The following is a 121,896-nucleotide window of genomic DNA, read 5'->3' as shown; positions in this document are numbered from 1 at the left end:
ATGATTTAACTGATTGGATTCTAATGGATGAATTGATTGATTGGGTGCAGTCCCAGTTTTACATATCTACAACATTTTCAGCATGGTCTAAAATTATATAACCAATAGCCTATAATAAAATGGTATTATAGAGTGGAAATGTTTGGCATCGTGGATATGGATAGAAATGGCTCAATTTCATTGTCCATCTATTTGAAATACATGTTGCTGTCCAGATAAACAATTATGTCCCCTGTTGTGGTAGTATTGCTTTAAGAGGCTTGTATCTGTCCACGCGACGCAGTTTACACACAAGCAGCAAGGTCCCACATCCTGGTATTTTTCACCGTTGTCAAGGCAGCGATAGAGAGAAAGGCTGGCTCGCGGAAAGTATCTGCAGTGTCCTGACAGTATATCTGTCCAAACGTTAACAAACTGTCCCGGAAAGTTAGGTGTAACTACCAGGTAATGCATATGCATGTTTTTTTTTCACACGTTTCCAAACATCCTGCTCTTTCACCGTTGGCTTGGTTTTATGCTTTTCGATTAATTTCGACAAGGAACACACACGCAGACAGGCGCCAGTCCGTGTGGACAGGGGAGGAGGAAGATATTGTCCATTGTACGCTGGTAGAGACAGGGCTGGTAACGGCATGAATATCACCAAATTTGTCTTCCGGGCGCTTTTCTTTGGAATTTGTGGCGATACTCGGACAGTCGTCAGCACACTGCGTTTGGTATTCATATGAGAATAAATAAAGAATAAAAAACGACACACGACAGACATATTTTGTGATAGACGAGGGACATGACTTAAAGAGACAGTGCCATTTTTCTTTTCCTGGTTGTGGTGAATGCTGATAGGAACACAGCCTGCATTTTGGAAGCGTTTCAGATTTTATTTGCCAAAGATCATGTTGTCTTCAAAGAAAATGTGTTTTGCAACACTGTCTCCTTTAGGTTGCATGAAGGCTACTCTGAAAATATGTCCTATAGTAGAACAAATGAATGAGAATGTCCACAGATAGCTCAGAGCTGTTAGTATAGTAATGATGTTCTTCAAGTTGGTGGTTGATCATTGCTAGACAGCCATTTTCTAGTCTTGCCATAGATTTTTAAGCCCAAACTGTAAGTAGGTCACTCAGGAACATTCAATGTTGACTTGGTAAGCAACTCCAGTGTATATTTGGCCTTGTGATTTAGGTTATTGTCCTGTTGAAAGGTGAATTTGTCTCCCAGTGTCTGTTGGAAAGCCGACTGAACCATGTTTCCTTCTAGGATTTTGCCTGTGCTTTGCTCTATTCCGTTTCTTTTTATCATCAAAAATGATAAAGTTCTTGTCGATGATAAGCATACCCATAACATGATGCATCCACAACCATGCTTGAAAATATGAAAAGTGGTACTCAATGTTGGGTTTGCCTCAAACATAACGCTTTTCTATTCAGGACATAAAGTCAATTTCTTAGCCACATTTTTTGAAGTCTTACTTTAGTGCCTTATTGCAAACAAGATGCATGTTTTGGAATATTTTTTATGTACATGCTTCCTTATTTTCACTGTCGTTTAGAGTAGGATGAGTATTATAGAGTAACTACAATGTTGTTGATCCATCCTCAGTTTTCTCCTATCACAGCCATTAAACTCTGTAAAGGTTTTAAAGTCACCATTGGCCACCATTGGTGAAATCCCTGAGTCGTTTCCTTCCTCTCCAGCAACTGAAAATGGAAGGACCAGTGGTGGTAAAAGTGAAAGTCACCTAGTAAAAGTATGACAGTATTTGGGTTTTAAATATACTTAAGTATCAAAAGTAAATGTAATTGCTAAAATATACTTAAGTATCAAAAGTAAAAGTATAAATCATTTCACATTTCGTATATTAAGAAAACCAAACAGCACCATTTTCTTGTTTTTTTTCCATTTACGGATAGCCAGGGCCACGCTCCAACACTCAGACATCATTTACAAACAAAGCATTTGGGTTTATTGAGTCTGCCAGATCAGAGGCTGTAGGAATGACCAGGGATGTTCTCTTGAAAAGTGTGTCAATTGGACCATTTTCCTGTCCTGTTAAGCAATTACAATGTACTTTTGGGTATCAGGGAAAATGTATGGAGTAAAAAGTATATTATTTTCTTTAGGAATGTAGTGAAGTAAAAGTTGTCAAAAATATAAATAGTGAAGTACAGATACCCCAAAAAACTAAGCTATTTTACTCAAGTACTTTAAACCACTGGGAAGGACGTCTGTGGTTGAATCTGGGTTCACTGATCGACTGAGGGACCTTGCAGATAATTGTATGTGTGGGGTTCAGAGCTGATGTAGTCATTCAAAAATCATGTTAAACACTATTATTGCACACAGGGTGAGTCCATGCAACTTATTATGTGACTTGTTAAGCACATTTTTACTCCTGAACTTATTTAGGCTTGCAACAACAAAGGGGTTGAATACCTACTGATTCTAGACATTTCAGCTTTCCACTTTTAATTAATTTGTAAAAACATAATTCCACTTTGACATTATGGGGTATTGTGTGTAGGCCAGTGACACAAAATCTTAAATTAACCATTTTTAAATTCAAGCTGTAACACAACAAAATGTGAAAAAAGTCAATGGGTGTGAATACTTTCTGAAAGCTCTGTAAATGGGGTTTTGCGAACATTGATATGGCTTGAAGAAGTACCTTAGTTTGTTGGTAGTTGATAAAACAAATAATATTTCAAGAAGTGAGAAGTCAGCTGACAATCCAATTGCAAGCCCTGTTATGATAAATATCTGAATGTGAACTTCAGTTGTTTATTCACGTATTGTTTATTTTCATACTTTTAGGACTTTACCATCTGGCATCTGTTAATGTCAAGATGTGGCGGGTGAACACCAGAGATGGGAGACGGACATAATAAGACCTAAAGGATGCTACTCAATATCTAAAGGCTGACGATATCCATATCTGGAGGACATTGGAAGAAAAATAGTAGGATGAGTGAGGATTCCGCAGCCAGCACAATTTGGTGAAGATTAGGAACGGTGACCAAGCAGCAATACGACCATCATGCCAACCACCCAGGGAACTGGAGGGGCTGGCAGCCCACGGGTTCAGCGCTACCGTCCGGCCTCGGAGTTTGACAACGCCACCCTCGCCCAGAAGAGAGAGTACTGGAGGACCAAGAAACGAGAGCAGAGGGCTAAGCTTTCAGAGGTCAAGAGGGAGAGGTCAAAAGCAACAAACAGAGGAAGTAAATCCTTGGACAGTAATGCAGTCCATAAAACCATAACCTCAATGGGGTTGAATTCCGGTGCCTCTTGTTCAATAGTAGGGTCTGCCCCCCCTTTGTTGAATAGTGATGGTTCCTACCAAACTTATGTCGGCGGTGCACCTGTAGTCTTATTGAAGGGAAAGGGTTCTGCTGTCTCCCATAATCAGAACCATAGTGTTGGGGAAGGGGGCCAAAACTATTCCTCAGCAAACCAAAAGGAGAGTTGGTTCCAGAGGATAAAACTCAACAAAGTATTGCCTCAGTTCCCAACAACCAGTGCAGACCCAGGAAAAGGTGCAATGGTCTGCAAGATGGCAGTGAAAAGTTATCCAACAGGGGGTGCTGTGATTGGAACAGTTACCTCAGCCAAACCCAATGGAGTGCTTCTCAACAGTGGCTCCTTTGTGCCTCCGGTAAGAGTGGCGGTGAGAGCCTCAGGCTCTGCCCCTCGCCAACCACAGAGCGGAATGACTATTCTCAATGGCAGCTCTCCTGTAGTGTCATCTGAGCAGCATCTGACCACCCAGAGTGTATCAAGGCCTGATGCAAAGACAAAGACGCAAGTTACAGTGTCTGTTCAGCCTAGATCGCTAACCACTAACATTACCACAGGGATGACCATCGTGACCACTCAGTCTGCCCCTATGCTAGTTCACAAACCAGGGGTTAGGCCTAGAGGGATGAAAGTAACACCGCTAGGTGGGAAAAAGAGTGCAGTGGTCGCGGCCCAAGGAGTTCGAAGCATCAACGACACATCAGCTACACTGGAGACTGAGGAGGAGCGAGCCGCCAAGCGCAGAGAGAATTGGCGCATCAAGAAAAGAGAACAGCGAGCGAAGCAAGCGGCTAGGTTAAGCAAGGCCAGCAAAAGAATCACGAACATGGAGGTATCGTTGCAGAAAGTAGAACTGTTACCAAACGTGGACGTTGAACGTCCCCAGTCCGCTTTGAGTGGACAGGGCCAGAGGCAGTGTGCTAGTCGGGTCAGTGCCCCGTTCATCTCAGCCGGACGGCTGCTGAAGAACGCCAGAGCGGTGGCTAGCATTGCTGTCAAAAGGGAGTCTGACGATTCAATCCTGGCTAAGCTAACCACAGTCAACGCTAATGAACACACCGTTCAGCTAAGAGCAGAGAATCTGCAGGAGGCTAAAGCAACAATGCAGACTGGTATCACATCTAATATCATTGGTTATAAACCAGCAGGGGAACCAAGCAGAAGGCTCCCTGGTCCAGTGCAGTTTGCCAACGTTAACCGAGGTATGGTCCGTTGTAGGACTCCGAGACAGAGGTTCATTGAAACCCAAAGGAATTTCCTGGGTCAGAGAAAGATGAGGAAGTCCCCCTGTCATGCCAAAGCCATAACAACCCACAACGCACCACGAGATGACCCAAAGGAGACCCCCGAGCAGAGGGCGGCCCAGATGCGGGAATACTGGCGTGTCAAGAAGCGGGAGCAGCGAGCCAAGCTGTCTGGCGAAGTCCGAGCTAAGATGAAGGAGAGGGATGCTCTGATGCAAAGAGTCAAGCGTTACCAGAGCATCCTGGAGGATATGAGGAAGGCCAGAGCAGCAGGCTGCAACATGCTGCCACAACGAACAGAAAATAGGCCTACTCACACCAGCGCCTCAGAGATCATTGGAGGTTTCATCATGGAGGATGGTACAGTGACCAATAACATTCCTCAAATTGATCTCACTACAGAAGCAAAAGAGACTGGGGGTGAAATTGGTAGCAGTAGTGGGATGCCTGTTAATAATGTATTTACCAACACACACCGCCAACACCAACTGCTTCCCAAACCTACTGGTGATACCTTTAGTAATGTGGTGTTAAGTCATCAAACACAGGACAACCCACCACCTCCTCTAATCCGTTCTGCTCAGTTTAAAGTCTCTTGTCCTCCCGTCGGCCTGTCAATCATGAAGCCTCCCAGGTTGGTTTCAATCAGACCGAGGACTGAATTTCAAAGCACACCGAAAAACCAGAATTTACACACAGTCTTCCAGCCCCAGAGTCATATCACCCTCACACACCCTCAAAACATCCAAAACACCTTTCCTGGTGTGCCTACAGCGATGCCAAAGCCGGCTAGCTGTGTCATGCAGATGGCTGTCAAAGCTTCTACAGAGTCAGCAGTGCTTAACTTGGACCCAAAGCTAACAGAGGAGGAAAGTATGGCTAAGAAGAGGGAGTACTGGAGGGTAAAGAAACGAGAGCAGAGGGCTGCCCGCGCCATCCGCCTAAGGCAAGGAGTTCAAGCTAGGGGAAATGCTGCCTCACAGAAGAGGCGAAACCAAAGGTTAGCACGATTAGCCACAGCCAATCCCAATGTCAACACCTCTGTCAACCACACACTCGCTATCAAGCCTCTCTCAAACACCAGTCTGTCCATGCCTCCACAGGGAAACCAAATAAAACAAGAAAGAGAATCAATCTCAACACACGCTCCATGTCCTCCACTGGAACAACCCCTCTGTGTTGATATCAAACTGTCCCAGTCTCCACCACATCCAGAGCCACCAGACCTAGCCTTGAGTGCTGACAGCCAGGCCACCACTCTCTTGGCAGTGGCCTCTATGAAGAAGCTTCTGGAGGAATCTCTCAGCACTGTGGCTGACTGTAAAACGGAACAGCCTGACTGTATTACAGAACAGCTGCCTTGTAAAAGTGAACCCCAGGCTTGTTCCTCCGAGGAGAATGCCGTCCAGATTGAGGTCAAGCCAATTCTACCTCTGCTCACCCTGGGAGACGAGGAGAAAGCCTCCATATCTGGTGACCTATCGTTGGAGGTCAAAGGGTGGCAGGTGGATGCTGACGCCCCGCCACCATGTCAGGTGACCATTCGTCCTCTGAGTCCTCATCCTAAGGACTCTCCCCTATCCAGTCCTTGTACTAACACCCTCTCTTTCTCATCTTCCCCTCTCAATCGGTCCGAACCCCCCTCTCACTCACCCACACAATCCTGCTCCCACAAGGCAGCCTCTGGAGGACCACTCCTCCCTCTCCCTCGTAGAGCCCAGAGGTTGCGTGCCAAAAAAGCAGGCCACCACCACTGCTGCTCCCCAGAACCTCCGAAGCTACATCACCAGCCACCGCAACAACAACCACCTTGCCAACTTCAAAATCAACACCAGCGTCAACATCAGAAACACCCCCAACAACAGCAGCAGCATCAGCAACATCACCACGCCCCGGTGGTGACAGACCAGAATGTGACTCTGCAGAAGAAGAGGGAGTACTGGAGGATGATGAAGAGGCAGCAGAGAGCCAGGAAGGCTAGGCAGGGAGGAGGGGGGCTGAGGCAGGGGGACTACAGCAGACGACTGGCCCTCAAAGCAGCACAGGTGGGTGGATATAATTTGTAATCCATGCTATTAGATTTCATCATCGTGCAGATTTCATGACTCACAATGGTAGGCCAATACCTATCATTTTACTTTAATTTGAGGTAAAAGTACATTTGGTGGTTATGTTAATTGGAATGTGGAACTATGTATTTTTCAATGCAATACTGTACACAAGGCCACTGTCCAGTCTAACTGAAATGCCATGAATCTCTCTCTGGCATTTGATACAAGCAACAAAAATAGAGGGAGAGGGGGAGGAGGTATATGGATTCTGAGAACTGGACAATCATGAACAACCATAAACAAGTAAATGTTTGTAAAGATAAACCAATAGATAAAATAACCCTGGTTCTAAATGATATATTGTGACATAAAACGAATGTAAAGCTGTCCATTGATTGTGTTGTTGTCTTTTAGTCTCCGAATCTCCATATTGTCAAGACACCGACACAGAGGCCAGTGCAGAGAGGCGGGAGCTTCAGTCTACAAGGCGCACCATTGCTCAAACCACAGCCCTCCCCCCTTCTCCAGCCTATATCTCCCCCTGCCTCTGGACCTCAGGCAAGCCTCAACATGGTCACCAACATCCCTACACTTCTGGTTGTGAGCCCCACCACCTCCAACATGGGACAGCCGTCTGATACACTACAGCTCAGACCTCCGGTCAACTGTACCACTATTTCCAATTCATCCATTGGCCACACAGGGTCCTCCCAGACATCTCATAGCTTCAGTACCGCGTTTCTCCCTGTAGGAGGCGGTGTCACTGTTCCTCCATTGGGTGAGGGGAAGAAAGGCGGGCTGCTACTGGTGGAGAGCCAACAGGAAGCGGCCCCGGGGTCCAGCCCTGACTCGCCACGTGTTAGAAAATGGCGACTGCAAGAGCAGGAAATCTCAGACGCCGACGCCTCACCCATCGCTACTCTCTCACCTCCGCCCAACCCTCTGACGAGCATCAAGCTCTTACCAATTCATCCTCCCAGTCAAACGTCCACATTCACACCAACACAGACTCCTTTCAAATGTCAAGGTGCTCAGATTCCTCAAAGTGGGAATTTACAAAATGTAGGATTGCCTACAATGCAGGGGCTCACCAGAAGCCCCATCTACATAAGCTCCATGGGTCCGCCCAAGCCAGTGCCGGGGGAGTCGGAAGAGGAGACTCTGAGGAAGAAGAGGGAGTACTGGAGGGTGAAGAAGAAGGAACAGAGAGCCAGGAAGGCCATGAGGGACAGGGAGCTGACTGAGAAGAGGGCTTCGGTCAACTGGAGGCCCATCCTCCCCAGCAGTCAGCCTCAACACCTGCTGCAGGGGCTGGATACACAGGTAATTTTACAATGGTGAACGTTTCAAAGAAAACACCATATCATATTTTAAGTCCGAACTATATGGTAAATCAGGCATTGGTACCAAGGGGTGAGGATTCAGCCTTGGGTAACTTTGGTTCCTCTTGGTCAGTTCATGTCCATTAGGGCTGACCGTAATTTTTCTCAACCAAAGGAACATGATCCTGACCGGTGGGTCAATACCTCGGAGGACTCTGAACTACATCTAAGGTGAGAGAGTCGTTTTCAGGATCCCTCTGACGTTCCTCTTATCTCAATGTGTATGTTGGTAGTAACCAGTACCGTGGTGTCTTTTCCCGTAGTACTTCCACAGAGACAGACATGGGCTACTTTCCTGACCCAAGCCATACGGAACCCACAGAAGGTAATACATTTGAAACGTATAGATCCCTCAAACTCAAATCTAGTCCTCGAAGCCAGTTCCACTGCGTTGTTTTCATGGTTACCCTGGGACACCAGGTTGGTGCAATTAATTATCAGGTAGAACAGAAAACCAGCAGGCTCCGGACCTCGTAGGGTCAGAGTGAATACCCCTGTTTATAGATCTATTAGGCGTAAATCTAGCTACAGCTATAGGCATTTCTAGCCCAAATATTTGTATATATATTTTCAGCCCTTGGCTAGTAGAATGTTTTCATGGGCTGCTGTGACTGGCTAGTGCCCAAAAACTGTGGATGGGCAGTTTTATTATTTTGAACTCGGTTCAGCTTTCAACTTACTCATCAAACCTGTAATAGTAGAATGCACAAGGTGACATTTCGAAATTGGGTAGTGCATCGTCAGTTCCTCTTATTGTCATGTCAGTCATTGCATACCGTAGAGAGCTATGTTCCCCAATGCTTAGAAGGGGGGCCTGAGTGAAAAAGTTTGGGAACCCCTGTCTTACAATACGACTCTCTTTCCCCCAGAGGAATCAGAGCTCCTTTTCCCAGACGATGATCATCACGACAACTACAACGGCCCCATCTCAGATGCCGTATGGAGGAACTGCTACCTCATGGACTACGACCCCCTGAACCAGCTGCTGGTGTGCATGGTGTGTGGGGATCTCCAGTACTCCCACAGCCTGGAGGGGGTGAGGGCCCACATCGAGGAGGCCCACCCGGACACCCTGAGCCTGGTGCCCCCGGAGCGCCGGCACATCCTGGAGGCCTGGGACGAGCAGGTGTCCAGGAGAGAACTTTTCTTCACCAGCCAGCTGCAGCAGCACAGCGGTGGGATGGGAGGTAATAAGGACCTATTATATATTAGAGGGGCCAGAGTTCTTCCTGGTAAAGAAAGGCTCCGGTCCCTTGCGATGGGGACATTTGGGATTGAGGGTTTCTGACATATCCATGCACATTTTGTTTCAGAGGACAGTGCCAACCTCCCAGCAGAAGTAGAAGTAATGGTTGATACAGAGGACTCATCATACCTGAAGAACAGCAAGAGCTCCAAAACCACCAACAGACTCTGAGAGCTAAGGTGAGCATTTGTGCCTTCTTTAACAATACATTGAACTTGACACCATCCATGTCTAAATATCATCATGTTCACCACAGCTCTGTGTACCAAGGGGGGTATTCCTATCTGTCTGTAAGAACACATTTTCATGAAACATATTTCTGACATTGCACATATTTTTTTTTCACATATTCCTACTTATTTGTCTTGATTTGCAGAAGCACAAATCACTAAATGCCAGACAGCGTAAAGCAGCGTTGTTCAGAAGTGGAGGAGAAAAAGAAAACGTTACTGCTGGTTTCTTTTAATGTCTGTTTATTTTTACAGAGCAGTTCACCTCTACAAAAGATCATCTAAACTTGAACTGCATACATAGGTGACATTGAACCACAAGAGACAAGCTTTACCTCAATAACTTTGGGATACACACACACTCGCTGTTTTTGAAAGCGCAGTTTTGTAGCGATTGTCATTCTCTACTACTAAACTAAGTCTTCTATGCCCGAAGCAAACAGTTAATATTCATGATGTCACTGGGTTCAATAATGTCATTGTGCTTTATGAAACACACTAAAGCAGACAGGAGGGCTCTCCTAGTCAACTGTAATGGGTTAACATCCCTGTTTTATGCATCCATGATGAACAGGTCAGTTATGTTCTTCAATCTGAATGAATGATATGTCCTTGGTCTTACTCGATGTATCAGGATCAATATGATGCAAGTTAAGGGCAAGTCGCAGACCTGTAAATTTGACTTGTCATTTGAAATTGTCTACGGGTGATCAGTTGTTTGATATTCGTCTGTACATCCAGTACCAGTCAAAAGTTTGGACACACCTACTCATTCCAGGGTTTTTCATTATTTGTACTATTTTATACATTGTAGAATAATAGTGAAGACATCAAAACTATGAAATAACACATATGAAATCATGTAGTAAACAAAAAAAGGGTTAAACTAATCAAAATAGATTTTATATTTTATATTCTTCAAAGTAGCCACCCTTTGCCTTTGCTTTGTACACTGTTGGCATTCTCTCAACCAGCTTCATGAGCACTTGCTGAGCACTTGTTGCTTTTCCTTCACTCTGTGGTTCAACTCATCCCAAACCATCTCAGTTGGGTTGAGGTCGGGTGATGGTAGAGGCCAGGTCATCTGATGCAGCACTCTCCTTGGTCAAATAGCCCTTACATAGCCTGGAGGTGTGTTGGGTCATTGTCCTGTTGAAAAACAATTGATAGTCCCACTAAGCACAAACCAGATGGGATGGCGTATCGTTGCAGAATGCTGTGGTTGCCATGCTGGTTAAGTATGCCTTGAATTCTAAATAAATCACAGACAGTGTCACCAGCAAAGCACCCCCACCTCCATGCTTCACCGTGGGAACCACACACGCGGAGATCATCTGTTACCCTACTCTGCGTCTCACAAAAACACAGCGGTTGGAACCATCACAATTAGACTCATCAGACCAAACGACAGATTTCCACCGGTCTCATGTCCATTGCTCGTGTTTCTTGGCCCAAGCAAGTCTCTCTTTATTGGTGTTCTTTAGTAGTGGTTTCTTTGCAGCAATTCGACCACGAAGGCCTGATTCACACAGTCTCCTCTGAACAGTTGATGTTGATGTGTCTGTTACTTGAACCCTGTGAAGCATTTATTTGGGCTGCAATTTCTGAGGCTAGTAACTCTAATGAAATGACCCTCTGTAGCAGAGGTAACTCTTTCCTGTGGCGGTTCTCATGAGAGACAGTTTCATCATAGCGCTTGATGGTTTTTGCGACTGCACTTGAAGAAACTTTCAAAGTTCTTGAAATGTTCCGGATTGACTGACCTTCATGTCTTAAAGTAATGATGGCTGTTCTTGCCATAATTTGGACTTGGTCTTTTACCAAATAGGCCTATCTTCTGTATACCACCCCTACCTTGTCACAACACAACTGATTGGCTCAAACACATTAAAGAAAGAAATTCCACAAATTAACAAGGCACACCTGTTAATTGAAATGCATTCCATGTGACTACATTCCTCATGAAGCTGGTCGAGGGAATGCCAACAGTGGCTACTTTTAAGAATCTAAAATCTAAATATATTTTTATTTGTTTAACACCTTTTTGGTTACTACACGATTCCATATGTGTTTTTCATAGTTTTGGCATTCACTATTATTCTACAATGTAGAAAATAGTAAAAATAAAAACCCTGGGTAGGCGTATCCAAACTTTTGACTGTTACTGTACATTTTATATTTTTTCACAATTCCTATCAGTTTTGTTATTCAGATCCAAGGGATGTCCTTGCATGGGGGTATTTTAAATATGCCGTAAAAAGTAGTGATTTTTTTTTCGGTCCCACTTTAAAACGAAGAACTACTTATAAAGCGGGGTTCCCCAACTGGTGTCACGCCAGTTTGGTTTTATTTGCACCCCAAATTTTCTGAGCCAAAAAATAATACTTTTGTATTTTTATTGTTGGACTGTAAAAACACCAGCAAATCAGCTCTGAGATTTTAATTTTGGAAATCTTTTCCAAAGTATTCCCAAGCAGAAGAGAGATGCGGTCGTATACAAATGTAAACAAGGTTCAAGTCATCTGGAAGCGTATGTGATACTCTATAAATGGTGTACAAACAGTGCATGTCATCACATTTGGTCATTTACCCTACAGTGGGAATTTGTCACCCTTTGGAGAGTATGACATACGCGTATAGATGATTTGTGAAGCATTTATTTAGCGCTTATGAAGCCTTTGTGTATGCTATACAAGTTGCACTTCGTTCAAAGTGGGACCGATTTTTCTAGATATTAATGCACCATACTTTACAACACTGTATCTTCAAAATACTTGTGATTCTTCTCTTATTTTTACCGTTTTCGTAAAACATTTTTTTGGAATGTAAAAGAATTCTTCCTTTTTGAACATTTTTTGTAATGGTAATTTGACACATGTATGCCTGCACTGTAAATACAACATTTATGTTTAAAGGGGTGGTTAAATGTCAATACCCTTAATGTATTATTTGATTGCCTATGAAAATAAACCTAACCCTTTATGGTTAGTGGTACTCATACTGCTTCTGATTTTGTTAATATTTCCTTGTCTCTATACATACTGTGTACATTAACTCTTTCAATGTATTTATTTGGTCTGAACAATCAGTCAGTGACACATGACTTTCATTTGTATTTAATATCTTTGATCAACAAATCAGCATTTTTCCCCCCCAGTCAAAATGACTTCTAACAACAAAAGTATGATCCAATGGCCTGCTGCTTGGATGTGGAGTGTTGGACATATAGGAAGTATCAGAAATCATGTGGAAGAGATTTTCATTTGCAGTGTTTTTGGTTCACCAATATGCTGAAAATAATGTCCAATAGAGCACAGTCTGTCTTAACGGACTGAAAATGCATTGAAAACAGAATGTACTGTGAACTTTTTCTTCTACAGCTGTAATGAACTTTAAAATGTACAGGGGACACTGACCAAGCTGTACTATTTACCTGTTGAGAATGTACCACTTTCAATTGGTTCCTACCTTGTTTGTTTAAAAGGGAATGTTCAAATGCCTTTTTTAGGTACTAATAAACCCTTTTGGTAACTTTTAAAGTGGTTCTATGATTTAATGGAAGGGAGGTGGGCTGGGAGAGGCCTGTGGAACAAAACTTGTTCGATATGTTACCATCCATCTTACATACCATACAAAAGAAACGGCTATAGAAGTAAATAATTTATTGTTTTGTGTTGATTTGAGCATATCTTGACACAGTCAAAATTCATAGTTCCTTCAAGAGCCTTATCAAAGGCATTCTTACAGCAACATCAAATGAGTTGAGGGCATCAGGTTACAGCCATACATTATCTACAGTATTTTTCCAATAGCTCACTTAAGCTTGGTTTCCTGAAAGATCATACATGAGTTGACTATAGCTGGGTACATTATAATTAGGTATTAAATCCACTTTAACTTGAAGACATCCTATGATTACCAGATTTTATGATGAGAGCCAGAAGTGACCTGACAAGAAGAACTAGTTATGATAAATGCGCTGTGACAGAAAGCTAGCTCTCCGAGTAATCTCTGGTGGTGAAGTAAGCTGTATCATAGTCCTGGCGCTGGTTACTGCTTCACTCCCTGGCTACGCTGATGCTCCTCCTCCACAACAATATCTGTCTCTACCTCCTCTTCGCCCTCCTCCCTGTACCCGGGTCCTGGGTCTGCCACTCCCTGGAGCTCCCTGGGGCCGGCCTCCAGGCGGAATAGGGTAGGGACACGGCCCAGGATGGGGTTGGTCTCCTGCAGGCCTGAGATCCATTGGTTCAGGGTGGCCTGATCGCCCTGGCTCGTCATACACATGGCGAACACCGGCCCTTCATCCACTGCAGAAAACAAGACGTATATCCTTTATCACTTACGATACACCACTGCACCTCCAAAGTCCCGTACGAATTCTTACAGCTGTGCCCCGCATCACTTTAGTTTGTGAGATATCTAAAGTTTTGTTGAATTGAACTGATTAGGTCCTAGGTGTTTTATCTTACCGTCTTCCACGTCGAAGCTGTCATCGTCCCCCATGTCACGGTCCAAGTCCAGGTCCAGCTGAAGAGGGAAGTCGAAACACCTCTCAGGGTCGTAAGGCTCCTCCACCTGACAGGGTGAAAACAGGTACGGTAATAAATCAACCGTTACTGCTCAAGCAAAAATAAAAGCATACAGTAACGCTATTATAATAGTACGGGACAGATACCACTGAGGCAATATTCATCATCAAAATGATAACATTGTAAATGCTACTGTTAAAATATACACCATTATTTACAAATACACAATGTTATCATTCCTTTGGCTTTAACAGAGTTGCACAGGGTCTCCCACCTTCTCCTCAGGGGGCAGTGGGTCAGCCCTGAGTATGTAGTAGTAGACACAGATCTTCCTCAGCCACAGGGGGAAGGGGCCCTCCACAAACACAGGCCTGTTGGGGTTATGTTTAGCTAGCAGCTCCATCTGGTCTGGGCTCTGGATCCCTAACACAGGGGGAAAGAGCAGAGAGGTAGGAATTAACATTGAGATGACAGAAACAACGTTTGTCATATGTTTGCATCCCCCAATACAGGGGTGTCAAACTTATTCCATGGAGGGTCTAGTGTCTGCTGGTTTTTCCTTTCAATTAAGCTCTAGACAACCAGGTGAGGAGAGTTCCTGACTAATCAGTGACCTTAATTCATAACTGCTCCCCAAGCGCTGAAGACGTGGATGTCGATCAGAGGCAGCCCCCCCAACCCCCCCCCCCCCCCCCCCCCCCCAACCCCACACCTGTGACTCAGAGGGGTTGGGTTAAATGCGGAAGACACATTTCAGTTGAAGGCATTCAGTTGTACAACTGACCAGGTATCCCCCTTTGCCTCCGTGGATTGAGTTTGACACATGCTGTAATACTGTTGATCTATTCAATTGATCATTGCTAACCTAAATATTTTCTGACCACAAAATACGAGCTATATCAACTGAAAACCCTTCAACTATAGAGTGAGAAAACCTTGGATTCGGATCAGAGTTTGCATGTAAAAGGAGAGGGAACTTTGATTATCTACCTACGACGTGTGGGAAGGTGATCTCTCCTGACTCAGAGATGTCGGTACAGGGCATCTGGTAGACGGTGACCTTAGCGTCCAGGTCGTTGGCGATGCGGTTGAGACTGAGGCGGGCCAGATCGACAGGATCCTCGGGGAGCTGCACGGGGACGGGGAAGGGGTTGGCGTGCTTGAACTTGGGGAACCAGTACATGATGCGCTGGTACTTCCTCATCGGGTGGCTCTTGTCCCCGAAGATCTGGACGATCAGGACCTTACTGTCGACATTTGGCATGATACCTGATGACACAACAACATTAATGCATGGCAAAAAGGGGGTCTGTCAATAAAAGGACACTAGCTATTTATTTGAATGGTTTGAAAGACACTGTTCTGAAAAACTGTTGGCCCAATCTCTCACTCACACGCTCCCTCCCCACCCACCATAGTTCTCCATCTGTTCCAGCAGGTGCACCCCACACTCCTGCTGTCGGGGGTAGTGGTTGAACATGCGCTGGATAAAATTCCTGGGGACAAACACCTCCTTGGGAAAGACATCCAACAGCTTGTTGTAGACTGTAAGGTCCCGTTCCACACCAAACTCTGGCATCTTCTTCAAGGCAGCGTATATGAACTCTACGTGACCCCGACGCCGTATGTCCCTCTTACTGAAGACATCCACCACTCTGTTGAAGGTGGCCTTAGTCTTGGCCTCCCTGGCCACCCTCTCAAACAGGTCATCGTGAGTGATCAGAGACTTGTCCTTCTTTACTCTATCCTCATGCTCTTCACCTGGGTCTGTGGGTACAGGTTGGCTCTTATAACATCCAGGGCTGCCATGGAAACGCCTGAGTGCCTGTTGATAACGAAGAAACGCATTGATGAGGAGATACAAGCAGTCGACATAGTTCAACAAAACGCATAAAAAGGTTATTCGACATTGATTTTTTTTTTTAAAGGATGCACAGAAACCACAAAAAATGTGTGGTGTTTTTAGTGAAAGATTATTTGTTTGCAATATGTGATCTATAGTATAGACTATGAGAGCTTCATAAGCTGTTCATTAATTGTTTGGTTTGAATAGTGTGAGAAGACAACATATGTGGTGAGAATCATAACAGGATATAAAAATAAATTCTCTCTCTTAAAGGCGCAGTAGCCTACATTGGGTGTACAATTTTCAATTACAGCATTATTTCATCTGCAGTTATTCTTCTGCCATTTATTCTGTTACCAATAATATTGACATGTTAATATTATCTTCTGATTGCATTTAGTTCAAAGATTAGACATAATTGTAATCTATTAGCTTCCAAAAAGCAAGTAGGTATAGCTAGCTGCCCGATAACACGTTCTGATGGAATGGCTTGTCCTGCACTTTGTAAAAACCTTCCGAAACAGCAATGTGAATTCAAAAGAGGACTCGAACCACAAAATAGGTGAAGTGAACTGGCAAGAGTTGAGTCCTCATTTAAAGGCAAGGGCAGTGTGAATACAAAGAGACCTGAGATCTTTAGCTTCTTCTTCTTTTACCCCGGAGTTTACTTTAAAGAGGCCTATATTTGAAAACCCCCCTCGGGAGTGACTTACCTGACCACATGTGTTGCGTACTGTTATTTGGGACAGTGCTGTGGCTGGCTGAAGCAGGGCAGCATGCTGGACAGCTGCTCTGACAGAGGGGGCCAGGAACCCTACACTCTGGAGCCGTAGTAGACAGCGGGCACCGTTCATAGTACATGCATCATGTGGATCCTAAGAGAAAACAGTGACATGATGAATAAGTTAAGCAGATGGGACAAATAGTACATGTACACTATTATTATTCTGCATCAACATGATTATTGTTACAAATTGCAAACACATAAGCGCAGTCTGCTGATCAATCTCTGTGGTTTTGAGGGGTTCATGACACGATTATTGACAGTAAAAGAGACAACCGACATACTGTAACGCACTGTGGAAAGCTAGTTAACTAAGTACTTATCTTCACGCTAGCTATAAGTAGCCATGTTTAAGTTATCAACTTGTGTGTGAAAGAAGCGCAATACTTACACGGCGAGGTTAATCTCCTTTGTATCAAGTCTCCTTCAGACATGTCTCTCCATGGGCACCTCCATGTTGAAACCGCTGTGGTATAAGGACCAGAGATATTACAAAATGCGTGAGATAGGATTCCCACTTGGTAATGAATGGAGGAACGTATAACACCCCACCCAACAGACTGTCGACTAATCGCGTAATTTTTAACAATTATTTTTATAGGTAGGCTAGTTGAGAACATATTCTCATTTACAACTGCGACCTGTCCAAGATAAAGCAAAGCAGTGCGATACAAACAACAACACAGAGTTACACATGGAATAAACAAACATACAGTCAATAATACAATAGAAAAAAATCTATATACAGTGTGTGCAAATGAGGTAGGATAAGGGAGGTAAGGCAATAAATAGTCAATAGTGGCGAAATAATTACAATATAGCAATTAAACACTGGAGTTATGTGTGCAGAATAGTCAGGGTATGAGTCGAGAAACTTGCCTATTTTTCTCTAAAGTATATCATGTCACGATTCAAAAGCTATACGATAATACAGAGAACAAGTTAATTATCTCACATCTCGGAAAATATTTGTAATGTTGTACTTTTTGAGCAAACGCCCCAATTGACTCCCATTCACTTCTTGAAGGGGAGCTCTCATTGTCCCATAATGGGCCCAGAATGCAAGGCGGCACATTGACGACGCATGGGCAACGTACACAATACTCGTTAAACGAGTTTTCCATCTCCTCAAAAGTGTTTCTGTTAGAATGCCGGGTTCATTTCCTGTTTCAACCACGTTTTCATTCCCCCATAATAACAGAAACAAGGACGCCGACACCCATTCCGCCATCATGTGTACATGCAGTACACAAACACGCCACGAAGTGGCAGGAAATCTATGTGAAAATCAAATCAGCTGAACAGAACTTTTGGACGACAGGGGGGTGTAACCAGTGATTTGTGATTTACACTAGATGGCTCATTTTGGGGGCACTGTGTTGAAGCCACCTCACCTTCATACTGGCACTCCCTTACCGGTGTAATTTTTGGGGGTGAAACTATAGAAATGCACTTATTAATGTCTACATTCGTTTCTACCACGTTTATTCTATTACAGACACTTTAACACTATATTATGTGAGCAAAACACAAATAAAAAATGAAAGAGAAATATTTACAAACATTCCCTAAAGTATCATTTTTTTAGATGACTAATGTTACTGTCCCCACTACAACAACAAAATCCTTAAATACATGTCATTTTGTCTATGAAACATTTATTTGAAATAATGTAGAATTGCATTCATTCCTATGGAGGACTGCTCCTACTGGGGAGTGCCAATATGGCCGACCGGTGTCTTCAGAGCCTTTCAATGGCCAATACATAGCGTTAGCAATCCAGTGTTTATATACATCATTAGGTGTATGTAACCCAAAAAGTTGTGTTACAAGTTTCAGTAAGGAGCATATTATTGCATGCACGTGTAGTCATATAAAAACGAGGGGATAGTTAACCTATCCTTGTCTCCAGGATAATATTTTTTGGCTATTCTAGTGCGGTGTGCATGTGAATCTATTGGGCGATTGTGCATTTTCCCACCCGATACTCAGTTAATTTCCTGGATTTATGTACAGTAAGTATTTGAGTGCATTTTTTTAGGCCAATCCTCTCCGGCAACTGCGTACGTTCGTTGCCATGCGTGCCTCCTCTCTTTTCTCAAGAACGACTTCTGACACCCTCAGGTAAACCAGCGGCATACAGTATGGAAAATACACCAAAAAACAAACTTCACTACTAGAGAACAGTAAATAACTCCTGGACAATCAATCATGGATGGTTCTACGAATAGTCTAGGTAAGTCAAGCATCTAAAATCTTATTTTTTAGGTAACTTTATATTTATTTAATTTTGAGTAGACTACACTGTAAATTGGCCGGTGTAACCTAGTTTAGATTTTTCATTGTAACATTTCTAGTGTTGATGGTGTAAATTAAAAGAACCTCAGTGTAGTCCCAATGCAGCTGTTTTTATCTCAATATCAAATAATTTCTGGGTAACAATTTAAGTACCTTAATGTGATAGTTTTCAATAAAAATTGTCAAAAATAAACAAAAATAGATTCTTAGCAAAATGCTATTTCTCAAGCAACAATTTTGCTAGGACTTCCTGGACATGGTCTGAGAGAGTGGCCTAATTGGTGGAACTTAATGGGAGGGATGTGTAACCTGAACTAGCTATTATGATTGGCAGAGAGGAGGGCAAACTCTCTATGAATTTATACAGGCGGTCCAAAAAACCCACCCAGTAAAACAAGCTAAAATTTCAGGCAATCTTTTCTAACACATTCTACAGGAAAAGTGTATTATCATAATTTTCATAATTAAACAGTATTATTTCAACCTCATGTGGAAATGTATATAAAACACATGGACATTTCGTTTTTGACTGCTCTGCCCCTTTAATAACCAGAGTTGAACCAAAACCACGGCCATATTTTTATCATATTTCCCAGCATGCTCAATTGCAGGTTGATTTAAAAAAAAAATGTTTTTTGGTTTGTTTCAATGTTTTTGCATGCACATTGATTCATTAATCTTATGCTAATCAATTATAAATAACACATTTTTCTAAACTAATCATATCTGTTACTAGGCCTTATTGCACCCATTACTGAAATGGTTTAGATGATTTAGGTAGTCTAATACACCAGGTGAATACTTGATTGTCAAACTTCTCATTCCAAAATCTTGGGCATTAATATGCAGTTGGTTCCCCTTTTGCTGCTACAACTGCCTCCACTCTTCTGGGAAGGCTTTCCACTAGATGTTGGAACATTGCTGCGGGGACTTGCTTCCATTCAGCTACAAGAGCATTAGTGAGGTCGGGCACTGGCTCGCAGTCTGCATTCCAATTCATCCCAAAGGTGTTCAATGGGGTTGTGGTCAGGGCTCTATGCAGGCCAGTCAAGTTCTTCCACACCGATCTTGACCAAAAAATGTGTATGGACCTCTCATTTGGGCATTGTCATGCGGAAACAGGAAAGGACCTTCCTCAAACTGTGGCCACAAAGTTGTAAGCACAGAATCGTCTAAAATGTCATTGTATGGTGTAGCGTTAAGATTTCACTTCACTGGAACTAAGGGGCCTAGCCCGAACCATGAAAAACAGCCCCAGGCAATTATTCCTCCTCTACCTTATTTTACAGTTGGCATTATGCAGTGGGGTAGGTAGCGTTCTCCTGGCATCCGCCAAACCCAGATTCGTCAGTTGGACTGCCAGTTGGTGAAGCGTGATTCATCACTCCAGAGAACGGGTTTCCACTGCTCCAGAGTCCAATGGCGGCAAGCTTTACACCACTCCAGCCGACGCTTGGCATTGCGCATGTTGATCTTAGGCTTGTTTGCGGCTGCTCGACCATGATAAACAGCCCCAGACCATTATTCCTCCTCTACCATATTTTACAGTTGGCACTATGCAGTGGGGTAGGTAGCGTTCTCCTGGCATGAATCTCCTGACCAACAGTTATTGTGCTGACGTTGGTTCCAGAGGCAGTTTGGAACTCTGTAGTGAGTGTTGCAACCGAGGACAGATGATTTTTACTTGCTTTAGCACTCGGCGGTCCCGTTCTGTGAGCTTCTGTGGCCCACCACTATGTGGCTGAGCTCTTCAGTATGGGCCATTCTACTGCCAATGTTTGTCTATGGAGATTGCATGACTATGTGCTCACTTTTATACACCTGTCAGCAACGAGTGTGACTGAAATAGCCGAATCCACTAATTTGAAGGGGTGTCCTCATACTTTGGGCCGTGTAGTGTTTCTTGGTTTTCCTAACCCCGGGCAGTCTTTCTGAATGCAGGTTGCGGCTGAATAAAAAAACGTTGGATATCCCCACTCTGGCTGGATTCCAATAGGAATTAAGTCACTTTGCAAGCCAGCATAATGTGAGTTGCAGGCCTGATGTGGCCTGTAAACCATGAGTTTCAGGCCACCGAATTTCAGGCCTTTAAAATACAGCCTTATGAAATACAATTATTTAAGACAATAGAATATGTATTTTAATTATTACATATTCACTTAGGATTTCACTAGGTGAAGGCCACAGGTCTGAAAATGAATGAATGCAACAACCATGTCTCTGTCACTGACAAATACATTCATGGGTGGTAACTCTGCAATTCACTCGAAAGGCGAGGCACACTGAGAAATATGCAAATAAGGCTTTACACTAAGCAAAGTGTTAATTTAACACTGAAAAGTGTGGACCCATATAGACACTGTAACAGTGTGACATTTAACAGTCTGTGTTGATTTAACACTTGAGAATTTGCTGTGTGCTTTTCACCTGTCAAGCCCACTCAATAGAACGGTTACTTATGTGGGTTTATCAGTTTGCAAATTACAAAACAGCATGTAAACTTTATGTGCATAACATGCAATTGCAAAACAGAAAACAACATATGTTTGCAATTGTTATAAATGAGTAACATCCATTTGATGATGACCTAGGGCCAGTGATTTTTTTTATTGCAAAAATAGTATAGTACAACATGTTCTTGCTCACTGTTTTCAATCGTGAAATTGCACTTTGTTGTATCCTATAGACCTATAGACAGGTGTGAAACAAAGTAACTTCTATGGAATGGCAGGCGTGAGAACTGAATGTTATCTTGAGTGTTACTTTGTTTCTCTCCCAAATGGATAGGAGGCTACAAAGTATCAAGTTCCGTTTCGATGCCAACAAATTACCGGATGCCAGATTTGCTCCTTAGTTTGTATCTGTCTCTCTACAGTTGCTGTAGTTGTTGGACCACCAGCTGCACAGGAGACATTTCAGATGTTCCTAGGTTAAGCAAGAGAGGAACTCATTAAAAAGTCATTTGCATCATCAGCATATTGAAACAGGATGTTTATTAGTTTTAAGAGTATCCCCTACCACGATGCATGCACCAATTTGTGATAACCCCAACATCTGGGCCCCAAATGTCTTCACCATGGTTTTAAATGGGACAAAAACTCAGTCTGTGGCTCTTATTCTAATTGTTTATGCCTCCTTTTTGCAGTGGCATTGGTTATGCTCCTGCCTTGACAATGGAACTTTTACTGCTTCTATAATGACTGAGTACAATGGGAGCCATTGTGGCACATCTGTTACTGTCCCACCTCATGTGCTGATGTTTTGTTTACTGTCTTGTAAAATAGTGGGTGGTTAGGCACACATGGGAACACACAGGGGAACAGTCAACATCACGTGGGCAGACCCCCGTTAGCATCTCTGGGCAAGGCCTGTCTGTCAGTATGTCTCACTGACTAGAATACGTCCTCGTTAGCACAGATCTAGGATCAGCTCACCCTACGGCAATCCTACACTCAACCATTTGAGGGCTTAAGAAACAAAACTGCCCTCAGATCAGCGCTATGTGTTATTCAGTAAGAAGGATTGGGGTGTCAGTGTGAGTCAGCAAGTTTACATTCAGGGGTCATTGTCTGCCTCTGTGGGTGTTAGGCTGAACTGTCCATCAAATCACCTTCCTCTCTGTCTCTCTCCACTGCACGCTGACACTACCATGCTGCTCAGTCACCAATCACAAATCAATGCTGACGAGGGTCTAAGAACTTGTCAATGTCCGTTAACTTCATTCAATACTGCATTTTCATTGCAGTTTATAATTGTTTCTTACAAATTGAAAATCGGTTCATTGTTCTGACAAGATCTGTGTCCCAGTCCCTCGAGTACCTAAGCTGTTACATTAATCACCCATATAAAGCCGAAATCTACGGTAAACATATTTAAAAAAAATCCACTTCAGATATGTTTAAATTGAGAGAGAAAAAGGTAGGGGCTTTTAACAGTTGACTATATCCAGAAGCTCTTTGCACTACTGTGTGTGTGTGAGAGATCATACCTCTATTTCTGTTGGATTTATGCTGCCTTTTACAAGCAGTCAACAGAATACTTCATAGCTTTGTTATCTGCAAGCAAAGCAAGTCTGGTCTTGCATCATTTCCCTCTGATTTAGACTTGGCATCACAATCAGCTCAGTGACAGTGTTGACCCCAAACAGCTCAAGAGAAATCTGCTTGTGCGTTTTAAATGTTTATTTTTAGATTGCTTAGATCCTCTTCATCTTGTGTTTAGCCTCAATATTTGCGGCCAATATTTAATCTTCAGCTGGTACCAAGTACAGAGTATTATATGGTAGGCTTTGGTGAGGGTGTGTTATGGATTGATGAAGACGATAGTCCACAGTTACCGCCATTCAATCAGACAATTCTACTCTGAATTCTCTCATTCGATAATAAGGTCTGATCGTTAAAAAAAAGAAGAAAAGTTTTCTATTGAACTTTGGACAGGGAGGTATAGCAGCAGGCAGTATTCATTTCTCTGCATATATTCTCTAACGCGGGGTGAGACAGTGAGTGTTCCACTGTGATATGTCTGTCTGTTTCGGGTTCAGAGTGACGAGTTAGACTGAAGACGGCATCGCCCACCGCCCCGTGCAGGGGAGTACAGTACGGCACAGGATGTGTTGTGGCGGCGACACGCTCGTGATCACACGGGTCCCGGGGACAAGTGACGGGGAAGGACGCTCTCTGTAGGTGGTGATGCTGCCATGGTGGTGGTGTTCACAGGAAGGAGCTGACAGGGTGGGCGAACTGTGGGAAGACGCTGTATGTCTGTGTGTGTGAGAGAGAGAGACTCAACCAGCTGTCACTGCTGACTCTTCTGAGAGTCTGGGTTGGAAAAATAGCCACTTCTCAATTTAGACTGTTTGAACAACAATGAAGTAACAATGATCAATCAATCACATTTATTTGACACATCCCTGTTTACATCGGCAGCTGTCACAAAGTGCTTATAAAGACGCCCAGTCTAAAACCCCAAAGAGTAAGCAATGCAGAAGCACAGTGGCTAGGAAAAACTCCCTAGAGAGGAACCAGGCTCCGAGGGGAGGTCCTCTTCTGGCTGTGCCGGGTGGGGATTATGATAAATCACTCAAAATAGGCCCAATATATTAAGGTGACCTTCTAGATATATAGGAAATTGACTTTGATACAGCAACATAAGAATGAAGTGGAATTGGAGAAGAGAAAACATTTTTTTTTTTTAAGTTAGAGACGATAGCGTCCCCATAACCATAAAACCACTACCTTGATTGAAAAGTACTTTTTCCTTGAATGAAACTACTGTTCTTCAAAAAGTCAGCCTGGGCAAGAGTGACTTTTTTTGAGAGGGAGCTGAGCAAATTGATTGAAACATTCTCCAAATTGGATGAGAAAGGTAGCGGCTTGGGCAAATGCACTCCGAACAAAGAGTCCGTTTGCTCTGTCCAAACCCGCTTGGCTCCTCATGGAACAAGACCTTAGATGACCCAGGCCGCTCAGCATATACAGCAAGTGATAGTGAAATTGACTACTAGAGCAACATCCTACAAGGTTATAACCTAGCTAGAAACCTATCCGAACCTGTCCTCACTCAAGATTCAGTCGTAATTGTGTCGTTTTCTTTTCCTGCCAGTATTGTCGTTTTTATCAGCCAATAATCAGTGACGGTTCTGATCTGTCTTTGTGTTAAGGTGTCAATCTCTGAAAAACATTGGCTTCAACTTAACCCTTGAATGACAATTTGTAGTTTTGAGGCGTTGAGGCGTTGAGGCGTTGTTAGTTTCTCACACAATCATGGTCTTTCAGTCACTGTCATCAAGTCAGTATAAAGCCAGTAGAGAATGTTGTTTTCATTTCCTACCAGTATTGTCGTTTTATCAGCATATCGTCTTTGTGATGGTTCTGATTTGTCTTTGTGATATGTCGTTGAACCCTGGACAAACATTGGCTTTAACTGAGCGCTTGAATAACTATTTGTAGTATGAGTTTCTCACTGTCATCGAAGGAGAGCGAGAGAGAGAGAGAGAGCGTGTCACTCACTCACTCACTCACTCCAATCAGACCAGAGACCACACTCCAATTCAGCTCTCTAGCTGTGGCCAACTCTTGATTGCTTCCAGCCCCGTGCAGTCAGCCATTGTGAATCTCTCCTCTCCAGCTTCTTCTAAACTACTGTGACTGGCCCTCAGGCCAGTTGTAAGACAAAAAAGAGAAGCAGGGAAATGTGTAATAGCTGTGTGTGTGTGTGCATGCTTGTTAGGCTACGTTTACACAGGAAGCCCAATTCTGATCTTTTGCCCAATTATTGGCAAAAGAGCTGAAAGATTGGAGTTGGGCTGCCTGTACACTTAGCCTCAGTGTGCATGTGACCGTGTGTGTAAGCAAATAACCCTCGCTGGTTCTCTTTAACTAAGTACAGCATTATTGCACTGGAAGAAAGGAAACATGTCCCCCTCTTCCCTTTCGCCTCCTGGACATCCTATCCCCATCTGTTGCTCCCGTTCACAACTATAAATACCATACCTCCCCTAAAAACGGACCAAGAACACAAACCTCTAATTACTTCCCGATGTGTTCAGGAGTGCTATTGGCTACGTTCTTGAACATCCCCCTGAAAGTCAAAGATGGCCTGTGGCTAGAACTGCAACAGTTCTTGATCTTATGTCTCATCATGAATAAATGCATAGTTACAAGGTATACTATATATACACAATAGTATGTGGACACCCCTTCAAATTAGTGGATTCGGCTATTTCAGCCACACCTATTGCTGACAGGTGTATAAAATTGAGCACACAGCCATGCAATCTCCATAGGAAACAAAAGGCAGTAGAATGGCCTTACTGAAGAGCTCAGAGACGGTCTACGTGGCACTGTCATAGGATGCCACCTCTCCAACAAGTCAGTTCATCATATTTCTGAACTGCTAGAGCTGCCCTGGTCAATTGTAAGTGCTGTTATTGTGAAGTGGATATGTCTAGGCGCAACAATGGCTTAGCCACAAAGCGGTAGGCCACACAAACTCACAGACCGGGAATGCTGAGTGCCTGTCCTCAGTTCCAACACTACTACCGAGTTCCAAACTGCCTCTGGAACCTACGTCAGCACAATAACTGTTGGAGCTTCATGAAATGGGTTTCCATGGACTAGCAGCTGCACATAAGCCTAAGATCACCATGCGCCATGCCAAGCGTTGGCTGGAGTGGTGTAAAGCTCGCCGCCATTGGACTCTGGAGCAGTGGAAATGCGTTCTCTGGAGTGATGAATCACGCTTCACCATCTGGCAGTCTGACAGACGAATCTGGGTTTGGCGGATGCCAGGAGAATGCTACTTGCCCCAATGCATAGTGCCAACTGTAAAGTTTGGTGGAGGAAGAATAATGGTCTGGGGCTGTTTTCATGGTTTGGGCTGCACAGAGCCCTGACCTCAACCCTATCGAACACCTTCGGGATGAATTGTAACTCTGACTGCGAGCCAGGCCTAATCGCCCAATATCAGTACCCAATGTCACTAATGCTCTTGTGGCTGAATGTTCCAAAATCTAGTGGAAAGCCTTCCCAGAAGAGTGGAGGTTGTTATTTTACCTTTATTTAACTAGGCAAGTCAGTTAAGAACACATTTTTATTTTCAATGAAGGCCTAGGAACAGTGGGTTAACTGCCTTGTTCAGGGGCAGAACGACAGATTTGTACCATGTCAGCTCGGAGATTCGAACTTGCAACCTTTCGGTTACTAGTCCAACGCTCTAACCACTAGCCTACCCTGCCACCCCAGGGTAGCCTTTATAGCAGCAAAGGGGGACCAACTCCATATTAATGCCCATGATTTTGGAATGAGATGTTCGACGAGCAGGTCTCCACATACTTTTGGTCATACTTTTGGTCATGCAGTAACTCTCCTTTGCGAGTGCAGACATACCTGCAACAATGCGATCTGGGACTGCAAGTGCCCAACTGTACCTTTTTGTACATGCCAACTGTACCTGCAAGTGCCCAACCAGGCCCAACTGTATCCTTTAAAAATGGCTAAGGTCTCTCACCCAATTTTGTTATGGTGAAGACGTTATAGGTACCACACCGGCACACCACTGGTTGCTGTAGGAGTCTTATGGCAGATACTGTTTTCCATGAAAAATGTACTCTGCACACTAGCTTTATAGGTACATGTATTGAAATGGAGCTCTTTATTATTGGTTTCATTAGTGGTTTCAGTTTTAATGGTTAGCATTAGCAACAGCGGCTGTGGGGCTACCAGGAGAGGGCTAATATTGCAAGGCTAACCTTACATGCAGTATATTGGCATTCATGCAATTGCTCCAAGATTCTGCCCACGTTCTTGGCTACATCTTTCATACCCCCTGTGACTCATAGAAGCCATGTTTGCTTAGATCAGACCTGTGATTATTGGCATGAAATACTAGTATGGCTCCTTTCACAACAGATAATGATAATGCACTATCTTTTCATTCAAATATATTAACGATGATGTTCAAAGCCCTATGATTCAGAGGTGCGGGCCCACACAATCTGAGGTTAATCAAGACGCACTCTACCTTATACACACGCTGTCGTACAATGTTTGTCCTGTGCAACGTTTACGTCAGTCATTTGTGCATGAAGTTTAAGCCCCTTTCCTGCAGAAACGCTGGGGTTGTGGGAGTGTTGTTGCCTCATGAGATTGTTTTTGTACATGTGTTTGGCCAGAAGTTAGGATGTGATAATCATTCTCTCTGTGTGTGTTAATGGTGCGCGGGTCAGCAGTTTTTTTTGTTTGTTTTCATCCGCCCGCAATAGCTGATAACCCATCCGCAACCGCCCGACGATACAGTGCATTCGGGAAAGTGTTTAGACCCCTAGACTTTTTCCACATTTTGTTATGTTACAGCCTTATTCTAAAATGGATTAAATAGTTTCCCCCCCCATCAATCTACAGACAATACCCCATAATGACAAAGCAAAAACAGTTTTTTAGACATTTTTGCAAAAACTGAAATATCAAATGTACCTAGGTATTCAGACCCTTTACTTACTTGTTGAAGCACCTTCGGCAGCGATTACAGCCTCGAGTCTTCTTGGGTGTGACGCTACAACCTTTGCACACCTGTATTTGGGGAGTTTCTCCCATTCTACTCTGCAGATCCTCTCCAGCTCTGTCAGGTTGGATGGGGAGCTTCGCTGCACAAGTATTTTTTTCTCTCCAAAGTTGTTCGATCAGGTTCAAGTCCGGGCTCTGGCTGGGCCACTCAACAAAGCCACTCCTGCGTTGTCTTGGCTGTGTGCTTAGGGTCGTTGTCCTTTTGGAAGGTGAACCGTCGCCCCAGTCTGAGGTCCTGAGCGCTCTGGAGCAGGTTTTCATCAACGATCTCTCTGTACTTTGCTCCATTCATCTTTCCCTCAATCCTGACTAGTCTTCCAGTCCCTACCACTGAATAGCATCCCCACAGCATGATGCTGCCACCACCACACTTCACCGTAGGGATGGTGTCAGGTTTCGTCCAGACGTGACGCTTGGCATTCAGGCCAAAGCATTCAATCTTGCTTTCATCAGACCAGAGAATCTTGTTTCTCATAGTTCGAGAGTCCTTTAAGTGCCTTTTGGCAAACTCCAAGTGGGCTGTCATGTGCTTTTTACCGAGGAGTGGCTTCCGTCTCGTCACTCTACCATAAAGATATGATTGGTGGAATGCTGCAGAGATGGTTGTCCTTCTGGAAGGTTCTCCCATCTCCACAGAGGAACTCTGTCAGAGTGACCATCGGGTTCGTGGTCACCTCTCTGACCAAGGCCCTTCTTCCCCCAATTGCTCAGTTTGGCCGGGCGGCCAGCTCTAGAAAGCTCTAGTGTGTGGTTCCAAACTTCTTTCATTTAAGAATGATGGAGGCCATCAAGTTGTAGAAAACATCTCAAGGATGATCAATGGAAACAGGATGCACCTGAGCTCAATGTTGAGTTTCATAGTAAAGGGTCTGAATACATATGTAAATAAGGTATATCTGGGTTTTTTTATTTTATACATTTGCAAAAATGTCTAAACCTGTTTTCGCTTTGTCATTATGTGGTATTGTGTGTAGATTGATTTAAAGAATTTGTTTTATTCAGTCCATTTCAGAATAAGGCTGTAACGTAACAAAATGTGGAGAAAGAGAAGGGTTGTGAATACTTTCCGAATGCACCGTATGTGATGGGCTAGTGAAAATCTGTGACCCGCACCCGACCCTAACCCACTAATATAGAAAATGCGCTGCAGGCTAGTCAGACAGCGGAACGAGTTTTTGACAGGGGGTGCCGAATTTCTTTTGCCTGATTTAGATGTTTCTGCTTATAATTTCAGACATTTTGGTAGGCTATTTTTTTTTGTCAGCTTGTATATAATTTAGATACATGTAGCTTCTCTTCTGTCATTATACGTTACCCTAGAAGACTAAACTCTTGCTCACCAAAGTAATGTCATAAATTTATGGAATGAATGCTTCAATTTAGTTGACATCGGTAAAGTTCTGTCATCTCTGCAGAGCGAAGAGATTTAGGGACCGGGGAGAAAATGCAATAGTTTAACTCAAAAAAATAAACTAAAGATTTTCTGTGCAAAATGTCCATATGACATCAATTTGACCGGTTGTAAATAGAAAGATTTGAAAACGACCCAGACCCAACATGTTTCTGATAACATTTCAGTTTGGCTTGGATGCATATTTTATGTGGTTGAAATACTATCAGCTTTCAAGATACTTATAAAGATAGCACCTCTACACGAACAGAGGGTTGGTGCCACTTTACTTGGGGAGGACAGGCTCGTGGTTATGGCTGGAGCAGAATCAGTGGAATGGTATCAAACGCATGATTTGATGCCATTCCATTTGCTTCGTTCCAGCCGTTATTATGAGCGGTCCTAACCTCCACAGTCTCTACTGATACAGACGGTATCTAACGGCGCATTATCTCAAGATGCTGAAATAAATAAATGATATTTCTCCACTCCTGTTCCTGAGTCCAAGTTTAGCCTATGTTTTGTGTATCGTTTTACTGCAAGAAATGCTTAATTTTGCAGGAGTTAATATATAGGCTCAGTTTGCATTTAACCCAGTGGGCTACAGTTCCCTTGACATGCCATATGCCTATTTGAAGTCCCCGTCTTGTGACTGTCAGATTTGTATGGCGCTTCACAATCATCACACTTAACATAGCCTGCACTGCTCTCATCATCTTTTACCACTTAGCCAAATCTTTCCCAAACATTCATTTTCCGGTCTTCCTTTCTCTTTATTTTCAACTCTCCTTTCGCAGCTTTTCTCTTATTTAATTAAACTCTGACATTGACCTTTTTGCCTCCGTGGTTCGACACTGACTTTTTCTGCCCGTTCCCAAAAGTGATTGACCTGTAGGCTATTTGGCGCCTGACAGTTATGCCCCAAAGCTTAGGTTTACGCACTAAAACCAGATAGCCTAAAATAATGAAGTAAAAACCTCAATGTAGCCTACAGATATAAATTGCACAAGAATGAGACATTTATGGATGTCTTAAGGTAGGCCATTGTTTTCTTTTTATTCAACCTGCCACCCACCCGCCCTTCATCCACACGATATATAATGACCCTAAACCCTCCTGCCCTGTGACTATAACAGCGTGTGTGAGAGAGAACGAGTCTGGAAGAAAGCGAGTGATCGAACAATACTGCATGGATGAGTATCTGTATCGACAAGTGAATAGAATAGATCATGTTTCAATGCTCCTGTACACAGTCCATTGCATTGTCTCTCCCGTACGTTTCGAATTACTTGGTTACATTTTTGGCCACAAGTTTTGTTTTGTTGCTTAATGCTTCACGCACAGTTGATCAAGTCAGCTGAGATTTGCGAAAAGAGAGAGTTGGAAGGCTGGCTTTTGATTTTGGTTTAAAGCCAGCGGATTGGAGCAGATCCTAATTATTGTGTTACAATACAGCTGAGTCCCATAAACTGTGTTTAGACACGTAAGCCCAATTCTGATATTTTTTTCCACTAATTGGTCTTTTGACCAATCACATCTAATGTGAAAAGAGCTGATCTTTTTCAGAACTCATCTGATTGGTGAAAAGATGAATTGGTTAAAAAAAAAAATCTGAATTAGGCTTCCCGTCTAAACTTTGCCATAGACCCTCACAACCACATTGTTTAATGTAGACTCTGAGATTAGACTTCCTCGTTGCTTTAGGGCCCTATTATCTGTAGGCTGCAGAGCGTCTACTCTTCACAATGCTGGTGAATATCAATGTTCCTTAGTGGACATTGTGCCCTACCTCAAACACTTGAGTCGGGTGTTTCCTATCCTTAATTAGAGTACAGTAGTCTTGCTCTCCCGCTAAATTCTAAGACCTCTTCAAACAAGTGTGTGAAGTCTTGTTTGCCTGTGTATGTCATCATGACCAAGTTCATGGAGTTGGGAGAAGAAAAAAAAAACCAGTTTGCCTGTGATTTTACATTGAAAGTGTGGAATTTCAACTGGCAAGAATATATGTGTACTGTATGTAATGTATCAAAACCATGGCATAGAGTCTAACACGCCGTCTTTAACCAGAGCCTTAGATATACGGTATATCGCTATGGTTCTAAAGTATAGACCTAAATGAATCCAAAAAGATTCTACTACTGTAACGTTAATATAACTGGAAGTTATCCGTTAGCGTCATTTTCTCATTTCCTTAATATTATACTGGGTGAAATGTCACTGTATTCTTCCGTTGCTGTTGTTGTTCTGTCTCTGTGGTGTGTGTGTGTGTGTGTGTCCAGTGAGAGGCCTGGCCCTGCACACAGTTGGCCAAGTCTGTCTGAACACAGACAGCAGACAGAGACTCCCTCCCAGCAAGCCTCAAAGACCCCATTGTGTGTGGAGTGGGGCCATGGTTCTGGACCAGAGATTGAGTGTGTGGGTGTATCGAATGAAGGCATCACTGGAATCCTTCTGTCTCTGAAAAGTGAAACGGTCTTGTAAGCCCTTAAGGCGAGGGATATTTTCATACTTTCAAGCCGATAAGCCAAACTGGTTCTCCTCTTGGGATGATTTGCATGTTTGCTTGGCCACTGCATTCTTACCCAACCGTTTAAAGTGTTGTTTTCGCCTTGCGAGCTAAGCAAGGCAAAACAGTCAAGTGCTTTAGAAGTTCTTAAGAAAGGCCTCACCAAGTGCTCAGCAGTCAGTGGGTGAGAGGCGCTCAGTCAGAACCACTCCTCTCCTCACTCCTCAAAGGGAATAAGCCCACTTGCATTATAAATACTTATTATCAACAACAATAACTGTTAGATGATGGCTTGACTGCTACATCGCTTGTGTCAGCATGAGGATTGACTAGTAGCATAGGCTATATCACCTGCGGTGACAGTAGGTAAAGGGTTAAGGAGGAAGGGAAAGTAACAATCTGTGAGTCACTTTCATACAATAAAGGAAACGATAAGCTCCCCAACTTGGATATGATGCATGGGAGAGGAGGAGGGAGGAGGAATAGGAGGTGGAGAAAGAGAGGAAGAATGTGGCAGTGTTCATAGTTGACGTTAACTGACAGTCGTGTGCGTCCTCTTGGAACGGACTTTGGAGAACGGAAGCCACACCCACTGGATACCGGTTTGGCCTGGTGTCAGTTATTGCGTCACGTTAACCCACTGTGCCAGATTGTCAAGGTATATCAACCTCTTCAACCCAGTAGATGGCAGAGCTGTTAAGGCATGTTTGGAACCTGATTCATGGTGATTCACCTACGTGGTCGGTTTTCATTTCATCCCACAGAAACACTGTTTTTAAGTGCATCATCAATGTTCTTACAGATCCATATGCATGATACAGAATACGAGGCTATGTAATTCAAAAAACCATGCATATTGACATGTCAGGTGACCTATAGATTACTCTGTACTTGTTAAATCAATTCAAACTTTATTTTCATAGAACGTTTTACAAAAGTAGACCCGGAGAATCAGTGTATTTGTCCATGACCAGGTTCTTAATCAATCGGACAACTTACTCTTTCCCCTGACCCAGAGGGATATGACAGTTTTATTGGACTGCATGGTCATTGGTTGGCATGGTTACCATAGCAACATATGTCCAATTTGGGGAGGAGGAAGTATTTCATAAAGTGATAGAAGAAGCAGGGGATTTTCCAACCGGGAACTGTAGACACACACACACACCCACACGTTTGTTTTACAATTTATTCCCATTCAAAATCCTATTTTCCCTAACTCCTAAACTTAACCCCTAACCCTAATTATAACCCTAAACCTAAAATAGCATTTTTTTTCTTGTGGGAACCAGTGAAATTGTGGGGACTGGCAAAGTGTCCCCACAAATTGTCCTTGTTTTACTATTCTTGTGAGGACTTCTGGTCCCCACAAAGATAGTAAAAACAAACGCATACATACTGACACACAATAGAACAAATGTTGCCAACCAAAGCAGGAAGTTGTGTAGGCCGCAAAAAAATAAAATAAAAGCTGCAGTTGGCTCGGGGTCTGATCATTAGTCACATGACATGTGGATTGCGACACCCTGGAATGCCTTCTGTCTCCCTTTCACCTCTGAGGAAATCAGTTGGAAATGTAAACATACAGGATGACAGAATAGATCTAATCCCAACATGTTGTACATACAGAGAAAGTGTAACTCTGTGGTGATTAATTTAATAGCCTAACAGATTAAAATCCATTAATTAAACACAACCTATTGATAAACAAGTCTTCCTACTGCCATGTCTCAGGAAATTCGCTGGAAACGTGGACGTATACAGAATTTTAATGGAAAAGGCCAGAGACGCACTACTTTAGAGAAAGTAAGTCTGCGGACACTTAACAACCATTTGAGCTAAACCTTGTTCCCTAAACACAACCTGATGATAAACAATTAGAACATTCCACTCCTTTTTGCGAGGCTGCCCCTGGAAATTGCAAACGGTTGAGAGAACCAGAAACACATGCGCTTAGCTCCTTTTCTCCTAATACTGGCAGTAGTCTCCTGCCTTCTTTATTTTGGATAAAAATGGGACTTAATTCAGTCAGTAAGCAGCATCAAAAGCCTTGTGATATTGAAGTAAATAAACCATTTCTCTCCAAACTCATCGACACTTTCATCTTGTCCTTTTTAAGTTATAAACAGTGCTGGATGAGCACATTAATGTTGGCTTCACAGGCCCATCTTCATGCACAATGTATGTCCTGTCTTTTTGAGGAAGATTTGTGGGCTGTTAGCAGTATTTACAACACTCACTGCGGTCATGTCTAAGTGTGCCCATCTTTTGAAGTTCTCCCTTCTCTACAGTTCTTTCACGGTATTCCGCGTATGCATTGCTACTGCTTGGTTAATACCACTTCTGTGGGAGTTACAATGGCATGACATCATGGATTTGGAAATAGGCTCCTGATTGGTTGTCCTTGTCCGCCCTTAGAATTTACCAATAGTTCATCTAATTCCAGACTGACTAGTTCCATCTAGTTCCATACCATCTCCTGATTGGTTGTCTTGGTCCATCTGCATAGATGATGTGTCGGCAGGCAGCAGCGCTGAGTACCCAGACCGGGTGTCCATGATGGAGGGGCGCCTTCAGTTGCAGGAAAACGAGATCACTCTGCTCAAGTCATCACTGGCCGACGCTCTGCGCAGGCTCCGCCTCCACGACCAGCTGATCCCCCTGCTGAGACAGCAGCTCATCGCAGGTGGGTGGCCAACCATCACACCTTAGATCAGATCGCGGTCTTAAACGACTTGGTTTGACTAATGTAAGCCTGTCTACAGTACCAGAAGCCAATAGAATAGAATCTAATAAAATAGAATATTATCCCACCCCTTTGACCATTGTCTTGTGCTTCAATGTCATGTCCATCCTCAATGTGTGTGATTTGTGTCTTACTGTATATGACCTCAGTGAACCCTGCAGCGGCCCGTGTCCTGAACCAGGTCTTCTGCTCTGATAGTTTCTCCAGCTCCCGTAAACTGTCGTCCAGCTCAGCCCTGGATGGCACCCGCCACCCTACTACCAGGTACTGTACCAGCACAGAGGGACTGGGTGGGCAAAGAATGGGTAGGAGAGACCTATATAAAGATATGGCTCTTAGATTATCAACGTGTGTAAATAGGGCATCGTTTGTTCAGTCAAGACATTGGACTTAGTGACCAGAATGTGGATTTATAGCTATCAACTTGTATAGTAAAGTCCTTTTGGATTCAGTTTGATATTGTATGATGTTTTATCCTTGTTGATCTCAACTCTACACTGTGTGTGTCTCTAGCCAAGTGGGAAACAACATTGAAGGTGAGAATGGTCACTATGGGGACAATGGATCCCTAGCCCCTATGTGTAAGCCCCCTACATATGATCGGGCTACCCAGACAGAGCTCACTCCGCTGGGGCAGGACCAGGTGCTAGACAGGGTCCCCCTGGCTCTCACCAGTGACATCCAGAGCCTCTCCCTGGAAGATGCCCTCCCCAAGGGTATCTCTCTGACTGAGGGGTCCCGGGCCAAGCTCCACCGCATCCAGGGGCTTGAAGAGGAGGATGAGGAAGTGGAGAAGGAAAAGGACCTGAGCAGGGCGTCTTCTGTAGAGGAGCCCATCCACCCCACCACCATCAGGAGCCTCCAGAGAGAGGACCTCCAGGACCCCAATGGCTCCACGGAGAGCCTGAGTTCAGCCCGCCAGACCCCAATCTCGGGGTCCCCAGCCCCCCCTAAGGACCTGCCCCCCAGCCCCCGGAGCGGACCTCTCTCCACTATCCTGGAGGGACAGAATAAACCCTTGTGCGTTATCGTCTCCTCCTCCTTCTCCTCTTCTCCATTCCTGCCTGATTGCATGGCTTTTGGGGATAAATCTCCTATTCTCTATGCTTGTGTTTCTACAAACCCCCAGTGTCAAAACTCTAATCTATGAATCAGTTTGCGGTAGACTGTTGACTGGGGAGCATACATTACGTGCTCTCTTCCGCTGGATCCGGCTGCTGTGTTATTTTTCATGTGTTTGAGCCGGGGGCTAAATAAGGGTGATTGGGAACATAAGGCCCTGTGTCTCATAATGACAGCGCTCATCGTATGCTGATTGACACGTCCTTGAGAGGCAACACACACACACACACACACACACACACACACACACACACAGAATCAAGCGCAGTGGAAAATGTGTTAAGGGTCATGCGGCTCAACCCTGTGTATACAATAGTAGTGAATGCCGGGATAAGCTGGGGGCCATGTCAACACCTCTTTGATGTGGGGATCTAGAATACAACGTTTCAAAATGGCCGTGTTGTCCAAGCAGCAGCCGTTTCACCGCATATCTATAAAAATGAATAAAACACAACTTGATCTTAGCCCAAAGAAGTGGTAGCCTAGTTATGCGTGTCAGATGAGTAGGGGCCAGAGTTTTTATTATTTTTGTATTTATTCTTTTCCCCCGTCAATGGGATCTGATCAGGAAAAACTCTGGACCATAGTTAAACTCCATGCCCTACAGATAAGACATTGAATCAATGTTAAGGGTTACGTTCAGAACAACTGGGGTTTGCAGTTAAACACAAGTTGAGTAGTTCACACTGTGTAACAATAACACTGGGGTTGTGTTCATGAATCCACACTAACCTGATGATCAAATCTGAGCCTCACCCTTTAACAAAGTTCTCCTCCTTCAAGCATGAATTGATTCAGCATGATTTCCTGCATGTGGACGTTTCAATGGGGCTTTTCATTGGTAGATTTTTTTTTTGCTGCATGCCGCTCCATAATCACAAAATAATTGCTACATTATTCCTCTGATTGTTTTTGTGTTCTGTGTGTGTGTGTTGATGTTTTGTTCGCTAGTTATGACTTGGAAGAGGCCTATTGCTGATTGATAGCATATGTTTCAGTTAGCTCTATCATGCCACACCATGAGAATCAGCGTTGCTATGGATGGGAAGTCTAAGTTATGAAGTACTTTTATCCAGAACCAAACCATTAATATGAACTAGGCTATTCAGTTACATTACATATTTAGATACAAATAATGTCTACATAATGTACTTAGTATGTGTATAATCATTAGGAGCCACAGGCTTCATGGGAAGGGAGTCAGCTGGGTTTCACTTCCTAGTTCTACTTCCTGTTACATACCTCAAACATCCCTGGTCACATGACGAGGGCAATTTCCTCTGATTTATTGAGCACATCATCAGGAAAATGGTTGTGTGGCTTACAGGAAAACTCCGTCCCGTCATAGAATACACATTTGAAGCACACACACATTCATAGTTCATCTGAGCGTGTGCGCGCCAGCGTGTTAGTGTGTGCGCGTGTCTCTGCGCAAGTATGTGTTTGTGTTCCCAAGTGTGGTTGTCTGTCTCAAACCCTGCACATAAATCCTCTTATACAGACTCCCTATCCTCATTGTCCAGAGTTCGCAGGAACAGTGAGAAACTGGCAAAGGACCCCCAGGAGAAGACCAAGAAGCGTTTGGACAAAAAGGCAGCTTCTTCGGCCAACCTCCTCACCCGATCCCCCAGTCTGGAGAGGTGAGAGAAGGCCCATCTGATCCATCAGCAAGACCAGCTTTCAAAACTCATCGTCACATCTCATTTTCCTACGGCCGCAGAAACGTATTTCACTAAATAGTCACTCATTGGAAAACAAGTGCCCTTTATTCTAGTATAATAAAATTCCTTTCCTTTTGGAAAGTCTTAGGATACCCCAATTTGCGTAAGCTGGGCCCAAAGACTATAATATAACGGTTGTTCCAAGTGTCTGAAAGAGTCTCTTGGATATAATGTCTTAACAGTTATGGTTGTTTTTCTTTTCTCACAGCCGGACCAAAGATCTCATCGCCAGTGCAGGTAATGTATATCCAACAACACTACTCTCGCCAGACTCCCTACAAAGTATTATCCAACCATCGTCTCTACATTGGCTTAAATGACTCACAGACAGACTGCAGGCCAGATCTGGATTGGATGAATAGCCCATACGTACATAACAGCTCCAGCTAACCTGTGTATTACTCTACCTATTATTACATGTGTCCATAGCCTCCATTTAGGGGGCCTGTAAATGCATAAACATAGCCTATAACTATCTCATTTTTGGTGTGTTAACTTCTCATTCCCATTCTTTAGTTGGGGACACTAAACTGCATACTGAATGTCAAAGATAGTAGCTTTTATGAGCGTTGGCTTTATAATGGGGACTCATTCCTAAACCAGAGTGAGTTAAGAGGACATTCCCTCTTTCATTGTTTCTGTGTTTTTACCAGTTGGACCTAATGGGGATTCAATTGGCGGAAAATCAGTTTGATGCGCCCCTCCGATTAGCATAATCGTCTGTAAATTTGATCAGTGAGCCACAAGACAAGGGGTTTCTACTAGACAAAGGGTGCATGGAGTGAGCCTCAAAATAGCTTACGTCTGTATATACTAGGAGCATACTGCGACGACAACAATATTACTACTACTAATACTCTACACATTATAATAATGACAGTCGTAAAAGTGACTGGCCACTGGACGTTGCATCCATCCTCTAGTCGTCTCTAGGCTCAAAGGTCACTCAGAGTCCATCACAGTCCATCCCTCTGCCACAAACTAAAATAAGCCTGGTCAGAAATATCCCTCATCATACTGTGATCACAGAGAAACTTTTTTTACACTCGCGTATTTATGAGGCAGCGCGGCAGCCATTCCTGATGTTAAACACAGAGAGTCTGTTTAGTGCTCCGCCACTCCGTTCTGGGTTGGGACGCTCCCATTGGACTCTCCCTGGAAAGCCATCCATTGTGGTTAACCATGCTGCCGCACCACTCCGAGACTCCTGACGGGATGATGGATGACTGTTTTACCCGAGGAGGATGGTTTTCCCCAAAAAATAAAACATTTCTCTCATTCTCTTTCTGTGAGCTTGCCAGGACTAGACGTATTCCCGTTTTTTTTTTCACTGTCTCTCTGAGCTGGCCCGGGACAGGTCTGCCTGAATTCAACACGAGTTAGGTCATTTCTGCAACTGTCTCTTCTGCATCACGAGCTGGTTGCAAAAGTGTAACCAGGTCTTTTTAAATTGAACTCACTATATCCTAACTGAATGTCCATACTTGGAAATGTGAATGGCAATAGTGTGGAAATACCCCTACATTTTAAACCAATCAAAATCTGTCATTGATTTGATTCGACGGGGTCCAGGAGCAGTATGAAGTAGGCCTATGGGAAAATTCCATGTAGTGTCACCAATAACGAATAAAAAGAGCTAGATAATAACTTACAGTAAGTAGTTCAAATGTACCGACTTCCCCTCCCATGCTCCTTCAACCTGTTGCGTGGGCCCTGCCTTTTTTAGTTTTAACAACTAACAACCTTTTCATAGTGAGACATACAGATGGGTCAAGCCCCTTTTCCCACCAGAAACATCCCAAACCAGAACCTTCCACCGCACGTGTAAAAAAAACTCTCCACTCCCCAACCTTTTTAAATTGAAGTGTGAGACGTTATTGGTCCCAGATTGCAGTCCGTTTCAAGAGGAGATTCACCTGGTTATTGAGATATAATGTATACACAGGATGCTTTAAGCTCGGACACGACTCAGACAATCCCTCTTCTTCCACCTTCCTAAAACAGTATGTTATGTTCTCTGTCGAACATTTGTCAGGCTCTGATGTAAAAAAAAATATTTGACCAACAATTGCGCGCCCCACAGTTTGGGAACCACTGGTTTAGGTGACAGGCCTGATGTTGGAAACCCGCCCCACTGGTTTGCTCATAGATCACATTCGAGCGGCTCTGAAACTGGTCCCAGTGGATCCGTAATGTCAGAGCAGGACCTGCTCTGCTGTGATTTAATTCTGCTCGGATCCCTGTGTTTATTTGTCTCCGTCTCTTCCTCTCCTCTCGTAGGATCTCCCGGATCGAGACGAGGAACCCAAGGTACGAGACATCATAGGGGATGTTATGTGTTAACTGTTATGTCATTCAACTACATGTAGGTCTGAGACTTGGGCTTGGGATTCATACAGGTTATTGGCACTGCACTGTTGACTTAACATTATTGAATGAATTAGGATCTAAATGTGAGTTGTGGTGTAGATATTGTAGCATCACCAGGGCTTTGGTAGTTTAGGCAGGCCATTGAAAGAGAAACGAATAGCCACATGAAATTGAGGATAGGTTTGCGAAAGTTCATATTGAATCATGGTAGCAATTGGAGATGTACAAATATGTATCCATGGTCCAGTGTTGGCATACAATTTTCTTCATCTGTCATTGGCTGACAGGTCAATCAATCAAGATGTTCATCCGCGGTCGACCAATCACCATGTACGTCCCCTCCAACATCCAGAACTACGATGACCTGAGGATGGAGCCACCTGTAGAGAAACTGGAACTCGATTGGGTGTATCCTTCCTAAGTCCCTCCCACAGGTCACGGCCAATGGGGCTTTGATCTAGCAACATACTGTATGTTTTTAAATCCCAGTCATGGTTGTTTAGAATATTTGATATCCTATGTGCTAAGTTTGTTGGATGAAAGCCATTAAGTCCATTTTGCCCATGAGTCAGATAGAGGAAATGTATGTAAATTCCCTAATGTCCTTGAGCCAAGCCATCCGCTCCTCGGGTCAGTGGAAGTTGTGTCATCCATAAATCACCTATTATCATGGGTGTAGCTGTGGGTGAAATTGCTTTAGGCTGAATTAATGATTTAGACTGATGAACCAATGAGACGTTTCAGTGACGTCACCTTGACTGGAGCCGCATAGTTACGGTTACCGGGGGCGCGACTGCCGAGCCAACCTGTACCTGCTGGCGTCGGGGGAGGCAGTATACTTCATCGCCTGCGTGGTGGTGCTGTACCACATCAACAACCGCACTCAACGCCACTACAGCAAACACACAGACTGTGTCCGCTGGTGAGTGGCTCACGTTGAACCATGACCTCTCATATCATAATTCAAGTTTGTTTGTCATGTGTATAAAATACAACAAACTGTACAAAATCAACACACGTTGTTGAGCAAGCAAAATGTGAGAATTGATAGTCAAGTTAAAAGAATGTGATGCTGTATAAAATCACAATTTGTCTGTCCTTCAGTCTAACCATCCATCCAGACAAGGTGCGGGTGGCGTCGGGACAGACGGCTGGGGTGGATAAGGATGGCAAGGTGAGGCAATTTATGAATGAAAATGTTTACCCAGTCTCTGTACTGTAAATGGTCACACTTATCATCAAATCCTATACGTCTATTGTGTCTCTCAGCCCCTGCAGCCTTATGTCCACATATGGGATTCCTCCACACTGATCACCCTACAACAGATAGGACTGGGCACGTTTGAGCGAGGTGTAGGATCTGTAGCCTTCTCCTTTGCAGTAAGTGATCATCCTTACTACAAAACACCCCTCCTCCCACACACTAGATGTGACTGAGTTTAACGGTCTATGTTTTTAAGTACCTTGTCCTTTGTCAACTCACTAAGGCTTTTGAAGAACTCCCGACACCAAATCTCCATACAACGCTCACAAACAACCAATGCAGGCTTACATTGAGAGAGATGGATAAACTCAGCAACAAAGAAAAAGAAACGTCCCTTTTTCAGGACCCTGTCTTTCAAAGGTCATTCGTAAAAATCCAAATAACTTCCCAGATCTTCATTGTAAAGGGTTTAAACACTGTTTCCCATGCTTGTTCAATGAACCATAAACAATTAATGAACATGCACCTGTGGAACGGTCGTTAAGACACTAACAGCTTACAGACGGTAGGCAATTAAGGTCACAGTTATGGAAACTTAGGACACTAAAAAGGCCTTTCTACTGACTCTGAAAAACACCAAAAGAAAGATGCCTAGGGTCCCTGCCCATCTGCGTGAACGTGCCTTAGGCATGCTGCAAGGAGGCATGAGGACTGCAGATGTGGCCAGGGCAATAAATTGCAATGTCCGTACTGTGAGCCGACTAAGACAGCGCTACAGGGAGACAGGACGGACAGCTGATCGTCCTCGCAGTGGCAGACCATGTGTAACAACACCTGCACAGGATCGGAACAGGTACAGGATGGCAGCAACAACTGCCCGAGTTACACCAGGAACACACAATCCCTCCATCAGTGCACAGACTGTCCACAACAGGCTGAGAGAGGCTGGACTGAGGATGTGTAGGCCTGTTGTAAGGCAGGTCCTCACCAGACATCACTGGCAACAACGTCGCCTATGGGCACAAACCTACCGTCGCTGGACCAGCCAGGACTGGCAAAAAGTGCTCTTCACTGACGTGTCGTGGTTTTGTCTCACAAAATGCGGATTTGCGTTTATCGTCAAAGGAATGAGCGTTACACCAAGGCCTTTGCGCACGTCTGGGACCTGTTGGATTGGATGGTGAGGGCTAGGGCCATTCCCCCCAGAAATGTCCAGGAACTTGCAGGTGCCTTGGTGGAAGAGTTGGGTAACATCTCACAGCAAGAATTGGCAAATCTGGTGCAGTCCATGAGGAGGAGAGGCACTGCAGTACTTAATGCAGCTGATGGCCACACCAGATACTGACTGTTACTTTTGATTTTTAACCCCCCCCCCCCCTTTGTTCAGGGACACATTATTCCATTTCTGTTAGTCACTTGTCTGTGGAACTTCTTCAGTTTGTCTCAGTTGTTGAGTCTTGTTCTGTTCATACAAATATTTACACATGTTAAGTTTGCCGAAAATAAACGCAGTTGGCAGTGAGAGGACGTTTCTTTTTTTTGCTTAGTTTATATATATATATATATGCCGTTTTAGCAGATGCTTTTATCCAAGGCGACTTACCGTCATGTGTACATATATTTTGGTATGGGTAGCCTCAGCGGAATGAACCCGCGATCCTTGAGATGGTTTCACATTCACCATTGATCTTTGTTTCCCTGTCCTTGTGACTCTGCATCACCTCTCCATCTGCCATATGGCCTCTCACTGGTTCCTTCTCTCGCTCGCACTCACGTCTCCTCCGCTTGCAGGACTCTGGAGCCTTCCTCTGTGTGATTGATGACTCCAATGAACACATGCTGTCTGTGTGGGACTGCGCCAAAGGAACCAAGCACGCAGAGGTTAAGGTAAAGCAATGCACCAAGACACACACGCATGCACACTTGGCATTCATGCAAGCACACGGGCACGGACACAGGCACGGACACACCTACATGCATGCACATACGAACACACACACACATAGAGAGTCCTATTCATATTGCACAGTAGGTTTATTGCAGTAAAATAGTAATAATCAATATCATTTACAGTATACATCTGCTTCCTTGTGCTATAACAAACCTGCCCATGTACATGAAATAAGCCTCTAGTGTATCTTTGCTGGGAGCCAAGCCTGTCATTTGCGTGCGTAGGCTTTGTTAAAGCCAGCGTTCCTTAGAGTGAAAATCGGTAATGCCTGAAAAAAAGAGGACTGTTTGCATAGATTAAGAAAAAAATATGGCGTCCACGTCACCTCGTTCTGTCGCAGACTTCTGTCCCAAATTTCTCAACTTCCCTGAGAGTAAGTTCAGCAACGTTGCCACGGCAACTGTGTAAATATTTTAGACAGTGAATTTGTCTGTGTGTGACTGTGTGTTGGTGGGTGGTTTGGATATTAGGTGGGTGTTTATATGAGCTCATTTCCTGTCTTTGGTCCACAGTTTCTTGTAGCACACATGTATGATTCGCCAAATTGATTTTTCATAAGCATAATTTGTCATGTGAGTGCCATAGATTCAAGAGTCCAGTTTTGGATCTCCAGCAAAAATTGGGAGTGGTCACATGGGCGGGTGGGGGGGGGGTTAGCAGCCCACGTAAATATAGCAGTTGGTTCAATGTACAGTATGTAACACATGCCCATAACTGCCATCCCCCACTGGACTGTAATGGAATAGTTCAATGCTTTTTTTCATATAGTGCAGCTGCTGCCCATTGAGACTTTTGTGCAGAAGTGTTATGCATTATACCCTCTTATACAACATTTTAATTGTCCTCAAGTTAATTCCAAGGGTGGCAAAATCATAGAAATGCAGTTCAGAGATATTGGGATTCACAGTTTCAATTGATATTTAGCATTTGAATCAATTATTTCACGACTTGAACTCTTCTCCTTGTGTGTGTTAATCCAGAGCACCAACGAGGCAGTGTTTACAGTGGAGTTCAACCCCAACGACAGCACCAACATCATCACCTGTGGGAAGTCTCACGTCTACTTCTGGACGCTAAGTGCTGGCTCACTCACCAAGAAACAGGGCATCTTTGGGGTGAGTGAAATCCATTATAAGTCCCTACAAGTACATTGACAGCCTTTTTCACATTGTCAACAGCACCCTGTAAATATGACCGACTGGGTATATCAAACCCGGCTTATTTGGATGCCTCAAGAAAGACTATTATAGCCCACTGAGCTGAAGCCTAGACTAGTCTGCAGGTCTCAGGCATGGCTATTTATCACTGAACCAGCTCCACTACATATAGTCATTCAAACTCATTTGTTGCATAAATGTTTATCATCTTTATCTACTGTCAGAAATACAAAGATCCCAATAAATATAGTCATTCAAACTTGTTTGTGATGTTTCTTCTCTGTTAGAAATACAAGAAGCCCAAGTTCATCCAGTGCTTTGTGTTCAGCCTGACGGGAGACGTGCTGACTGGGGACTCAGAGGGGAACATCCTGACATGGGGCAAATCACCTGGCGACGTCAAGACACTGGGGAAAGGGGCCAAAGGTCTGTTCCAAATTAGGACTAGGTTCTCCATATGAAATAAATGTAATAAAAAATACAAACATGTGGACAAAATATTGTTTCATTTGATTTAGTACCTCCTCAACCAGCTATGCTACCAGACTCCATAGCTGTGACTCTTTTTCCCCTTGCTCTCCAAATGTGTGAGACCTGTGACAATAGTAAGTAAGTAGCCTTGGCTTGTGTGAGCCGGAACGGCTCATAGGATCAGGAGCCGATCTCCTGTTTCTGTAGCGTGAGGCAGCATGGTGTACAAGTTACACCCCCTGGACAGGACGCTCGTCTATCGCAGGGCCTGTGACAATAGACAAAGTCATCTTCTCTCTTCCTCCTTTTGCAGAGACGTTCCAGATCATGCGGCAGACGCGGGCCCACGATGGCAGTGTGTTTACTCTGTGTATGCTGCAGGGGGGTGCCCTCCTCAGCGGCGGGGGCAAAGACCGTAAGATCATCCGCTGGAGCGCTGACCTTGCACCCGAGAGAGAGTGTGAGGTGAAAGACGCGTGTTTGTGTGTGCATTGTCACTCTTAATAACCAAACTGAGCTTGTTAAAAACCTTTTTTGTGGCTATTTATGTATTATTTCAGAATAATATCTACGTTTCATGTATTTGTTATAGATTCCAGAAATGTTCGGGGCGGTCCGTTGCATTGCGGATGTAGACGGGGAAGAGGTGTTGGTTGGTACCACCCGAAATGCCATCCTGAGGGGCACTTTCTCTGACGGCTTTGTGGCCATAGTACAGGTATGTAAACATTAGCATGATGGAGTATATGTGGAGTGATATGTGGAGTGGTTTGCGGTTACACACCTGGTCTGCACATGTTCTGCGTTCCGATTCCCTACACTTCTCCCCGTCGTGGATTTAAAAGCATTAGATTGTTGTATCCATGGGTCAAACTACTGGAGGTGTCAACCATGTCTTACTCCAGGCCAATCAGTGTCGAGGAGTGAACATTGAAGCTTAGAGAATAGAAACCTAAAGCGTGTGTGTGTGTGTGTGTGTGTGTGTGTGTGTGTTGCTCTCCCCCGTGCAGGGCCATGTGGATGAGATGTGGGGCTTGGCCACACACCCCTCCCAGGATGTCTTCCTCACCTGTGGACATGACAGACAGGTGTGCGTGTGGAACACAGAGGAGCACAAACTGGACTGGTGCACCACGCTAGAGGTGAGTGGGCATAAATGCACAGACGCACGTACCTACACACACACACACACACAAGGTGAAACATATTCTTAAATACTTATCCTCATATTTTTCAGGAGTATGGGCTGTGTGCTGATTTCTGTCCCAATGGGGCTGTGGTGTCTGTTGGGCTCAGCACAGGCAGGTGAGACACTCCACTCTGAAATACAACCTCATCAAACGCGAAGACTAGAGCAGGCAATAGAAATATCTCATTCGTTATCAGCTAATCTACTGCGTTAATCAGTATCAATGCGTTCCTGTTTGTCACGATGTCGACGCTAGATATTTACCCAAAACTCCGGGACGATAAAGCAGAATCGTTTGTCTGGAGGATCGAACCTTCACACTGGTTGTGTTCCTCTCCCCCCCATCTCCCTGTAACAGGTGGCTGGTCCTTGACCTGCAGACCAAAGATGTAGTCTCAGACTACACCGACGGGAATGAACAGCTGTCCGTAATGAGATACTCACCAGGTCAGAGGTCAAGCTCCTTCAGTGTGTCACAATGGAGTGAATGTCAACCATGCTTCAGTAATACGTGCTGACTCACCACTAGGTTTGACCTCTATTGTTTGTATTTATCTCTATTTGGAACATGTTTTTTTTGTTTTGTTACCCTTTCAGATGGAAGCTTCCTGGCCGTGGGTTCCCATGACAACTTCATCTACATCTATAACGTCACAGAGAGTGGACGGCGCTACTCCCGCTACGGAAAGTGCAATGTAAGTTGCAGGGCAGTCCTGGGATGTTGGGGATGGTTGTGGATTATTTATGTCATGAATGAATGATCCATTGTGGGTTACAGTTAGAGCACAGTGGCCCTGTTGTTCAGTCAGACACGGGACATATTCGTCATGGTGTTTGGGCGTTGTGTCACTTTGTTATGTCTGTTACTTTTAGGGTCACTCCAGCTTCATCACTCACCTTGATTGGTCCAAAGACGGGAAGTACATTATGTCCAACTCAGGCGATTACGAAATCCTTTACTGTGAGTGACTGTGCAAACATCTACATTTTTTATTTGTGCATGTCTCATTTGAACACGGGTATATTTTTTTATAGGACAACATGTCTAATTTCCGTAAGTCAATTATCCTAAGGACTATCTTACTCAAACAGGGGACATCGCTGGAGGCTGCAAACTGTTGAGGAACCGCTATGAGAGCAAAGACAGAGAATGGGCGTCCTACACCTGCGTACTGGGCTTTCACGTCATGGGTGAGAAGAACCAGCATTCAAACTATCACAAGCCTCTCAATATCACTCAACCCTTTACCTGTGACTGAGTGGCTGACATGGGTTGTGTGTTTGTTTTTTTGTTGTGTCGTCCCACAGGTGTGTGGTTGGAGGGTTCAGACGGTACAGACATCAACGCCCTCTGTCGCTCCCACAATGAGAGAATGGTGGCGGTGGCCGATGACTTCTGTAAAGTCCACCTCTTCCAGTACCCCTGCCCAAAACCCAAAGTCAGGAATAATTCAGTGCCACATTTTTCAATTGATTTCAATCATTTTTACTCCTTCCACCAGAAAGCTCACCACATATCAAATGTCTTATTTTACCCATCAGGCTCCAAACCACATTTATGAGGGCCACGGCAGTCACGTGACCAACGTGCGCTTCACCCACTGTGACAGTCACGTGCTCTCCATGGGTGGCAAGGACACCTGTATCCTCCAGTGGAGGGTCAAGAGAGGAGGGATGGGGGACAGCGGGGGAGACCGCCTACACTCCTCCTCTTCCACCTCAACCAGCTCCCCAGAACCTTAAGGGAGAGAAGATGACATGGAGAGAAAGACAGAGACTGAGAGAAACAGAGAGAGGCTGATAGAGAGACAAAGGGGAGAGAATGTTTACAGAGGGCGAGAGAAAGGGAGCAACGTAGAAAGAGAGTGGCTTCTGGACCTGTGGCGTAGTGTTTGTGTCTGGCTCTTAAATCAAAGCAGGTTTAGAAATCACATCCCTTATGTCCATAGGATTCTCTGTTCAAACACAATGGAGTTTTGTAATGCAGATATGAGCCACACATGATGTAATGAAAACGTTAATACATCTGGGCACAATTTACTTCTCAGAATCAGTGAAATGCTGTTGAATCTTTGAGTTTCCTAGACTGATGCAATTGAAAAAGGTCAAACTGTTAACAACTGACTGTTGGGACTGCCATAATTAATTGACGACAAAGGGATCAATTGTTGACAACATTCCAAAATATCCTATTTTGTTTACTAATTTGTTTACCATGCAAGCTTACCCTAGTGGTGTTTTATGGTTATTGTCTTCTCATAAATATCATACAAAATCATACATATCTTGTGCTGTTGCGATCTCTATGAATATTGAACTTTTTATGTGCTTCAGACAAATTTAGCATTTTGCTAAATGGTTACAATCACTCAAGTGCCTTAGAATTGAATAACAAAAATATTTTCTTTACTCATATTGTAGTTGAAACTAATCTCTCCTGAGTATTAGACAAATTCAGAAATGTTTACCTTTATTGTACACTTTACTTTTGTATTGGATTTCTTCTATGTTTATTTAAAAGTACTTTTCAATGGGTCGTGGTTTTCTTTATCTCCAGATATTTCTCTCAATAAACAATGACAAACTAGTGCTTATGAATTCAATAGCATCCTTCATTATAAAAGCATGCCTGCATTTCCACTTACACCGTAGTGCTAAAAAACTGTATGCTATCGAAATTAACGCTAGGGGGGAGTGTTGTTCAAATAATGGCCTTTGAGTTGTCATTTTGCTTACTGTACCTACTGTATCTGAATGTAGGTTTTAGAGGAAGTCTGATGGAAGGCTGTTTCTCAATGTGCTCATCTGCATACTCTTCATGCGAAATATGCGAATCAGATTACCTGTCTTCAGTATTACTTTATATCTATGGGCTGACACAATAATGTTGGTGTTGGTGATGGTTAGAGCAACTCTTTCTTGCTGAGAATTGTGTGTGTGTGTAATAAGTAGCCGGAGTTTTCCGATTCGAAGTTACATTTTCCGGAGATGACGTTTACAAACGAGGGGGGGGGGGCAGTGTGTGTGTGTATGTATGTGTGTGCAAACTGAGCGGAGGTGAAGAAGAGGAGGATGAAGCTGGGAGCTGAGGATGGGAGGAAGAGTGGAGTAAGAGACAGGCTAGCTATCAAGGGCTGTGTATGCATGCCTGCAAGTGTGAATGCGTGAGTGAGTGTGGAAGAGGGAGGTCGTTATCGGACTGAAACAAAGACGCATTTTGGAACCCCGAAACATTGCAACGGAAACTTTAAACTTTTACCCGCCAGAGCTTTGCTACTGTGCCGGGTCCCGGCTTTGTTTCGCGGCGGGTGAGGTCTCTAATAAATGCAGGGATAAAATAGCTCTAGATCGACATTTTTAACGGAAGAGGGGAATCCCTTGGACAGTGTTTGTTGGGGGTAACGAGAGAATGGCGGCCAACATGTACCGAGTGGGAGGTAAGTATTTTTTTATTTATTTTTTATTTTGAGGAGCCCTCATCGTGAACGTTAGCTAGCTATGCTAGGGTAATTAGCTAGCTGATTTGCATTCGCTAGATATCTAGCGAACGATTTATTTCCGCGAAATGCTGGCTACCAAGTTAGCAGGCTAGCGCTAGCTAACTTAATAGCAAGACATGTTAAATTAGAACGCGTTCGTTGGCTAACGATCTAACGTCAGTTGTATTTGACGACTAGTTAGTCCACTTGTAGTGTAGTATAGTCAACCAAGTTTATATCTAGCCTGCCGCTAATTGCTTTGTTGAAACCAATGATTGATTTATGTCATTGGTTGAAACCAGCAAGTTAACTTGAGTATGTCAGCTAGTTAACTAAAGTTACTAGCCAAAACATGGTTTATTTACTTAACTACCACTTGCTGGTTTGACTAGCTACCTTTTACAGTCAGGCTACCTATGTTGTCTAGCTAGCTAGCTGTATATTTTTAACTCGCCAGTTAGCTTGCTTGCTACGTAGTTAGCTACTGTAGTTAGCGTAAATTAACGTTAGCATACACAGCAAGGAAATGTATTATATCATTGGAAAGACGTATTGTTAAACTTCAAACTACTCTGCAAATTGTAACATTTTGTAGATACTATTATTTACCATTTAGCTGCATTGTTTGGCTGCCAAGGTTAATATAGTGCATTTAGCAAAAATAACAACACTGAGGTCTGCATGTTAAAAAGCCGGTAAACGTGCGTTGCGTTAGGTCGCAAAATGGCCAGAGTTAAGCCGGCTCCTCAATCCCTAGGGTCGACCGCTTTATTTGATCATCAACATTGCGATGATATGCGATACTATTATTGGTGGTGAGAAAGATGATCAACATCAGTGATTTTTGACTTGGTTGGTGCAACGTTGTTGTAATTCACGTTTCCTTTCTGTCTTGGCTCGAGTCAAGTGTTTTGGTGGATGCACAGCTACTGTGTCAGTGAAATATAGCCATACATTCTGGCTATTTTATCGTTGTGTAAGGTTCAACAAGAGCGTCTGTATTTAGGTCACGTTGATTAAACCGTGCAGTCTCATAGAAGATGCTGTCTGCTTTCTGTGCATAATATAACTTGAACAACATAGCCTACGCAGACATTGAATTCTACACCATTGATAAAGACATACAGACGGACGTCTTGCAATATATGATGATGTTGAGTTGGGCTGTTTTACAGGCAACAGCATAGATGGATTTAACTACTGACTGTCTGAAAGACATGACACTGCTGAGACTATTATTTCTTGCAATGCATTGTTTTAGTTGCAGGATTATGCAGTCATTTGATTTTACCCCTACTAACATGGCAATTTCAGTAAGGTATTTCAGCCTTTTAATCCCTATACTGTACCCCCCCCCCCCCCCCCCCCACACACACACACACACAGCTCTACGCTGACTTTTTTTTTTACAGGTAGAAAAATATTAGAGGTATAGAATCCTAATTTTTCAAGGCGCACTGGTGCTCCTAAAATGGAAAAAGTGGAAAAAATGGAAAAAAGTGGAAGTCGCACCGCCAAATATTTAGGCGCATATGCGAGTAAAATGGTCGCACTGTAGAGCCCCTCCCCCCTCGGTCATCTTGGCCTTGAGACTGTGCCCGAGATGGCACTGCCCCACAGATGGTAGTGTCTTCCGGCCTGTCTGCCGGCAAGGCCTGCTTGCCTAATCCCTCACAGCACTGCATCCTAGCACCTCAGAGTGCGACAAAATGCTTATTAACCCGTGCACCGTCACCCTCCTGGGGGGAACCTTTCTCAGAGAGCGCGCACACAAGGCAGCCATTACATCTATTGTTGTTCCACTGTTGAGGAAAGTGATGTTCTTGCCCAATTTTCCTCGCTCCAGTCAAGGTGGTCACATGAACCACTGCCTAGCAGAATATCTACCCAGTTGGGTAGGTCTGGGCCAGCGTTTCCGAGTAGGAGTGCTGATCTAGAATCAGTCCACCACGTCTATTCAATCTTATTCAATGTGAACTAAAAGGTTGAACATATCCTTTATCAGCACTCCTACTCTGAGACTCGCTATACATATGGCCACTAGTCTAGTATGCAGTGGTGTGTCAAGGAAACTTGTTCTTGTCGAATTTCATAGTAAAATCAAAATGGTGTGTTTAGCGTATTCTGTTTGGGAAGATAACAGTAGAGACAGACCACACATGACTGCTCTCTTCTTTTGGCTGGTAAGAGTCCTTGAAAATATGTTTTCATGTGACTTCCCTCAATAGTTGAATGACTGTCACAGCTACTTACTGTGTTGCTCCATGTCTGTGGTAGAGTTTCTGCTCTGTAATGAAATGACGTGTCACTCTTGACAAATTGTGTGTTGGCTATGAAATTGTGCTCTAATTGTTCATTTGAATATGAGGGCGCTGTGTTATATTTGCTCAGTTGGGGTTATTTCTGAGGGTCCCACATGTCATAGCTTTGCCGTTTTTCTCTGGACCTCATCTGATCTTGGATAGTCTGCTGGATTCAGGCTTGCTACTGTATTAAAACATGCCTTTACCTCATGTAAGACCACATGTCCCTTCTGGTGAATTGTGTTTTAAGCTGTTACTTGTCTCCATTAGTTGAATTGAATGCCTTGGTCTAGGGCTAGGTCCTGCTTTATAGCCAGAGGAGCCTATTCAAATCGACATTTTATTTGTCACATGCGGCCGAAAAACAGGTGTAGACCTTACCGTGAAATGTTTACTTACGAGCCCTTAACCAACAATGCAGTTCAAGAAATAGAGCTAAGAATATATTTACTAAATAACTAGAGTAAAAAATAAAATAAAAAGTAACACAATAACAATAACGAGGCTGTATGTGGGGGTACAGATTAGTCGAGGTAATTTGTACGTGTAGGTAGGGGTGAAGTGACTATGCATAGATAATAAACAGTGGCAGGCTGGATACGGGTCCTGTTGATATAGTGGCGCAGCGGTCTAAGGCACTGCATCTCAGTGCAAAGAATTTCACTACAGTCCCTGGTTCGAATCCAGGCTGTATCACATCCAGCCGTGATTGGGAGTCCTATAGGGCGGCGCACAATTGGCCCAGCATGGTCCGGGTAGGCCGTCATTGTAAATAAGAATTTGTTCTTAACTGACTTGCCTAGTTAAATAAATAAAAATATAGAGCTCATGGAAGGAATCAGTGCTACTGGGAATGCATCAACTGTGTAAGGGGCTAATGCTGGGTCCGTGAGATTGAGACCCGGGACCCCAGGCTGACCCTTGTGTAGTATTGACTGTTGTTTTGTGACATTGGCTTGGTTACATGTGAGTTCATCCTATAGAAGTGTATGGAATTGGTGAAAATCCACTCACCTGTGTTTCAGTCCAAAGTCTCAACAGAAACGTGCTATTACTGGGTCGTAGGTCGTTAGTGCTCGCCACGGGTGTTTTGTAAGTAGCAATAAGACTGTGATCCTAAAACGATAGAGCATCCATTGCGTCATGAAAGGACAGATCCTAACGGCACCACAAGTCATTATAAATGTATAGACCTAATTAGGCAGTTCTTCAGATTTCTTTAAGGGCCCCCTCCACTCACTACTCTGAATCCACCCACAAGCACCTAACACACTGCAATAGACGAGAAGCATATTACTCTTCCTGAGATTGTTTGTCCTTCAAACAACGATTGGTCATATTGAAATGTATAACCTACAAATTGAACATCCATAGGCATCTGGTTATTGCTGACTGACTCTGGGTGTCTGAGCTGAGGTTGTCTTTTCAGACGGGCAGATTGTGATCCCCGTTCAAAAAAGCCCCTGGTCCTTTGATCGGCGAGGCACCGCTTTAGCCTGCTGTCTCCCTGTCTCTCACCGTTTTCATCCAGGCAGGCACGGAGCCCCCGTAGCGTGGAGAGAGGGCTTCGTGTTTTCATTTGTCCCGCCGGGACAAGACCGAGAGCCGAGACCATGGATGAATATGGAGAAAGAGGGGTGAATGGATGAAGGGAAATATGAGGGTGACAGTGCTGTGTGCGGTCTGTTCTTTTCTCTTGAGCCAGAGTCTGTCCACCCCAGTGTCGGTGGTTACATAATGGCAGCGGAGGCATTTCTCCCGTCATCCACGACGTGTTCTTTTAACCTAGGTGCGGAAAATATTTTTGGTCTGTGATTGTTCTGGCAATTCTGACGTAGAAACTTAATTGGTAGGGATGATGTTTGTTGTGTCTAAAAAAAAAAAAAAAAAATAAGCAAAATCTAAGGGTAGTTTTTGATAATCATATTTTTAATGTTGAATACATTTTAATGTGAACATTTTGTATTTCATAATGTAGACAAAGTCCATATTTGAGAGAACACTATATGGAGTTTAATGACATGAAGATGTCGTCTGGATTGTGTACAGTTCACAGATCACAGGGTCTAAAATTGTCCTAAAATGTCAAATTTCATCATGATTTTCAAAAAAGTGGTTTTATAAGACAAACGTAAAAAAGCATCCTTCCACCCAATGAAGTTTTTATGTGAGAGTTGCCAGAACATTCTGAGATACCGAAAATATTTTCTGCTCCCGCTTACGTGGAATCGCCCCTGGGCTGCATCCTGTAACTCTCCTTCTATAGAACAGATATGATGGCTGATGCATTGCAATGTTAGCCAATGTTGGTGTCCGTCTTAAGGTTAGTGTCCCTGATCAGATGCAAGGCGACAGCATTGCTCGTAGACACCCATTTTCAATACGTTTTCTGTATTAGCCTGGTTTGACTGGCAATGTCTTGGTCTAGACAATGTCCGGTCTCCACGACGGTTCTAGATATCATCACGTCATTTGCTTGCGTTTCCTAGATTAATGTTGAACAGAGCTGTTGATTCATCGGGGACATTTATCTCGCTGAGAGTTACGTTACAGGGCCTTTTGGCTTTTGCTATGACCTGCAAATGACCCCTAAAACACGCTGGCTGGTTTCCCCTTCCACTTCACTGCTAGAACCAAAAATATCACCTGTCATGCCTTAATCACTGGCGAGAAAGAATTTAGAGGTGCGTTTTTGACATTGTAACCTAAACCGTGTGAGTAGCCTAGGCCTATAATAGTGGGCATACCAAAACAACTTTGGTGTGTCTTCAAAGACTGACTTCTCTTCTGGGTAATTCATTGATTAGCCTGTTATTTAGACTTCTCTACTTCAGTCATAGGCTACTATCAATGGGCTGTGTGGAAGAGATTGAGGCCCACCATCTCTGTAGACAAAGGTGCTGGGCTTTGTTCTTTTAACTGAAGTCTCATTTTTTTTGGCTCATTTTTTTGGCCCCATTTTTTTTGGAATATTGGCTCACTTGTACTTGAAATGGCAGACACAGACGGGGTGTGTCGTGCAAGGCTATTCGCTCTCTCCACCAAGCACCTGTGGGCTTTTTTGATGGATTGATTTTGCCCGGTGAAAGCTTGTCTGAGTGGTGGTTGACGTCATCTGCCATTAGTGGTGGTGGGTTCCCCTTAGTCCTATCAATAAGTGACTGTACCAAGACTCCAACAGAGTCCAGTCTCCACACAGACGCATTACAATGACTTTCCTCTGAAGGTGTTAAAGAGTAACCGGAGAGGTCAAGTTCAAAGTCATGCTCTGAATTGAAATGCTACACATTTTTATGATTCATATGACTCAGACTTTTGTCTTTCCCTTTTCAGATTACGTGTACTTTGAGAATTCCTCCAGCAACCCCTACCTAATCCGCAGAATAGAAGAGCTCAACAAGGTTGGTGCAATAATCTGTCCTTCACATCTACCCTATGATTCGGAGCGTTTACATAAAAATTCGCTGACATTGACAGCCCCATTTTGTAAATGCAAAGCTTATCTGACCTGAGAGCCTGTGTGTTTGTAACTCTGGGGCGATGATGATGGTGGTAAAACACACACACCCAGAGAGAGATTCACACACACCTCCTAGGTTCTAACCACAATCTTCTTGCCACCCCCGCCCCCACCCCCCTGCCCCCCGCTTTCGTTAGCCAGCAAGGACTACTACAGTAGTGACAAGATGCTGGTGCAAGAGCCATTACGTAATGCTGCTGGCTATAGCAGTGGCGTATGACACAGGCTTGTTTCCCAGTCAAAGGGATTAAGCTCATTTATATAACACTCTTAAATTGAAGGGGTTGTGGCGAGCATCACTAGCAGAACTCTGTCCTTCTGAGCACTAATGGAAGGGGGGGAGGAGGGGGGGGGAGCAATAATAGATATTATTATGGCTGAGGCTGCGTCTGAAAATTCCCTTCCCTACGTAGTGCGCTGCTTTTGGAAAGAGCCCTGGCCAAAAGCGGTGCCCTACATGGGGAATAGGGCGCCGTTTCGGACATTACCTTGAGTGTGAATTAGATGAGGAGCCCAACATTGAGGCCTCAGTTTGTCGTTTCTCTCTCCCTCTCTTCAGATCATGGTTAATCCAATGGTAATGATGGAGAGTCTCGCGTCACCCCCTCGTCACTTACAGCCCCAGTTTAAGTTCTAGCATATATTCAATACATTTGATACAATTCAAAATGGCCGATTTTCCATTCATAGATGGGGAAATCGTATCTATGAATGTGGCATGCCGTTCAGAGAATTATATTGTGATTATGGCAATCATTCGAAGTATTGGCCGGTAGTGACTGACCACTCTTGTCACATATGTCTCTCAGACGGCCAATGGGAACGTGGAAGCCAAGGTGGTGTGTCTGTTCCGGAGGCGGGACATCTCGGGCAACCTCAACACTCTGGCCGACAGCAACGCAAGTGAGTACAACAACCTTTATGTCCGTGTAGTCTCATCGCAGTCCATCAGTGCTCTGCTCCTTCACTGCGCTCAGAAAGAGATTGAGAGGCCTATTACACACACACACACCACTTGAGAGAGCCAACTCTTAGCTCTATGCCAAACTCTAATGCTGTGCGGTCTATGGACTGTGTAAAGTTATTGGAGAGCGTTATTCGAGTAGACGTCGCTTTCGTATAAACCAGTTTATTATCTCCATCCAGAATGAGTAGTGTGTTGCGTTCCAGTCAGATTGGGATCTCCCTCTGCACTACCAGCAGGCAATTGGCTCTCGCTCTAAGCAGAGGGATGCTCTGCCCACGTCCCAAATGGAACCCAATGTATTTTTCTGCTTTTGACCAGGACCCATAGGGACCTGGTCAAAAGTAGTGGACTACATAGGGACTAGGCTGCCATTTGGGGCAGACGGTCTGTCTCCAGCTGAAGCAGAACAGCGTGTGTTAGTGTGCTTACTGCGTAGTGCTGCTCCACTGCAGCTGCCAGTAGGAGTATGATACTAATGTAGGATTCATTCACAGTGGAGAAGGGGAATTGTATTTTTTTTGTTTGTTTTTCTATCGTGAATCGTGCTGTACTTGTGGGTTGTTGTAGGAGTAATAGCGGCTGGCTATTGGTTTGAGTGTCGCTGTTTATCACACACGTTTCCAGTAAAAGGGGGTCGCCCACTAGAGTGCCCTGAGTGGTGCATTTGTGCAGATGCCCAGTGATCAGAGGAAGAGTTGCAGAGCGGGGGAAATGGAGGGAGAGAGAGAGAGAGAGAAGCGGCCGCCGAGGTAGTGTTGTGATGCTAATGATACTCAGATTACCTAGAGCCCTGATCGGCTTCATTTGCGCGCACACACACACACACACACACACACTCCTCTAACATAGTGGGCTGCATGCAGTGGCAGGGCTCCAGACAAAAGACATTCAGATCCACACCTCAAAATGGACGCATTTACCAGCAATCTTTAATGCATTTTATAATGTTTACTACTACACCTATCTAGCTGACAAAGTTAATTTGTTTGACTCTGGATGTAAAATGTGATCTTTTTTTATTGCAAGTTTTACCTGTAGGCCTGTACAGTGCCTCCAGTTTGGTTTCATGAAAGAGCCTACTTATTGCAAGTTACTCTGGATAAGAGCTTCTATTTGCTAAATGACTAAAATGTCATCAAAAAAGCATGCGTCTTCTCTGTGGTCGTTTAGCAACAATAGGAGCTCCAGTAGGAGGCAGGGATGGCTGGGGGTTGCTGGGTAGGTAGCCAGCCCTGGAACCCCTGCTAGCTCATTGGTTATGTCACCGTGGTGTGTTAGAATACCCCTGCAGCACACAGGGGCAGTTAATGCTATCTAACCTCCCCTGGGGGGTCAGTGGAGAAACACAAAGATGGTCCTGAAACTGGCTGAGAGAGAGAGAGAGAGAGACAGACAGACAGACAGACAGACAGACAGACAGACAGACAGACAGACAGACAGACAGACAGACAGACAGAGACGTTGGGTTGCAAACAAACGGCCACAACTGGGCCGGTGTAGCGAACCTAGTGCCCAGTCGACCTCAAGCCCTCCTCGCGACCTGGCCCGGTTGCCTGGGTCACTCTGTTCTGACTCCCCGCTACACACACACACTGTCGACTGTTGCGTTATGCTGCGCTACTCTACGTCCCTCTCCTGTGTTTTGGCTCGGGCGCCTGCGCTCCCGCCTCCCACTCGACAGCACGAGCCACCGCTTTGGCACTGTCCTGTTACACAAGACCTGGGCTTCTCTCCCAGTCTCTCCCTCCCTCCTTCTTTATTCAAATCCTTTATTCTCTTCCTCTACCACCAGACCCCCCCCAATTGCCCACCCTCCTCTTAGCTTGTCCTCCGGCCCAGGCACGCTGCTCAGAACAAAAGGCCCTTGATGTGTCCCACAGGGCTACGGCACACAACGGGTTAACTCTGACTTTCCTTGTGTCTTTGTCAAGGAAGAAAGTGTGTGTGTGTGTGTGTGTGTGTGGAGGGAGAGCGCGCGCGCATACACTGCTCTGCTGGAGCGCCACTGCACGTGGGTGTGCCTTGAGTGCCTGTCTTTTTTTTCTTTTCTTTTTTTTTAATGTATTTTTTTTGTGTGTGGGGGGGGGGGTGTATACATGATGGGGGGATGGGCGCCTCAGGTTTGACGCACAGGGTTTCCCACTTAGTCTGGCAGGGACTCGCCGGACAAGGGGAGGGAAGGAGGGTGAAGGGGGGGCGGGGTTTAGAGGTGGCAGGAGGGGTTAACAGAAAGAGGTGTGGCCTGAGGTCCTGCCCCCCCCCCCCTACTGACAGGGTTTCCTGTGGCTGAGTGCAGGGGCGGAGTCCGTGGAGATGGAGCGATAGTCCTGCCCAGTTCGTTCTCTCCCCCCTCAGTGCTCAATCCACCACCATCTCACACATTACTGACTTACCAGCCTCAAATTAGGAATGCGCAATTTTAGTCGTGTAAAACGAGATGTAATACAAAAACAATTTCCATATGGGGAAAAGTAATGTTTCTTTATCTCCATGGACTAATTTTTGCCTGCCAGGTCATATAGGCTATATGCAGTCCTTTGTTTACATTGACTGTAAAGCTTCAGTAGAGCTATAGTAGGTCAGTCACTAGAGTAGAAGAGTTTGTCCTTCCGAGAAGGGAATTCTGTTCATTGTCTGGTATTGGTTACACTTAAGTCCAGTTACAAGTTAAAGTTCCAGGTCATAGGTTATGATAGACTTGCACTTGTCACGGTAGATAAAAGGGCAATGTGTATATAGTCAGTTTCACTTTGCTGTTTAGCGTGTTTGATTTCGATAAAGATCTCTCGGTAGTGCTTCCACCCCTGGACCACATATTCCCATGGAGGCAGCAATTGGATCCCCTGCTTTGTCACTCACTTTCTGAGCTTTATCCCCCTCTTTCTGTTTCCCCATCTTCATTTCTAACCTATCTGTTATTTAAGACTTGGAAATGTCAAAACCAGTACAATGAAGGTACTGCGGGATCGTTCAACCCGTAGCCACAGTTATCAGTTGGTCATATTGATATGAATTGTGTGATTGAACATAACCCCCATCAAGAATATTAGAACCCATCTAACTGGGAAATGTGCCTTGTCGCTAATGTGTCTTTTTGTGTTCTGTGTTTTCATAGGAGACTTTGAGGAGGAGTCCAAGCAGCCCACCGTGTCTGAACAGCAGAAACACCAGCTGAAGCACAGAGAACTTTTCCTCTCTCGGCAGTTTGAGTCTCTACCTGCAACTCACATACGGTAAGATAGATAGAGAGAGTGTGTGTGTCCTGAGGCGTAGACTCACCGCATAGCGGTAGCTGCAGACAAGGGTGCTGCCATTTAACCCTTTCAACTCTGACGGGATATGGTGTCATGTGACAGGACATGTGACAGGACTGATATCCTCTCTGGCTCATTCACAAACACAGCCACTGATGTGTTCAAACTGTTTGTTTTTTATAACAGCCATCACCACTGTTCAGGCTCCTGATTTTTAAAATACAGTTAGTGAATGTATTATAACTGTCGCAATCATTTAACTGTGTTGAAATGATCTTGCCTGTTCTGAAGTTGTTCTTTCACGGGGATCTCCACAGACATTCTTTTGTTTTCCAATGCCTTATTGGGGATATAGGCTTGGTACAGCAGCAAGGTTAGGTGCAGATCAGTTCAGATTAATGGAAGACACTTGCAGGGTGCCGCTTTAACCTCCTGAATACCCCCTCACTCTGTCTCTTCTCCTGGCACCTCTCCCCCCCCCCCCCCCCCACAGAGGGAAATGTAACGTCACCCTCCTCAACGAAACGGACGTCCTCGCCGGGTACCTGGAGAAAGAGGTGAGCTTCAGTCTTTCTCCAAAGCGTCACTGTTTGTCACCAGCAAGCCTGTCCCATGTATTACAATGAGTACTGCACTGTCGAGGAATTTATGGCGAAAGAGTTGTGTATGTTTTTAGGACTACCTTTTTTTTTTGAGTGTGGACCATTGTATCAACATTTTTTTTAATTAATTTTTTTATTTTTTTTTACACAATAAAGCACTAGAAATATAACGTCTGTTGGCTGAGAATGTATCCACTCAATCCATTCCTAACATCTGTTGTTCATCTTTCTGTCCAGGAGTGTTTCTTTTACTCGCTGGTGTTTGACCCGGTCCAGAAGACCCTCCTGGCGGACCAGGGAGAGATCCGCGTAGGCTCCAAGTACCAGGCCGAGATCCCTGACAAGCTAGCAGAAGGTGTGTGGGGGGGGGGGGCTGGCTTAAATCTGGCCTATCACGTTGCATCCTATTGTGGTGGTCATAGTGCTCTGACTACACACTCTTGGGGTTAAGTTGCACCCCACTTCTAAAAGTGCTGGGTTGAAAGAAGGTATTTTATCACGTCTAAATGATGGTGTTGTATGAGTGAGTAGTGAGACATGGGTCATGTTCAGTAGGGCACACAGGAAAATGTTTTGGAATGGGAAAAGGACATTTGTGTTCCCTTTCAGTCGGTCACTTGGTATACATACTATGGGGAGTCAATGACCAATCCTGTTCACCTGAAGCAAACTGAAATCACGTCCAAAGGGCCAATGGATTGCCGAGCCCGCTCTAGGAAGCAACGTTTTCCTGGCTGTAATACAGGGGCTCGCATACATTTGCCAAATTCTTTGCATTTCAGCTCGCCTGAAGGAAGGACGCGTCACGCAATTTACAAACTTTTCAAGCGTACGAAGGCTATGAGATTCTGCCCCGTCATAGGTGTCTGTTAGTGGGGAGAGAGTATTTGTCCCCTTAGATGTTGCACGTTTTGTCTTGATATTGGTTTTTATGTTTGATTTAAAAACCCACAACTTTCTGCTCTGCTTGAGGAGCCAGTGCTTCCTTGTTTGATTACCAGTGGTAAAAGTTCAAAAAGGCTAGACAGCCGAGTTTGAACCTCCGACCGTGCTCTAGGGCATGTTGTTTCACAATGAAAAATAAATATACTCACGAATGCTGTCCTGTTGCTAGGGGTGGAAACACGCTCAGGAGACCTCGGCTTGGACCAGTTTGTTTGACCTTTGTCTCCGGCTGGGTTCAACTTCCTATTGGAAGTCAGGCTGACTTTGTGCGGAAGGTTGGTGGTGGGAGTTGATAGGGGTGTCATCCCGAGTGAGGCTCATGGCAGTGTTCAATGTCCGGATTCCGGGGATGATATACAATCCCTGATTGGCTCTGGAGTGTGAATCGGATGACATCAGTACAGGGGCAGCCTGAAGCCCCGACTTTGGATTCGGTGGGGAGACTGAACCATTGGAGGTGAATGCGACTTTGGTGTTTTCTCCCCCGTGGCGGAGTTCGTCCAGCAGCGTTGCTTACCCCTGTTTCAAAGATTTCACCGATGGGTGGTGAGTTACGCACGGTTGTCAAGAGTGGTGGATATGAAAACGAGCGTGACAAATAAATTAATTAATTAGGAGATAATATATGGGATACTTTGAGCGTGCTCCGTCCAGTGGCGGGCATGCACAGTTTCACCATGGGTGATGAGGACGGTGACGAGGTGGTACGGTCTGTGCGCTGTGCGTCCTCCTTTTCGTGGCGTCATTACGTCAGTGTTCCCAGAGGTCATAGCAACTGTCTTAAGAGGAGATTTCGTCTCTCTACTTCAAAAGAGGGCTGTTCGGGGTGGTCCCAGTGTCAGAAGTACAGAGTGGTTGTTACAGCCGGTACTTAGTTCCCAAGAGCGCCGAAAGTCCCATTCTGGACTTGCGTGTTAAGGCAGTTATTTATCATTTTTTTTATCATGCCCCCCTCTCCATCCTTGACAAACAGAACTGGAGTCATAACCAGTTTTAGGAGGGCATGTAATAATGTTTTTTTAAATGGTTTTCCCATGTTACGCCTCCGTCTCCCAACAGCAAGGCCTGCTCCGCTCATTCTTCCGACAGTGCAGTGCCCAGCTGATAATCACATAATTGCTTTGAAATTGATCCTAAACTATGCAAAACTAATTTCACACACGCACAACAGATGAAATGAATTAAGTAAAGTATGATGGGGGGGGGGGGGGGGATGGGTGAGTTGATGAGCGAGGGGAAGCAAACGAGGCATAGTTATTAATCACCAAATGGGAATGAAGAACAGGGCGGGCCGCTCTTGTGTTGCTCCATTCTAATCTTAAAATGGTAATGTACCTTTATATCAGTCCACCGAATCAAAGAAGTCTTATCAGACTACTCTGACCTACTTAGGGTAGGCTACACAGTGAGAGCATGCGTAGTTGTACATGCCCAATGGCTTTCAATATCTGGGAAAATATCCACATCGGGCAGCAGGCGAGCGAGTGTCAGAATGTGGTGATGAGGGTTGTGTGGAGCCTTTACAATTGGCAAGGGGAGAAATGTCACCGTGGACAATTTCTTAACTTCACTGTCATTTAGCAAACAATTTACTTGCAAAAGGAAACAAGTCTGGTTGGCACCATGAACAAAGTGTGATGGGAGCTCCCTCCCGCTGAACAAAATAAGGCACCTGCACAGCCATTGTGCTCCACAATGGTGCTAAATAATGACAACGGGAACACAATAAAGAAAAAAACGGAGACTATTATGCACTACAAACAAAGGTGTGTCATGCAAGTAAAAGTTATGCAGCTGTTAGGGCATGGGATAACAGCAAAATGAAATCCAACTGAAGACGCACACTATGTAAGCATAAGCTGAAGACAATTGACTGTTTTTGAATGCTGTCATATCGACACTTATATGAATTAAAATGCCATTATTGCTTTTGTGCTGAGTTTCACAATCTATCAAGGCCACTTGGCGCTTATAATGATATTTAGGCTACTGATGTTTTCATCATTTGATCGCACATTTTGGTGGTTGGGGTATTTTTATATTTTGCCGTTATAAAAGTAATATTTTCCCGTGTTCCAGCACATATCCTTTCTGTTCCTTGTAGGGTAATGCAATATTAAAGCTGATCCACCCCTTGAATTTTTTTTATTTTTTATTTTATTGTTGCCTACAGTAACATAATATAATGGAAATGCTGTTATTATTTGAAATAAATTATTGTTACCCATGGCCTTCATTAACACAACCAGATAATTATTTTTGCGATAGCGTATATGAAATATATGAATTACACTGTTAGAATGTTGCAGTCAGAATTACTGCTCATTATCTTGAAGGGGGGGGGTCCATCTAGGCCCAGCGGTTCTAGTGTTCAAAATGCTCACTCTTCGCCGACTATTGCAGTCGGTGCGTCCCAGCGATTGGTTCACGTCCATAGATCTGAAGGACTCATATTTTCATGTGCTATACATTCTCCCTGTCGCCCCTCACCTTTTCTATGGTGGTGGAGGAGGCTTTGGCACCTGTGCGGTGCCAGGGGATCAGAGTATTGGCCTATCTGGATGATTGGCTGGTCATAGCGGAGTCGACAGAACAAGTGGAGCTCCGCTGGTTTCCCATCTTCAGTCTCTGGGCTTGATAGTGAATCACAAGAGAAGTAGTTTGTCTACGGCTCAACGCATTTAGTTTCTGGGTCTCGTTCTGGACTCGCTTCTGAATCCTGCTCTTTGTTCGAGTTCCGGCTCTGTCTGGCACGCTTTCAGCTGAGGCACTCGTGCTTTTCGTTTGTGCCTATGGTTATTGGGTCGGATTGGCCTCTGATAGCTGTATTGCCACTGGTATGTCCGAGGCATCTGTTTCAGGGGTGGGTGGTTGCCACGTGTCTGTCCGCTTCTCGCTACTGTCACGGATTGATCAAGGTATCCCTGTCGTGCCTAAGGGCATTGACTCCTTGGCGAGACCGGCGAATGCTGTTGCGGGGTGTTCTCATGGGCTGGGTAGTGTCCCCGCAGGGTGGTCATGACTGACTCATCCTTACTGGGATGGGGCGCGCTGTGTGTGGGCTACTCTGAAAGAGGGATTTGGTCAAGAGCGCAAAGGGCTCTGCATATCAATCATCTTGAGCTACTGACTGTTTTGCTAAGCAATGAGATGTTTCCTTCTCATGTTGGAAGGCCAGCATGTGTTGGTAAGGTCTGACAACAGGACGATGGTGGCGTACATCAACAGGTAGAGAGGGACGCGGTCTCTCTGACAGCATGTAGTTTGGATCTATTGTCCCAAGCGCACTGGAGGATTTGGCACCCACGATCGCAGATCGTGGATCTGTGGGTTTGTCCCCTGAAGGTTGAATTTGACGGCTATGGGGTTTACCGAGAGAGTTCTATACATAAGTGGTGCGCATTTGAGGGTTGGTGTCAGGTTGAAGGATTTTCTCCTTTTCTGAGCTCTTTGATAGACATGATGTTCTTGCAAGAGCTTTTTGAGCAGGGCTTTTCTTGTGGACACCTGCTTGTCGAACATCCTCATTCCAAAATGATGGTTGTTAATATGGTGCAATAACAGCCTCCACTCTTCTGGCAAGGGTTTCCGCTAGATGTTGGAACATTGCTGCAGGGACTTGCTTCCATTCAGCCACAAGGGCATTAGTGAGGTCAGGCGCTGACGTTGGGCGATTAGGCCTGGCTCGCAGTCGGCGTTCCAATTCATCCCAAAGGTGTTTGGGGTTGAGGTCAGGGCTCTGTGCAGGCCAGTCAAGGTCTTCCACACCAATCTCGACAAAGCATTTCTGTATGGACCTCGCTTTGTGCATTGGGGCGTTGTCATGCTGAAACAGGATAGGGCCTTCCGCAAACTGTTGCCACAAAGTTGGAAGCATTCCAAAGTGAGGTTACGTCCTAATGCAGTTTGCGCCCAACGTTATGCCTATGTCTTACAGGTCTTTTCCTTTCTCACCACCTCCGTTTGCTTCCAGTGAACAACAGAGGTTGCATGGCCTGTGTCCAGTGCACACTTTACGCACCTACAGTGCATTCTGAAAGTATTCAGACCCATTGACTTTTTCGATATTTTGTTTAGTTACAGCCTTATTCCAAAATTGATTAAATAAAAACATTTCCTCAATCTACACACAATACCCCATAATGACAAAGCGAAAACTGTTTTTTAGACATGTTTGCCCATTTATTTAAAGTAAATAGGTACTTTATTTACATAAGTATTCAGACCCTTTGCTATGAGACTTGAAATTGAGTTAAGGTGCATCCAGTTTCCATTGATCATCCTTGAGGTGTTTCTACAACTTGATTGGAGTCCACCTGTGGTATATTCAAATCAAATTTATTTTTATATAGCCCTTCGTACATCAGCTGATATTCTCAAAGTGCTGTACAGAAACCCAGCCTAAAACCCCAAACAGCAAGCAAAGCATGTGAAAGAAGCACGGTGGCTAGGAAAAACTCCCTAGGAAAAACTCCCTAGAAAGGCCAAAAACCTAGGAAGAAACCTAGAGAGGAACCAGGCTATGAGGGGTGGCCAGTCCTCTTCTGGCTGTGCAGGGTGGATATTAAAACAGAACATGGTCAAAATGTTAAAATGTTAAAATGTTCATAAATGACCAGCATGGTCAAATAATAATAATCATAGTAGTTGTCGAGGGTGCAACAAGCACGTCCGGTGAACAGGTCAGGGTTCCATAGCCGCAGGCAGAACAGTTGAAACTGGAGCAGCAGCACGGCCAGGTGGACTGGGGACAGCAAGGAGTCATCATACCAGGTAGTCCTGAGGCATGGTCCTAGGGCTCAGGTCCTCCGAGAGAAAGACAGAAAGAGAGAAAGAGAGAATTAGAGAGAGCATATTTAAATACACACAGGACACCGGATAAGACAAGAGAAATACTCCAGATGTAACAGACTGACCCTAGCCCCCCGACACATAAACTACTGCAGCATAAATACTGGAGGCTGAGACAGGAGGGATCAGAAGACACTGTGGCCCCATCCGATGATACCCCCGGACAGGGCCAAACAGGCAGGATATAACCCCACCCACTTTGCCAAAGCACAGCCCCCACACCACTAGAGGGATGTCTCCAACCACCAACTTACCGTCCTAAGACAAGGCCGAGTATAGCCCACAACGATCTCCGCCATGGCACAACCCAAGGGGGGGGGGGGCGCCAACCCAGACAGGAAGACCACGTCAGTGACTCAACCCACTCAAGTGACGCACCCCTCCCATGGACGGCATGGAAGAACACCAGTAGGCCAGTGACTCAGCCTCTGTAAAAGGGTTAGAGGCAGAGAATCCCAGTGGAAAGAGGGGAACCGGCAAGGCAGAGACAGCAAGGGCGGTTCGTTGCTCCAGCCTTTCCGTTCACCTTCACACTCCTGGGCCAGACTATACTTAATCATAGGACCTACTGAAGAGATAAGTCTTCAGTAAAGACTTAAAGGTTGAGACTGAGTCTGCGTCTCTCACATTGGTAGGCAGACCATTCCATAAAAATGGAGCTCTATAGGAGAAAGCCCTACCTCCAGCCGTTTGCTTAGAAATTCTATTCAATTGATAGGACCTGATTTGGAAAGGCACACAACTGTATAAGGTCCCACAGTTGACAGTGCATGTCAGAGCAGAAACTTTAGCCATGAGGTCGAAGGAATTGTCCGTAGAGCTTCGAGACAGGATTGTGTTGAGGCACAGATCTGGGGAAGGGTACCAAAGAATATCTGCAGCATTGAAGGTCCCCAAGAACACAGTGGCCTCCATTATTCTTAAATGGAAGACATTTGGAACCACCAAGACTCTTCCTATAGCTGTCCGCCCGGCCAAACTGAGCAATCGGGGGAGAAGGGCCTTGGTCAGGGAGGTGACCAAGAACCCGATGGTCACTCTGACAGAGCTCCAGAGTTCCTCTGTGGACAGAGAACCTTCAAGATTGAAAACCATCTCAGCAGCACTCCACCAATCAGGCCAGACTGAAACCACTCCTCAGTAAAAGGCACATGACAGCCGGCTTGGTGTTTGCCAAAAGACATCTAAAGGACTCTGACGGTAAGTAACAAGATTCTCTGGTCTGATGCTGTGGGGATGTTTTTCAGTGGCATGGACTGGGATACTAGTCAGAATTGTGGGAAAGATGAATGGAGCAAGGTACAGAGATCCTTGATGAAAACCTGCTCCAGAGCACTCAGGATCTCAGACTCGGGTGAAGGTTCACTTTCCAACAGGACAACGACCCTAAGCACACAGCCAAGACAACGCAGGAGTGGCTTTGTTGAGTGGCCCAGCCAGAGCACGGACTTGAACCCGATCGAACATCTCTGGAAAGACCTGAAAATAGCTGTGAAGCGATGCTCCCCATCCAGCCTGACCGAGCGTGAGAGGATATTCAGAGAAGAGTGTGTGTGGAATGGGTGTGGCAAGCTTGTAGCGTCATACGCAAGATGACCCAAGGCTGTAATCGCCGCCAAAGGTGCTTCAACAAAGTACTGAGTAAAGGGTCTGAATACTTAAGTAAATGTGATATTTCAGTTAAAAATTAATACATTCTAAAAAAAAAAAATCCTGTTTTTCCTTTGTCATTATGGGGTATTGTGTGTAGATTGAATGTTTTTAATACATTTTGGAATACGGCTGTAATTTAACAAAATGTAGAAAAGTCAAGGGGTCGTAATACTTTCCACTGTCTATGGATAGGCACAAGCATGTCTGTGTTTGTGACCAGCTTTTTGTCTGTTTCGCTAATCCAGCTTGGGGTAGGGTGCTTTATAAGCTGCGTCTTTCTAATTGGATTATGGAGGCTATCTCCCTGGCGTATAGCAAAGGGCAAGGGTTGCCTAGCGGTGTGCCTGCTCTCTCTACTAGGGGTGTGGCGGCTTCTTGGGCATTGTTCAGGGACTTGACGGTTGTTGATACCTGTGCTGCAGCGAGTTGGGGTTCCCCACATACTGTACCCATGTGCTTTTTATTGCTTGGCTGTAACTGCTTCCAGTGTGGCTCATAGGGTTCCTATGGCTGGGTCCGGGGGTGGCTGTTGAGCAGCGTGCAGGTTGCACATTTATCCGGGTTACCACAATTCCCCTGTGGGATTTGGCCTTGGGCAGCCTTGGTGTCTGGCAGTGTGCAGATTCAAGTTGTTCAGATTCAGGGAAATCCTTAGGTGTCTATGTTAGACAGCATTTTGTCTGGGTTACCACAGTTTCCCTGTGGTGTTGAGTCTTGATGTGCGGCACACAGTGTGCATTTATCAGGGTTACCGCAGTTCCCTGTGGGTTTGTACCTTGGGCTGCTGTGGCAGTGCGCTGGTACGCTGTTTCCAGGTTACTGCAGGTTTTCTGTGGGTTTGATCCTCTGCTGCTGTGGTTCATCCACTCTGGTCGGTGCTATGTAGCGAGCGTGTGCGCTTTACCGAGTCATGACAAGTGTTCTGTTGTGTTGGACTTGTGGTTCCTTTTGAATTTTCAGGCACTCAAGTTAAGCATTGTTCCTGGAACCGTGGGGTCTGTGGACTTGGGGTGCAGTGGCAGTTTGTCAGTATGCATAGCCAAGTTGCAGCAGGTTCTGGTTCCCTATGTTGGGCTCTGATACGTCAGGTTTCTCGGCTAAGTATTAGGGGGGGGAAATGTGGTTTCTGTAACGCCTTTTTGGAGCCGGTGAAACCGGTCATCTTGGGCTGCCGTGGGCTTCCTAGTTTGGTACCCTTTGAGCATGATTGTATGTCCCTGTAGTACGTTATACTGACTGACAAAGGGAACGTATAGTTATGAATATAACTACTCTTCCCTAAAGAAGAGAACGATGTATAACATTTTGGCCCGTGCAGTCAGGTGGGGTTGGGTTCGCTGAAGAGCGGTACTGAATTGAGGAAAAAGATGCGGTCCCCGGTTTTATAGCCAGGAAGCCGGGGCTTTCAAGGGCGGTCTCTGCATCTATTTGCCCGTTGGTCGTGATTTCAGTTTGCTTCAGGTGGATAGGATTGGGCGTTGACGCCCCATGCTATGTTATACCTCGTTCCCTCCTTCAGGGAACAGTAGTTAGATTCATAACTGGACATGTTCTTATTGGAGATTTTGCTCCCTACTGAACACGCCTATGGATAGGGCCCTTCAGGCAGGTGGTGTGGTAAGCTGCCCTCTTACTTTATTTTTCCTAGTGTAGCCAGTGTTCATTTGAAGGTTGACGTTTTGTGGAAGGCGTTCGAGCCTGTGTGTCTGACACTGGTTCAGTCGGACATAGCTGCTCATCCTCTGGAAACTACGTAGGAGGAGTCTGGACTGCTTGCACACGCTGTAATTTCTGTCCCCTCCCTCTCGCATCCTCTGCTCACTCATATTTTTTTCTCTTCTGCTTATCCCTCTCTCCTATTCCTCTTTCACCAGTTCCTCTCCTCTCAAGTCTCTCTTGTTATAGCCATAGACCAGTGTCTCCCAAAATGTGGGCCACACAACCACAACCAATATCTTTGACTATCTGCTGCGTCATTCGTTAACATGTCTGATCGTTGTTCTATTGGTATTGTCCCTCACAGGTGAAACAGACACCCGTATCCAGGAAAAGCTGGAGACTAAGGTCTGGGACCCTGACAACCAGCTCAAAGACCCCCAGATTGACCAGTTCCTGGTGGTGGCTCGGTGAGTGTCCCCTGTCCCCCTTCATCTGTCACAGGTTGCCCTGGTTACGTTACAACCCGGCCCTGTTGCTATGGAGGTTCTTGTCGTCGGGACGTTGTTGTCAGGGTGCCTCATGAGTTTGGTGCACGTTCTGATTTGAGTAAAGTGAACTGGATGGCTTTGAGTTTCACAGTCCACCTTTTGGTTTCATTGTAGCACAATCATTTCCTCTAGACATCTTTGAATGATCTTTCCTAAGCGGTGTAGTAGCAGGAGGACCCCAGTCAAACTACACTGCGTGTTTGTCCCTGTTTTTGGAGGGAATCGACATTGTAGTGAAAGACTCCTTGATTACATCAAGCTGGAGTGCCATCTTGTGGCCATATGATGTAAATTCACACATTTACCAAACCCCATCTGATTGGGTATCAAAAAGCCTAGACAAAAATAAGTTAGTAATGTGTGTGTTTTAGTACTGGGTTTGTCATAGATTCTAATTCTGATATTTGATGGTTGTGTGTGTGTGTGTGTGTGTTCCAGTGCTGTGGGGACGTTTGCCAGAGCCCTGGACTGCAGTAGCTCCATCCGTCAACCCAGCCTGCATATGAGTGCTGCAGCAGCCTCCAGAGACATCACACTGGTGAGACACACACACTTTGTCCTTGTCCCATGGTGACTAGACAATCAGCAAGTGCTCTACTACCCCATAAACTAACGGACATCTACCTTGCCGTAATTAGTAGCAGTAATGTACATTATATCGTAATATATATCTAATACTATATGCAAATCACATATTTACAAAAACCTGAATAATGCAACCTGTGCCAAAATCACCACGGCCTCATCTCTCCCCCCCCTTTCTAGTTCCATGCCATGGACACCCTGCAGAAGAACGGTTATGACCTAGCCAAGGCCATGTCCACGCTGGTCCCGCAGGGCGGGCCGGTCCTCTGCCGTGACGAGATGGAGGAGTGGAGCGCCTCAGAGGCCATGCTGTTTGAGGAGGCCCTGGAAAAGTACGGCAAGGACTTTAACGACATCCGCCAGGACTTTGTAAGTAGTCAACACACATCTCTCAATGACACCCCTACGGTCCTTCATTCATGAATCCAAGGTCATGTTCATTAGGGCACACAATGGAAAATGCTATAACATTTAGCCAAGAAAAGCAAAAATGATTCAGTGTGCCCCTACCTTTTTTGGGGGTTGGGGGGGTGTATCTTAACACCTTCCTTGTTGTCATGATATGCACCTATGGTGTATGTTCTACTGGTCACAGATGGTGATTCTGATTTCTGTGGTGTTTGGTCACAGATGGTGATTCTGATTTCTGTGGTGTTTATACATTTTTTTATTTTTTTAGTTGCCATGGAAGTCACTAGCCAGTGTGGTCCAGTTCTACTACATGTGGAAGACTACTGACCGCTACATTCAACAGGTAATTCACCTCATCTCACCTCTCAATGAGAATATGACCTGGCTTGTATTCGTCAGTTGTTTCACTGATGTATAAATAGTTTCATTCACGCCTATCAAATTTTATTAGTCACATGCGCCGAATACAACAGTGAAATGCTTATTTACGAGCCCCTAACCAACAATGCAGTTTAAATAATAATATGGATAAGAAATAAAAGTAACAAGTAATTAAAGAGTAGCAGTAAAATAACAATGGCGAGACTATATACAGGGGGGTACCAGTACAATGTGCGGGGGCACCAGTTAGTTCAGTTAATATGTACATGTAGGTCTTAAAGTGACTAAAGTAGATGATGTTAGTGGTGTTAAGGGGGGGGGGGGGGGGGCAATGCAAATAGTCTGGATAACCATTTGATTAGGTGTTCAGGAGTCTTATGACTTGGGGGTTGAATTTGTTTAGAAGGCTCATGGACCTAGACTTGGCGCTCAGGTACCGCTTGCCGTGCGGTGGCAGAGAGAATAGTCTATGACTAGGGTGGCTGGAGTCTTTGACAATTATTAGGGCCTTCCTCCGACACCGCCTGGTATAGAAGTCCTGGATGGAAGGAAGCTTGGCCCCATTGATGAACTTGGCCGTACGCACTACCCTCTGTAGTGCCTTGCGTTCGGAGGCCGAGCAGTTGCTATACCAGGCAGTGATGCAACCAGTAAGGATGCTCTTGATGGTGCAGCTGTAGAACCTTTTGAGGACCCATAGCAAATCTTTTCAGTCTCCTGAGGGGGGAATAGGTTTTGTCGTGCCCTCTTCACGACTGTCTTGGTGTGCTTGGACGTTGTTGGTGATGTGGATACCAAGGAACTTGAAGCTCTCAACCTGCTCTAATAACCTACTTGCTATTCCTGTGCTAATTTTATCAAATGTTTATACCCTTTCAGAAACGACTAAAGGCAGCAGAAGCGGACAGCAAGCTGAAGCAGGTGTACATCCCCACCTAGTGAGTATCGGTCTGAACTGCACTCCTCAATATTACTATCCTTGCATCAAATACCATAATGACACATTTTTTCCCTCCCTCCAGCACCAAACCCAACCCCAACCAGATCATGGCTCCTGGTAACAAGCCTGGCATGAACGGGGCCGCTGGCTTCCAGAAAGGACTGAGCTGCGAGAGCTGCCATAGTGAGTACACGTGTGTTTTTGTGTGTCTTGAAAGTGTCTCTCTCTCCATGTCTCGGTCTCACTGTATTGATAAATGCACGTATGTACCTTTGCGTGACATGACGTTAACTTTATTTTTGCTTTGTGGACAAATCTTTATTCATTTTCATTTTCTTGTTGGGCGGGGCTACACGCACAACACACACGTTCAGATAATGTAATAGTTGGCTTGCATCACAGAGCCAAAAAGTATGTGTAAAGAGAGAAAGAAAGAAAACATAGGTGAGCCTCCACCCCACCACTTGGAAACCATGTTTCCCACCCCTCCCCAGCAACCATCTCCATACCACCCCTTCCCCGTGGGTCTGAAAGCAAAGAAAGTAAAACGGATGAAAATGGGTACATTTACATTGTCTTCAGAAAGAATTCCCACCCCTTGACTTTTTCCATATTTTGTTTTTACACTCAATTTAAAATGGATTGAATTTAGATACACAGTACTACACACAATACCCCATAATTTCAAACGGGTATTATTAATTACACTTTAGATGGTGTATCGATACACCCAGTCACTACAAAGATACAGCTGTCCTTCCTAACTCAGAAGGCCGGAGAGGAAGGAAACCGTTCAGGGATTTCACCATGAGGCCAATGGTGACTTTAAAACCTACAGAGTTTAATGGCTGTGAAAGAATAAAACTGAGGATGGATCAACAACATTGTAGTTATTCAATAATACTAACCGAATTGACAGAGTGAAAAGAAGGAAGCCTGTACAGAATAACAAATATTTCCAAAACATGCATCCTGTTTGCAATAAGACGCTAAAGTAAAACTTTTTTTTTAAGGCATCTGTGACCAACAGATGCATATCTGTATTCCCAGTCATGTGAAATCCATAGGTTAGGGCCTAATTAATTAATTTAAATTGACTGATTTCCTTACATGAATTGTAACTCAGTAAAAAACAAAATTGTTTACTTTTTGTGTGTGTCGTCATATATTTTCATGTTTGGCCTTAATAGATTGTTTATTTGTATTTGTTGGGCTTTAGCTCAGATTATTCTTTAGTCAAGTATATTTGTCCAGGCCTCAATTGTTTGTTGCCTCACCATTCATTCGCACTGTTTGATAATTCTTATGTTATAACTACAAATAGTAACTTTATCCACTTGGGAATTGGGAGAGGGTGAGGTGACTGCCATCGAAGAGCCAACATCTTTTTTGCTTTTTGCAGCAGTGCTGCCTGCCAGCAGTAATAGTCTCTGATGTATTGATTTTCAAGGAGCTCTCATCGTTAAGTAACATAGTAGATGAAAGTACTGAATATTTACATTCATGCACTTCAAACTGAATTGTGTAACTTTGTCCCAGAAGCATTTAACTGCAGGGCACTCTCACATATGAGTTAGGGGACACAGTGAACAGTTGGGAGTTGGGGCCAATTTCATTGCGAAATGTTTCCTTGCTGTTAAATAGTCTGTGAACAAACTTAAAATGTGTAAATTGATGGTTCGGATTACGGGATGCCAAGGTCATAATTTTCCATTTTCTGTTCCAGTTAAAGGGTTGTTCATATTCACTTAATTCTGTGGACCATAATTGTTTAATAGCTTGCTCAGAATATGAGCTTTCCAAAAGTAGTTTATATATTACAGAGATCAGTCCTTTCGGGGGCCCAGATAATAATTGGATGGTTCGGTAGTTGGGTTTTCCGTGGGACTCCATTGGCCAGCATACTAGACCTAAGTTGTAAATGTAGTATAAAAGGAGTTGCCTGGGAATGTTTTCAAACCATTACAGTCCATGATATTGGCATGGGTACGGATTCCCAGTTACATTGTTTTAACATTTTGCGCCAAATAGAGAATTGTGTGAGCAATAATCGGACCAAAGCGTAGTTTACATTAAGGGGTAGAGCGAGCTCAAAGTATTGGGACAGTGACACATTTTTGTTGTTTTTGTCTCTGTACTCCAGCACTTGGAAATTATGCAATGACTGAGGTTGAAGTGCAGACTGTCAGTCATCATTTTCATCCATATCGGGTGAATCGTTTAGATATTCCAGAAGTAGAAATGGCGTCCTCCACTGGGATTTGTCTATGATCTTCAAAGCGTTTTGGGAGAGATTGAGATGCATTGTCTAGACAAAGTGAGATATATCGTTGGCAGGATCCGTCGAATTGAGATATTGGTGTAAATTCTTTCGATTGTCTAATTGCCAGAGCCAGGGGCTCCATAGACAATACAAATGAGTGTTACTTTTCTAGTGAGCTAATACAAACACTTTGCCTCTTCCAGCTGCCCAGTCAGCACAGTGGTACGCATGGGGTCCTCCCAACATGCAGTGCAGACTGTGTGCCTCCTGCTGGATCTACTGGAAGAAGTATGGAGGCCTGAAGACTCCCACACAGCTAGAGGGCGCCGCAAGATCTGTCTCAGTACGTCTGCTTTCACTAACCAGCTTCCCTAAACCTGGGTTCATCTCAGTAGCCTTAAGTGATTTCCTTTCCTTTATCTACATTGGACAGGGAAGAGTGCGTTCATATTTTCATTTCATAATTCCTGGTGGGCGTCCACCTTGTTGCTTTCACCTATCCTGTGTTATCAGATCATCACAGCGGTAGGCGACGAGGAGAGGAAGCCACTCTAGACTAGTGAGATGGTCTGTGCTATTCGGAATCCTTGGGGCATCCCTACTCTAACCCTTAATTTTACCATAACCCTTAGTTAACCATAACCATTTTAATTTTCAACTTCAGTGGGGTAGGGATGTCCCAAGAGTCCCGGATAGCACGGACCCTATTGAAATGTGCCCACTAAACAGTCAGTCTGACCGGTAATGATATTGCAATATGTTAACTTGACTCTTTTGACCCCTCCTCAGGAGTCCACTCCGCGCGGTCACATGACCCGCCAGGAGGTGCAAGGCCTTTCCCCGTTCACGACGAGCGGGGGGCGCGCCAAGCTGCTGGCCAAGAATCGGCAGACGTTCATCCTGCAGACCACCAAGCTGACGCGTATTGCCCGCCGCGTCTGCACTGACATCCTGCAGCCCCGCCGCGCGGCACGCCGTCCCTACGCCTCCATCAATGCAAACGCCGTCAAGGCCGAGTGTGAGCAGAGGAGATATATATATATATATATATATATATACACATATACTGCTCAAAAAAATAAAGGGAACACTTAAACAACACAATGTAACTCCAAGTCAATCAAACTGTCCACTTAGGAAGCAACACTGAGTGACAATACATTTCACATGCTGTTGTGCAAATGGAATAGACAACAGGTGGAAATTATAGGCAATTAGCAAGACACCCCCAATAAAGGAGTGGTTCTGCAGGTGGGAACCACAGACCACTTCTCAGTTCCTATGCTTCCTGGCTGATGTTTTGGTCACTTTTGAATGCTGGCAGTGCTTTCACTCTAGTGGTAGCATGAGACGGAGTCTACAACCCACACAAATGGCTCAGGTAGTGCAGCTCATCCAGGATGGCACATCAATGCGAGCTGTGGCAAGAAGGTTTGCTGTGTCTGTCAGCGTAGTGTCCAGAGCATGGAGGCGCTACCAGGAGACAGGCCAGTACATCAGGAGACGTGGAGGAGGCCATAGGAGGGCAACAACCCAGCAGCAAGACCGCTACCTCCGCCTTTGTGCAAGGAGGAGCAGGAGAAGCACTGCCCGAGCCCTGCAAAATGACCTCCAGCAGGCCACAAATGTGCATGTGTCTGCTCAAACGGTCAGAAACAGACTCCATGAGGGTGGTATGAGGGCCCGACGTCCACAGGTGGGGGTTGTGCTTACAGCCCAACACCGTGCAGGACGTTTGGCATTTGCCAGAGAATACCAAGATTGGCAAATTCGCCACTGGCGCCCTGTGCTCTTCACAGATGAAAGCAGGTTCACACTGAGCACATGTGACAGAGTCTGGAGATGCCGTGGAGAACGTTCTGCTGCCTGCAACATCCTCCAGCATGACCGGTTTGGCGGTGGGTCAGTCATGGTGTGGGGTGGCATTTCTTTGGGGGGCCGCACAGCCCTCCATGTGCTAGCCAGAGGTAGCCTGACTGCCATTAGGTACCGAGATGAGATCCTCAGACCCCTTGTGAGACCATATGCTGGTGCGGTTGGCCCTGGGTTCCTCCTAATGCAAGACAATGCTAGACCTCATGTGGCTGGAGTGTGTCAGCAGTTCCTGCAAGAGGAAGGCATTGATGCTATGGACTGGCCCGCCCGTTCCCCAGACCTGAATCCAATTGAGCACATCTGGGACATCATGTCTCGCTCCATCCACCAACGCCACATTGCATCACAGACTGTCCAGGAGTTGGCGGATGCTTTAGTCCAGGTCTGGGAGGAGATCCCTCAGGAGACCATCCGCCACCTCATCAGGAGCATGCCCAGGCGTTGTAGGGAGGTCATACAGGCATGTGGAGGCCACACACACTACTGAGCCTCATTTTGACTTGTTTTAAGGACATTACATCAAAGTTGGATCAGCCTGTAGTGTGGTTTTCCACTTTAATTTTGAGCGTGACTCCAAATCCAGACCTCCATGGGTTGATTGATTGGATATCCATTGATTATTTTTGTGTGATTTTGTTGTCAGCACATTCAACTATGTAAAGAAAAAAGTATTTAATAAGATTATTTCTTTCATTCAGATCTAGGATGTGTTGTTTAAGTGTTCCCTTTATTTTTTTGAGCAGTATATATATGAATGACACCCACACAGACATGCATTACATGCACACACACTCAGACATGTGATTTTTCACACATGCACTGCTTATCGTGATCTTTTCTTCCTCAGGTATGATACGGTTGCCTAAAGCAACCAAGGCCCCTATAAAGAACCGCTCGATCCCTCGACCACCGCTGGCCACTATAGTGAAGGAACTGGGTGAGAATCTACCAACAACAGAGAGCTCCTAAGAGATCTTTTTATTTATTACTTCTCAAAATAGCATTGTGAACTATTGGGACTCAAAACACTTGCCTGTAGCTTTCCCCTACAATCCTCTTTTGTACTTATATTTCAATTCTCTTTCAATCCTCTTTATAGCTTCAATGCAATAGTTAGGCTCCTTCCTATTGTAAGTGTCTTGATTTTGGTTTGTGATTTATGCCTCTCCTGTCCTCTCCCTAGCCATCCAGGCTCCACTCAAGCTGAAGGCCCCCAGAGGCACTCCCACACCCATCAACCGCAACCAGGCCAACCAGCCCCGCGGGGGATCAGGCCTGCTTGGGAAGAGGCCCTTTGACAGTAGCGTGAGTACTCCTCAGTCCTCACACACACACACACCACCATTTTGACTTCCCCGATCTGTCAGTCAAACCATATATGTGACACTGGCTGGTTCTTGTTTGGTACAGACAGCCTGCTATCTTTCCTCGGTTACTGTAACTTTGGGTAGCGTCTCTTGTCCCTGGCTACTCAGACTGCGGAGAGGGAGAGACTGGCAAACTGGTTCTGGTTCCTCTGTAACAATGGGAGATTCACTGACTAGAGCCCGACCGATAAATCTGTTGACCAATATTGTCAGCCGATATTAGCCTTTCGCAGAAATGTCTTTTTTTTTTATATTATTATTTTTTTTTTGCAGATAAAGCTGCAATATTATATACGTAGAATAAACAAATACGTCTGCACATTTCCGGCCATTTTAATTTTTTTCAATGGTTGCCTGACGAGGGCTCTCTACCAGCTGCTCATTGAACATCATTCAGCCCTACGTCACAATGTGCGCGTGTAGGCATGGTGGTTTGACGGTGAGTAACTTGTTACAGCCAGTGTATTTGAATAGGTAAATCATCAAAAGTACACTTCAAGCAAGCATCCCTGTCATCATATTCTCACTTAGTTAACATAGTTCGCTTAGCTATCTAGCCAGCAAGGTCGCTAGCTAGCAATCTGTTCTACTTATGTGCTGACACTGAACTGGTGCAAAAAGTCAACACTCGTCCTAGATACAAAAATAACATTTACTGTCTGGGCCTGTTATGTTAGCTAGGGGATTTATTTATTTAGTTTTCTGAAATATGCAATCTGAAAAAAGCAAGACATTTTCTGCAGATCTATCATTCAGGCCATGTGTTTGCATTCTTTATGAGATGAGTAGCTAATGTTAGCTAGCTAGCTAAATTAGAACCTTTGACTAAAACCAGTGCGGAAACCATTTGCCTGCATGTCCCTTGTTACTCAGTTGGTAGAGCACAGCGCTTGCAACACCAGGGTTGTGGGTTCTATTCCCACGGGACCAGTACGAAAAATGTATGCGCTCACTACTGTTAGTCGCTCTGGATAAGAGCATCTGCTAAATTACTAAAAAAAATGAAATAAATGTTTTCAGTCGTCAGTGCATGCCATTTGCAGTTGAAATTTATAGCTAATACATTTTGTATACCACCCTGCATCCCACTGCAGGCTTGTCTCGGAAGCTAAGCAGGGTTGATCATGATTGGTCACTGGATGGGAGACTAGATGCTGCTAGGAGGGCCAGCAGGAGGCACTCTTTCCACTGGTCTTTAAAAAAAGAATAGCCCAATGCCCCAGGGCAGGGATTGGGGACATTGCCCTGTGTAAGGTGCCGTCTTTCGAATGGGATGTTAAACGTGTGTCCTGACTCTGTGGTCACGAAAGATCCCATGGCACTTATCATAAGGGTGTTAATCCCGGTGTCATGGCTAAATTCCCAATTTTTCCCAGCTTCCAATTGGCTCATTCATTCCCTCTCCTCTGTAACTATTCCCCAGGTCATTGCTGTAAATGAGAATGTGTTCTCAGTCAACTTAGCTGGTAAGTGGTTAAATAAATAAAAAATTGTTTTGAATAACAGTGTAATGAAGCAAACATTGTTGCAATGAATAGCTAGTTTTTGCTTGTCATAACATACTCACATTGCTAAGTGTTTTACATGACCTTTTGATTCTTGTAAACCCTGTAGTATATCTACTCAATACAAATGCTGACACCTAGTGGTGACATTACAAACGGCATGTTACTGCATTTCAAAGCTTATTTGTGAACAGTGCAGTTTCAGATATACTTTGAGACAGTTTAATTCAGCCAGCCACCCATTGTGGTGGTTTAGCACAAACACTTCTACATACTTGTTATCCACTGCCGTAGATAGGCATCTTTAAGTGGTAGCTAAAAACAAATGAAAATAGTTTTGTATTTACTGTCGTATTTATAGAGGATAAAGTTGATTTTTGATGGATATTCTGTAAACCACAATGTTCTTAAATAATGTGCATTTTAAATATTTTGTTAAGAAATCATAATTTAGAGTCTGTTTATCCTTTGGAGCACAATTTGTGCAAAACACATTTGGGGTAAAAAAAAAATGTATTCCACCTCTAAAAAGAAAAACGATATATTGGCAATCGGTGACACTTGCTTCCATAAAATTGGTATTGGATCCAAAAATTCCGTATCAGTTGGGTTCTACCACTGACCATCTGTCCATCTCCCTCCACCACCTCTGAGCAAAGCAATATCACCACAGCTTGGGCCAAGTGGCTACACACACACACACACACACACACTTGCATGCGGCACACACAAACTCTCACTGGCGTGGCACACTGCGCCTCTTCCCTCACCGCTCTTCTCTCATTAGTCACAGGCGGTAGGGCTGCCGTTCCCCACCAATGGGAGGCCGTTCACATCGGGCATGAGGACCACCTCACAGTCGGTGATCAAGCGTCAGAAAGTGAACCAGGGAGATGCACCCAACCCCGTGGTGTTTGTGGCCACGAAAGACACCAGGTACTGTCCTTTTGTACAGAGTACTTTCTGTATCTAGTAGCAAACAGCAATGGAGGATACTAATTTAGATTCTGCCCTTTTTTGTGTGTTGTTGAGAAATAGACAGCGTTGTACCCTGAGTGTACAAAACATTAGTAACACTGCTTTTTCCATGACATAGACTGACCAGGTGAATCCAGGTGAAAGCTATGATCCCTTATTGATGTCACTTGTTAAATCCACTTCAATCAGTGTAGATGAAGGGGAGGATTTTGAGACATGGATTGTGTATGAATGGGTAAGACAAAATATTTCAGTGCCTTTGAATGGGGTAGTAGGTGCCTGGCGCACCGGTTTGAGTGTGTCGAACTGCCACGCTGCTGAGTTAACACTCAACCGTTTCCCATTTGTATCAAAAATGGTCCACAACTCAAAAGACGTCCAGCCAGCATGACACAACTGTGGGAAGTATTGGATTCAACATGAGCCAGCATACCTGAGGAACGCTTTCGAGACCTTGTAGAGTCCATTCCTCGACAAATTGAGGCTGTTCTGAAGGCAAAAGGGCTACAACTCAATATTAGGATGGTGTTCCAAATGTTTTATACATTTGTTGTATATGGAATACCTGACATAAAGGGATCAATCAGGTCTCTATGGCAGTACATTCAATGGGAGAATTTTAGTTAATATAAGGTTGCATTTGTTGATTAATGCGTAATATTGCATTCAACTAGTTTGAAGACGAGAAGGATTCACTTCTTTGCACCTGTGCACTTTGACATTAGACTCCTAGGTGTGCAAATGTGGATCGTGTCAGTCCTATAGTTAATTCACTGTGTTGTGTGTTTCTCTCCTCTCAAGGGCTCTGAGAAAACACCTGACTCAGTCTGAGATGCGGCGTGCAGCCAGAAAACCTCACCTCCCTGTCAGGGTCAAGCTGCCCCTAGGTCCCCGGACCCTGGTACTGCCCACCCTGCCATCCAGCACCAGCGAGCCCATCGTCCTGGAGGACTAAGGGGGGGGCTGAGACCCACTGCGACACGGGGGTGCACCACCGCGCACGCCCACCTGCTCGTGCAGCAGCGCACGCCATACCAGTCCAGTAGTCGTTTTCTGTTGTCATATTTTTTTTTTTTTTCTGTTACCTCCCAAAAACTGACATGCTGCTCACCACACACACACACACACACACTTTAGTGACACCCACATGCATACTTTGCATTGAGTTCACACATACACATGCCAACATTACTTCTCTACTCACACTTACACGCTTTGGGCTTTGTAGTATTTTATTCCGGCTCTTTTTGCTTAATTATTTTGCTCCCCTTTTTTAATGGCAAATATTTTAACTGTGTAATTTAAACTCTGAAATATTTCTCATCCTGAAATAATGGTGTTAAAACACTTTATTTTTTCCTCCAGGTCTTATTTGTGTAAATATTTGCAGCTTTTTGAGGGGGTGACACCAATTTGGTTGGGGACGTGGTTGTGGGAGGGCCATTGAAAGAAATAGAAATACTAGAAGGGACAAAAGTCCCTCAGACCACGGCAATTTGACTGAATGTCCATTCTAGTTGTTCTATTTCTATTGGGAAGGCTAAATGGGACAGGAGTTTTTAGCATGTTTCTTTGATTATTTTTCTGGGAAAGTCTATTTAGATGGTTTCGTTAACATGTTCCTTCATAGGTCTGGGAGGTTGAGGTAAAGTACTTTGTATGACTCATCATTCAAGCATACTTGTCAAATAATCATATTCTACTTTTTGACACTCATTCTGTTAGACTTTAATTTGCACTATCACCCTGCTCCCTTTCCACACACCCAAATAAGAACTGATCCCCCCCCTCTAGCTCTCCACAAGCCTATCAGAAGTTACGTTTGATAGTGAGGGGGAAAAATGCTGTTGACCCCTAGTAGTTTGAGCTCTGTTTTTCTAGTTTGTCATCACAATCGATTTGAGTCCTGTCTTGTCTCCTATCACTGTCATGCTTGTTACAGCCACGTTTTACCCATCCGGAGAGCGAGACTTTCTGGATCCGTCTCTGTAAAGCCTTTGGGGTGCGTTTTGGTTTTTACCTGCGAGAACGACCTCACAAGACCGTTGTACTCAAATCATCAATACAATGGTAGGAGAGAGTAATGGTTTAGGAAAAGGTGTAATGTAGGTTAACAGGGTAGAAGACATTCATTTCATGTAAGTTTGGAAGATATTCAAAAGTGCGTTCTGGATTTGGATCTGATGGGTTACTGTGGTTTGAGACATGCGGAATAGATGCTGTTGTCTTTAAGGCCCTTATTGTGAGAAAGATGGGTTATTTTTAGTGAAGGAGACAGAATTAAGCCATAAACATTCAAGGTGTGTTAAACTCCATTCTAAGATGGCCCCTGTGCATGTTGCCACCTGTACGTATAAAACATACATTCAGATCCCCCACCCATAGACTAGGTCACAGCATTTATGACAATGGACTGTTTGGCTCTCGCTTTTGAACAGAAATGGCAAATTATGTTACGAGCTGGTTGTCAGAATGTCATTACTAAAGCAGCAATATGTACTGACTTGGGTACAGAAGTCATGTTTTTAATGATATGATGGGAGAGGAATCTCCAGTGATGTCTTTACTTGTGGATTGATTTGGTTTGAATCTTTATTTTACCTTTTTTGTGTTTTATGATGAAAGAGTGCGTTAGATTAAATCGATGCTTAATTGGATATTATAATTCCTCATGTTCCCTCAGGCATTGGGAACTGACAGCCAGTACTGGGGTAGAAATGAAGGATTTATATGCAAGTTTGGTCCCAATGTGGGCTTTTGTAATGTTTCTAAAACAAATTTTAAGTGTTAAAATGCTTAGTGAAAATACTAATCTGAAGAAAAAAACTTGGCCTATTGATAACGTCAGTTTTTTTTTTTTATATAAAACCTTTTAAAAAAAGCTTGTAATTACTTCATATTTTGGAGAAGGTTAAAATACTGTACATGTGAACATTGCTCTCTGTCATTGAATGGGTTTGGGATGGGAGACTGGGATGGTTGGCCATCAAACAGGTGGGAGGGATGGAGAGGGGGGTAGAATTTTGTATGTTGGAGAGATAATTATGCTACAATTACATTTTTTTCTCAAGTGTTTTTTATTCCAATGTGTCTGTATCCTTTTAATGTATCTTGATAAGAAAATAAATAAAGATTTTTTTTCTTTGTGGTCATATACACATTTCTCTTTCATGCAAGTACTTTTTCTGGGTGTGTATGAAATGCATTGTCCCCTAGTTGTCAGTGACAAAAGTAATTACATTTTAATCATGTGTTTACATCTCACATTAAATGTGTTCCTATAAATACTGTTACCCAAGCCCCCCAAACATGAAATTTGTATTTTATTAATTTCAAACAAGGGCATTATCAATCATGATCACACAAAGGTTTATATTTTCCTCCATCAGACAGCATTTAAAAAAACAAATTACACGGGTGTGGGGTTGACCAACTGTGGTGTAAATTGCCAGAATAGGTGTTTCTCAATGGGCTTGCCGTTAGTAGTCAGGGAAGTAATTGGCAAATGTTTATAGCGCCTGTGTGCTGCCACATTTGTTAATGGGCCGTTTCATCCGGCGCTAAAACCGCAACGTTGTCGCAGAGCTTCAACTCAATTGGCTGGTTGCTAATGAATACTAGCTACATTTTATCTGGTTGGTTGGATTCGAACGCCCCTCTGACGTTTTGTGTTGCACTGCTGAGCCTCATTTTAAAGGGAACGCGGGAGTGGGAACTGGGTCAAGATAAAGATATTTTAAAAAATTAAACGGTGGACACAGCGACAGACAGTACATGTGACTTCGTAACAAAGCAATCGGTGTAGCAATTTGTCTAAGTATTTACCGAAATACGTTTTCCTTTTTCCGGATCGTTCCTGTTATTTCGACGAAATGCATACCGAAATAATATTCATAGAATTTGGCTTGGACATTGAGGTTGCAAGCTAACAGGTGTTGAGAACATTGGGGAAAATCTACTCTGGCAGTATTTCAATCTTCTCGACATAAAATGTTGGATAATTAGGACTACAGCGGTCTCTCCTATCCCTGGATTGGGGTACATTATCAGAGACATATCTCGCGCCGGCTCCGCGGTGTCCTGATCATTGCAGCCTGCCATTCATACGTTACATGGAAATACAATCTGAATCTTGATGCTATCATGTGGATAGATCAGATTAGCATGTCCGTTGTCGACCTACTCTAGTTTTGTCACTGCGTGATTTTGCTATCATTATTGTATCTTTGCCTACATGATACACTGAGAACCAGTATTGCTAGTGTACTGTTGCATTTTGAACTTGCCTCTATACCCTGTTTTTCATGGGCCTAAATAGTGTAGGCCTACCATACAAATGAATAATTTAACCCCGATATTAAATATGCTTTTCTCAGACCAGCAGTAACAACCTGCCCATGTTCCACTACCAAGAGGAGGGGATAGATGACCTGTTCCCAGGGGAGCAGGGCTCAGCTGGTGTTGGGGAAGACTTGTCCCTGGCTGAGGCCCTCCTTCACCTAGTAGAGTCTGTCTCTCCCCCTGATCCCCTCGAAGTGTTCCACCCGCTACAAGACAGAGCTCTGCAGCCGCTATGCTGAGTTGGGCTTCTGCATGCACGTAAAGCGCTGCCAGTTTGCCCACGGCTTCCATGAGCTCCATATGCCCTCCCGCCAACTCAAGTACACGACCGAGCTGTGCCGCACCTTCTACACGGCAGGCTTCTGTGTCTACGGGACTCGCTGCCTGTTCACCCCACAATTCCAAGCCGCCTCAACATCCCCTGCCGTACCTACCGCTCGTTCGGCATGTGCCCCTTCGGCACGCGCTGCACCTTCCTGAACATCGAGTGTGATGGCGGCCTGGTATCCCCCGAGTCTCCAGGATGAGGATAAGGCCCCCATTGCCAGGCCCACACACTCAGGACTGGAAACCCTGTGGGGCCCTGTGCCGCACCTTTGGCTTCTGCCTCTACGGCACCCGCTGCCGCATCCAGCACAACCTTCCCAGCAGCATCAGAGACTCTGACTCCACCACACAGGGGGGTGCCTACACTCAGCTGTTCAGTGGGAGAGCCCTGTCCACAGCCTCGGACATGTTTTCCTCCTGCTCATCCAAATCCCCCTCGCCCCACACTGGACTACCCGGCCCGGTCTGGCCAGACTCGTCGTCTTCCCAGACCACCCTGCTGAACGAGCCCGTGGCCCATCATGTCTTCATCTTCTCCTGCCAGCTGAACGATCTGCTGCCTTTGGCCCTCAGGCTCCAGCCATATGTGTACTATGTGTTTTAGTTGGGTGGGCTGTTAATCTTCCATGAGATGTTGACACTGTCCTGCACTACATTTGTATAGATTTTAGACTCGCCCATCTCTTTATGTAAATTTGGACTTTAACTATTTGAATCAGTTATCAATGTTGGATTCATGAATGTCATGTCTAATTTAAGTTTTTCACTTAAATTTATTGTGATACTTCTGCCTCAAAATAACCTTCTTTTTTTTTAAAGCGCATGTTCTGTCACTGAACTAGCCGGAACTTCTCAATGAAATCTTACCTTTTTTTTGTCTGCGTAGGCTTTCTACCTATTCGGGTTTATTTGGCAATCAGGCTTTACTTTAGATTTGTTGCATAAACCATGTTCTCCAATGGCAACTTTTCTATCAACGTACTTGACCATTTTGGGATGCAACCCTCAGGCTGTGTGGATTCGAACGCACTCCTTTTACTAAAGACATTGTTGTATCTTACCGGCGCTGCTGTTGCAGATGCATCTTTAAGGATCTACTTGCAGTAACGTTTATTTTGTTTATTTTCCTCAAACGTGGCGTTCAACCAAGTCTCTCTGGATAAGCACATCTAAAAGAAAATGTCATGTAAATGTATAATTGCACAGGCTCACGCATCTATCAAGACTAGTATAGGACTTACAATGACTATTTGGGCAATTCAAACAGACTTTGTGCTTGATCCGAAAATGTATGGATGATGGGACGCAATTGTTAATACTGCACAGCCAATGCAGACCTGGCCCAGCGTCGTTAGGGTTTGGCCGGGGTACAGTCCAGTTGGTGGCGGTAATACCTTAAAATTGGCTGCCAACCGCCATAAAAAAATTATCCACAGACGAAGAATAAGTAGCGGTTGTGGGAGTGACGCACATTTGAGTGATAGCGAATTGGACTAATCTTTGGAAGGCTGGCTTTCCGGAAAATGTCAGCGCACCCGAGTGAGGTTCCTGTGCGCGGTTTAGAGCGATAACCTTGCAGATTCATACTGTCCAGTTGCACCAGTTGGTAAGTGATTGAGTCGCATTGAGCTACAGTCTGTTGGCATTGTTTTCGTGTAAACTTTTAATCGTCGCCTGCACGAATCAGTTGTTAATATTGAAGGGTGCACGCATCAAAATAAACTGGCTAGCTAATGCTAACAAATCATATTCGTTAACTAGTAAGCTAACTATACCAGCAAGTTAAACATGTGCGGCTATTTTGCAGGTCTCTCTCCGCAGAGCTGCGGGTCTACCGGAACGCTGCCGTGAGCATGGAGGAGAGGCGCTTTGCTGAAGTCCCCAGAGAGTCTGTCAAACTCATGGCTGAGAGTGCGGGAGTGGAACTCAGTGACGATGTGGCTGCATTGTTGGCTGAAGATGTCTGCTACCGGCTTAGGGAAGCCACACAGGTAAAAAATAAAACCGGTGCCAAATCGATGTTGATTGTTGGATGTCGTGAGGGCCAGGAGTTTTCACTCACCATTTGTTCTGACCAGGACAAAACTCTGAGCCCCATTCATAGGTAAAGTATGTTAAGTTGGCTATTTGTAGATATTTGTTTGTCTGATGTGACTTTGACCGACACAGAGCAGCTCTCAGTTCATGAGACATGCCAAGAGGAGGAAGCTGACAGTAGAGGACTTCAACAGAGCACTGCGCTGGAGCAATGTGGAGGTGAGAGAATGCCTACTGTTTTATTGAATGTATACATGCAATGAGTGTACTAAACATTAGGGACACCCTCCTACTATTGAGTTGCACCCCCTTTTTCTCTCAGAACAGTCTCAATTCGTCAGGGCATGGACTCGACAAGGTGTCGAAGGCGTTCCACAGGGATGCTGGCCCATGTTGACTCCAATGCTTCCCACAGTTGTGTCAAGTTGGCTGGATGTCCTTTGGGTGGTGGACCATTCTTGATACACACAGGAAACTGTTGATAGTGGAAAAGCCCAGCAATGTTGCAGTTCTTGACACAATCAAACCGGGTGCGCCTGGTACCTACTACCTACTAGGCACTTCAATCTTGTTTGGCCCACCCTCTGAATGGCACACATACACAGTCCATGTCTCAGTTGTCTCAAGGCTTAAAACCCATTCTTTAACCTGTCTCCTCCCCTTAATCGACACTGATTGAAGTCGATTTAACAAGTGACGTCAATAAGGGGTCATAGTGTTCAGCTAGTCAGCCTGTCATTGATTGAACAGGTTTTCCTAATGATTTTACACTCAGTGTATACATTGTGTGAGCCTGTTTCAACTGAATCCCGCTTGCCGGGTGACGTCTGTCTTTATTATTGCTACTCTAACTGAACTCCTATCTGTACTGTCTTCTCTTTTTGCCAGGCCATAGCTGGCTACGGTGCGCAAGATGCCCTACCTTTCCGACCGATCAAGGAGGGCGAGCTGTTCTTTGTGGATGACCGTGATATCAACCTGGTTGAACTTGCCCTGGCCACCAACATACCCAAGGGCTGTGCCGAGACCATGGTGCGAGGTATGACCGCCGATATGCTTGTTATAGAAATGCGTCTCACTGATTTACTAGATACTAACCCGCCACCTGCAAATCAATAGTCAAATCGATACTCATTCTACTTGTAAGAGGTTTAGTAGAATTTATGGTGACTATGATTTGTTCTCCTACTAGTGAATGTATCTTATCTGGATGGGAAAGGCAACCTAGAGCCTCAAGGTACAGGTAAGGGCTCAGAGTACATTTTGAACGTTGGGTGATATTTACTCCCATGACTTTTGCAGAGTTGTTGATCCCTCCTTTTACCCTCCTTCACAGTTCCCAGTGCTGTACAAACTCTCTCGGAGGATCTGCTCAAGTACTACCAGCAGATCACCCGGGCCATACTAGGAGAGGACCCACACCTTATGAAGGTAGAGTTTTGTCCTGGCGTCGACATGTGACAGAGCTCAATTGATTGGAGAAACTGTTGAAATCGCCCCAAACATTTAATCCATGGTGGATGAACTATTTCTTCATCAGGTGGCTTTGCTGGATCTCCAGTCCAACTCCAAGATTGCTGCCCTCCTGCCGTATTTTGTATACGTCATCAGTGGGGTATGTTATACTTATTTGAAACACAAAATCTAATGTCATGGATGCATTCAAATCTCCAGTCGTTTAGTTTTTCCTGACCAGCAGAAACTCTAGAAGACCCTAATCATACAGCAGCCTATAACTAGGCCCTGGATTTGATCCTCGTCAGGAAAAAGTCCAGACCTTATCTTTACTAAATGTAGCTAGTACTGTACTTCATATGTACCCCTCTCTCCACTCTGCCCACCAGGTGAAGTCTGTGAGCCACGACCTGGAGCAGCTGAACCGTCTGCTGCACATGGTGAAGAGTCTGGTGCAGAACCCCTACCTGTACCTTGGATCCTACGTGCGCAGCCTGGTGTCCAGCGTCATGTACTGCATCCTGGAGCCGCTGGCCGCCTCCATCAACCCCCTCAACGACCACTGGACCTTAAGGGACTACGCAGCACTGCTGCTCAGCCACATCTTCTGGTATGACCGAACACCCATAAAGATGCACTATATATACACAGTACAGATATGTACAGTAGAATGACTACACGGTGGACAAAGGCCCTCAGACCATGGCAGTTTGACTGATACACTTATAGGTTCATAAAAAAGAAAAGGCCTGCACACTGTAATGCTCCTAATACCACCTTTAAATAATGTTTTGGTCAAAAGTGGACCATCTTAGTCTCTGTGACACTGCCAACAACAGAATCACGGCCATCTTGACGCAATTCTCTCCAAAACATGTGTCTTTGTCAGGACCCATGGAGACCTGGTCAGTGGTCTGTACCATCAGATTCTGCTGTCTCTGCAGAAGGTTCTGTCAGACCCGGTCCGCCCGCTGTGTTCTCACTACGGAGCTGTCGTGGGGCTACACGCACTCGGATGGAAGGTTACCACGTTTCCTCTATCTTGATGGTCTTTGAGTGAGAGTATGTTTTCTTTCTGTTGGTTCATTTTAGGATCTTTGCTGATCACTGTCTGTGTCTGTGTGTGTCTTTGTAGGCTGTTGAGCGGGTGTTATATCCACACCTGCCAGCCTACTGGGCTAACCTGCAAGCTGTCCTGGATGATTACTCAGTCTCCAACGCCCAGGTGAAAGCAGACGGACACAAGGTCTACGGAGCCATCCTGGTAAGTGCAGCAGACCAGTCACTGAGTCTGAAATGTGGTACGTTTTCTGTGACGCGTACTAGAGAACGACCGTTAATCGGCCAGGCCGATATATCGGGCTGATATTTGCCTTTTCTAGTCTTTCGGCCCTTCTCTGTTGGCTTTGTCGACAATCCCTCTACATAGTAAAGCTGCTGCTATGCCAGCCGCCCCTTACTGCCTGAGCCACGAGCACTGCCCAATGCCGAGGAATGTCTATCTGGGAAAATCAGCAGCAGCATGATAGCTCATTCTCCAACAGAAAGGTGCAGTATTGCGGAATTGACACAGTGACTCCTGTTGCAAATTATTAGTTTAGTTAATTAACTTATAAGGCTCATGTCGACGTGTCTGGACATGCATGCAATAAGCAAGCAAGCAAGCTAAGCAGATAGCAAAAATTACTATAACCAACCCTTTAATTGGTGTGGTGTTAGCTAGGTAGCTATATTAGCTACTATGACACTTGACATTGTTGTCATTTAGCAGATGCTACTTTCAGTAGTGACTGCATACATTTTCCCCCGTGGGAATTGAACCCACAACCCTGGCATTGCAAGCGCCGTGCTCTACCTACTGAGCTACATGGGACTATGCTGGCTAGATGTACATGGTACTAAGATATCAGATAGGAGATAATAGCCAACGTTAGCTGGTTCTCATTTTGAACATGCACCATTTTAGGCAGCGAGCCATCTGACTTGTGTTGTAACGTTAGCTATTTACTGGTGTGCTGATCTGACCAGCAGCTATCGTATCTGTAAATTGACAGTTGATAGTCGGATTAGATTGTTATCACAATGGGGAAAGAAGGAAGTGTCTTAAAATGCCTAAATGAAGGTTGTCAATAGGTTTAGCTACCTAAGAATCTTCCTACATGTTTATGGAACAAGAAAGCTGTAGATCAGCTCCCGTGTGTGCGTTCTTCTCAAGCTATGGTTTCTGGTTTCGTAAGCCCCCCCGTGATCATAAATCATGACATTACATTGGGCCCGTTTGCATTGAAAAGATGTTCTTTTTATATTCTCAAACTAACAGCAGTGCCTATGTCCTTCCATACAGACATGACACTCTTGAGTGATGCTTTTTGACAAATGCTGTTGATCAGTAGGCTAATATGAGTCCAAAATGGAAGGCTAACAGATTGTTTGTCATCTGTAGCACCGTACACTCCACCGATCAGCCAAAACAAGCTCAATAACTCAATGCATGCACACGCTCCTATTGAATATGTGTTCACCTGTATTGTGAGTAGGTCTATGCCATCTCCATTAACCCAGTTTATCAAGAGATTTACCATTCAAATAAAATTATTGAAATTGTTATGTAATTAGTAAAATGTATTGTTTGATTTAAAAATGTATGCATTAATGCATACACGGCTGTTTCTGGGAAATTATGTCATTAAAATGTTATTATGTAATGATATTCAATATTGGCCTAAAATATTGGCCTCGTTGACCCCCAAAGGGTCAACGAGGCCCTAAAAATCCAAAGTAATACAAGAGATTCCCAATAATGTATTGTTACGAATTGCATTTATGTTGCGCCTTTCACCTGATCTCAAAGCGCTTTACATTGTTTATGTTGGTAACACACCCTATCAACCTCCACTGTGCCCACTAAATACCAATCTCCCCTCTGTCCTGCAGGTGGCGGTGGAGCGCCTGCTGAAGATGAAAGCCCTGTCTCTGTCCCAGCCAGCGGAGGGGAGCAGCAGCGCCCAGCCTGGCTCTGGGGGAGTGATGGGTTTCAGGGTGAGTTCCCCCGGGCTCAGCCCCCCTCCAGAGCCCCTCTCCGAGGCCGCCCTGGGCATCGCCAGCCACCTGCAGGGACCTGGGGGGGCTGGCACCCCCTGGGATGACTGGACCCCCGTCCCTCTGCCCGCCATGTACTGTGAGCTCTACTCCTTCTTCGGCGACAGCCTGGCGGTACGCTTCAGCACAGGCCCCAGCTTGGGAGGTTGCCCCCCGTCAGCCCCCTCCCAGCCCCCTGATACGAGGAAGGAGCCCCCTGGTCCCGCTGGCAACCCAGACACCACGCGCAAGATGCCCCAGCTCACTGCTAACCTCAACATCAGCCCTCGGCAAGACGGGAGCCCTCGCACTGAGCCCGCCCCACCCAGTCTAGCTGCCACTGCTCCAGGAAGGTAATGTAGCATCTGTATAACTAGTTATATTATATGTGGAGGTCAAAGGCACCGCTCTCTCATAAATTTTAAAAATATCCTTTATTTATTTAGAGTGCCTACATTAACAGTACAATTTACAATGCACTTCTGTGCAAATAAATTCTGATTTCTCTCTCACACATTGCTTAGTATTAAAAAAATGCCAATGTTAAGAAGTGATGCAAGTCGCTCTGGATAAGAGCGGGTGTCTCGCAGACCATAGACAGCTTGTTTAAATCACACCATAGAGAAACGGGAGAAAGAAAGACATCCAGACAGCTGGTCCAGACAGAAAGCTGGTGTCTAACACTCCACACACATTTAGAACAAAAAAAAGAAGTGCTTATGTTTTTCTGAAGAATATATACAGGTAACTACCAAAATAAAGGAAATGCCAAAATAGTGGCTTAATAGGGTGGTCAGAAAATCTTTGGCGTTGACATAGAAAGAATGCACAACTGGGTGTTTTTTTTATACATGACCCTAAGCATGATGGGATGCTATTTGCTTAATTAAATCAGGAACCACACCTGTGTGGAAGCACCTGCTTTCAATATACTTTGTATCCCTCATTTACTCCAGTGTTTCCTTTATTTTGGCAGTTACATGTACCTTTTGAAGGCTGAAATTATTTAGCTACTATAGCTAACATGTTCCTTTTACCTCTCTATTTCCTTCTCTCAGGTCCCTGGCTCGCTCTTCCTCCTCATCCTCCATCCAGCGCAGAAACTCCTCCTCCCGGCCGGGACAGCGCTCAGCGGGTCCATCCCGCGATGTGTTCACCAAGGCCCGTTTCCCCCCTCCTCAGACCGGACCCCCCACATTCTCCTTCCTCATCGGGGGACGTCAGATGGGCCGGCGCTGCCAGGGGCGCCGCTTCCAGACCAGCTTCAGCTCTCCCCCACCCCTGTCCACTGTACCGCCCCGTGCCTACGCCCACAAGCTGCCCGTCATCGGGAGGGTTGGCAAACCGGTGCGCCGCTGGACCTGCTCCCACTACTCCCTGCACCTGCCCCTCTGAGAGAAAAGCGAGACTATGGTTGGGGGTCAGGGGTCAAGGCCTTGGAACAGGCTGAGGCTACCTCACTGCTCAGTAGTGCAGATGGAGTTCCCTATATCCTCCCTCCCTATTCAGCCTATGACAGAGGTAGACTAGGACTAGAGGATAGGCACATTAGCTGGGAGGGACCCTACTGGAGTCGCATAAGAGACACTGACTCATGTACACATCGTTCTAGAGCTCCGATTTTCCAACCTGAAAATCACTGACGTCATGATTTGACCTCATTTGTTCTCGAGTTCCCAGTTGTCTTGAAAGCACCATAAGGACACTACTAGTATGACAACTTCAAACTAACTTGCCTGCAGGAGCTGGCCTGGGGTGTGTTGAATAGTGGAATCCATGGATATGGAAGGAGTATTCACACTGAGCTGAGAGCTTGACACCGTCTTAAAACACGGACAATGTATTTTCTACCATGTACCTGAGTAATTTTACCATCCTGTACATGTATATGGACGATAGCCAATATCCTAAAATAAATATTCTTACAATATTACATATTTTCCACTTTCATTCATTATTTACAGTGAAATTCAAACTTGATGTTTTCGACAGCTTTTTCTTATTTAATTTGAGTTAATTCATTTCCAGAATTGACTTTCTATTGAGTTAACTCGATGAGTGGAATGGTGTTTGAATTGTGTTTTAAATATTTAAAACTAGTGGCTCACCTGCGTCTTGAGTGTTTGGTTACCTACACTAGCGACACACAGCAAGGTCAGTCCGACAAACAACCATGGTCTGTTGGGTCGACTTGTTCCAGAGGTTTGGTCGGAAGCATGCCTTCTGGATCCTGCTCCTCAGCTACGTCCTCTTCACACTCTTTGGGGGTCTGGTGCTCATGGCTATTGAGCAGCCCCAGGAAAACGGGCTCAGAGCACAGGTTGTTGAACTCCGAGAGCACTTTCTGAGGGACAACTACTGCGTACCGGAGAGCAGGCTGGATACAATTATCGTGAAAGCATCCTTTTCTGCTAATCGGAACATTGCTCTCTTAGATGCACACAGAAATGATTGGAGCTGGGATTTTATCTCGTCCATGTTCTTTGTGATCAATGTTTTGACTCTCCGTGGTAAGAAGAACAAATAAATAAAGCTTGTTGATTCCACAGTTAGATTGAAATGATGTACATTTTATGATTTATTGTAGGTCCAAATAATCACAGAATGAACCTCTTGAATAGTTCTCTCATGTGCGATGTAGCTTGTTATTGAGTATAGTGTAGGCTAGGCTACATCCTGTTGCCGCAGGCCAAAGTCGGGTGTAAAAATTAAAAGATGGCTTTAGGGCCTATGTAGATGTGTGCACTCGTCTCACAACTACCCTAGTAAAACATGCTTTAGGTTACTGTTTAGGTTACTTGTTCCACGTGGAAGTCAGAATCCCTGTTTTGCTGAAATCCACTTTTTATGCCAACTTTTTTTTCCACAGGTTATGGTAACTCCAGTCTCCTAACTCATGACGGCAAACTTTTCTGCATCTTCTACTGCCTTCTGGGAATCCCCCTCACCCTTTTTGTCCTCTCCTGCCTGTCTGACCTCATGCTGCCCATCCTTACCCACAGCCCTGTGCGCCACCTCCAGACCTACTGGGGCCTGCCCTACGGCCGGGCAGTGCTGCTCCATGCCGGCCTCTTCTCCCTGGTCCTGGTGATACTCCTGTTCCTGCTGCCCGCTACCAGCCTCTGCTACCTGGAGCCAGAGTGGAGCTTCCTGGACGCCCTGTTCTTCTGCGTGGTCACCCTCAGCACCATCGGCCAGGGGGACTACCTACTGGGGAAAAGGCACAACAAGGCGACGAAGGAGTGCATGGAATTCCTCACCTCCTGTGAGAGTAGCCATAGCAGAGTTGGGGTCAATTCAATTTAGACTTTTTTGTTTTGCAGTCGATTTCAGAATTGGCAGTAATCAAGATGGAAATGGAATTGACCCTAGTCCTGCACACAGGCTTCTGCTTCCCCTCTTGTCCTCACAGCTTTGTGATAATCGGATGTATCCGTCTCATACGTCTGCCATTCTTTTTTGTTCACAGGTTATTTAATGGCTGGCATCGTGGCGATCCTGACGTTCCAGGAGACTGCCACGGAGGTGCCACAGGTCCAAGCAGTGCTCCGGCTGTTCTGTGGACCCCAGGACAGAGAAGTGAAGGGAACAGACCGGGATAAGATGGTGCTCAGTGCAGAGGACTCTGGACCCAGAGGAGCTCCAGTACACCCTCCTCGAATCAATCTCCCCCTTTCCTCTGGAACCGCCTGCACCCCTGTTTCCTGACCAGCCGAATCCCCAAGAGCCTGACCCCCAACCTATTCTGAGGTAGCCAGAACACTGTTCCTAACTCCTACCATTAGCATTCAAAGACATTGAAATGGATGGATGAGTGATTTGACTATGTTCCTAAAATTCTTTGTCTTGGGGACTAATATATTCATGTATTTGTTTGTTTGTATAAGAACTGTAAAAAGTTATTTGAATTTGACCTCTCTAGTCTACATGTTAGCTGCTTAAAGGGATACCTTGGGATTTTGGCAATTTATCTACTTCCCTCAAGTGCGATGAACTCGTAGATAACACTTTTTTTTATGTCTGCGTGCAGTTTGAAGAAAGTTGCCAGCTAGCACAATTGCTAGTTACTAGTGCTAGCGCAATGACTGGAAGTCTATTGGCATCTGCTAGCACGCTATATACCCATAGACTTCCTGCTAGCAGATACCCATATACTTCCAGTCATTGCACTAATGCGAGTTAGCATTAGCTTGTGAAACGACTTCTAACTTCCTCCATACTGGACATAAAAATGGTATCCACAAGTTCATCTGACTCTGGGGAAGTAGATATAGGAACTATCCCTTTGAGGTCATTGTTGATTTGTAAATAAAATGCTATATTCATATTGCGTGAATGGTATTGATTTAGACTTCCAATAATAATGTAAATCAGGTGATGAGGTAATTTCTTGGGATGATTGTAAACCCCTGATAGAATGTTTGAGTTTGTGTGTTCTGGTTTTTTGAATTGTACAATACAGTTTAGTGACAATAGATTCCCTGTGTGTTTTGCGAAGATGAAAAGTGATTGTAATATCTGAGAAGCCAGACAGTCTTATAGAGTACTAATAACAGACATTTGCAGGGCCAGTTGTTCTATCTTTGTCATATAGACCCATTTAGTTAAAGTGTTATGAGAAACAAAGCGTTCCCATTTCTCCCGCTCCATACCAAGACTTAAAATAAATCATTTTATGACATATTCCAAAAACAATTGTTGTTAGTATCGAAGTCCTACACTTTCCTATTACAAGTGGTAGTCAACTAAATTACTTGCAACACAGTCAGTCTCTGATGAATGTAATGGCTTAAGACTGTCATGATCATGAATGCACTAAACAGGTGAGGTAATTTATTTTCCTGTCTGTCATTTTTACCCACTTTTATATTGGGCATGCTCTGTACATAAAATCGTAAATGTACCATATCTTGTGAGTGGAGCTCTCTGAAGATCCTTTGCCATTGACAGCAGCCCAGTTAGTGTCAGTCCTGCCCTGCTTTGACTCTGTATGAAAGAGAGGGGGCCCATGGGACATGATTCAGAGCCTGTGCCTAGTACTGGCAGCCCTGGCACCCTACCAGGCAGCCTCTCAGGCGTCCTCTATAAACATATCCACGGTAGTGCTTATTGGGTCATTTAGAGGACCTTGAACTGGATGTGGGTATGAATTGAGGTGGAGGGGGGTGTCTTCCTGGTTGTTGTTGTACCCCAAATAATCCTATATCTAATTTCACTGTTGCTAAGAATTGTAGCAACTGGCCATGTTTGAGAGCATCAATTCTGCTTAGTAGCTGATCACCGACTGAGCAGACTGACTGATCTACAAATCATAATTAGTAGTTATTTAGGGATGGGAGGTGATTGGTAGATCAGTCAGACTGATCAGAGTTGATGCTCTCAAACACAGCTACTCTCTTTCATGGATGAGCCGTCCCGTCGTGCCGCCCTTTGCTGCCTGAGTCACAGGTTTGCAATCCCAGTTGTCCCCATTTAGGTTGTGAGACGGACAGGCTGAGGCTGGTCAGAAGAACAGCAGAGGGATCAGAGGTGACATGACCCCCCCCCCCCCCCCCCCCCCGCCAACGCATGCCCCTGATTGGGTCGCTCTTATGTATGAGCACTATGCAACTGTGGGTCACGTAGGACCCGGTGGACAATCTATCACTCCCTCTGACACATACAGTTGAAGTCGGAAGTTTGCATACACGTTAGTCAAATACATTTAAACTCAGTTTTTCACAATTCCTGACATTTAATCCTAGCAAATATTCCCTGTTTTAGGTCAGATAGGATCACCACTTTATTTTAAGAATGTGAAATGTCAAAATAATAAAGTGATATATTTCAGCTTTTATTTCTTTCAATACATTCCCACTGGGTCACAAGTTTACATACACTCAATTAGTATTTGGTAGCATTGGCTTTAAATGGTTTAACTTGTGTAAAATGTTTCGGGTAGCCTTCCACAAGCTTCCCATAAGTTGGGTGAATTTTGGCCCATTCCTACTGACAGAGCTGGTGTAACTGAGTCAGGTTTGTAGGCCTCCTTGCTCGCACATTTTCTATGGGATTGAGGTCAGGGCCTTGTGATGGCCATTCCAATACCTTGACTTTGTTGTCCTTAAGCCATGTTGCCACAACTTTGGAAGTATGCTTGGGATCATTGTCCATTTGGAAGACCCATTTGCGACCAAGCTTTAACTTCCTGACTGATGTCTTGATGTTGCTTCAATACATCCACATCATTTTCCTCCCTCATGATGCCATCTATTTTGTGAAGTGCACCAGTTCCTCCTGCAGGTAAAGCACCCCCACAACATGATGCTGCCACCTCCGTGCTTCACGGTTGGGATGGTGTTCTTCGGCTTGCAAGCCTCCCCCTTTTGGAGAGCCATGACACATTTTTCTGGAATTTTCCAAGCTTTTTAAAGGCAGTCAATTAAGTGTATGTAAACTTCTGACCCACTGGAATTGTGATACAGTAAATTAGTAGTGAAATAATCTGTAAACAATTGTTGGAAAAATTACTTCTGTCATGCACAAAGTAGATGTCCTAACCGACTTGCCAAAACTATAGTTTGTTAACAAGAAATTTGTGGAGTGGTTGAAACACTTATGTTGGAGTCATTAAAACTAGTTTATGTAAACTTCCGACTTCAACTGTACATTCAACGTACACACAGAAGGGGGATTCCCAACCAGGTGGTGACATTATCTAACTCCGAGCCTCATGGGACACAGACTGGTGTCTTGCGATTGCTGTTGCATATAATGTAGCTATTGACACAGCATATGTCATAGTGCACTCTCAAAGACCATAGGTAGTTTAGTGTTAAATTTAGAGGAGAATACGGTGATCTGACTGTGTAAAATCTGATCTGGTGCCAGGAATATATAGCTGCTCTTTTAATCCAAGAACACGTGATTGTATGCATTGCAAAAGCCATATATGAGCTCTTATATCCTGTAAGCCTCAATTAGTGTTACGATGTTCAGTGACCTTGTTAACATTTTTCCAGTGTGTCTCTGGGTTCTCGCTGTCACCCTCCCCTTCATTTTGATGGACAGTCAGCAGGTGTTTGGCCCTGCGTGTCTATATTTATCAAGGAGGGGACTATGGGACATAACTCTGCATGCTGCAGTGGCTCTGATCTCTCCATGACTCATATAACCACCATGTTATTTTCCACTCCTAGAAAGAGAGGGACATTATGGCCTCATCCCTTTTCTCAGTCAACTATTTAGTTGGCAACTTTTGGAATTCCTCTAATTTCCAATGTGAACTGCAGTTTCAACTTTGTCACATAGAAACATTTGTGACAGGTAATCAACTTGGCCCAGAGTCTAATTAAGAGCCTTAACGATTGCTCTGATGACCTCTTGTGGCTGAGACTTCCAGCCTATTCATCCTCTACCAATTATGTAAACTAACCTGCACAGCATCCTTATTTTAAAGGGAGCTCAGTCAATCTCGTCAGAGACATGACATGTTTACCCCATTTTGGCTCTAAATCCTCCATTTGAAGTCAGTTGTCTGCATACAGTTGTCCTGAAGTGCCATTTCTCCCAGCACATCCTGTGGACCCAGGTGGCACTGAATGACACAAGTGGGAGCCTGCAGCTGGAAAATAGGAAGTACAGCGACCAATAGGTGGCCCACCAACAGCAAAAAGATTGTTGTGGAAACATATTATCTCTGAATAACCTGTCTAGATGAGTTAATAAGGGAAGCGGGTGGGTGGTAATAGCTCTGAGCCTTTATGTAAAATGTTTTATGAGATTGGAGAACACATTGGGAGGGAACTTAGACCATTCCTCCATACAGAATCTTTCCAGATCCATTTCGATGGGTTTCAGAGACTGAAAAGGCCATTGCAAAATTTTGATTTTGTTGTCAATTAACCATTTCTTTCTGGATTTTAATGTGTGCTTGGGGTTATTGTCTTGCTGGAAGATCCACTTCCGGCCATGTTTCATCCTCCTGGTCGAGGCAACCAGGTTTTTGGCAAAAATATTCTGGTACCGGGTCAAGTTCATCATGATACCATTGAACTGAACAAGGGCCCCAGGACCAGTGGAAACAAAATAGCCCCATAACATCAAAGATCCACCATATTTTACAGTAGGGTATGGGGCTATTTTCTGCTTATGCATCCTTATTTTGACGCCAAACCCACCACTGATGTATAAGGCCAAAGAGCACTATTTTCATGTCATCTGACCATAGCGCAGGTTCCATTCCAAGTGCCAATGCCGTTTAGAAAACTCCAGGCGTTTACATTGGTTGGTTGACATGAAAATAGAGCCCTTACACTTTTGTTCTCAGGGCCAGTAATAAACTTCCCAGCTGCCTGTGTCTGTCGGCGTTGCGCCACAATTTATAAATAAACACCAGAGTAAACTGAAAAGTCCCCTGCTATTAGGTACAGTCTTTGGTTTGCTGTATGAAGGGACTAAGCAAGAACATATTGCCCTGACATGTTTCCTGGCCCCCCAAATATCCGGTTCTTACGTGTCCCCCAGTTATTTTTTTTAGGCTATTGGTACCTATTGAATACCTCTTACCACACCTCAGCAAAGCCAGGACCATAGTTGGTTTATTACCATGGGATTACATTGGCATGTCCCCCTCCCCAACCACCAAACACAGTGCACCCTTTGACAAAAAAAATATATAAATTGCTTCCCACACTCATCTCAAACAATGGACTAGTTGCATTTGCAATAACAAGGAGATGCTTTCTTATTTTTTAGACTTGTATTATTTTTTTATACCAGTAGAATATTATTTAAATAACGTACTGGTCAAATGTTTTTTTAAATAAAGTTATAGGCGAAAAGTGAAAATGCAATACCTCAATTGATGTTTAATAAAAAGTGTTATTGAATGAGAAATTGTTATGTTCATATCAAGTTTTTTGCTTGGGGTGTCGTCTCACTGTTCGGATCTGTCGTGCGTTTGTTTTGCCTGAATTCTGTGTGTGACATTCGGGACATGTGAACACCAGTCAAACTGTTGAACAGTGAGTGAACATTGACGGTCTTTCTTTCGCAGCAAACGCAAGTGCTGCGGCAACAGACTGGTGTTTCCCCAAGCAGTGAGGACAGAGGGGAACTGTGGAGAGGATTTATACCAATGTCTCTTGAGAAAATAACATTATAGTCTCCAAACATGACTTCAGTTTGGAAGAGACTTCAGCGTGTCGGCAAGAAAGCCTCGAAATTCCAGTTTGCGGCGACTTTTCAAGAACTGACGGTAGAATGCACGAAGAAATGGTAAGTGAACATAATTTACATTTTAGTCATTTAGCATACGCTCTTAGGCTTATCCACAGCAAATTACAGAAGCAATTAGGGGTAAGTGCCTTGATCAAGGGCACATCGATAGGTTTTTCACGTAGTCAGATCGAGGATTCGATCCAGCGACCTTTCGGTTACTGTCCCAACGCTCTTAAGAGCAAGGCTACCTGCCACCCTTTACTGGATTTAGCCTTGATAAAGTTGTCATGTATGAACCGATAAAACACAACCTCGTGGGGTTTGAAACTTTTGTCACCTTGTCCTTCATTTCCTGTCCCCTGCTTGAGATGTCATTTAATCAGGTCATACTTTCAGATTCATATTTGGTTTGTGTGCAATGCGCAATGATATGTTTGTTGTCCGTTTATTACTGCTATCACATTGACTCCCCCATTTTTGTTGATCGTACACGTTTATTGCACAGGGCATTCACTATTCATGAATATACTGTAGCCTACAGCTTTCTTCAACAGTCAATGCACTTCCGCATTTGTCCTAATGCTGTTTTCCCATTTTAATAATCGTCATGCGTCAAGCATCCAAATTGACATTGTTGTTTTGAGCGTAAGCAAAACATATTTTGTACAAATGTGTAGGCCTAAGCTTTGAAGTGTCACAGGTGTAAATAGATTATGATGATGTCATGCATAAAATAGGCGTAAATAGATGATGTCATAAGCTATAATATTCTATTTACACCTGTATGTATGACATCATCATACAGCACCTGTAGTGAATTGTTTTCCCTGTTCCAATCAGGTGATATTATTCTTAGAACCTATGTATGTAATTGTTTTATTTATCCAGGTAAGTTGACTGCAAACACATTCACAGCAACAACCTGGGGAACAGTTACAAGGCATGAATGAGCCAATTGTAAGATGGGGATGATTAGGTATTTAGCCATGACACCAGGGTTAACACCCCTACAATAAGTGCCATGGGATCTTTAGTGATCACTGAGAGTCACCTGTTTAACATCCCACCAGAAAGACAGGAACCTACACAGGCCAATTTTCCCAATCTCAACCCTGGGGTATTGGGATATTTTCTTTAGACTAGAGGAAAGGGTGCCTCCTACTGGTCCTCAAACAGCACTACCAGCAGTATCTGGTCTCCCATCCAGGGACCAATCCTGCTTAGCTTCAGAAGCAAGCCAGCAGTGGGACGCTGGGTGATATGCTGCAGTGCTGAAAGCCCTCTCTCAATGGTCAGGTGTGTGAGTGTGCACATTCTTGTTCCATGCAGTATAGAGTTAATATGGGTGTCCTTTTCCCCAAAGGTCACATTATACAACAGCAGCTGGGCTGTGTTTCTTTTACACTTCCACTTTGGCTTTCTGTGTGTCCTCTCTGTTTTAACTGGGCCAGTTGTCCAAATTCAGAGGAGTGTGTTTATTGAACAGTTAACTTAATCTCCATTTATTATTTAAGTAGTTTTACCTTTTTATATGTGCCTATTTTAGACCGGCATGTTGCCTTAGCTCCAGGAGTTCTCGTCATTATAGACAATATAGTCTGTGTGTACAACTGTACGGTACAGTATTTCAGGGGCGCAACTTTCACTGGGGTCAGGGGGGACTTGACCCCCCCACATTCTGAAATTGTATTTTTGTCCCCCCCCCATTTTCATCATTGCTCTGTGATACAAAAAGTGGCAACGGTGTGCTTTAAGACCATGCGGACGCCTCAGTGCGGTCGGGTAGGCTGTTTGGCGGTTTCAGCCGGGTGGATTTAGGACCGCGTGGACACCACAGAGCATGCAAACAGAGGCAGCTGTTGTCTGTGTGTGTTATGCGTTTTCTCCGAGTTGTAAAAGCAAGCAGAGCAGAAACTGGCTACTCTTTATTTTACTGATGTAGCTGGCAAAAAAAAAAGATTCCCAGTGCTGAGCTAGTAGTGTAACTGACAAGTAACGTTAGCTAATGTTTCATCCCCTCTCGATTGAAGTTCTGTCTGAAGTGAATGAACTAGCTAGCTAACGTTAGTCTCTAGCTATCTGTCAGGTAGCAGTATCTAACAGCTGTTGTGTGTATGGAAATGTTTTGTCCTGTTTCAACAGAAGTAAATTAACTTGGCTAGTTTTCGCCAGATGATGTAGCTACCATTAGAGAGAGCGAAAAGTTAGTGCGCTAGCTAGCTAACATTAGCTAACTTTAGCTATTATTTTTGGCTCAATAGACCTGCATCAAATGATGAAACCAGCAGCCAAACGATTGAAGACTGATATTATTCTGAAGTTTTTTGACAGCGCAATGTGAGGTTTTTTATTAGAGTCAATATAGCAATGCAACGTTATTTATCTGTCAGTTTCCCTAGGTAATTCCCTACTTTTCACACTGACACGGTATAAACAGGTCTACAGGCTTCGCTGTAATGGTGTACATCACTATGCTCATCATGTCTTAGCAGGATCAGATGGTGACAGGGTCAGACAGCCAGGGAAGACCAGTCTACGGAGCTCAGGTGAATTTTGCAGTATATTATAACAATCAGTGAATGGATACAAAGTTCCATCTTGAGTTGATGGGTACAGTCTGGGATCTGGGAACAATGGTCATTTCCATTATTGAACCATTGATTCTATTCTTGGATAATATAATGTATAAATGTACACCAAGGTAATTATTTGTCATGCTTCATCTGAGCAGCATCAGATGGTGACAGCAGGGTCAGGCAACCAGGGATGACCAGTCTGTGACGGCACTGAGGTGAACTTTTGCAAATGCAACTCTTTATTCTCTCTGTGCGGCAAAAACTGGACAAGCCAGAATCTTCAAAGATTGAAACTATTTAAAGGCAGTCTGACCCCAAAACTTGATTTCCAAACTTTATCAAGGATTGATTGCGTCTTTTCCCGATGACACAAGACACGCCAAACAAAAATGCGAGGAAGACCTGGGAGACAGTATTGTTGATGAATGGGATACAGATATGTTAGAATGTCCAGCCATGTTCATATCATCTCAGACATAAATTACTGCAGTTTAAGACCAGCCATAGAGCGTACTATTATGCCAATGAAACTGAATATCATGAACTCAGAAATGTTAAAAACCTCTGCTGGAGGTGTAAAACACAAACGGGGACATGTTTGAACATGCTATGGTCTTGTGAAGGCTGGCTGAATTCTGGCAAAGTGTATGTTCTTACTGGAGACTGTCATCAGAAGAAACTGTCACCTAGCATTTATAGCGGCTAAGAAATGCATTGACGTTAAATTGGAAGAAATGTCAAGTTATGTATCACTAGATTTGATTTATTACAAGATTAAGGGTATTCTGTGCAACTTTCAAAAGGTCTGGATGCCTTTGTGTAATACTGTATGACAAAAGGAGTCTGTTGTGAAAACATGCCCACGTCAGGGGAGATACCTATTTAGGCAATCCCTAGCTGCTGGGCTGCTCAGTCCTGGGGTTCTGCCGTACTATTGGTTGTCACTCTGGCCTTGGCCTAACACCTGAAACCAATAATAAATGTTTTACTGAGATCCTAAAGCTGAGTGTGGTGTGTTGGGTTGGGGCGCTGCAGGGCGGTGGACCCCTAGGGGCAGGACGGGGCGATCCAGCTGTATTGTGTCAAGTAAAAAGAGCTCTACAGCCCTATTCGTCCTATGACATGAATTACAGCGCCCTCTGTAATTATTGGGACAGTGGAGCATATTTTCTTTTGTCTCTATACTCCAAAAGTTTGGTTTGGAAATCAAACAATGACTTTGAAGTTAAAGTACAGACTGTCCGCTTTAATCTGAGGGTATTTATATCCGTGTCAGGTGAACCGTTAAGAAATTACTGCACTTTTTGTACAGAGTCCCCCCATTTTAGGGGAGCAAAAGTGTTGGGACAACTTCCCTTGTATGTTTATTAAAGTAGTAAAAAGTGAAGTATTTGGTCCAACATTCATAGCACGCAATGACTCTACACATTTGTTGGGTGCATTTGCTGTTTGTTTTGGTTGTGTTTCAGATTATTTTGTGCCCAATAGAATTGAATGGAAAATGTATTGTGTCATTTTGGAGTCTCTTTTATTGTAAATAAGAATAGAATATGTCTCTAAAGCATTTCTACATTAGTGTTGATGCTACCGTGATTACGGATAATCCTGAATGAATTGTGAATAATGAATTGTGAATAATGATGAGTGAGAAAGTTACAGATGCACAAATATCATACCCCAGAGAAATGCCAACCTCCCCTGTTATTGTAATGGTGAGAGGTTAGCATGTCTTTGCGGTATGATATTTGTGCATCTGTAACTTTCTCACTCATCTTTATTCACGATTCATTCAGTATTATATGTAATTATGGAAGCATCCACATTAATGTAGAAGTGTTTAGAAACATATTCTATTCTTATTTACAGTAAAAGTGACACCAAAGGGTCAGCAAATGAGCTTTAGATGCCCACCCCCCAAAATTCAGAATTTTAAGCAGATACTGTATCTCTTAGTATAACCTAACCCTAATCTACTCATGTAATCGTTTGCTCACGTGGAAGCAGACTGTCAGGCTGGTGAGGCTGCGTGTTTTACAGCCCCACCGATGGCATGGTGCACTCTGCTGATTCAATCAGTGAATCGGATGAAATGCTGCCATATGACTGCTCTGCGCGGTAGGTGCGTTCATGAGGATGCGCATACACACACACACACACACACACACACACACACACACACACACACACACACAGCATGGTTTTAACTTAAGTCAGTTTCTATGCATGCATGGTATGTGCACACAGCCAGTGGTGCTGTTGTTCCTGTCTGGGCTCTGTCACTTTAAGAGTTCCATTAGCATTACTCGCACCTAGCATGTAGCCTACTTCCTCCAACCGTTGAGCTTTCACTTGCAGACTAGCCTAGCCTAGCTCTCTGTCTGTCTGTCTCATTGTTGTAGTACACACCGACTTCACTAGTATCAGCATGCTAGGCCTATGTTCTTGGGATGGCAGTCTATCGAACCATCCTACAGTCATTCAGTTTGATGATAGCGTCATTAATTACTGTCTAATTCTAATGTGATAATAATCAAGCCTGCCGAGTTTAATAACCTCTCATTCGTAGAAGATGACGTGACACTTATGACTGTTTGATATATGTAATTAACACAAGCGGTGTTATTTGTTCGGGGCGGCAGGTACCCTAGTGGTTAGAGTGTTAGGCTAGTAACTGAAAGGTTGCTAGATCAAATCCCTGAGCTGACAAGGTAAAAAGCTGTTCTGAACAAGGCAGTTAACCCACTGTTCCTAGGCTGTATTTGTAACTAAGAATTTGTTCTTAACTGACTTCTCTGGTTAAATAAAAAAATGTCTGCTGGTGATGTAGTCTGTATGTTTTGGGGATCTGACTCTTGGCTGCATACTGTGGCCCTGCTTGTTCAGCAATAGTATCATGTGATGCTATGAAACCACAGACCACACATCACATTATACTCTCACAACGAGCCTCAGCAGCCCAGGCCTGTAACAAGGGTCGGTTTTGTGCACATACTATGTTTAGGCCTACTGTGTTCAGCAAAGTTCTCTGATAGGTCAGAGTGTGTTTTTGTTGGTATCAGACATGTTAAACCTGTTACATTGTGGTTTTGGTGTCTGTCCACATACAGAGTATAGCAGTAACCAGACCACAGTGTTTGGGTGTTCTGGTTGAGCTTAACATGTTTCCAGTTGGCAAGAAGAATGTGTCAAATGTGGATCAGCTAGGCAGGCCGTCCCGCTTAACTGATTAGCAAAACGGCTGATCACTAATGTTCAGTTTGCCGAAATAACGTGTGTGCGTTATCTGTTCAAGGTTCGTCCTCCAAATACAGCACATCAGTCTCTCAAATGTATTTCCTTGGAGAACGCATGCTGGGAGTGGGATCAAAAACATACACTCATGTGACATGATGGAATATGGGAGTACAGTACAGTACAGTACATCCCTTCTATAATGTATATGTAAGATGACGTGGAACTATTCGCACAACTAAGGTTATTTGGCTACTTATTGGTATAGCTACCCATGTAAACACAGTTTCAGTTTCATCAGCATGTTGAGCGACCCAATTAGATGACAGGTCAGTGGCAAGCTCCGGCTGCTTTTTCGACCATTACGTCTCTCATGTATTTCACAAATCAGGTACCGTTGTGCAACACATCTGCGCTTGAGTTGGGCCGGGTGCTCACCGCCACCTCAAATTGTCCACTGCGTGAGTACCGGCACGTATATTGGCTCTAGAGAACTACAGGCACCATGCAATTCATCAAGAGTAGACTGCGGGGTGTAACTATGCTAGAGCGCGTGGCTGGCAGGTATATGGGGTAGGCTGATATTTGGCTGGCGGTGGGTGAACTGAAGCAGCAGTTACCTAATGGTTAAGACCAACCATTCTACAGGTCTATTTCTGTGCCTCCCCACCTTTCCCCCAGCCCCTTCCCTTCCACTGTGCCCTTTCTCTTCAATCCTCCCGTCTTCTATAACTGGCCTGCAACATGAGAAAGAGGGCCCTGTCAGACTGTTCACACTCTGCCCTTACTCTCTCTCTCCTCTCTATATGTCTTCTATTCTCTTTCCCTCTGCCAACAGAAATACAGTGCTGTGAAAAATGATATGCTCCCTTTCAGATTTTCTAAATAAGTGCATATTTTTTTACACTGAATGTTGTCCGATCTTCAACCAAACCCTAATATTAGATAAAGGCAACCTGAGTGAACAAATTACACTAAATGCCGATACTCAATTCATTTATTTAATAATCTCAATTATGCAACACCCAATACACCTGTGTGAAAAAGTAATTGCCCCCTTACGCGACTGGTTGCAACCAAATGCTTCCTGTAGCTGTTGATCAGTCTCTCACGTCTCAAATGCTAGGCTCCTGAGTGGCGCAGCGGTCTAAGGCACTGCATCTCAGTGCTAGAGGTGTCACTACAGACACCCTGGTTCAAATCCAGGCTGTATCACAACCGGCTGTGATTTGGAGTCCCATAGGGTGGTGCACGTTTGGCCAGTGTAGGCTGTCATTGTAAATAAGAATTTGTTCTTAACTGACTTGCCTGGTAAAATAAATGTCGCTGTGGGGGAATTTTGGCCCACTCAGTGACATTTGTGGGTTTTCGAGCATGAACTGCTCGTTTCAGGTCCTGCCACAACTTCTCAATCGGGTTTAGGTCTGGACTTTGACTAGGCCATTCCAAGACTTTTAACAGTGTTGCTTTCAGACATTCTGATGTAGACTTGCTTATGTGTTTTTGGATAATTGTCTTGCTGCATGACCCAGCTGCACTTCAGCTCACAGACGGATAGCCTGACATTGTCCTGTAGAATTCTCTGATACAGAGCAGAATTTATGGTTCCTTCAATGATGGCAAGTCATCCAGGACCTGAGGCAGCAAAGCATCCCCTAACCATCACACTACCTCCACTATGCTTGACCGTTGGTGTGAGGTTCTTACTGTGGAATGCAGTGTTTGGTTTTTGCAAGATGTAACGGGACCCGTGTTGTCCACAAACGTCCACTTTTGACTCATCTGTCCACATTCTTCCAGGAATCTTGATGATCATCCAGGTGCTTCCAGGTGCTTTTTGACAAACTTGAGTCAACTTTTTGGATGACATAGGTCCCGTTATGTCTGGCGAAAACCAAAACACTGCATTCCACAGTAAGGACCTCACACAACGGTCAAGCATGGTAATGGTAGTGTGATGGTCAGAAAGGGGGCAAATACTTTTTCATGGCACTGTATAGTTTTACTCATGGGCAGCTAGACTTTTAAGTACCTATGTTCATTCTAGCATACTTCAAGACGTAACGGTGCATTCTGTTTCATTTCAACATGCAATTAGCCTGTTGCATGTTTACCTTTCGGAGTCGCCGGACTGACTGTATACGAACAGCAATATCTTGCTCACTCACTATTGGTTCTTGTTGTTGGGAGTTGGCAAAGGTAAACGTCCCTGCAAAGAATATCTTCTAGGATTACATTATTGTTGTTCTAGTCTAGAACAGATCTTTTGAGTGACAACCCTCCTTGTGTGACGTACATGTAGGAGGTAGCTGGCTGAGGCCGGAGACAAATTGAAGTATTATGCCCTGGTGGTTGCTAGGGCCACACCCTCCATTGATAGGGCCCTGAGGACTGTAAACACAGAAGAAGAAAAAAAATGCCCAGCTGGGTCATGTTCAGTAAGAGTAAACGTTTTGAAATGGGGATGTACAATCTGAAGTTGTCCAATAAGAAATGTTGTAAAACGTTTTGCTATGATATGCCCTACTGAACATGCCCCAGCTGATGTCTCCCATACCAGAGGAACTATAGGAGGCTGCCACTCAGGCTGTAACAGGGAAGTTAGTTTGTCGACGTTGATCCGATTATGGAGCTCATTCTCTTCCTCTGAGATGTCTGTTAGTCAGAGCACTGAACAGAGTCACAAGATGTAGGTTTTTGTCCAGGCTGAAGCCCCCCCCCCCTTCTCTGTTTTTTTTGGTAGCAGTGTGTGTGCTTGTGCGTGCATGCGTGCTTGTTTGTATTTAAGAGAAGGCCAACTGGTCATGTCTTGAGCTTTTATCTTTGTGCCTCTTAAATTCCAACACTCTATGGGGGGGCATGTATTTCTGATGGCTCTAAAATATAGCTACGTTACAGACAGCCTAGCCTATGGACTAAAATAATTTATCAGTATTAGTATGTGCATTGATACTGTTCATAGTATGTGGTTACATTCAACATGACTGTGCCATGTTATAGCCTGAAGGAACAGGATACACAGAGAGCTCAGTCCTGTAAATGATCCTATGCTAAATACCGGTATTTTCCTATGTAAAGAATATCTCAGACTCCAGTTGCGGCCTATTTAGGTCCTATTATATGGGTTAGGTAACCAAATACTGCATTATCAATGGAAACACTGATCTACACTGAAGTCCCTACTTATGTACTCATGTAGTGTTTATATACGTGTATACAGTATTAAGAAATGCTTACAGTATACCGTGTTTTGTCCTTTCTCTACTTACAGGCAACCAGACAAACTGAGAGTAGTATGGACCAGGAGAAACAGACGAAACTGCACCAAGGTAATATGGGGAAAGCTACTTCATTTAACAAGTAGAGGAGTGGCATGTGTAGGCCTATTTGTCTAACACTTGTCATCATGATAAAGTCTGAGAAGGCACCAAAGGTATGTAGCCTACCTGAGGGTGTGTAGCCTGTAAGGTGAATGATCAGATTTGCTTGTGTCTGAGGAAATGGAACCATCTAGATACAGAAGTGTATAGGTATGAGATTTGAGCTAAGTCATAAATACATCTGCCTTTATTCATCACAGTAATTGCTTTATTAATCACATCACATGAACTTCTAGTAACATTCAGCACTTTATGAGATACACATGGCTTATTCAATATAAAATGCATATGGTCAGCACATGCTCTGGTCCTTTCCCTGACCTGGGCTTTCCAATCCTCAGCTGCATGGATGGCAGCCGGGCATCAAGAACCCCTACAGGGGCACAGTGGTATGGCAGGTGCCCGAAAACCTGGACATCAATGTCACACTTTTCAAGGTATGGCATCTCAACCCTAGGAAGATGTGTGTGAATTATTGGGAAATCATTTAGATTAATCTGCATTTGAATTGTCAAAACATGTTTCTTTATTCTCAAAATCTCTCTTATTTAGGACCCGACTGCAGACGAATTTGAAGACAAGGACTGGACGTTCATCATTGAGAATGTGAGTGAATGAATGTTTCCATCAATTCTGAATTCCATTTTTAGTCAAGGTGGATTCATGGAATAAGTTTGACAGAGCTGTCAAGGATGACATAGTACATGCTACCCAAAAATGTCCTGAGTTAAAGCCTCTTATATACTGTGAAGTGATATACATTGGATTTAAAACAGCATTACTTTTAAAACATACGATTGGCTAATGACCCCTGTCTTTTGTCCTTCTAGGAGACTAACAAGGGCCACAGGAAGGTGCTGGCATCGGTGGACGTCAACATGAAGAAGTTTGCCAGCGCCACGCCTGCCCAGTATGACCTGACGCTGAAGCTCAAGCCTCTGTCCGTGAAGGTGGTGGAGGCCACGCTCAAACTGACCTTGACCTGCGTCTTCCTCAAAGAGGGCAAGGCCACGTGAGTCACCATTTATCTAATCAGTGAAGTTTATCATAGGTTAAACCATATTATGTTAAGTAGATAATACGGTAAACCTTTAAATAGCCTTATGTCAAGAAGAGAGAAGTTGAGGTACTAAAACAGGGGTGTCTAACTTATTTTGCCCCAGGGGGGGTGCATTTCGTCTTCAACCACGAGGTCAGGAGGGCCTCACAGATTTTGCCGTTAAAATTTGCAAAAAATAGTCCTCTATCCATCGTTTTGGGAATTTTCAATGCTCATTGACTGTCTAGTGATTATTAACGAGCTGGACTGTCAAGAAACTATGAATATAGGTCCATTATAATTTCTACATAGTTTCGATTTGGTTTTAGTCAACAAAAAAAATTCTCCAAAATATATACTGTGTGTGGACATACAATGGCAAGAAAAAGTATGTGAACCGTTCGGAATTACCTGGATTTCTGCATAAATTGGATACATATTTGATTCATCAAATCTTCAACTAAGTCACAACAATAGACAAACTAATAACACACAAATTATTGTATTTTCTTGTCTATATTGAATACATAATTTAAACATTCACCGTGTAGGTTGGAAAAAGTATGTGAACCCCTAGGCTAATGACTTCTCCAAAAGCTAATTGGAGTCAGGAGTCAGCTAACCTGGAATCCAGTCAATGAGACAAGATTGGAGATGTTGGTTAGAGCTGCCTTGCCCTAATAAAAACACTCACAAAATTTGAGTTTGCTATTCACAAGAAGCTTTGCCTGATGTGAACCATGCATCGAACAAAAGAGATCTCCGAAGACCTAAGATTAAGAATGGTTGACTTGCATAAAGCTGGAAAGGGTTACAAAAGTATCTCTACAAGCCTTGATGTTCATCGGTCCATGGTAAGACAAATTCTCTATAAATGGAAAAAGTTCGGCACTGTTGTTACTCTCCCTAGGAGTGGCCGTCCTGCAAAGATGACTGCAAGAGCACAGCGCAAAATGCTCAATGAGGTTAAGAAGCATCCTAGAGTGTCAGCTAAAGACTTACAGAAATCTCTGGAACATGATAACATCTCGGTTGACGAGTCTACGATACGTAAAACACTAAACGAGAATGGTGTTCATGGGAGGACACCATGGAAGAAGCCACTGCTGTCCTAAAAAAACATTGCTGCACGTCTGAAGTTTGAAAAAGTGCACCTGGATGTTCCACAGCGCTACTGGCAAAATATTCGGTGGACAGATGAAACTACAGTTGTGTGTTCCTTCCAAACAACTCAACACTATGTGTGGAGAAAAAAAGAAAAAACATCAAAACCTCATCCCAACTGTAAAGTATGGTGGAGGGAGCATCATGGTTTGGGGCTGCTTTGCTGCCTCAGGGCCTGGACAGCTTGCTATCATCAACGGGAAAATGAATTCCCAAGTTTATCAAGACATTTTGCAGGAGAATGTTAGGCTATCTGTCCACCAATTGAAGCTCAACAGAAGTTGGGTGACGCAACAGGACAACGACCCAAAACACAGAAGTAAATCAACAACAGAATGGCTTCAACAGAAGAAAATACGCCTTCTGGAGGGGCCCAGTCAGAGTCCTGACCTCAACCCGATTGAGATGCTGTGGCATGACCTCGAGAGAGCAGTTCACACCAGACATCCCAAGAGTATTGCTGACCTTTGTAAAGAGGAATGGTCCAAAATTCCTCCTGACCGTTGTGCAGGTCTGATACGCAACTACAGAAAACGTTTGGTTGAGGTTATTGCTGCCAAAGGAGGGTCAACCAGTTATTAAATCCAAGGGTTCACATACTTTTTCCACCCTGCACTATGATTGTTTACACTGTGTTCAATAAAGACATGAAAACGTATAATTGTTTGTGTGTTATTAGTTTAAGCAGACTGTTTGTCTATTGTTGTGACCTAGATAAAGATCAGAACAAATTTGATAACCAATTTATGCAGAAATCCAGGTATTTCCAAAGGGTTCACACACTTTTTCTTGCCACTGTATACACTACCGTTCATAAGTTTGGGGTCACTTAGAAATGTCCTTGTTTTGAAAGAAAATCAACATTTTTGTCCATTAAAATAACATCAAATTGATCAGAAATACAGTGTAGACATTAATGTTGTAAATTACTATTGTAGCTGGAAACGGCAGATTTTTTATGGAATATCTACATAGACGTACAGAGGCCCATTATCAGCAACCATCACCCCTGTGTTCCAATGGCACATTGTGTTACCTAATCCAAGTTGATCATTTTAAAAGGCTAATTGATCATTAGAAAACTATTTTGCAATTATGTTAGCACAGCTTAAAACAGTTGTTCTGATTAAAGAAGCAATAAAACTGTCCTTATTTCGACTAGTTGAGTATCTGGAGCATCAGCATTTGTGGGTTCGATTATAGGCTCAAAATGGGCAGAAACAAAGAACTTTCTTCCGAAACGCGTCAAGTCTATTCTTGTTCTGAGAAATGAAGGCTATTCCATGCGAGAAATTGCCAAGAAACTGAAGATATCGTACAACGCTGTGTACTACTCCCTTCACAGAACAGTGCAAACTGGCTCTAACCAGAATAGAAAGAGGAGTGGGAGGCCCCGGTACACAACTGAGCAAGAGGACAAGTACATTAGAGTGTATAGTTTGAGAAACAGACACCTCACAAGTCCTCAACTGGCAGCTTCATTAAATAGATGCAAAGAAAAAGCCATATCTCAGACAGGCCAATAAAAATAATTATTCTACAATGTAGAAAATAGTAAAAATAAAGAAAAACCCTTGAATGAGTTGGTGTGTACAAACTTTTGAGTGGTACTGTATATATATTTATATATATATATATATATATATATATATATACACAGTTGAAGTCGGAAGTTTACATACACCTTAGCCAAATACATTTGAACTCAGTTTTTCACAATTCCTGACATTTAATCCTAGTAAAAATCCCCTGTTTTAGGTCAGTTAGGATCGCCACTTTATTTTAAGAATGTGAAATGTCAGAATAATAGTAGCGAGAATGATTTATTTCAGCTTTTATTTCTTTCATCACATTCCCAGTGGGTCAGAAGTTTACATACACTCAGTTAGTATTTGGTAGCATTGCCTTTAAATTGTTTAACTTGGGTCAACCATTTCGGGTAGCCTTCCACAAGCTTCCCACAATAAGTTGTGTGAATTTTGGCCCATTCCTCCTGACAGAGCTGGTGTAACTGAGTCAGGTTTGTAGGCCTTGCTCGCACACGCATTTTCAGTTCTGCCCACACATTTTCTATGGGATTGAGGTCAGGGCTTTGTGATGGCCACTCCAATACCTTGACTTTGTTGTCCTTAAGACATTTTGCCACAACTTTGTAAGTATGCTTGGGGTCACTGTCCATTTGGAAGACCCATTTGCGACCAAGCTTTAAGTTCCTGACTGATGTCTTGAGATGTTGCTTCAATATATCCACCTAATTTTCCATCCTCATGATGCCATCTATTTTGTGAAGTGCACCAGTCCCTCCTGCAGCAAAGCACCCCACAACATGATGCTGCTACCCCCGTGCTTCACTGTTGGGATGGTGTTCTTCGGCTTGCAAGCCTCCCCCTTTTTCCTCCTAACATAACGATATTCATTATGGCCAAACAGTTCTATTTTTGTTTCATCAGACCAGAAGACATTTCTCCAAAAAGTACAATCTTTGTCCCCATGTGCAGTTGCAAACCATAGCCTGGCTTTTTTATGGCGATTTTGGAGCAGTGGCTTCTTCTTTGCTGAGCGGCCTTTCAGGTTATGTCGATATAGGACTCGTTTTACTGTGGATATAGATACTTTTGTACCTGTTTCCTCCAGCATCTTCACAAGGTCCTTTGCTGTTGTTCTGGGATTGATTTGCAATTTTCACACCAAAGTACGCTCATCTCTAGGAGACAGAACGCGTCTCCTTCCTGAGCGGTATGACGGCTGCGTGGTCCCATGGTGTTTATACTTGCGTACTATTGTTTGAACAGATGAACGTGGTACCTTTAGGCATTTGGAAATAGCTCCCAAGGATGAACGAGACTTGTGGAGGTCTCCAATATTTTTTCTGAGGTCTTGGCTGATTTCTTTTGATTTTCCCATGATGTCAAGCGAAGAGGCACTGAGTTTGAAGGTAGGCCTTGAAATACATCCACAGGTACACCTCCAATTGAATCAAATGATGTCAGTTAGCCTATCAGAAGCTTCTAAAGCCATGACATAATTTTCTGGAATTTTCCAAGCTGTTTAAAGCACAGTCAACTTAGTGTATGTAAACTTCTGACCCACTGGAATTGTGATACAGTGAATTATTAGTGAAATAATCTGTTTGTAAACAATTGTTGGACAATTACTTGTGTCATGCACAAAGTAGATGTCCTAACCGACTTGCCAAAACTATAGTTTGTTAACAAGAAATTTGTGGAGTGGTTGAAAAAACAAGTTTTAATGACTCCAACCAAAGTGTATGTAAACTTCCGACTTCAACTGTGTATATATATGTATATGAATATGTATATGTGTGTGTGTGTTTGTGTGTGTGTGTGTTTGTATGTGTGTTTTCTTACTCAAACCACCCTGTGCTAAATAGTTTGCCACATTATGTAAAGTTGAAAAAGCCTTGAGCCAACTGTCTTTCAACTAAGCTTACAGTTAAATAACACACAGTGCAATACAAGTTGGTATGTAGTGGATAGGTACAGTATATAAACTTTTGAGTTGTCCATTACTGACCTGTATACACCTGTATAGTGAGTTGATGATGTTCGATGATTAGTCATAAACAGTAATATTGTCTAAATGACAGTTTTGGGATGAGTCATAAGGCTCGTTGCTTCCTTTCTCCTCTACAGAGATGAGGACATGCAGAGTCTGGCCAGTCTGATGAGCCTGAAGCAGAGTGACATCGGCAACCTGGATGACTTCAACGATAGTGACGAGGAAGAGGGCGGAAGAAGAGCAAGCATCGGAGGCAGCATGGGAGCCTCAACTCCCGTCACAGGTAGTGGTCTCAGCAGACATTACACAAGTCATCAGTGTTTTCATGTTCCGAGATCTAGTCTATGCTTAGAGAAAATGTGTCGGAGACAGAGACACTCAAAATGCTCTGGTCTGGAATACTGTCACGCTGATAAATACAGTAGCTATATACTAATCTTGCATACACAATGAAAAAATACAAGTCTACTTATCCACTTCATCCGACAGTGATGCATATACAGTTGAAGTCAGAAGTTTACATACACCTTAACCAAATACAATTAAACTCAGCTTTTCACAATTCTTGACATTTAATCCTAGTAAAAATTCCCTGTCTTACGTCAGTTAGGATTGCACTTTATTTTAAGAATGTGAAATATCAGAATAATAGTAGCGAGAATGATTTATTTCAGCTTTTATTTCTTTCATCACATTCCCAGTGGGTCAGAAGTTTACATACACTCAATTAGTATTTGGTAACATTGCCTTTAAATTGTTTAACTTGGGTCAAACATTTCAGGTAGCCTTCCACAAGCTTCCCACAATAAGTTGTGTGAATTTTGGCCCATTCCTCCTGACAGAGCTGGTGTAACTGAGTCAGGTTTGTAGGCCTCCTTGCTCTCACACGCTTTTTCAGTTCTGCCCACACATTTTCTATGGGATTGAGGTCAGGGCTTTGTGATGGCCACTCCAATACCTTGACTTTGCTGTCCTTAAGCCATTTTGCCCAAACTTCGGAAGTATGCTTGGGATCACTGTCCATTTGGAAGACCCATTTGCGACCAAGCTTTAAGTTCCTGACTGATGTCTTGAGATGTTGCTTCAATATATTCACCTAATTTTCCATCCTCATGATGCCATCTATTTTGTGAAGTGCACCAGTCCCTCCTGCAGCAAAGCACCGCCACAACATGATGCTGCCACCCCAGTGCTTCATGGTTGTGGTGGTGTTCTTTGGCTTGCAAGCCTCCCCTTTTTTCCTCCTAACATAACGGTGGTCATTATGGCCAAACAGTTCTAATTTTGTTTCATCAGAGCCAGAAGACATTTTTCCAAAAAGTACAATCTTTGGCCACGTGTGCAGTTGCAAACCGTAGTCTGGCTTTTTTATGGCGGTTTTGGAGCAGTGGCTTCTTCCTTGCTGAGCGACCTTTCAGGTTATGTCGATATAGGACTTGTTTTACTGTGGATATAGGTACTTTTGTACCTGTTTCCTCCAGCATCTTCACAAGGTCCTTTGCTGTTGTTCTGGGATTGATTTGCAATTTTCACACCAAAGTACGCTCATCTCTACACAGAATGCGTCTCCTTCCTGAGCGGTATGATGGCTGCGTGGTCCCATGGTGTTTATACTTGTGTACTATTGTTTGTACAGATGAACGTGGTACCTTCAGGTGTTTGGAAATTGCTCCCAAGGATGAACCAGACTTGTGGAGGTCTCCAATGTTTTTTCTGAGGTCTTGGCTGATTTCTTGGGATTTTCCCATGATGTCAAGCAAAGAGGCACTGAGTTTGAAGGTATGCCTTGAAATACATCCAATTGACTCAAATGATGTCAATTAGCCTATCAGAAGCTTCTAAAGCCATGACATAATTTTCTGGAATTTTCCAAGCTGTTTAAAGGCACAGTCAACTTAGTGTATCTAAACTTCTGACCCACTGGAATTGTGATACAGTGAATTATAAGTGAAATAATCTCTCTGTAAACAATTGTTGGAAAAATTACTTGTGTCATGCACAAAGTAGATGTCCTAACCGACTTGCCAAAACTATAGTTTGTTAACAATAAATTTGTGGAGTGGTTGAAAAACAAGTTTTAATGACTCCAACATAAGTGTATGTAAACTTCCGACTTCAACTGTAGTAACAGGTAAACAAAACTGTCATAGGAGATGTTTACTTTGCACTTATGATTGCCAGCCATATGAGGTGTGACAATTATATTTTAAGCATTTATGTTTAAAGCATTGCTCTATACACCGGCATAGCATGTTGCTCCACTCTCCAGCCTCACACCTATGTCTCAACTACGGTGGCCCAATTTCCCTGTTCTACATTTTCCTTTTCAAATGTATGAATGCCAAGAAACTGTCTTTCCACGCCAAGCTTCCCTTTCCATAGTATATCAATTTAATTTCCTTCCTTTTCTTTCCTTTTCCTTTAATTTAATATGTTCCTTCCTTCCTTCCTTCCTTCCTTCCTTCCTTCCTTCCTTCCTTCCTTCCTTCCTTCCTTCCTTCCTTCCTTCCTTCCTTCCTTCCTTCCTTCCCCTTCCTTCCTTCCTTCCTTCCTTCCTTCCTTCCTTCCTTCCTTCTACTTTGAAAGCTTCCACAAGAAGAATACGTGATCAGGCATGGAGACCTGTGATTGACCCAGAGGCCACAGGTAACTTCCTGTTTCCTCCCCTGCTCCCGCCTCCTCTGAATCCTGATTGGACATTTTCCCCTATCCCTTCTCCTTCTATATAACATCCCATCCCTCATTTGAAATTATGATATTCATGGGTTATAAGCATTTGTCTAAATATTGATCATCAACCTATATACATCATTTTTATGGTTTGATGAATCATATTTATTAAACCGAATGGATATTAGCCAATTAGGTTTCAAATGAAGTTGTATACCTCATTACATTCTCATATTAAATCAGATACTCTCTGCAAGGGTAAATTAAGCAAACAAATGACCAGTCGTTTAAATCACTGTTTGAAGTGATGGAATCTGATAGATGTTAAAAAGTATGGTTACACAATACGGAGTCCTAAGGTGTCCATAGGAGCTGAGCTTTCCTTTTAAATTCTTCTCATGTACAGTATCAAATGTACTGTAATTAAATTGTGGGACTGAATGCTGGGGCCTAACCAGGAATTCTTGTCCCTGGCACATAGAAATGGGAGTAGGGTTTAATCATTGATAATGAAGAGTTACAGTGCGAAAAAAACGGTAATTCGAGCAACAGTACAGTTTGACTGTATGGTATGAGTATCCGAGTACTATCACTCTCCATTGCTTATATTCTTTCAATCTTCCCCTCTTCCCTTTTCTCACTTCCTCTTCCCTTCTGTTTCACTTCTGATTCCCCTCCTCTCTTCTCTTCCTCAACTGAATCTCACTTATCTTCTCATCTCTTTGGTCCATTTTTCTACACCACTTTCTTTCTCTACTTTCCCTGCCATTCTATTCTGTTCTCTCCTGCATCTGTCCTCCCTTTTATCCTTTGCTCCTACTCTCTTTTCCATCTTCCTCTTTTTTCTGCCCATCGCCTCCCCTCCCACCTCATCCTCATCTCTCACCCAGCTGCCAGTAAGATGGATTGGAGTAGCTCATCTGGCACTGTGTCAACCATCTCACTGTCACGCCCCCCTCTGCCCGTACCCCTCGACCCCTCCGCCCTGCCTCCCGCTCCTGCCGCCCGCTCCCGACTCACCACTGGCCCCGCGGGCACCGCTCAGCAGGCACGACCCTCCCCCTATGCCTACCAAGTGCCAGCCTTTGTCCGCGCCCACCCACCTGCACTGCCCAAAATCTTCCAGCCCGCTGCTGGCTCAGGTACTGGCAGACTGACTGACTTACAGACAGACTGATTCACGGTGATAAAGCTGAAATAAATACATTTCAAGCTGAAATCCGCATAAGGTGAAACAGCGCAATTTTTCGCCCCCAGCACATTTTTTATTGTTTTGTTTTGTTTTGTTGGTGAAATGTAGGAGATGAGCATCCAGCATCGTGGTAAAAAAAATCGCAGTACATACTCTGCTGTTATATCGCATGTGCAATGATGTCTGAGGGGGGAAGAAAACTGTCTGTTGTTTTGAAGTTACTTTGTTGTAACATCACAAATGGACGTGGCAGTTTCACCAGGTACGGATTACAGCTTTAATCATAGACTACACCTATTGTAATAAGTAAAAGGTCAAATAGCAGCTTTTATTCAAGGTAAGAATACCTCCGAGGGATACCCAAATGTTTGATTCTGAGTTTTGTTGTTTGGGTATTCTGACTCCCGTGAACACAGTGAAGGGGTCATTACCATGTTATGCCATGTACAGTCAGGTCCAAAATTATTGACCCTTGATAAAGATGGGCAAAAAAAGACTGTGTAAAATAAATAATACAAATACTGAGCTATATTGTATTCTCAATTTTTTGGAAATTATATTATTTTATAGTAATACTCAGAGAAAGAGATTTTGTTTAACAAGTAAGCTTTTTTTTCTAAAAAAGATAGGGGTCAAAATGATTTGCACCCCTGTTTTCAATACCTTTCAATACCTCACCTTGCGAGGATAACGGCACTGAGACTTTTTCTAAAATGTTTTGAGATGGGAGACCACATTGGGAGGGATCTTAGACCATTCCTCTATACAAAACCTTTCCAGAGCCTTGATATTCTTCATCGGTGTTTATGGACTGCCTTCTTCAATTCAAACCACAGGTTTTCAATGGTTTTCAAGTCCAGAGACCTAGATGGCCATTGCAAAATGTTTTCTGTTCAATTAATAATTTCTTTGTTGATTTTGATGTGTGCTTGGGGTTATTATCTTGCTGGAACATCCACTTTCAGCCAAGTTTCAGCTTCCTTGTAGAGGCAACTAAGTGTTTGGCTAAAATGTCCTGGTACTGGGTAAAGTTCATGATGCCGTTGACCTTTACTAGGGCCTCAGGACCAGTGGACACATAATAGCCCCATAACATCAAAGAGCCACCACCATATTTTACAGTATGTAATGGGTTCTTTTATGCATATGCAGAACTCAGCAAACTCCTGGCGTTTACATTTGCTGGATGACATGAAATTAGAGCTCTTTGAATTGAAGATGGCAGTCCATAAGCACAGACAAAGAGTATCAAGGATCTGGAAAGATTCTGAATGGAGGAATGGTCTAAGATTCCTCTCAATGTATTCTTCAATTTCATCATTTTTGAGGGGCTGATAACGTCACGAAAATGTTGCACGCATCGATGTGGCCAGAAGGCGTGAATAGATAGCAACAATGACAAGAAGCTGCCATATGGGGAATCGTAGGTGACTCGCTTCAGGTCATTGTATCTTGTTAGTGACACCATGTCTTGTTTTGACTGATGTCATGTCTAAGCTAATATGGCAAAAAATCGCTAGCTAACCAACAACTGTAACGATGTATTTGAGAGACAACAAGTGCTCGTTGTGCAAATGTATTTGTTTTCATAAAAAATGTGAAAATATAGTTGAATATAGATGAAATTGTCAAGGCTCAGGAGAAGACCCAGGTGCAGACAGTTTCAAAGTAACAAACGTTTATTACAAAAACAGCGGGGAGGCAAACGACCGGTCAAAGGCAGGCAGAGGTCAGTAGTCCAGAGCAGAGTCTGAAAGGTACAGAACGGCAGGCAGGGTCAGAGCAGGCAGAGGTCAGTAATTCATGGTGGTATAACAAGGTACAGAATGACAGGCAGGCTCAGGGTCAAGGCAGGCAGAATGGTAAAAGACTGGGAAAGCTAGAAAACAGGAACTAGAGACAGACAGGAGCATGGGAAAAAACCGCTGGTAGGCTTGACGAAAACTAAACGAACTGGCAACAGACAAACAGAGAACACAGGTACACTGGGGATAATGGGGAAGATGGGCGACACCTGGAGAGGGGTGGAGACAAGCACAAAGACAGGTGAAACAGATCAGGGTGTGACAGAAATATAGTTTATATGTTGTCAAGAGTCTAAGACAACCCCATCTGTTTTGCCCCAGAGATGCACACGCGTCGCTTTTGACCAACCCGTCTATAGAAATGTATTGAAAACAGAGCTGCCAATAATTTTGACCCTTATCTTTTTTAGAATAAAAAGTTAATTACTTGTTAAACAAACTCTTTCTCTTAGCAATTGTATTAGTATAAAATAATATACATTTCCCATTGTTTTGAGCATATATATAGCTCAGTATTTGTATTATTCATTATTTACAATCTTCTTTGTTCATCTTTATCAAGGGTGCCAAACATTTTGGACCTGACTGTATCTTTCTATGGTCTGAAGCACCCCCTGCTGTTTACATCAGTAAAGCTATAGCAAGATTGGGAAAAACATGTTGACACATTCCTTGAGGAATGAACTGAATGTCCTGAATTACCTTGAGTCTCTAGAGACACACAGGGGTCTGGAATAATTATTTTCTCCACTGACCGAAATGCCAGGCGTTAAATGTTTATTGCAGAGATTGCCAGAGGCAATTGCTTCATTTCCATAGCAACTGCCTTAGCTCGCAGTGAATTTCTTCATCAAAGCGGTGTCATACTGTATTTATGGTTTCTGGCGTTGGTCCATGACTGTTGCTTGGGTAGTGAGATCACAGTTAATAGGGCTGTTTAGTTGTGGAGTAGTTTAGTTTACTCAGGACAGTTTCAAGAGAAAGCATGTACTTTTTTTA

General features: G+C 44.0%; 7 protein-coding genes across 14 annotated transcripts; 6 read left to right on the top strand and 1 right to left on the bottom strand.

Moving 5' to 3' along the window:
- The first annotated feature begins 300 nt into the window (after positions 1 to 300).
- On the top strand, positions 301 to 12,986 carry LOC106577526 (uncharacterized). Of its 3 annotated transcripts, none has more exons than XM_014155625.3 (8): positions 301 to 444; positions 2,812 to 6,583; positions 7,004 to 7,912; positions 8,087 to 8,142; positions 8,235 to 8,296; positions 8,841 to 9,158; positions 9,285 to 9,396; positions 9,594 to 12,986. In XM_014155625.3, exons 2-7 carry the CDS (start codon positions 3,035 to 3,037, stop codon positions 9,386 to 9,388), a joined length of 4,998 nt encoding a protein of 1,665 aa, XP_014011100.1. In that variant the 5' UTR covers positions 301 to 444; positions 2,812 to 3,034; the 3' UTR covers positions 9,389 to 9,396; positions 9,594 to 12,986. The 3 variants fall into 3 exon arrangements, with proteins under 3 accessions (XP_014011100.1, XP_014011099.1, XP_014011098.1); XM_014155624.3 differs by having other exon boundaries at positions 8,045 to 8,142; positions 9,703 to 12,986; XM_014155623.3 differs by having other exon boundaries at positions 8,045 to 8,142.
- Positions 12,987 to 13,094: 108 nt separating this feature from the next.
- ecsit (ECSIT signaling integrator) lies at positions 13,095 to 17,136 on the bottom strand. Its single transcript, XM_014155622.2, has 7 exons — positions 17,001 to 17,136; positions 16,539 to 16,700; positions 15,393 to 15,804; positions 14,970 to 15,248; positions 14,254 to 14,402; positions 13,920 to 14,025; positions 13,095 to 13,757 (listed from the first exon to the last, which is right to left on the bottom strand). Exons 2-7 carry the CDS (start codon positions 16,677 to 16,679, stop codon positions 13,498 to 13,500), a joined length of 1,347 nt encoding a protein of 448 aa, XP_014011097.1. The 5' UTR covers positions 16,680 to 16,700; positions 17,001 to 17,136; the 3' UTR covers positions 13,095 to 13,497.
- Positions 17,137 to 18,392: 1,256 nt separating this feature from the next.
- LOC106577522 (echinoderm microtubule-associated protein-like 3) lies at positions 18,393 to 48,386 on the top strand. Of its 2 annotated transcripts, XM_014155619.3 has the most exons (25): positions 18,393 to 18,624; positions 18,734 to 18,845; positions 34,375 to 34,551; positions 34,761 to 34,875; positions 35,125 to 35,631; positions 37,257 to 37,373; positions 37,663 to 37,691; positions 39,735 to 39,764; positions 40,112 to 40,232; positions 40,597 to 40,746; positions 40,929 to 40,998; positions 41,094 to 41,204; positions 42,820 to 42,915; positions 43,960 to 44,094; positions 44,424 to 44,562; positions 44,921 to 45,072; positions 45,200 to 45,325; positions 45,618 to 45,749; positions 45,845 to 45,912; positions 46,155 to 46,243; positions 46,394 to 46,491; positions 46,670 to 46,757; positions 46,889 to 46,987; positions 47,105 to 47,235; positions 47,339 to 48,386. In XM_014155619.3, the coding sequence occupies exons 2-25, from the start codon at positions 18,821 to 18,823 to the stop codon at positions 47,537 to 47,539; spliced, it is 3,006 nt and encodes a 1,001-aa protein (XP_014011094.1). In that variant the 5' UTR covers positions 18,393 to 18,624; positions 18,734 to 18,820; the 3' UTR covers positions 47,540 to 48,386. The 2 variants fall into 2 exon arrangements, with proteins under 2 accessions (XP_014011094.1, XP_045557267.1); XM_045701311.2 differs by lacking the exon at positions 35,125 to 35,631.
- A 430-nt stretch (positions 48,387 to 48,816) lies between these two features.
- Positions 48,817 to 83,038, top strand: LOC106577523 (metastasis-associated protein MTA2). Of its 4 annotated transcripts, XM_014155620.3 has the most exons (19): positions 48,819 to 49,233; positions 54,912 to 54,979; positions 55,658 to 55,675; positions 55,908 to 56,001; positions 59,181 to 59,298; positions 59,813 to 59,876; positions 60,159 to 60,276; positions 69,394 to 69,496; positions 70,016 to 70,115; positions 70,343 to 70,531; positions 70,842 to 70,916; positions 71,834 to 71,892; positions 71,977 to 72,077; positions 74,361 to 74,500; positions 74,947 to 75,175; positions 76,880 to 76,969; positions 77,216 to 77,337; positions 79,692 to 79,840; positions 80,684 to 83,038. In XM_014155620.3, exons 1-19 carry the CDS (start codon positions 49,206 to 49,208, stop codon positions 80,835 to 80,837), a joined length of 2,019 nt encoding a protein of 672 aa, XP_014011095.1. In that variant the 5' UTR covers positions 48,819 to 49,205; the 3' UTR covers positions 80,838 to 83,038. The 4 variants fall into 4 exon arrangements, with proteins under 4 accessions (XP_082821205.1, XP_014011095.1, XP_014011096.1 ...); XM_082965079.1 differs by lacking the exons at positions 79,692 to 79,840; positions 80,684 to 83,038 and adding an exon at positions 78,823 to 79,664 and having other exon boundaries at positions 48,817 to 49,233; XM_014155621.3 differs by lacking the exon at positions 55,658 to 55,675 and having other exon boundaries at positions 48,820 to 49,233.
- Positions 83,039 to 86,027: 2,989 nt separating this feature from the next.
- On the top strand, positions 86,028 to 93,053 carry taf6l (TAF6-like RNA polymerase II, p300/CBP-associated factor (PCAF)-associated factor). Of its 2 annotated transcripts, XM_082964493.1 has the most exons (12): positions 86,028 to 86,156; positions 86,358 to 86,541; positions 86,720 to 86,806; positions 87,476 to 87,626; positions 87,780 to 87,830; positions 87,924 to 88,018; positions 88,128 to 88,202; positions 88,432 to 88,652; positions 88,932 to 89,064; positions 89,178 to 89,306; positions 90,977 to 91,473; positions 92,179 to 93,053. In XM_082964493.1, the coding sequence occupies exons 2-12, from the start codon at positions 86,404 to 86,406 to the stop codon at positions 92,513 to 92,515; spliced, it is 1,914 nt and encodes a 637-aa protein (XP_082820619.1). In that variant the 5' UTR covers positions 86,028 to 86,156; positions 86,358 to 86,403; the 3' UTR covers positions 92,516 to 93,053.
- A 240-nt stretch (positions 93,054 to 93,293) lies between these two features.
- kcnk7 (potassium channel, subfamily K, member 7) lies at positions 93,294 to 94,828 on the top strand. Its single transcript, XM_045700577.1, has 3 exons — positions 93,294 to 93,630; positions 93,990 to 94,385; positions 94,590 to 94,828. The coding sequence occupies exons 1-3, from the start codon at positions 93,294 to 93,296 to the stop codon at positions 94,826 to 94,828; spliced, it is 972 nt and encodes a 323-aa protein (XP_045556533.1).
- A 5,324-nt stretch (positions 94,829 to 100,152) lies between these two features.
- On the top strand, positions 100,153 to 100,794 carry LOC100196063 (EH domain-binding protein 1). The gene is given in 1 exon segment (NM_001141092.2): positions 100,153 to 100,794. A coding segment is annotated over 1 exon segment (108 nt). The 5' UTR covers positions 100,153 to 100,274; the 3' UTR covers positions 100,383 to 100,794.
- The last annotated feature ends 21,102 nt before the right edge of the window (positions 100,795 to 121,896 follow it).

This window comes from Salmo salar, chromosome 18, assembly GCF_965601325.2.
Source record: "Salmo salar chromosome 18, fSalSal1, whole genome shotgun sequence".
NCBI lineage: Eukaryota > Metazoa > Chordata > Actinopteri > Salmoniformes > Salmonidae > Salmo > Salmo salar.
Note: the sequence above shows the minus strand (reverse complement) of the source record. Positions and strands in the feature narration are given on the sequence as shown.

What these genes read in the sequence shown, in the direction of transcription:
- ecsit (XM_014155622.2), bottom strand. Translation starts at nt 16,679, where the DNA reads ATGAACGGTGCCCGCTGTCTACTACGGCTCCAGAGTGTAGGGTTCCTG. An exon ending in TACGCAACACATGTGGTCAG is followed by an intron (nt 15,805 to 16,538) that starts GTAAGTCACTCC and finishes CGTTATCAACAG; the next exon opens with GCACTCAGGCGTTTCCATGG. An exon ending in GGAACAGATGGAGAACTATG is followed by an intron (nt 15,249 to 15,392) that starts GTGGGTGGGGAG and finishes TTGTGTCATCAG; the next exon opens with GTATCATGCCAAATGTCGAC.
- LOC106577523 (XM_014155620.3), top strand. Translation starts at nt 49,206, where the DNA reads ATGGCGGCCAACATGTACCGAGTGGGAG. An exon ending in CAACATGTACCGAGTGGGAG is followed by an intron (nt 49,234 to 54,911) that starts GTAAGTATTTTT and finishes TTCCCTTTTCAG; the next exon opens with ATTACGTGTACTTTGAGAAT. An exon ending in AAACGCCGTCAAGGCCGAGT is followed by an intron (nt 75,176 to 76,879) that starts GTGAGCAGAGGA and finishes TTTCTTCCTCAG; the next exon opens with GTATGATACGGTTGCCTAAA.
- LOC106577522 (XM_014155619.3), top strand. Translation starts at nt 18,821, where the DNA reads ATGGATGGTTCTACGAATAGTCTAG. An exon ending in GAGGGACAGAATAAACCCTT is followed by an intron (nt 35,632 to 37,256) that starts GTGCGTTATCGT and finishes CTCATTGTCCAG; the next exon opens with AGTTCGCAGGAACAGTGAGA. An exon ending in CGATTACGAAATCCTTTACT is followed by an intron (nt 46,758 to 46,888) that starts GTGAGTGACTGT and finishes TTACTCAAACAG; the next exon opens with GGGACATCGCTGGAGGCTGC.
- LOC106577526 (XM_014155624.3), top strand. Translation starts at nt 3,035, where the DNA reads ATGCCAACCACCCAGGGAACTGGAGGGGCTGGCAGCCCACGGGTTCAG. An exon ending in GACTCTGAACTACATCTAAG is followed by an intron (nt 8,143 to 8,234) that starts GTGAGAGAGTCG and finishes CTTTTCCCGTAG; the next exon opens with TACTTCCACAGAGACAGACA. An exon ending in GCACAGCGGTGGGATGGGAG is followed by an intron (nt 9,159 to 9,284) that starts GTAATAAGGACC and finishes ATTTTGTTTCAG; the next exon opens with AGGACAGTGCCAACCTCCCA.
- kcnk7 (XM_045700577.1), top strand. Translation starts at nt 93,294, where the DNA reads ATGGTCTGTTGGGTCGACTTGTTCCAGAGGTTTGGTCGGAAGCATGCC. An exon ending in CAATGTTTTGACTCTCCGTG is followed by an intron (nt 93,631 to 93,989) that starts GTAAGAAGAACA and finishes TTTTTTCCACAG; the next exon opens with GTTATGGTAACTCCAGTCTC. An exon ending in CATGGAATTCCTCACCTCCT is followed by an intron (nt 94,386 to 94,589) that starts GTGAGAGTAGCC and finishes TTTTGTTCACAG; the next exon opens with GTTATTTAATGGCTGGCATC.
- taf6l (XM_082964493.1), top strand. Translation starts at nt 86,404, where the DNA reads ATGGAGGAGAGGCGCTTTGCTGAAGTCCCCAGAGAGTCTGTCAAACTC. An exon ending in CTGCTCAGCCACATCTTCTG is followed by an intron (nt 88,653 to 88,931) that starts GTATGACCGAAC and finishes TGTCTTTGTCAG; the next exon opens with GACCCATGGAGACCTGGTCA. An exon ending in TACACGCACTCGGATGGAAG is followed by an intron (nt 89,065 to 89,177) that starts GTTACCACGTTT and finishes GTGTCTTTGTAG; the next exon opens with GCTGTTGAGCGGGTGTTATA.